This window comes from Simochromis diagramma, unplaced genomic scaffold (genome assembly GCF_900408965.1).
Source record: "Simochromis diagramma unplaced genomic scaffold, fSimDia1.1 OVJJ01000293.1, whole genome shotgun sequence".
In the NCBI taxonomy this organism is placed as follows: domain Eukaryota; kingdom Metazoa; phylum Chordata; class Actinopteri; order Cichliformes; family Cichlidae; genus Simochromis; species Simochromis diagramma.
The window spans coordinates 21,589,107-21,722,565 of NW_024386801.1; the positions used below are offsets into that span (position 1 = coordinate 21,589,107).

Genomic DNA, 133,459 nt, shown 5'->3' on the forward strand with positions numbered 1-133,459 from the left:
CACCCAACAGACACAAGTGATAATTTTTCATACATTTGATTGTTTTTTCCTTCCTGCAGAAACTTTTGCACAGTTTTCAGAGCTTCACCTTATTATAACAGGACTGCATTAAAAGCTCCATAAACTCTGCCTCTGGATCAGTTTCACCAAGAGAAATTCCTGCCAGAAAATTTACTGGGCATGCATCAAAGACTTAGACTTATCAAAGTCTTTTTTTTTTTTAAATCAAAGTCTCAAAGTCAATTTTATCTACTTTTAATAAAAGGTTAACCGCAGGGGCTCAGTGTGTGCACACAGCGAAGACAATGGAGCGCTGTATTTGTGAAAGTTACGCAGGTCGCATGCTATGTCTTAAGGGGGAAACCCTCTCGCAAAGTAGCATCATTAAAACCAGAGATTCCCCCACCGTGTTAAAAAGAAAGCTTTGTAGCATTTTGAAAGCTGTCCAACGGTGGCCATTTTGTGTGAAAGCATCATTCACATCTCAAGGGTTAGATTTCTCTGGAAAACTACCGGAGAATGTGTGTGTGCATGCATCTATGTGTGAGTGAGCCAGGATGTCTATTGGCTCATAACTCCTCAGCTCACCACACCCTCCATGTGTGTATCAGGTGTGGAGTTACTCAGGAATGAGAATACAGCACATTGATAGCAGGGAGCCTTACATGGTAGGTGAAGAATGTGTTTTTAACAGTTTATCTGCTGCATTACTGACCCACTGAAGCACTTGGATACATTTATTATCAAAAATGTTGCTCACAATCTAAACAATAAAAGTCAGAAACTCAATTAAAAAAAGCACATTTGTTCAGAATATGACATCCTCTAAGGTTTATCTCCAGCATTATTGAACTAGTAGGGCACTTAGCTCCTCATCGCCATAACAGTAATCTTTATCACAATGGCAACAGAACAAAAAGGTAATTGTTCTGTGCAGTCTGAGGTTTTAAGGGTTTATCTGCAACTTTGAACTCAGGTGGTCTCAGGTGGTCTTGAGACTCAAGTGGTCTCAAACTACTACTCCCATAAATCTCAGCAATCTCAGCCCACCGTGGCCTGAAAACAGTCCACTGCAATCTCACTTGCAGTCATATATTTTTTAGTTTAACCAATATTTTGCAGCCGCCAAAGAGAATAAAAATAGGATCTAAAAACCACTGTTAACATTTTGCAACCCTGTTGAAAATTCTTAGAAATTAGATAAATATCAGACAATACCTCATTTTTCAGTCTTCAAACACTCTCAAAGGACAAGGCCGGCAGAAGAATTGGTGTGGTGTATAAGCTACACATAGTTAGCATAGCATCTCATCTCTGAAGTATTTCCCTACTCTTAACCAGGTGTTTTATTGCCTAAAGCTAAACTATTTTTGTGCCATAACTGTGATTTTCATTAACCTTCAACGTGTAATGCTAGTTGCATGAATGTTATCCATTAGTTTGAATGGTGGTGTAGTGGTTAGCACTGTTGCCTCACAGGAAGAAGGTCCTAAGTTCAATTCCAAAACCTGGCTAAGGCATTTCTTTGTGGAGTTTGCATGTTCGCCCCATGTTTTGTACCAAATCGTTGTGATTTGCAGCCCATTTTTGGTCCAAGGACTACTGACCAATCATGTTTGAGTAGGCTCTTGTTTACAGCCTATGTAGGGAGCCAAGAGGGAAAACATTTTTGCTCATATTGCCAAAGTGCAATCTTAAAACTATCAGCTACTGTCTGGGAACAGTTTAGGTTTTTGGTATATAAACAATAACTTGCAGGCAGAACAGGAAGTCATGAAGTCTTTGTGATCAGATTTCAAGTCATCAAACGCTTGCAGGTCATTTTCCAGTTTGAAGTGAAAAAAAACCAGAGAATTTTCATGACTAAAGCCGTATTTGGTTTTTTCAATATGTATTCCCCTCCAGGGTCTTTGAGTGCCACAGTCTACACAAATGCAGGTCTTTCGAATTAGAAACCCCAACTTGCCTGTAGCATTAAATTATTTTTATATTTGATTAATTTGTATGTGTTCAAGACTGCCATGATAATGAACATTATAAGCCACATTTTAGCTGATGAATATTCAGGTTTAATGATATCAGTTCTATTCTTTGGCCTTTTTGGACGCTTTGTTTTACAAATCTCTTGGAGCTTTGGCATTTGACATAAACAACCTTGTGTTAATGAGCATAATGACAATTCCTCTGCCAAAAAAATGAGATTGCTGTGTGTTTTTGTTATATCCTTCTGCTGCATAGTTTCTCAAATCTTGTTTTTGCCAAGTAAAAGCCAAGCCCTCACATTCCTCTGCATAATGGAGTGTGATGGAGCACACACAGCTAAAAAAAGAAAAGAAAAAACAGACATCTTTAAACGGTTATTCAGAGCTTCCAGTCAGAACTGCTGTGGTTTGGGATACAGTACGTGGGATGGTGTGTGTGTGTGTGTGTGTACGTACATCTTGAGGAGGATGTGCTGATTCACATGGAAGAGCCGGGTGTGTCAAACCAGCCTTATACTTGTGTCATGGTTGAAGCACGAGTAAGACTTTATGGTTGAAAGAAGTGTAAACCTCCTGAATGATGAAGTTCACATTCTAATTCACGGAAAATTTGCAACGACACATTATTATCCATTATAAATGTTAGAAATATGAGATTGTGGAATTGTTTTTTACTTTTTAATTAGAGTAGATATGCTTGTGTCTAGCTGGAGCATAAACAAGGTTCATGTATCAGTTCACTCCTTTTGTACAAGAGATGGACTCCTCGGTGGCTCTATAGTGCACTCCCAATGTCATTCCATGTACCTCACTGCATCTTTTGTACAACCCAGCATCATCTAAAGACCTGTTTAATTTTTCAAAATTTTTTTAAACACTTTTAGCATTTGGGGAGCAAAAGAAAAGCTTAGATTCGTGGAGATATGATGGAGACATGTTGAGTCTTTCAGCTTTCCTTTGACCAACGAAGAAAAACAACAGATACAAATCTTCTAAGCACGCTATGGTTCCAGCATGGACCTCTAAGAGATCAAACTGTATCAGTGGTGATGACCTTGAGACCAAACAGCAGTCTGAAGCCTGAAGGTATTCGCTCAGACATGCGCTTTTTGGTTTAGCAACATTCATGGGTCTATGCTGTGTGATTTTTTCTTTTGGGTCAGATTTTAATACACTTTTATTGTTGCTGAAGTATCTAAAGACAAAATTAAGGTGTCATGCAGATGTTCTATTGCAACACCAACACGGAGAATGATGTCTTATGCACATAGTGGAGGTACAAGTCCATGTGCGTCCATGTCATAATGGGATTTCCAGGGTGCAAACTAAAAATGGTTTCTTGGGCACACTCAAGGGTTTTTGATTATATCTTGTTTTATTATGCATTACCGATTATGAAGGATGTGTTCAAGACAAGGAAAAAGAAAGGGCAGTAGAGTCTGTCTAGTGTATTTTTTTGTAAATAACAAGTGATTCAGAACAAGAGTTAAAAAGGTGGCACCATTCATGGCCACAGTATTGTGAAAAGTTTCAGCTGCACAACTGAGTGATTTCACAGTTTCACCTTTGGTTTAATTTGCACAAAGATTTCTGTCTGGATATGAAGTCTGGGATTCTGCACTATCAGGAGGATTGGATCAGCTTTGGAAACATAAGATGAGAAATCATTTGACTTTAAAAAGATTAGTAGATTGTGGAAGACTGATATCTTCCACGCTGAGAAAATTACCATGAAACACTCGTAAATTGATGAAGTTAGAGTAAATGTTTTCTAAATTTTGAGCAGGTCTGTACTATTTCAAGAGTTTTCGGGGGGGTAAATTTATAATAATGCATTTCTAAAATGTTTCAAATTAGGCTTTAGCAATCTGCATGATTAAAACACTGTCAAACTGTTAATGTATCAATATCACTTTAGGTACTGTATGTGATTAGCCACCTTTCTCAAACATACTTCTCAGTGTCAGAGTCTGGCTCAAGTGCCATGACAAATAATGGGAGAGAACACAATTAAACCAAATTTTAGCGATTTATCGACCAGATAATTTGGAAAACCATAATACTCCATGAGGTGTGTTAATCAGTTATCAGTGTGTCAGTAGTTGGATGGTCTCGTGTATCGCTGTGCTGAAGGCAGGTTTTGGACTCTAAGTGCAGGACGCAGGAGACAGGATGTGAAACCACTTTAACTTTTATTACTGTTAACTTACGAAATATAAAAAATACATAAGCCAGGACAGAGCTGGACTAGGAAACCAGGAGCTGAGGGTTACACAGCAGGAGTAATGAGGAATTCAAACCAAGAGTTTAAATACACAACAGGGAGTAGGGCAAAGTGGAGATACCTAGGAAAAAACAGCTGAGCTGAATACAGTAAAGAGACAAGGGAAAGCAAAACTGAACACGATGCACAAAGGATATGAGACGATCACAATACAAAGGGAAACATAGAGGCTACAACACATGAACTGACATGGACAACAAGGGAAACAGACATGGAGACATGACTGACTGGGGAAAAACAACACAAACTACAAGGCACAGACAGAACAGACAGACACGGGGACACAACTGCATTGACAAAGGGTAACAGACACAGAGACAAGTCTAACTTCACTATTGAGACTCGGGACAAGATACAGAGAGACAAGGATGGACATGGGAACATAGTGAGGCAAGAAGGGGACTCCAAGTAAATCAAATAGACTTAACCTATAACTAAAACCTGGAACTAATAATTCAAATGCCAAAACATTAAAATCATTAGTTGAAAACACAGAACGGTGGGGCCAAAACCCAGGAACATGCCAGAATTACTAGAAATATTAAAGTGAACAACACAGAGTCCATAACACTGGGTGTATGACCCAGGAACCATGACAGATGGGCGATGGATTGTTAAGTATGCATAGTGTTGTAAAACCTCAAACAACTAGGCCAAAGCCAAACCAACAAATATGTGATAGATAAATGAGAGAAGAGGACAGTCTGTTCTTAAATGCTCCAGAGAGACTGGCCAGGTGCTCCCAGATGTACTGATTAACCCCGCCTACCAGGAACATGGAAGACAACACAGTGACAAACAGAAAGGGAAAGCAGGCCCTGCCCAAAGCAGAAGGCCGGCACAACAGTAACATTCAAAGATGGTGTAAGAGAAACACAACAGGGGTGTCAAACAAGCACATGCATTTTATATGTATACCAATACTAGAGCTGCTCTAGCAGCTGGACTTTCAGTAAGCAGCTCTGCATGTTTGATTTTGCTTCTTTTTTTTACACCACATACGCCTTCTAGAGCAAGTTCAAAGGGATTTGTGTCGTCTCCTAGCACTGAACCAGTGATGTTTCTCTTGTTTGGCAAATGTGTAAACCATAGGTTAGTGGTTCGATTCCTGGCTCCCCCTAGTCTGCATGCCAAATATCCTTGGGCAAGATACTAACCCCAAATTGCTCTCCGATGCATCCATCGGAGTATGAATGTGTGTGAATGTTTGTTAGAAAGCACTAAGAAAATGTGCTGGTGTGAATGGGTGAATGCAAAAGTTGTGTAAAGCGCTTTGAGAGCTCAGAAGAGTAGAGTAACCAGTCCATTTACCACTACATAAAGGAGATGTTGCATTCCAAGTAATTTATACTAAAAAACCAGCTAGAAGGCAGCATTCTCTTTAATCTACTCTTTAAGAGCAGAGACAGCCGGGTACTCGAGTATTCTTGCAGTACTATTCATTGTGTCATTTTCTATAACATCAGACACTTTAACAATGTATTTGTTAAAAATAGTTTGTACCAATTATATTAGGCTTAAAGATCTAACTATGCACAGTGTCAAAATGATCAAAGTGCATTTACATATCTACATATCAATCTAATCACATCAGTTTCTTCCTGACTAAGAAGGACTTGATCGTTATCTGGCCATAATACACAGTGCCAAATTTGGTGAAAATATATTATTAATATGTTAGTAAAAAAAACCAAACTTCATACCAACTAGAAATCACTGTAGTGGAGGGCTGATTTGGACTTGTTTTGCAGCCACAGGACCTGGGTAGCTTGCATTCATTGAGTCGACTATCAACTCTTCTGTATACCAAAGTGTTTTGTAGTTAAATGTGATCCCATCTATCCGATAACTAACGCTTGACCTAAATTGAGTCATGCAACAGGACAATGATCCCAATTTCACCAGAGAATCTACAACAGAATGGCTGAAAAAGAAAATAATCAGGTTGCTGCAATGACTCAAAGTCCTGACCTCATCCTGAATGACATGTGCCAGAATCTTAAGAGCTGTGTATGAGTCCCTGCAAACCTCAATGAACTGGAGCAAAAATCCTCAACAATGATGTGAAACACAATACCTTGAAACAATTACTTCAAGGTATTGCTGCTAAATGTGGTTGTACAAACTACTGAATCACTTATACCCTGTTAGTCAAAGGACTAGTCTTGTAAAAACATCTTATTGACAATCTAACCAGCAGCAGTTTAACTAAAGTAAAGCAGACTTAGAAGAAAAGTTATTTATGAAATTTATTACTTTTAACAAAGTAACCAGTTGTAACAAGCACAAGTCTGTATTCTAAATATCTAACTTGGTTACTGGAACACTTGCAACACTCTTTATGATTAAATTAATTTCACAAAAATGGCTGGAGGCCAGTCGTTCGGTGGGTCTTACAGGTCTGACTCAACACTGCAAACAATGTACCAGCGTGGTACTGTGCATGAACCAACAGCTGCTCTGCATACCTTCCAGTGCTGTCATCCTTAATATTCACGTGACCTGCAGCCAAAAAATCTCAAAGAGTAAAAAGTATCACTGTCTTCTACCTGGCTGGAGCCAGCACCCATCACTTACGAGAGTAATTCTTTGTCTGCCATCCGTGAGAGGAAATTACATCCCTTTGGCACAAGGCGTGAAATCTCTATCAGCCCTGGGATGACAGGGTGTTACCATAATGATTAGAGGGAATACAGCTCAAATGATGTTGTTGCTGCTTTCTCTTTGCATTGGTAACTTTGCTGCCTGTCTAAATACGAGAATAATAACACACACTACCAAAGAAATGAGCAATCGTTTTCCCCCCTCAGGACGTTCTGGGTGTTTATTTTACAGCACGGGAGAAAAAGCAGTGACAGGTGCACATCATTCTTCTGCTCAGTGTGAGGTAATATTTTCCACATTTGCAAATATGAACCCTTTAGGGTGATGACACAAGAGGTTCACCGCATAAAGGTGGCAAACTCAAAGGTGGTGAAAAAGCTGTTGAAATGTTTTCCTGGCAATAATAGTTTCCATCAAATGTGGTCAGAGATACAACTGTAAGTGTTGTGTGGTGCGTTTTCTAAACACGTTTCTTACTATTTTGATGCATTTCATGTACCGGTAGAACATCATCATCATTTTTTTCTGTCACACGCATCTACATAACACTGTTTTTTTGCTTTCTGTCAGTATCACGTGTTTAATATCAGCACTTATTCTATTTGAATAGTTTGCCACACTCCTGCTGGTGGATCTTTTCCTTTTTGCCACAGGTCATAACCCAACAATATCCCTTTTATGTGATCATACTTACAGCTACACTGGGAAGCACTGGGGTGACTTATTAACCTGATAAACACCTTCTAATGTCCATCTTTGCTTCATATTACACACTCTTGGACACATGGAATTTGATAAAGCAACAGCTATTTTCAAATTCAGCTGCTGTCCTTGCACGCTCTAAAATGTATTTCTATTTGAACACATGCCTACTGTATTGTGTACAGAATGACTCATGTCACTAACATTACAGACATGGACAATGTAGCTCAGAGGCAGCGCCTGGATATCCCAACAGCTTCAATAAGCGTAATAAACCCTTGAAGTTTCAAGTGTTAATATGTCCTCAATCTCCCAGCAACAAAATCCCTCATAAACACATGTTTAAAACCTGGGGTTAATGACTTGCGGCATGCTGACGGTTATGCGTGAATTAGCTGTGATTTATTGGGGAGGCCTATGTTTGTAACAAACCACTCATCCTGAGAGAAATATTTACAGGTTTCAGTCTGCTCCCTGCTCACTTCCTGGTTGACAGGCAAACACATGCAGGACTTTCAAACTATTTTCAACCAAAATGCTGATCCCATCAGCTTTTATGATGTTTGCTTTGAACTTATTGTGGCAGCAGATGGTCTCTACTCATTTCCTACAAAACAAGACAAAATGCTGTCCCCGAGAGAGCTCATGGTCATCACTCGTCAAGGCAACAGTGCTACCTCTGTAAAGGATGCATAATTGCATCTGGGAGGCAGTCTTGTTTTATCAGTTTCTAAATGTATCATAATATCTTTTCTTCTCTGATTTTACAAAGCAATCACAGTTGCCCACCCAATAATATCAGTTTTTATTTCCGTCCTAATTTTATCAGTAAAATTCTGGTATAACAGCCTGAACAACTCAGGCATGCGGAGACGGATAGGTGTGCCGTAGACTCTCTGCTGGTTTCATTTTATTTGGTTTCCAGAACATTTTATTCATAGTCCACTAAAGAAGACTGTCCTATCCGAGATGACATAGAGACAACAGACGAACATTTACCTCAATGCAGAGAAAGGCATGTGACACAGAGAGTTTACATACGGTGTCCAGCACATTGCAAGATAGAACTGGGCTATTGTGGAAAATGGTTTGAGGGGCTTTCAAGCTTGCTATGAAGATTTTCCACCACTCATAACAAATGTGACAGTCGATGCCTCAATATGCCGGAGCCTGTCAGGACATTCCTCCCTCCAAAACCGATATCCTCATTCTCCCCTTCTCATCTTCATCCCTCCACCTCCTCTGTAAGGTAAGCAAGAAGTGAGGTGCAGAGACAGAAGCGATTTATCTGTGACTTCATTCATGCCTACTGTAAAACGAGGATGTTGAACAACTAATAATCAATAAATGCTGAGGTTTGGTCATCATATAGATTTGATTAATATAACCCAAACACCCGTTTGTTTGACATTCTGAGACTTATTTATTTTCTAATAAATATCAGACAATTGTCAAATAACTAGAGTTGGATGTCTCGAGACTGGTCTTGGTCACGAGACCAGTCTCATGACCAATTTTACGTGGTCTTGGTCTTGTCTTGGTCTCAACGGACTTTGGTCTTGGTCTTGTCTTGGTCTCGCTGTCTGGGTCTTGCTGTCTCAGATCGACATAGTGGTCGGGAGATTTGGAGTCAACAGTATCCATGACACATAACGTAACGTTCGATAATGTGTCGTGCGCAAAAGCATCAGCTCTAAGAGCCGTGCTTAGAGAGTGCTTTGCAGTGAATCAGAAGAGTCAACTCCCATTGAGTGAGAGCCGGCTACTCACTTAATTTCTTTTCGCTGCTCAGCTCTCACACAGTGTCTCAGCTATGCTCCAATCCCTCCATGTCTTATGAAGCATAAAGCAATTTTAACAAATTTGATCCATAGTCTTTCACATTGTGTGCGAAAAGAAGAAAATTACAATTACCTGCTTCTTAAACTGACTTTGGCCAAAGCAAAGGTTAAGTTTTAAAAGGAAGAAATGTCAGCATGCATAATTAAAAATTAGTGTAACTCCTCAGTAACATATATTATAGTTTTGAAAATAAATACTTTAAAAGATTCTTTTCAAGATTTACTTCCATCGTGAAAGATCAGGGTCTTCTTTCTCTGGTTTCTTTGCCCTGGGTGATGATGGGTGTGGCCTCGTAGCATTTCTTATAGTGCTTTATTGTTATCTGATGAAAGCTCTACAGATTTAGTACCTGCTTGTTGACTTGTTTTAAAATAGGAGAAATATGCAGTGTACATAAGGTTGTGTCTTTTCTTTTTTAATTATCACTGCCACATTAAAATTAGTAGTCAAAGCTTACATGAGTCCTTTGTTCAAAGAACTTTATCTCAGAAACATACAAGGCTTGCTATGATTCAGCCAGGGTCACTGTTTTTTAGGTAACAGACCCATTTCTACCAGCTGCTCTGTGCCAGGAAGCATTATACATTATTAGTGGAAAGAATTTTGAATGAGTCACAAGCAGAAACAACACCATCAGAGAGAAGCGAAAAAGGGGATGCCAACAGACTAAAACCAAAAACATTCTAGGGGTTGATCCGATACGTCTAAGTGAAAGAACTGTGGAGCAAACCTATTACCCTCAAGGTAGAGCATAGTCAGCAACCAGTAGAGCAACAAGCCTGAACTGACAGAAAGGAATACACATACAATACATGTGCATACCACTCTGCAGACATTCATTAATAAAACAATGATAGAATTTACATTAAACTGACAACCTCAAAGAAACACTAATTGGATAAAGATGAAGATATCGTAGGGGTCATATGCCATGCATGTTCTCACTCACTATAGACAAATGATTATACTGAACTTGACCCAGCCTCAGTATTTATATGTTTGGATCTGTATTCTCTGCCTTTCCTGTTGTGATAACCCTGTTTGTAATCAAATAAAAGCTTCCTAAATACATTTAACCTTGACAAGCTCTGTTTCATTTGTTGCAGTGATGGAAAGTTTGGCTTCAAATGTATAGCAAAATTAACCTGGGGCTAATTTATGATTCATTTTTGCAGTGTTTCTGGTTTATCATGTCATAAATATATGTGTGTGTGTGTGTGTGTGTGTGTGTGTGTGTGTGTGTGTGTGTGTGTGTGTGTGTGTGTGTGTGTGTGTGTGTGTGTGTGTGTGTGTGTGTGTGTAATTTAGAGAGCTTTAAGTCAAATCAAAAAGCCTAGAACAGGAACATAAACATTTTTAAAACATAGTACAGGGTCTTTGATTAACTCTGTTGTTTTCTCTGATTTTGCTTCTATTTTGGTCTTTATTTTATTCCTAATCTTAAAAGATATTGCTGGAAACTGAGATTGAGACAGAACACATTAAATTAAATCTAAACACTGGAATGCAAAAACACATCCTCAGACAGAGAGAGCAGGAAAGTTTGAGTGTTTCCCATCTACACCCATAGGCCTGCACCTGCACAGGGATAAATGGGTGGGCACACTTGTAGAATACATATTATTCATGCCTGAATGAAAATACAACCACAGATTGTATTCACATGATAAAAAGTGCACACCTTTCATTCAAGGTGGTGTGTGTTTCAAACCACTGATGAAAGTTCTTTGGGTACAACAGGAAATCCCTGTACACTGTGGGTGCTCTGATATCATTGTTCCCTCTGGAAACTCCTGGACAAATAGGCATTTCTTCCTCATGAAGTCACTGGAAGTTCTCCAAGCTGCAGCTCAGAATGCATATCTCCAGGGAATGTTTGCCTGGATGTCCTGTGGCTGTTTGTTGCATTAATTCAATTTAATCTATGGAGAATCAAGAGGCTCAAAGGACAGAGTAAGGTCAGCCAGTGGTGACTGCTGCAATATTCTTCACCTGCATGCTAAAAATAGCATATGCAAGCTTTATCATTAATAGTACATGAAGCAATAAAAATGTGCCACATGCTACCTGCTGCAGTAATTGTTCTTTGAGACACTTTGTACAAATAGACAGGGCAGAATCTAATAACTGAGGAGAGATGAGAAGATGGTTACTGGTTATAAGCTGTCATACCAGATGTCTAGCACTCTTCTGACTTGATTATTTGCAGAAGATCAAATCATCTCAGCTGAACCAACTAATACAATAGGAAACATTCACATAAACTTAAGATGAACTTGTAGAGTCTTTCATGCTTAGAAGGTTGACCTCGTCTTTGCCAGTATAATTCCATCTGTCAGACCGGAATGGGCCACAGAGAGATATTAAATCTATATATATTACGCAGGATTTGTTGGTTACTGTCTGTAAATACATTTTCAAATTCTCCCTCCCTTTCCCTGTCACTTCATAACAATGTTGGTGGCAAGTAATGTGTTAAAAATATGTGCGAGGACTGTCTGGGTTATGTTAATGCCTGTGTTGAGTGGGTAGGTACTGCAGCTTTACGCCATCTGATATGCTTTGCGGCAGGGCTGCCAAGTGGCAGTTTTTACTCCTAGCTGTCGCACCCGTTGTTGTGCCATTAAAACTGATGCTGAACATACGTTCAATAAAGCAGTGTTATAAGGAAAGCTGCCGAGGGGTCATTCTACAAGGACCACAGAAAAAGTCAAAGAAGAAGACTGGAATGGACAGGTTTTAGGAAAGTTTTAGTGTGGCTGTGACCAGATGATAGGTGAATTTTACAGCGTGAACCCAGTGGATTGTCTGAGATCAAACAGAGGATGGATGTTTTTTGAAAAAATCTTTCTTTGTATTTAGGTACAAACACAACCGGCTCTTGATTTGGATTCCTAGTGGCTGTGATAACGGATTCTCCTGGAGGGAAAAAAGACTGCAAACAAAACTTGTGGTAATGTGGGCTCAAGTAAGTTCTTATTTTGAAACCGGTCAGCTGTTGGTTTGATATTTTTTAACCAACTAGTGGTTTGAAGTGGTCATCAGAAATGTACAGACTGATCTACACAGGGATTTCAAAAAAAGATTAGAGACACTGGGTATGTCCAGTGAGTGATATTGGTGAGAGTGTTGCCAAGTTGTGACTTGAACAGGCTCCTTTCCAAAAGTTGGGGTGCCAAATTGCTTAGTGGGCTCGTTAGCCAGGAAACTTTGCTGTCCCCCAGAGTCTACAAATGCTTGAAGAGACAGTATTCCTTTCACAAAAGATTTTAGCAGTGATCATAATACTTGGTAGGACTGACTCAGATGAAATCTTTTCCACCAGCATCCCCACCTTGGCTGCTGGGTCTTTTGGTCACAGGGACAGAAATGAATATCACAATACAAAAATTCGCCAACCTCAATTCTTTTTCACTTTTCTTCCAGAGCAGGTGAATTTTTGGTGAATGGGTTCAGCTTTAGCATCACTGCCAACTATTCCTCTTCTCCTCGTTTCTTCTAGAGGACTACCCCTCTACAAGCGGAAACAGAACAGAGATGGGCCTCATGGGAGTTTAGACTATAACGCCACGACACTTGCAAATGTAGTCATCCATCCTAGAAACAAGTGAGTCAAGAGAATGAGGCAGGTTTCTTAGCAGCTAATTTATCTCTCGTGTAACTTTTAAAAAAAACTCAAAGGAAAGCTTTTTCCTGTTAACCAGCCTCATCTGCCAAAATCCAGCAGTCCACAGAGTAACCAGTCACACTCCTATTTCCCTGTCACAGACTGATCAATCTACATTATAAGCGACAGCATCTGGGTTCATTACTAGGGGTGCAACGATACACAAAATTCGCGGTTCGGTTCGGTTCGATACTTTGGTGTCACGGTTCGATATTTTTTCGATACAAAAAAAATGTTCATGCCTTTTTAATTTGTCATTTATTAAAATTATAAATATATATTTTAACTCAAAAGTACAGTTTTTAAATTTAATGTTGCTGAAACAACAAAGTAATAAAAATAAATAAATCTATCTGACTGAGGAATCACTCATCTTTGGAAAAGAGAGTTTATTACAGAGAAATGTCTCTTTCCAAAATAAAAGCTATACTATACGCTTCTTCTGGGCTATATTCTCAGCAGCATATTAAACATATCAGGTCCCCATAAGGAGAATCATGTGCTAACTGCTGTCTAAATGACTCGGGTAAAGTTTGTAGCATGCGTGCTTGTTGTTTTTGTCTGCTTCCACTTGTCTTTGCACTAGGATGATGTTGGCGTAAATGTGCAGTCATATTCGTTGTGTTCCCACTAGTGCTGTCAGTGTTAATCTCGTTGAAATGACGTTAACGCCACAACACGGCAAATCTCCGTTAACGAGCTACCACAGCGCCGTAAAATAAGAAGAATGGTGCCTAATGACAGAGTCAATAATACAGACTTTATAATATGTCACGTGAAGATTCAGCAGCCAGATGAAGTGTTTACTGGCAATTGACAGTGATAGCGGACATTATCATCACTTTTCCAACAATCCTCTCCACACAGACAAGCATAAACACACTCGATTATCACTAAATCAAATTTAACACACGTTTGTAATGACGCTAATTCAGTTTACAATAGGGTTCATTCGCTCAGTCAGCAGGTGGCGGTATCCTCGTACACTGGGGAGTACACTGCCATTTAACGAACAGAAGAAGAAGAAAACCCCTGCACATGCGCGGTACGGATCGGGTAGACCCGATTTGTACGGTCCGACTTTACACGTGCGCAGTAAGGATCGGGAGTCCCGATCTGTCACTATCTTTTTATTTTTTTTGTTTTTGTCTACATTATATTAAATGTTTCATTATCGGAAACATTTTAAGAGATACTTGTTATTCTTAATATCTTAACAGATACTCTGACCTGTAACTATCGTAAAATGCTTCGACCGGAAGTAGACACCTTTCGCGCATACGGGGTACCGATCGGGTTTCCGGTACGGATCGGGTAGCGACAAGGTTCAATTTGCCATGTTGCAAGGAGAGCTTAACTTCTGTCTCGCTAGCTTGCCCTGCACTCAGTGAATCTGCGTTCGACTACTCCGCCTAGGCTGCACTGTCGAGCGCAGATCCACTGAGCGCTCAACACAGACAGCATCGTCAGAAGGAAAGTTGTAAATTTTGTATTGTTCGATACATATGTGTACCAAACCGAAAGCACTGTATCGAACGGTTCAATATCGATACGAGTATTGTTGCACCCCTATTCATTACATTGTTTGGTGGAACTGTCTGAACATTAGTGCGAATTAAGTGAGCAAACTATGGCTTTTATCTAACTCCCTGGAGAAGGCTTGCTGTGATGGAAGGGCTTTTTCCAGAGGGTGCACCATAAATGGAAAAGTGGAGGCAGTGGAGCTGTGGGTTTCAGACAGGTGGTGGAGGTACAGCTGGAGATGATTCAGATTGTAAATAAAGAACCCGAAATCTGCCAGGTTCACTTTTCCACTCTGAACACTCAAAGCTCTTTATACAACTTGCCTCATTCACCAATGCACTTTTTTCTATGCTCTAAATACTTTCTAACATTCACACACATTCATACTCTGATGCATCAGAGAGCAACTTGGGGTTGGTATCTTGCCTGTGGATATGTGGCAGACTGGAATCAAACCCCCAGACTTCTGATTAGTAGGTGGCCTGCTCTACCTGAGCTATAACCACCCCCTGAAGCATGATGCCTTGTTGTGAGGAGAGAAGACCCAATTGTATTCACCAAGTTGAGCTCTGTGTCTGGAGAGGGCTCTCCTGACTGAGTCTTTTTCTGCCATCCTTGTGGCCAAATTGTTCTGTCAGGCTTTTGACTCCTGGATACAAATACAGGACACAAATGTAAAAATGTAACAGTTTGGGGGGGTTTCTTTGCTAGCTTGGAGCAAAACAGAGGTTTATCCAAGGAAGTTATTTCAGAGTTGAGCTGTTGGAAGAGCAGGCAGGATATCCACAGATTTCCTTCAAAAGTCCACAGATGCTGTTATAGGATTCTCCATAAGCACAACAATCTACCATCCACTGAGGGATTTCTTCAGCCAATTATTCACAGGTAAGTTAATTGCCAATTGCAGTGTTGGGAAGGTTACTTTTAAAATGTATTCCATTACAGATTACAGAATACATGCCCCAAAATGTATTCTGTAACGTATTCCGTTACGTTACTCAATGAGAGTAACGTATTCTGAATACTTTGGATTACTTAATATATTATCAAGCTTTTTACAACTACGTGAATGTACTATTGCTGTGTGATTTATTACTATTACTGAAGGTCCGCGGCTCCGAACCGTAGTAAAGGGACCTCTGACTAATACGGCGGGTTCCATGTCGGGCTCGTAGCCGAAAAATAGCTTTACTTTGTTGTGTGGGTCAACTTTGATTGCGAGAGGCAAAGAGAGGCGTTGAAAGGCTGCTCCAACGGAACTTATTGATTCGGAGGAAAACACGAACACAGTGTACAGTTGAGTTTTAATAGCTTACTTACAACTGGGCTCGTCAGGCACTCTTCTTGGCTGCAGTGGTTATTATTATATTTACATGCTTCCAGCTCCCGTTTCTGCTCGATGACAGCTTGTACTTTTCCACTCGCCTTTTTCTCCCTCCTCGCGCTCACAGACACATAACGAGTATGGCAGTCCATTCTCCCAGCAGCATGGACTACACTGCCCATGAGGCTACATTAGAGCCATACCTGTAGCTTAGCACAACAACAAAAAGGCGCTCTCTCACCCAGGAAACACGCAGAGAGAGAGCGTCACCCTGTAACCGTGGCAACCGTAACGCTGCCGCCTGGAACAACAGAACGTAGCTGTCAAACAAAACCCAAACAGTCCTGACCCACCACAATATGAAACAGGAAAGTACCGCCGTGTAATCCATTTATTTCATCAAAGTAACTGTATTCTAAATACCACCTTTTTAAACGGTAACTGTACAGTTACTCATATTTTGTATTTTAAATACCTAACGGCGGTACATGTATTCCTTACTCCCCAACACTGGCCAATTGTTTCCAGGTGTGTCACGGTGGAGGTCGAGAACCACGACAGAAACTGTAGCCAGACATAAAGACAGGAGTAGTTTTTACTTGTTTACAGCAAAATTGCTGAGCTGGAATTAGAAATAGAGCATGTTTGAGTTCAGTAATGTAAAGCACAATAATTCTTGAAATAATTTTAGTAAGCAAAAAACAAAGGCAATATGTGTAGCAATTCATATATAATTTACCGATAACAATATAATAACAAAATTCTATGATATTTTAGCCAGAGCTTGCCATCAGAGAAAGGTTCTCTGTTATCTTCAGTTGACTTAGTTTTGCCATATTCAGTGGCACATGATTTTATGAGTTGGACATCATGCTGGCACAAAGCAAATATTTTAAAAAGTCATCACACAATCATTAGAACGTTTGAACAATTGAGCCAATATTTATAATATCTTGTTCTTGGACAGAACATTTGCATCCTTATTAGGATGCTGCATAAAAGTCTTGTTACAGTATCATCATACCATTGGAATCCAAACTGTAATACAAACCAAAGATAATAGCTTCCTCTGCTACTCTTTCATAAACTCACATACTCTCATGTCAACACTGTCCTCCCATCCTGTTTTGCCCTCCACCTAGCCAGCCCCTCCCCTTGCTGAATGCTTGTCTGTCAAAACTGTCCACTGTGTGTTAATCCAGTAGGATTGTGTTGTTGTATTGTCACAGTGCCAGGAGCCAGGGGTCACTTTGATTGCTCTGAATGCTCAGCATCCCTCTGTTTTGCCTGATGTGTTTCTGCTTTGCTGTCTGACACTGTCATGACCTAGATTTTTTTTTTGTCCCTCTGTTTAAATTCCAGGCCAACGTCTCCAAACAAGGCATGTTGTTGTTTAGTTTGCCCACCAATAGGCAGGATCCAGCACCTGCCCATTAACAAATGAGATGCAAAGTGCAGGCAGTCAACAGTTTAGCTTTCTACTGTAGTACAGCCCCATTTTCAAAGAAGTAGGTAAAATGTGTGTAAAGTGTGTAAAATGTAAATAAAAACAGTATGCAATGATTTGTAAATTTCATTAACCCATTTTTATTCACAACAGAAAATAGAAAACTAGTATGAAATCAGTGCGAGGGCTTCAGAACACTTCCAGAAAACTTTGTCTAAAAGGAAACAGACCATCCAACTTGTTTTCACTGGTTAAAGGCTGTTTTCACTCTAAAGGCTGCATCTCTGATGGCACTAGTTCCTATGGAATTGGAATTGGAAGCTCTAACATCTGAAAAGTCATACAGGTTTTAGAGCAACATATACTCCCTTCCAGACAACATCTTTTTCAGCAACACAATGTTAAACTCCGTCCTGCATCTCTTACAACACCATTGTTTCATAGTAGAAGAGTTCGGTTGCTGATACTTTCCTCAACTATAAAAAACAGAGAAGAAGACCCAGGACTGTTGAGCAACTAGAATCATCAATCACACAGGAATGTCTCATTGCAGGACTGTTGGACACTGTCCCTCTCCCAACAGTCCCGCAACTGATGTAGAAAAGTACCTGTTATGTTAATGAAACTTCATTACCCAGCATTCCTTGTTCAGTCATGTGATTGCATCCTTTCCTAGGCTAACAGAAGCAGGGAGCTGTTTGGGAGTTAGGAATAGCCCATCCTTTATTTGTTAAGGCTGGTGTGCATCACCTGTGTTTGAGGCAGCTTATGTAGACCTTTTGTCCTTATTTATATTATAATGTGTTTTGTTCCTGTTTGCAAAAACTACAGCATACCTATCCTTCATATACAGGGAGTGCAGAATTATTAGGCAAATGAGTATTTTGTCCACATCATCCTCTTCATGCATGTTGTCTTACTCCAAGCTGTATAGGCTCGAAAGCCTACTACCAATTAAGCATATTAGGTGATGTGCATCTCTGTAATGAGAAGGGGTGTGGTCTAATGACATCAACACCCTATATCAGGTGTGCATAATTATTAGGCAACTTCCTTTCCTTTGGCAAAATGGGTCAAAAGAAGGACTTGACAGGCTCAGAAAAGTCAAAAATAGTGAGATATCTTGCAGAGGGATGCAGCAGTCTCAAAATTGCAAAGTTTCTGAAGCGTGATCATCGAACAATCAAGCGTTTCATTCAAAATAGTCAACAGGGTCTCAAGAAGTGTGTGGAAAAAACAAGGCGCAAAATAACTGCCCATGAACTGAGAAAAGTCAAGCGTGCAGCTGCCAAGATGCCACTTGCCACCAGTTTGGCCATATTTCAGAGCTGCAACATCACTGGAGTGCCCAAAAGCACAAGGTGTGCAATACTCAGAGACATGGCCAAGGTAAGAAAGGCTGAAAGACGACCACCACTGAACAAGACACACAAGCTGAAACGTCAAGACTGGGCCAAGAAATATCTCAAGACTGGTTTTTCTAAGGTTTTATGGACTGATGAAATGAGAGTGAGTCTTGATGGGCCAGATGGATGGGCCCGTGGCTGGATTGGTAAAGGGCAGAGAGCTCCAGTCCGACTCAGACGCCAGCAAGGTGGAGGTGGAGTACTGGTTTGGGCTGGTATCATCAAAGATGAGCTTGTGGGGCCTTTTCGGGTTGAGGATGGAGTCAAGCTCAACTCCCAGTCCTACTGCCAGTTTCTGGAAGACACCTTCTTCAAGCAGTGGTACAGGAAGAAGTCTGCATCCTTCAAGAAAAACATGATTTTCATGCAGGACAATGCTCCATCACACGCGTCCAAGTACTCCACAGCGTGGCTGGCAAGAAAGGGTATAAAAGAAGAAAAACTAATGACATGGCCTCCTTGTTCACCTGATCTGAACCCCATTGAGAACCTGTGGTCCATCATCAAATGTGAGATTTACAAGGAGGGAAAACAGTACACCTCTCTGAACAGTGTCTGGGAGGCTGTGGTTGCTGCTGCACGCAATGTTGATGGTGAACAGATCAAAACACTGACAGAATCCATGGATGGCAGGCTTTTGAGTGTCCTTGCAAAGAAAGGTGGCTATATTGGTCGCTGATTTGTTTTTGTTTTGTTTTTGAATGTCAGAAATGTATATTTGTGAATGTGGAGATGTTATATTGGTTTCACTGGTAAAAAATAAATAATTGAAATGGGTATATATTTGTTTTTTGTTAAGTTGCCTAATAATTATGCACAGTAATAGTCACCTGCACACACAGATATCCCCCTAAAATAGCTAAAACTAAAAACAAACTAAAAACTACTTCCAAAAACATTCAGCTTTGATATTAATGAGTTTTTTGGGTTCATTGAGAACATGGTTGTTGTTCAATAATAAAATTATTCCTCAAAAATACAACTTGCCTAATAATTCTGCACTCCCTGTACTATCACAGTGAACATATATGCAATAATTTCTATTTCTTTTGTTTACCCCTTTAAAATCACGTAATCCATGCTATCACAGCACGATCCGTCAATTTTCCAATGACCTTCAGAAATCTTTGGTTTGTTAACTGAGGCTGCAGTTAAGTGACTGTAGAGGAGAGTCCACCACAGTCAGCACTCTTTAGTCTTCTTTGGTCATCAAGTGACTCCTGCAATAGTAATCCTTTTTCCACAACAAAGAAGAGGGTGGAGTAGGTATTTGGACAAAAAAGTTCCACTTCTCTTTGGTAAGAGTGGTGTCGATTCATTGCAGGTATAAGACTCAGTAGGACACAAAACACTACCAAACTTCAATATTGCCAACACTGTGGTTTACTTTGGGTTTGGCTTTAATACACTTTGGTATCATTCTGTCTTCAGTTTGTCTTCTATATATACCTGTATATAATATACCTTTCTATTATCGCCACTACTGTCTGACATTTATTGGTAAATAACACATTTTTCTGTATTTTTTTCCCAGCCCACTCCAGAGCATGTTTTGTTTTCTCTAGCAGTTTAGAAGGCACTAGTAATAATCGTGTTCTTACAGGACTTTAGCTGATTGCATCCTTGGAAAAGAAAAATACTTAGAGCATCTTTTTTTAGAGATAAGTGCATAGGAGAGATTAAACAATCAAATCTGTCTCAGTTTCTGCTGAAAGCTCATTGGTAGATGTACAATGCTACCACTGATACAGTAGCGTAATTTCATGTCTTTTGTATCCTGAATATTAACATTTAGTTGGGTTTAAATGTTTCTTTTCCCAAACATTCAGATATTTTCACGGTTGAAGATATGACAAACTGAACACACTGAACTGTTTAAGAAAACTGTCATGTTTACTAACTCCAGAAAACACAAGTGTGTAAACAGACTGCACTTTTCTGCTTTGGTCAATTTGTCTCTTTAATGCAAGTGCTTTCTAACTAATATTCACACACATTCATACACTGATGGATGCATTGGAGAGCAACTTGGTTGATATCTAGCTGTTTGGCATGCAGACTAGAGCAGCCAGGGATTGAACCACCAACCATACAATTAGTAGATGACTTGTTTTCCTTCTTGAGCTACTACCACCCTCTTGTCCTATTATGATTCGATAACCATATCTTCATATTTTAACTGCAGTTTAGCAGCATCACAAGCATCACAAAATGACTCAAAGTTAACCCCTAACCAACTTTCTGAAGTTGTAAAACTTTTGTCTTCAGAAGCGAATTCTTCTCCAACAGCCTGAGGAGAATGTCTTCCTGTTGTTGTTCCTCTTTAGACATCTGAAGACCTGCAGTTATTCTAACAATGTTGGCTGGTGGGTTCAGAGCATGAAAGAGTCAGAGGGCAATAAATCTATGCAGACCAAAAACCAAAAGAGAAAATATGTGGTAAATCAGCTCAACAGGTGGAACATTGTGCTCAACAATAATAACCAGGCTTTGTACATTACAAATTATTGTGGCAATAAACATCTCGGTGTACCTTTCCAAAATAAAAGGCCTGGAGCAAAGCAGACATGGAATGTAGGTGGATGCATTTCCCAAAGCATCGCTGTTTGTTTTGGAAAAACTTCACAAATAACAAACCTTTTATATATATAAATATGAGTTTTGGGGCTGTGAGAAGAAAAGCCTTGCAGGCTGTGTAATAATCGCACTCAATCACATGTCTATAAAAGGCTAGTTTGTTTAGCCAGTAATTAACCCTGAGGACTGTTGGGACTCAATGGCTCATGATACAAGTCCAGTAAAGTGCACAGTGGCGTCTCTCATTGCTAAAATGTTGAAATGCTCCAGGGAAGTGACTTTGGGCTTGTTGTGTCTCCTCTGCTCCACGCTGCGCTGACTTCCGTACGGGGCGGGGTGCCACTGAGTCGGGCGCACAGCGCACAGCGCACCGTCACCAGCCGCTCTCCCTGCACCGTCTCCCGGCCTGACTCGACAAAATGGGTTTAGAGAAGGAGAAATTGGATACCAGCATAATTATGGACGAAGATGAGTTCAACAGATCGATAGAGCCCATTCTATCGAACAAGGGGAAAGTGTATACAGCGTCACCCGACAGAGATCCAAACGATATCAACCCACATCTGAAGGTAAAGTCTGTGCGATGTGTTGGGTGATACTTTGAAATTGAAACTACAAAAGGTGAAGGCTGTCCAGATGAATTATTTGTATAGCCTATTGCACTATTATTGGATGTTTTTTGTAGTCCAGCAAGATTGTTAATCTGCAGTATGAATACCTGGAAGTCGCTGCCTGCGCATTAATCCATCACATTCAAACACTTTCCTGCCTCGGTTTACTGATTATGTTTTTATTGCTTGCCCTATGACTTTTGTGACCTAACAGGTGGGCTTTGAAGATGTCATCGCGGAGCCCATTTCCACACACAGTTTTGACAGAGTGTGGATTGGAAGCCACGCCACCTTTGAGCTGGTCAAATTCGGTTTTTACCGCCTGTTGACTACTCTGCTTGCTGTGCCCGTGGCTTTCATCCTCGGGATAGTGTTTGGAGTGCTCAGCTGTGTTCACATCTGGTAAGGAGTTGTTCTCAGGCAGCAAGGTTGTGCTAAACAGTATTTTCAGACAACAATATGTGAACACACAAATGATCCCACTGTAACAAGTTAATGTTGAAAAGCAGTGAACTTACAGTAGATTAGTAGAATATTTGTAGAGAAGACATCTTAATTCATAAAGATTAACTAGTATGCAAAATATCAACATTTCCAAGAGTGTTACGTTAATTATTACCTTATTCTGTTTACCTTGTTTAGATCATCGCATCAACATTATGAACTCCTGCGGCTTTCCACTATATTTGTTCTGTTCTTTAGGCAAACATTGACACAGGTTATTTTTACAGTCAACATCATATCCAGTGTGGCATTGAAACATTATGTCAGCAATTTGTTCTTATATTTGGAAAATTATGTCATGCTTATGTCAGCTCTATATGTCTGCAGCACCCAGGTGCTGCTAGGTTTGTAGCGCTCATGAGCTTCAACCAAAACCCAAAGAGTCTATTTGATGAAACAACATTTTATGTGGAGTAATGAACACCTTATGGAAAGTTGTGAGGAACATTGAGTTCCCCTAGTAGTGATGGAAAAAATGTCCTATGTCCCATGTCAGTTAGAGGGTGCTCTAGCAGCATTTGGAGCCTGTTTTCAGAGCAGAGTGGGACATTCTTTAGATGTGCACGGAGCACTGTAGAGTAATTTGTACATGACCTTTCACCTAACTGAGCTCTCTTGGGGCTTATAAGCTTAAGAGAAAGTCAGGCACAGGTAGGCATCACCAGAACAGGGCAGTGTATCAGGAATGTTTGGGTGGGAGACCATACACAGGGGGTGTTATTCCAAGGGAGGAAATAGCTTCACAATACACTGAAACAAACTTCAAAATGCAGTATGATGACCATCTTTCATCTTTTTCTAGACAGGACCTATAAACTTTTTTAACAGCTGAGACAATAACAAGAGCAACTGTTCTGGCAACACAAATACCAGACATTAGTTTAAAACAGAAATCTGTGATGAAACCTCCATGCCTAGAAAAGTGACCCTCTGACCTTCTTCCTCCAGGGTGGTGATGCCTATGATCCAGAGCTTCATGATGCTCTTACCGTCTATCCACATTGTGTGGAGGAGTCTGACGGACATTCTCGTAACACCGCTTTTCCACAGTATGGGGAAAATCTTGTCCTCCATTCAAGTCAAGGCTACAGAAAACTGAAACTTCTGTCCCTGGGGAGAAAGAAATGTGCCGGGGGGACTGGAGTCAGTGACGAAAGAGTGACTGAAGCAAGTAGGATACATCAGCTCTAAGTGAAATATGATATCCTGGTGGATGTTATTGCAAAGTAATATTCTGTAGATTTTTTTTTTTTGAAAAATGTGGCCATGAGGGCTAAGTTTGTCAAACATATAATCTGATCTGCTTTTTCTCAGAACACATCAAATGAATGGTTTGAAACAGCAAAAGCACACCTGTGTTCAGTCTGAGTGAAACGAGGTTAAAACATTAGAAAATTAGAAATTTAAGATATGCTATGAACATATTTCACTAACCCTTTTCAGTGTATCAAGCAAAGACACAATGCAAATAACATTACTTGCAAATAAGCAAATCTGCACATGCAGTCATCTAATGAAACCCTCATATATTTGCAGACAGCTTGTGTGCACCACCCAAAATGGAGTTGTTTTGCTGATTGTGACCAAAAGATGTTTGTCATTCCATTCCTTTGTGGGTGGCAGAGTTGTAAAAATTGTTGCTGTTCAACCTAACATATTGCTGACTTGCTAAGAGATGTAATATTTTTGCTTTTTTATCTATATATATTGTGTATATTATTAAGCATTCAGCTGGAAGTTTAATGTAATGAACCGAATAGTTTGCTCAAGAGCAGTTTATTGGAATATTAAGCGCTATGAAGCAGCTTGTTGCACATTTGCAGCCTTATTTTACTGTATCAGCAATAATAATAGGCATTTGCTTATGTATGGAGCATACAGTTATTTAATTATGTTATATAAACAGGATTGTAGATCATTTTAGAGGGGCCTTTCTAATTTATTATTTATGGGACAACTAGTTCTTGATTGACAGACACTGACATCTGACAAAGAGTTTACTACAGTGTGATGAAGGAGTTCCGTATTTCATTCGACTGAAGCCTTGGTTGAGCTGAGTGAGACTGTGGTACATGCATTTTGGATAAGCTCTGTTTACTGCAGCACAGCAGCTTAGTGAGCTGGGATTTGGAATACTTCTACAGCTGGAATTCATTTAAAAAATGACATGATTTTTACCATTTTGGAGTGGTTTTGATAAATGTTTAATTTGAAATATAAGCTTGCACAGCTCCTACTTGCAATGATCTGCACAGTCCAAAGTTTAAAATGTGTTATTGAGAGCATCAGTGCAGCAGTCAGGTCTGCGTGTCAGGTACATGCTTATATGTCTGTTTGCTTTTGTACTGTTTTCACTGTGCACTTCTGTCAAGTGCAAACCCACCTTAGACACTCACGGTCTAAAACCAAACTTTGGTATAGTCCGCACATCCCTTCTCATTCACAGACCGTCAAAAGAAATTATTTCTGTCAAAGCCACTGACAGAACTGAACAACATATGTTCATTCCAGTAATGAGATGGTTGTTACATTTCCTCTTCTTTAGAAATCTGTGACTACTTTTGTAACAACATACAGGGAAGCACAGTGGGTAGCACTGTTGCATCGCTGCAAGAGATATGAATTTGCTGGCCAGCTGTGGCCTTTCTGTATGCAGTTTGCATGATCTCTTTGTGCCTGCGTGGGTTCTCTCCAGGTGCCCGGCATCCTCCCACAGCCCAAAGACATGCATGATGAGTTGCTTAGTGGTTCTAGATTGGTTGTAGGTTTGAATAAGCCTGGATGACTGTATGTCTCTGTGCTAGCTCTGGGGTGGACTGGTGATTTATAGGATGTACTCTGCCTCCCACTCTATGACAGCTGGGATAGACTCCAGAACCTTTCCACCCTGCAGTGGATGGATGGATTATCACACTGAAAATTCAAAATAGCCTTTAAGGTTTTGCATCAGCTCTCATAAAAATACCTGATTAGGATTCCAACTAAGGAAACGCTAGGTTATTTGCTGCCATTTGGACTGATCTTCAGAGCTTTAGTTTATAATCTTACACTACCAAGCAGTGAGTGATGGGTATACATTTCCAGCTATACCTCCTGTTTGGTGCCTCGGGATGAGAATGTGTATGTTGTTGCTTGGTTAGTTGCTTTTACTGTTTGAAGTCTGAAAAACTTGACAGCAAGCTAAAACGCCTGTATACCTCTCACATACTGTATTATCTCACTGTTGTGGCTCATGTTATAAACAGATGCTACATCCAGGTAACACTGACCAACATTTCCACATATTTGAGTTTCTGCAGTCCTTTGTAGTCTTGTAACAAATATCAGAATTTTTAAGTAGATGCTATAGTTTCATTAGAAGCTAGTCGCTAACGTTGTAGTCTCTTGTTGGAGATAGTAAAATGGGTTCATCCGAAATGGACACACAACAAAAGTTAAACTTGTTCAGTGCAATTAAGTTTATAGTAGATCATAATTCAGATTTTTCAAGGAAGATGAATCAGTTGAAATAAAAGCTACATTGGCATGTACTGGTTGTTGCACTGCTGGCTAACCTGCTGAACATTTAAATCAAAAAGCTGAACGCTGTATGATGCAATGCTTTGTTTCAATGCATTTTGTTGGGCTTTGTGGTCAGCTCTTGGATGACCATTAAAGTAGAGTTGTACAACTGAAGGTGGAAGACAGTTGTGTGCAGCAGCAGTATGAAACCACAACATTTTATCTGGGCTTTTTATTCTAGCGCAGGCTATATATTCATTAAAGACAAAAAGGTTATAATACTGTAAGGTATTCACTTGTCACTAAAGTAAAACTACTTAAACTACTTTACTTTAACAGTAATGATGCTACTTTTATGAGTTTGATTTTAATTTTTCTAGTTACTGTTTTACACAACATTGACACATTTTGGAATGAAACTCTTATTTTAACAATAAATATGTCCTTCATGACAAAAATAAAGATCTTTTTTTTCCTTAAGGTAATTCTTCTGTGTGTGGTTTCTTCTTTCTGTCACAGTAGATCAGTGTGGTTGTGATGTGCAGGTGAGTGCCAAAATAGTCTCATAAATCACTTTGCTGAGATTTCATAACACACTTTCCTATACAAAGATGAGCTGTGCATTGATGGAACATGACCTGAGGCTTTAGCTGTTAGATTTGCACGCCTGCGTGGCATTAACACTAATAATGCTACACAGAAGTTTTTTGTTTGTTTGTTTTATGAAGAGTGTTCTCTTATCCAGACATTCATGATGTTCCCCTTTGACCAAATGAAGAGACTCAAACACAGTTCTCTCTTGAACTCTGTCCATCTAAAGCTGAGTTTTCAAATTATAAAATATTTTGAGGTGCAAGTTGAGCTGTTGTGTCTGGCATTTCTCTTTTTGTCTGGTAAATTGCTTCAGCTAGCCAATCACAGCCCAGCCTGAAACACAACACTGTATTATTGTATAACTACAAGGAAATTAAAGGAACGTCTGAATGCAGTGAAATTGTTTTCTGGCGTGTTCCAGCAACCAGTGCCTAAAACAAGCCAAAGAGTTTCTTCACTTTGACCTTTTGACCTCCAACTCTTGTTCTTTGTGGATTAAATCAACCCAGAACATAAGCAGTGTAAAGATAGATAAGCACTGATGCTCATATTCGCAACTACAACCACTTATTGCATTTGTTTGGACTCTGGAAGGAAGCTAGAGCACCCAGAAGAAAATCCACAGGGACATATGGAGTTGAACATGCATACTGCACACAGAAAAGCCCCACCTGGCTGTTGGATTTGAACCCAGGACCTTCTTGCTCTGAGGTAATGGTGCTAAGCACCACACTGCTGTTGCTGCCCTATGCATATCATGCAATGTAAAAATTTCATTTCATATATGTTTAAAAAAGCAATAATTTAAAAAAATGATCCTGCATTGACCTGATACCCTTATGGCTATGTTTATTCTCCTATCACAGTTAACTCCGTCCTGATACTCAAGAATTTCTATTAGTATTGTTTCCACTTAATTTTGCGCAAATGCAAATTATAATAAGTTTGCTTGTAATTTCTAAGCAATTGACACTAATGTGTAATGAATCCAGTTGCTGTTCCATATCCTCATGACTTTTCTGTCTTCTCAGTGTTCTGAGTGGCAATTAAGTGTTTTTAATATTCTCAGCATCAACTTAAACTGCATCATCTGAAATTTGCCACAGTTCACAATGTTTTTTGCACCTCAACTTACATAAACAAAAGTCATGCTAGCGCACAATGTGCAGTCTTATTTGCACAAATGTTACTTAAATTTGCTAATATTTTCCACAGTGTTAGTAGCAGTTGGTGTAAGCTTCTCTTCCAGGCTTCAGCAAAGTAACATCTTTGTTTGAAGCAGGTGCTCATTTGGTTATTTTGATCTCACTTCAGTGCCACACCCAGTGAACTCAAGGAGGCTAACCAGGTGTTTATTCATAGAATAGCTTTCTAAAAAAACAAAAAGAAAAAGCATTACAGTACTTCATAATAAATGAAAGCAAGAAGAAAAATGATGCCTACACTAGACTTGTTCTTTTGCAGAGACAATGAAGCAAAATGCAAACAACTGAAGTCTACAAAACCTTCATTGGTGCACTCTTTTATCTTAACATTATGCACCAAAGAAACATTAGTGCTTCAGGTTTTTAAAAATAATTTTATTTGGTGTCTTGTATGACATTATACGTCTGCACTTTACTGTAATTGTATTAAACTGGAACCAACACAGTCCTGTATCCCTACATGGCGCCATGTTCAAACATGTCCACTTGAACTCATTTCACTTGAATTTATTGAAGAATTTTATACACCTGCTTATTGAAATGTTGAGTAAAACAATCAAATTGTCACTGGTGAGTTTGGTCAAAGCTATTTATTCACTTCCATACAGATTTGAGCATTTATGCATTACTTTTAGCCTTTTCAACAATTTAGACATATGCTTATACTATTTAACCTCTAAATGCATTTTAAACATTTCTGAAATATTTTCAGCTTACAGTATATATTTGTCATGGTTCCAGCGTTTTGAGTTTTGGCATGTTTTGAGTTTTCTGTGAGCTTGTTTTGTTTTGGATTTTGAGATACGGTTTTTGTTCTAGCTCTGCATCCAGTCCTTTCAGCATAATGTTTCCTTGTGCTTCTTAGCTTCCCTTTCTTTCCAGTCTGTGTTTCTCATAAGATTATGTCATCTTTTGTTATCATCTTTTGTGTTCCCTTTCTCCTCAGTCAGTCATGTCTCTGCAGTTATCTCCTGCCGCTGTGTGAAGTTCACATGTGTTGGTCTCAGTGTTTATTGCTTCCTGCTTTATTCTGATAGTCACTCATCTCCTGTAGGTTGTGTTAGTTAAGCTTCCCATTGTCTCCTTAGATTCCATTCAGCTGTTTTCCCTGGTGTTTCCTATCTCCGTAATTACCTGGTGTGTATGTTGCCTGGCTTTCCCTTTGTCTTCTGCCAAACTGTGTGTTTCTTTCTCCTGTGTCTCAAAGTTAGATTTCTCCCTTTGTTCATTCCTCGTGTTATGATTCTCAGCAATAAAGCCACACAGCAATATTTTCTCAGCTATTATGTTCAACTAATAATTTTTCAGTAATGGTTAGGTCTTGTAATAATTCATCAATAGCTTTTAGCCTTTAGTTTTAATCATTCATCACTTTACCTACTTCCACTGTGTGGAGATACTATTAGCTATTACTGTTATTAATACAATTGTTTAATTACGAGAAAATATTCATCCATTTTTCCCAATTACTAAATGAATTAGTAAATGAATAGCCCAGAGTTAATAAGAAATAAGGTGCTCCTCAAAATAAACAGCAAAGAGGAGTTACTCTTCCTTGAACTGAGATAAGCTTTCACACTGAGGAAGGCAAGAGCTGACATCTCTGTGCATGTTGCTCTAAAACTAAAAGCAAATGAGAGCTTTGAAAAATGTAAAAACAACTTCATCATTGTGCCAACCCGTTTCTTTTATTGACATGCCAGTGAGACGCACCTAAAATTTGTTTCTATCGCAGTCCCTCTGGCTGAAAACAGCAGGGTGCCAGCTGGCGTCTCTCCACGATGAGCTGACACAAGAATGTAAACAGACCAGAGTGGCCAGCACCACTTCACAACCTGATGAAGCTGACACCTTGAAAAACTGGGTTCACTAACCAAAATATAAATGTGATCTTATGAAGCAGCTGATGACAGGCGTGACTTTAGATGTGCTGAAATAGCTGAACTACATATTTCTTTCTTCCCTCTATCCATTATAACCACTTGGATTTTTCCCCGTAGGCTAAGGTATGGCAAGTGTCCACACCTTGCCAGGTTCAATTAACTCCCACGTTTCACTGAACAAAAAACGTATTATACTCTGCTGTGATCCCTAAATAAGAAATTCCATGCCGGCTACAAACACCCTTTCAGTCTGAGATCACGTCAGTCTCTCCTCCAGCCGAGCAGGTTCCAGGGTGGCTCTCCTGTCTGCTCACTGGTGACTCCCCAGCTGCGCTCTGTGGTATCCGAGGAAACACTGGAGGTTTCCCCGTACGCGCTTGTCCACTGAATTTTAGTCACGTCCAACAAAAAGGGCAGGAATAACTTCACTATACAGGACTCTGAGAGAAAGACCCCGTCCTCCCAGTTTGCATCCACGCCTCCCTCTCTGCTTCCTATATTATCTTTTTTTTTTGTCTGTTTCAACGTGCTAATCTCTCCAAACGTGAGGACAGCATGACAGGAGGACTGAAGGACGGCGAGACAGAAGAGGTACAGTATAGCTCTCAGCTATAGTTCTTTTAATTTGTGGTTGTTTGTTTGTAGCTGACATTTACTTGTCTTACAGAAGCTGATTATCCCCCCCTCCCCTCAAAAAAAAAAAAGAAAGAAAAAAATGCGTTCACGAGGGGAAAATGAGTGCGCTATGTTTCAGTCCTTATCTTGCGCTCTGGCACCCAGTCATGAGCACTTCTCCCACACAGGCTAAGAGAATGCGAAGGTCGATGCAGTTTACATTAGAATGTGGGTGTGAGGATTTTATCTGTTAAGTCCTCTTTCAGCACAGTAACCGATTATTTACGCACAAACATTTAAACTGTACATTTCCATGCGTTATACAAGGGGGAAACAAATCCATTTTTTTACCGTAAAATTCTGAATTTCAGTCACAAATCTCCCCTGTCCTTTAATGCCAACTGAAGTCGTGTGGTGTGCGTAATAACATAAGGTGCTTGACTCGTAGGATTGAGGAGGATCATAGAAGCCAAAGGGGTCTTTACGCATTTTTAAATGATTAAAAAAACACGGGTCCAGTAAGTTTTTGCATACGTAATGTGAACATATTACAAATGACATTGCAAATATAACTGAATTCGTGATTTTCTTTACTTTCTAAATATATATTTTTCGTGTAGGAAGAGTATTAATTGGAGATTCGTTCATATTTAAAAAATAACGCCTTTGCACGTTTCTCAAAAGTGTTTCCATTGCCATGGGTAGACTACACGTTGAATCAACTGTATGTCATGTTAACCTACTGGATTAGTGTCTGGGTGGTGAGGACCCCTTGCGGCTGGATGAAGGGGTGTGGTACTTTACTTTCTATTCACTTAAACCCATCCCTGTTTGTGGGGAAGCCTGGTAACTTGCAGCTCCAGTCGCTCTCTCTCTCAGCGCGCTACACACTATTCCTTCGCCTCTTCACCCTCTTCTCCTTCTGTCTCCCCCGGCTCCTTGCAGGAGTTTCTGCATTCGCCGTTTATCCGAAAACAAGGGAACATATATAAACCCAACAACAAAGACATGGACAACGACAGTCTGAACGAGAAAACGATGGAGGATGTCCACACCAAAGAGATCGACCTGGTCAACCGGGATCCCAAACACATAAACGACGACGTTGTCAAGGTGAGTTAAACTTCAAAGACTGGTAACTTCTGAACTTTATGTTTTTCGTCCATGGCAACCGAAACCACCTGTTCCCGAGTTTACACAGGGTTTACCTGTATGACAGGCGCTGCAAACTGAAATAATCTCTAATAAACGATGTCCATTTTATTTCTATGAGCTGTCAAACAAGTTATCTGCGCGTCGGACACGCATGCAGTTTTGCGCACCTTTGCTATGCGCCGTGTAAGTGTTACCACTCAGTGTCTTCCCCTATTAGGAAGAAGCTTTGCAAACGTATTAAAGATCATTGAGCTGCAGCGATACAATGGCATGCCTTTGTGTGGAGTGGGCTTGAAACGTGAACGTCCCAACTTCGCTCCAACAGAGGAAACATAACCTATTTCCTGTTGTTGGAACACACATTTCCCACAGTCCTCGCTGCACACGCCTGTCTAATGGGAAAGTAGAATTCTGTCCATAACAGAGAAGTCTCGTCGGATAAATACTCAGTACTTATTTTTGTTAAAAGCACAGGGAGAGATGTTATAGCGGCAAAGGAGTGGTGCGCTGCAAGCCACCTGATTCATCTGTGTGGGAGAGAGGAGCAGCAGCCGTGTGCGCCCGGCTGTGCTCCTCTCCAGCTGGTGCATCTGGTTACATCAGAGTGGGGTCAAGCAGCTCCCTGCGTGTTCAGGAAGGGTCAGATCTTTGAAATTCCTGAACTCTGCCTGGTTAAAAGAGGGAAACACCCAAGTGGGCGATTAGTATGAGGGGATCCCTCACCACTCCTTATCCTCCCTTCTTTCCTCCCATTCTGCCACTGCCCCCTCCGTTTCCTCCCCGCATGCCTATAGTTGCGTCAGAGGAGTGAGTCCATTTGTTTCTTTTTGTTGGCAAATACAAGGTTTTCAGTAGAAATGTCGCTGCTGATTTAACTAATCAGACCATAACTACTGAATATAACCTTTCTCTTTAAAAAATATATAAATGTGGTAAAGTTTCATCCCCTGACAAATTGACTGATGAAAACATACTGACAGAGCATTTTGATTAAAACAACCATAATACACATATACAAGGAATCCATTAAAAATGTTGTGCTCATTTAATTTTCTGTTATTACATGACACTCATTTCACATACAACCTGCCCAAAAAGTACATTTTGTCTTCTATTTCTCGTTAAATATTTGAAAACACTTCGTTTTTATGGAGTTTATCACTGTCTGAGAGGCATGTGTGTCACTGCCAGTTTGTGCATTTTTCCCATATGACGCACAAGTCTATATAAAATGTGCTATGAACACGATGAATTCACATGTTTGTATGAAAACACTTTTACAAAATATTTGTTGCTGGGTTTGGAAAGAAAAACACTCTCATTCTCTAGTTTTCCTGTTTGCTGCTTCTATCCCAACTTCTTCCACCACTCTCTGGCTGCTCTCTCCCTGCTCTCCTCCATTGTGACAGTGAGTCAGACTCTCCTTCCAGTCTCAGAATAGAATGCAGCTTCACGATTGTCCCACCCCTCGCTAATCAAGCCAACAGACTGCTGCTGAAATGACCTGACAACACATGTGCATACACTGTAAAAATGAACATGCTATAGGCAGCCGTCTTAACGTAAGACGGCTGAAACCTTCAGCTTTTAACTAGCAGTAGTAAACATCTATTGGTAGTAATAGATGTTTACTAATAATACAAAGTAAACTGGTAGTAATACTTAATACCTTGTCTTCTTGCAACATAGAGACGTATCAGAATCCTTCTTTGTAATAAATTATACTTTAAAAAAAACCTTTCATATTGAGTTAATAAATCCCAACAGAGAAGCCTCTGGGTATATTTTATAACGAGAGGCCCTTAGGTACTCATCACCTCCCTCTGGATTTTGAGAGTAAACACTGATAAGTTTGTACAGTGTGCTGTATACAGCAGCTCCGAGGTGCTTTGAGGTCAGTGAAACAGCTCAGCCAAGTGGAAGCGTGCATTCAGTATGCCCCGATGAAACACACAAGCAGGGAATCCCTTCCAGCGATGCTCGCTCTGCAATCCACCATGACCACACGCAACCCTCAAATACCGGACTACCATATAAATCTGTAAAGCACGCATTCAGACACACTGCTTAGATAGCACACAGACACAAACACACAAACACTGCATTCTTATAATCAAAGGTGCACTCCTGTTGCTGCTGCAGCTGGCCTCAATCACCTGGCCACATCAAACAAGTTCCATTACTGCCATGCGTTTGGAGTTTCTCCTGCAATGATTTTTTTTTTCCATTTGGAGGAGTTGTGGGATTTTATATGGGAGAGGAGGAGCTTAGGCCCAGCAGCGAGAAAACTGAAAATGCCCCCAGTGGAGAAAGTTTTTTAGAGGGAGTTGTGAAAAGTTTGAGCTCTGGCAGCAGATCTGAAGTCTCTATGGTAAAACTGAAAGGAATGAAACACTCCCACTAGGACTGCAAAGTCTATTTTTGGTCCACTCTTAGTGGTATTTTTACTTATCTGCCTCATTCTGGGATTTTTAGTTGATTGCAGATGCCTCTGGGTATGGGATCTTGTTGTATGTAAAGCTCACATGTCCTGCTTTGATAATGTCTGTGCTTTTTATTAGCCTGCGCACTCCGCTGTGGGCTGAGACATCAGGCGCTATTAAAACCTTTTTGAACTCAGTGTAGATTTGTTTCCGTGCAAATGGCATGCAAATTTAACAAAGCGTGTAGAGCTATGACAATAAATACATGCAAAAGATTCCGTTTTATTTTTACTCGTGTGGCGCCAAATAATAGCAATAATCATTCCAAGACACTTTTATATTGTGGTATAAGCTTGTGTTTTGATCCAAAACAAGTCGTGTGTAAATCATTGTGTTCTGCCACCTAAAACCAAACACACTGACCACTAAAACCCTGCAAATAGTTCTGTAGAGCACTACACTCTGACCTTCTTCTCCTGGAGCCCACTTTGTCTATTCAAGCATAGTCGACAGCCTTAAGACAGAGCTCCAGAAACAGAACATGACCTTATTTACGCAATAATACAGTTGCCTTGCTGACTGGTCACACGCTGGCCTCGAGACGCTATTGTTTCATATCAAACGTCTCAATGGAGGTCCCCTTTTTTATTTAGCACAAAAGTGATATTTTCTTAATGTGACTTGTTTATTTGCTTATTGAACTAATGTTCTTCATTCAGGAACTGCTAGTCCCTAATCCTTCTTTAAACATGTAAATAATTAGATTAAACTGCCTAACATAACTGGATAAAAGATGTTTTCTATAAGGGATGCCCATATCACTTTTGGACAGTCGGAATTCAAACAGCATTCTTGCCAAAATCCCACTTAACACTCGAGTGGCTTACAAAGGAAGCCTCTCCTGAATTACAGCAAAGGTAGTAATGATAACTTTCCTCAGAATTGCAAATGAATAACAATACTTAAAAAAAAGAAGAAGAAGAAACCCAGGAAAAACACCAAAGAGCACCGTTTTATGTCAGGAACTCCCCACCACCCTGCTGTGGTTGTTTGTGCCTCTCTGAAGAAGGCTCTCATTTAGTCTCAAAGTTCTGGAAACTGGCGCCGAGTTGGCCCACTTTAAAATTTGTAGCTGTGGAAAAATTAAATGGACGGCGGGCTGGTTTTGTGGCTGCAGTTAGTTTTATATTATAAGGCTGTAGTGAGCTTCGCCAGTTGGTGTTGTGAGAGACGCTTTGTGCTGCTTTCAGGATAAAAGAATTGGACTTACAAGCTGATGTTTCAAGGCAAGAAAAAAAGGCTGGATGTGAGGAGTCCTTTTGCTAGGACTGTAAAAAATATTACATTCACCCCAACATAAAGAATAACAGCATGGCATGAAGTCCTAAGACACTCACTGTTATGAACTTCAGTGACTGGTATGTGATTTGGAGCCGTGCATTATATTACAGATTTCTGATGTATGGATGCTGTTGCAAAATTAGAATCTTCAATCCAGTTTATTTATTCCAGATTTTATATAAAAGTTGCACTCTGGTTGCTGTTATCACATTATTTGTAATACAAAATATTACATAATATTAATTCACTTGGAACATTCTTATTATATTGGCAAATCTTAACCGATTACTGACAGTCTGCAAATTTACATTACATGTAACATAATAATGGCAAGAAAAGGGAAGATTAAAAGCAAAGTGAAAATATTAAAAAGATTTTTGAGGATAAATATTTTCAAGTTGACTGGTAGAAAATAGAAGGAAGGAGTTGCAAGAGAGCTATTTTTTAGATCTAAATTTCTATTTCATGCTACTTTAAACAGGAGACAAAGAAATGCATTATTTATTTAGCTTATACCAGTATAGCTCTCTAACTTTCTATATGTATTTTTTTAAATCTAAAAAATACCAGAAGGTTATATATTGTCAGCTCTGGATTAAGGGCAGTTACATGTACTATTGCTATTATCAATAAATATCCCTATAGAGTAATAAATACACTGCAGAAAATCTGTATCACTTTTTAGTAAGATCTGAAAGTGGTCAAGGTCGGACAGTTTGTGTAAGCAGGAGTCACATCTTCCAGATGGTGCATCTCCTAGGAATGAAGCACTTCACTTTTCCATTTCATTGTTAGTGTAACACTAGATATTATCTGCTTGACTTATTGGTATTGCAGCTATTAGCCTTCAGTAGCCCAACTACTTTGACATGACACAGTCTCCAAGTAACTGTAAAATAAATATTGATTTGGGGCTCAGAGGCCTAGGAAGAGGCTGACCGGGAGAGGAAGGTAGGTTGAATAAGCACTGAGATGCCACTTTTCCCTCCATTCTTTAAACACCAGCAATCAGCCTGTGCACACTTGCATTGAGTTTCCTATTAAAAAGAAACCTAACAGGAGATGGAGGATGTAGCAGAAGCCCAACAGCCCAACAGTTCATCTACCAGTAACATTTCCTATTTTTTCTGTGTGTCCGGTCATTTCCAATGTAGGAGGCACGGGAGAACAAAGCCCCTGGGCTGATTTTCAGAAATTGAAGCTGATACCAGCGATAGCATTTGTGCAGTCAGTGTATTGGGTGGGGCAGATGCTGGATTGCGTACCAGTCGCTGCTAGGAGAGGTATAAATCTTGTCAAGAATCCCACCCTCCAACTCTGCGAAGCTGACATATTAACAGGGAGTGAAGTTGATTTGTGTGGAAATAATGAGCTTGGCTTTGACAGCGATAAAGTTTCCATAGTGGTTTCATTTGCGCCATATCAGAACTCTTGTGAAACTCTGTTGGCAGGGGATGAAGGTATTTAACAAGTCAGAGTGTTGAGTTTCAGCTGAATGTGGTGCTGATATGTTTTTCTGTGTCTTAAAATTCCATTTTTCACACAGGGATAGTTCACCGAAAGCTTTGTATTCTCATACAAAGTTTTTACCAGCAATTTCTAACTCGTCCACTTTCATCTTCCTTAGGTTGAATTTGAAGATGTGATTGCAGAACCCGCAGGGACCTACAGCTTCGACGGTGTGTGGAAAGCCAGCTTCACAACCTTCACTGTCACCAAGTACTGGTGCTACCGCCTGCTGACGGCACTGGTGGGCATCCCCTTGGCGTTGATCTGGGGAATTTTCTTTGCCATCCTGTCCTTCCTGCACATCTGGGCTGTGGTGCCGTGTGTCAAGAGCTACCTGATCGAGATCCACTGTGTCAGCCGCGTCTTCTCTATCTGCGTGCACACCTTCTGCGACCCGTTCTTTGAGGCCATGGGCAAGTGCCTGAGCAGCATCCGAGTCAGGATGACCAAGGAGGTGTAGCATCCCAAATCAGGAGGAGGATTCAAAAGAGGGCCAGAAGAATGGGGCGGGGCGGCGCAATGGAGATGGGAGGGGAGTCAGAACAACAACCAAAAAAACCGAAAGAAGACGAAGAAAATAAATGGAAAATGTGTTGAGACTTTTCCAGAGTGGGGTGGGGGCTGGGTGGTTGTTTAGAGGTAAAGGGGTGCTGTGACATGGCACCTAACCCCACCTTTTTCTAACAGCTGTTTTCTCCTGTTTTTTCTTTTTCTGTCTACGTTAGTATTTTTTTTTATTTTTCACTGTTAAGTTTGTCAAGCAGGCAGCCAAGCTCCATATCTTGTTATTAATTTTGCTCCATCATGTAAATTCCTTCCATTCTTACTCTTTGTAGAGAGCATTTCAAACAGATCGATCCGTGCGAAGAGGGGACGTCAGCATCTGCTGTAACCTCTCACGCTCGTGTTTGTTTTTTGGAGCCGTAGGGCAGAGTAGGATAGTCGGGGAGGGGGGGGGGGGGGGGGATGCTGGGGTTGCATACGTTCAAACAGGGAGAACGAGTGAACGCTGCCAAATTCTGTCTGACTCAGCAAAAAAGAACAACCACACGGAGCCAGCAGCACAGAAGCACCCCTCCCTCTGCCCCACACGCCCACTAAAGTGACCTCCCACCCCTCCCCTCTTTGCCCTGCTTTCCAGCAGTCTGACACACTGAACCTGCCCCCGTTTCCACATGTACCTGCACCGCCATGCCAGCAGTTCACCGTCCACCGCGCCCGTGACACAGCCTGACTGAAGCTATCTGCATCTTCGCTCACTCGCTCTCTACACCAGCTTTTTGCTTCGCCTCTGCCTCAAATGAATTTTCTCAAGTCTGACAGAGAATGTCTGAATCTTACAGAACCTGATTTGATTTTTTACTCTTTTGTTAGTTTTGTTTTGTAAGACAAATTTAGACTTTTTATTTTTCATTCAGACTCCACGTTTTATCATCATAGCTCCATAGTGAATGAGGTTTTTTTTCTCTACACTATGAAAATGAAGAACTTGAGGAGGCTTGATTACAGTGCCATTGTTTTGATATCCTGTATGTACTGTGTGGGTGTTTATTCATAAGACAAGACTTCCAAAATGATTCCAGTGCACTAATCTATAGAAAAGTATTGGTAGTGAACAGCACTAATGAAAGTCTCCATGTTCCTCCATTTCCTAATACAGCAGAGTGCAAGCAGTTCATTTTGCACACTGGAGATTTACGCTGTGCAGTGAGGAGCTCGTGTGGAGATGTTCACATATTGTGGTACTTAGGTTAATGCATTGGAATAAAGACAATGTTTGGTGAAATGTGCCCACTCCCCATTTTGGTTTGCTTTTTTTTGGTTTTTTTTTGTCTACAGTTTTGTTTTGTGGCCTTGCTTCTTGACTGTGGACACAATGCTAAATAGCATTAAAACGACACCTCCCACCCCAGGATGGGTGAATTTGTGGATAGGTGAGAATGGGGTGGAGAGAGGGTTGTGTTTAACTGAGACACTAAGCTCGCTTTGACTATATCACCTTTAGTCTACCTGCTGTTTTTTCACAGGGATGATAATATCAAATCGAGATGTTTTTTTTTAAAGCTCTGAAGGTGATATTTTTGTATAAGAAATGATTTTTTTTTCTTCCTTGCTTTTACTGTACCATATCACGCTGTGCACATTAAAATTTAATATAATCCGTTGTGCATTTGTTTATGTTTTATTACCTACAGTTTTACAAGCATGGATAAAGTGATCACTAGCATGTGCTTCCCCATGAAAGTCAGAACCTAACAGTGGGCTGCTTGTTCTTTTATACTTGTGATATTGAGTCATAGCAAATCTAATTGTGTAATGATTCACAGTAGATACTCGGTGACTGGTTTCATTGATGTGCAGTGCAGAAACCAGCCAGCTGGGATTACTTTTGTGGAAAAAAATACATACAGTAAGAATGAAGCTGGAGTGAGAGCTGAACAGAAAAATCATTTCCAGCAGCAGTGCCCTGCAAACCCTCTCTAGTATTTATTTGTATCTCTGTCTCTGTAAATAAGGTCTAATGCCTCCAGTGTTGCCCATAAGCTGTTTTTCTCCAAGAGCCTGGCACACCATTTCCATGGTTACTTGGAAAACAAATAAAGTGTTGAGCAAAGCTCGTGAGACTGGAGTCCACTCTCTTAAATGTATTCAAGTTAATTTACAGTAAGCAAGCACATAATTATGCTGCCCGAGGCAGACCTGGATTCACACTTTAAACAGTATTGTTCAGCAGTTACATCTGAGGAATGAAGTCATGTTAACTTAACAGTGGTTCATTGTTTTAATATGTTTCAAGTTATTTTTAAACATGAAATTAATATAAAAAAAAGGAATCACTGATGAGCTCCTTAATGCTGCTAACATCTCTATAATATTGCATCACAAAAGTATGTGGGCAAACAAACAAACATTACAGCCATGCAAGACTAAATAAGTCATTCTAAACTGGCTGCCATGAATCTGCTGCTTTTAAAGCCTGTTTTCTACTTCCAGCACATCTTAGAACACAGCTGCAGGGATTCAGCCACAACACTGGAGAAATAAGCCCCAGAGATGCTGGATGGAGTTAGGTCAGGGGTTTTCATCTTTCACTCTGTCAGGTTTTTCCACACCAAACTTGGAAACCGTTTCTTTGTGGGCCTTTTTTTTTTTTTGGGCACAGGGCCACTGTCCTATTGAAACAGACCCAAGACCTATAAGCTAAATCATGTTCCAAGCTGGATGTACATTATTGTCTTGAATAACACTGACAGAAAAAGTATTAGGTTATCATATTAGAGTTATGGAGAAAGCTAGATCCCCTTCATGAACCCCAGTAGAGTCGTGTCTTGTCCTTCACTTGTTAGGTAAACATGCAAATCATTACATTATTTAGCCACACAGGGATTGTTAAAAAGCTACAAACCAAAAAAAAGAAAAACCCCAAAAAACAGAAAAATAATATAAATATATAAATATATTTTAAGTTTAGTCTACAAATTTACAATTGTCTAACAGTACATCATCATAGCAGGGAGAGGATGGTAGAACACAGAGACTGGGGCATTGTCCCCCAGCACAAGCCCAGTGCATCTCTGTGCAGCAACAACAAGTTTATCTCTGATGTGTTTGGTGAAAAAGTGTTAAATTAACTGTAGCAGGAAATTTGCATTTTAAACTTCCTGTGCATCTCAATTTCATTTACATTTAAGATTTACTCTCTAGGTAGAAGAAATTACATTCAAAACCCTAAAATGCAAAAACATGTTTTCTGAATATCTTTGACATATGTACATATAATTTAAATGATTTATAGGTAACATGCTTAGATCTGTTGAAACATCAATATTTAATTGAACAGGTATATTGGCTGATTCTTGCATTGTCTGTGCCTGAGGTTAAGATGGACCCCCATATACGTGGTCATACATCCTATGCTTTTTCCTTTTTTTCCTGCCCAATGCATCATTTGAGTATATGCAAATTCAAAAGTGTAAAATTAATTTAAAGTTCTTGTGAGGATGATTTTGAACGGTTTGGTTTTACATGTAGGTTGATGTCTCTCCACTCACTTTGTGAGGAGCATCACTCAGCTTTTAAAATGCAACAGCCTCCTCTAGTGGAAAACACAGAGAAGTGCATATTCGCAATGTAGACAATCAAACAGGAAACGCTCTGCACCTTTATAGTGTCTTCAACCTTAACAGGACTTAATAATTTATGTTGTTGGACTTGTCTTTTTTGTATGGCCTTTATTTTACTTTCGGTTTTTCTGAAGTTAGTTTCATGATTTTTTTTTATCCTGATCTATTATTGCACTTTGTATTACAATTAACATAAAGTGTTAAATAATTACAAAATATTATTTTTTTGCCCCAGTTATTTTGAGACAACATGTTGGTTCCATCAAATTCAAAGTGTGCCAATGTTTCTCTTAAAGTGGTAGATATTCTCAGTTTAAATATTTATATTCTATATTCAGCTGTCAATAAAATATGGATTTATGAGATTTGCAAATATTGCACTGTATCGTGTGTCTTTTGTCGTGTCTCCCTCCCCTCATCCACAATTGATGCTCAACAGGGTTTAAGGAGACATGCTTGGCCAGTCAAGACCCTTTACCCTCAGTTTATTGAGCAAGGCAGTGGCCATCTCAGGGGTTTGTTTGGGGTCATTATCATGTTTAAATACTGCTCTGCAGCCTAGTTTCCGAAGGGAGGAGATCATGCTTTACATCAGTATGTAAAATTACATCCCGAGGTTCATGGTTCCCTCAATGAACTGTAGCTCCCCAGTGCCGGCAGCACTCATGCAGCACTATACCATGACCATTCACCTGGTTCCCACCACCTGAAACTAAATAAGTTTATCTTGGTCTCATCAGACAACAGGAGATGGTTCCAGTAATCTATGTCCTTAGTCTGCTTGTCTTCAGCAAACGTTTTTTGCCTTGTTTCTCTTTCTTGTGCATTATCTTTAGAAGAGGCTTCCTTCTGGGACTACAGCCATGCAGACCAATGCATGCAATGATGCATTGTGCAGTGTATGGTCTGAGTACTGACAGGCTGACCGCCCCACCCCTTCAACCTCTGAAGCAATGCTAGCAGCACTAATACATCTTTTTTCTAAAGACAGCCTCTATGACACTGAGCAAGTTTGAATGTGAGAGCAATAAAACCAAATTTAACACACGTGCTCCCCATTCACACCTGAGATCTTGTAACACTAACAAGGCACATGACACCAAGGAGGGAAAATGACTAATTGTTTAACAAATATGTCCTCAAACTGTTTAAGGAGGTCAGACTTCCCACTCAGGCACATAACATACAAATTCCACACGAAAGGCCCAAGTTGACTAGAAAGTTCAAAGAGGAACCTTGTTGCTGTATAGTGACAGTGCTAAATTTTGCACTACCATACTGCCTAAAACCATGAACCATCCATTGCAAAAAATATATAACGGAGACAATACAAGACAGAAAAACTGCAATCAGTCTATCAATTGTCTATAAGTGGCTTTCACACATGTTTTAAGAACTGAGGTACCAATCTTTCCACTTATATTTACAACATTCTATGTATGTATCTGTATTATTATGAGAGTGGCCTCTAGCTATTGCCTGATGCATTTTCCCACTTGAATTAGGTCATTACTGGCTAAGCATACATAAACTTTTTTTTTTCAAAGTGAGAACTGCAGCAGAAAAAAAATGAACAGCTGTCAGTAAGCTGTAAATGAATGAGGTATCAGACATGACTTAGACATGAGGTTCAGTCTCCTCTCTTCTCCTCCGGTCAGAATGACTAACCACCATCACAAGTGTTTGTCAGTTGAAAGGTGGAGACCAGGTGAAGTAAACCACCTGGAGGGCTGGAGAGTCAACAGCTGTTTCCTATCACAGCATAAAGTCATTGGTGATTCTGTGATTTGTTGGATATATCAAGAGAGAGACATTCAGCTTCTCTGAAGATGATATTTTGATCTCTACACTTGTTTAGATTAAATCTTTTAAGACTCTTGGCTGCAAAAGTGCTACACCTTTAGGGGTTTATACAGAAATAAACATACAAAGAAGAGTTGTTTACTTTGCATTCTCCTTTAATACTTTAGCAAATAAGTGACATTTATTTATATAGTGCTTTCGGGACGAGTAACAAAACACAAAAGACTTCAAATCCACTGAAGACAAAGCTGACAGAAATGAAAAGCACTCAAGACAATTCAGAAACTAGTCTTAATAATTTATTTTAACTCTATTATTTGTAGGAAGTCTATATTGCTCTAGGATTTATAATTTCTTTAAAGTCTTCTTTTCTTGCACTTTTCTACCAAACATTTTTAGCTTCCCCCCCCCTAGAATACATAATATCTCTTGCAGAATGTCACTGCTGGCCCAAAACCACCAGTGGATACTGTGACTGAATGTACACTTGTCTAGGAGATTTCATTGCTGTCCTGGTCTGTTAACAGACATCTGGAGCTGAAACAAATTTCAGAGGGTTTTTATAAATCAGGTCAAATCGTAAACACCATCCTCCGTGTTCTCTCCTCGTGTGTGTTCAGCAAACAACTCCTCGGGGAAGCTGCTACTGTCCTGGTTTGCCCCAACCTCACACATGAGCTCTCAGGCTGATTGCCTGTAGGGTGTCATGTCAAATTTGTCTAACTAAAAGACAAAAATCTGGTTTGTTTTGTTTTTTTAAAGATGAGCTTTAATTTAATAAAATATCACTCAATTTGATCAACGTCGTTTTTATATGTGTGACAGTCGCTGCGGCATCTCTGATGGTTTCCGAGCCCCATATGTTAGAAAAACGAGACACTCATACTGTATTTTAATGGCATGCTCTATTTGATCCCCTTTATTGCCCTGTAGAGAACATATTCCCTCGAGCCTCCTAATTTTGCAATGGTCAGTGAGTTTACAGAAGTTCCTTTGTAGCCATTCTTGAATGAAAACAAAACTTCACACACACAAAAAGGGAAAAAAACACATGATTTTTTTCACAGGAGGAATTTGAGTTGTTTGTTGGCCTTATGCTCTGTCAGCTGTTGCTGCAGTGAATGCTGAAACTGATAAAGCTATGACATCAAGCAAGAAAAAGGCTGGCAGAGAACCTCCCACTCAACCACAAAAGCTTGTTACAGATGTTCCTCTCTCCAGCACACCTGGTCTCTAGAAGTCAGTGACTGCACTATTTGAAACGATACGTCACTTAGACCTCTGAGCATAGCTCTTAAGAAAACATAACTTGATCCACTAAAGCTTACAAGGTGAATCCAGGGCATCTTCGTTTATGCCATGCATAGCTTCTTCTTTGTTATTTTTGTACTTCTCAGTAATTACCTGTCAATCAAACACTGAGAAAACGCGGTATCCTTGGAACTGGTCTTGATATATCTTGAACAGTTATACTAACAACTACTGGTACAGGAGCTTATATAGCCAATGTTGTGAAGGTGAGGACGAAGCAAGGAGATAAAATTTTAAAAAAGAAAAACAGTAATCATTCAATTTAAAAAAAGTCTGAGTTTTACATTTAATGGATCTGACGCTGAAGCTATAGTCCTCTAGTCTTTTTTAACTGGGTGTAATTCTGTGCTTACTTATATCTGTAGGGTAACTACTGAGTAACATGTACCAGTTGTGATGAGACAAATACATATGGGACAACTTCAGCCTCTTTAAAACACAAATGAAAATATACACGATAAAAAAAGAACATAGCTTGCTAATGTGATATTCAAAGATTTAAAAAAAATAATGGAAAAATGTACGAGTGGTCAGAGGTATTATTGGGATTGAGATTCAACTGGATATCATCTGCACTGAAATGAAAAGCAAGCGTTTGACTGTGATTTCACCAAAAGCGAACATAAAGAAAATAATACCAGGCCTAACATTGAACCTTGGGGAACTCCACAAATCATTTATGCGAGCATTTATTTGTTTGTTTTATCAATACAATAATTCTTACCATGCACTGTAGAGCTTTCACAAACTGAATATTGAGCACTTACCCATGAAAAACATATGAAGTCATTTTAGGCAGTTTTAGGTAATCTACACTATATATCAGGATTATATATTATAGTGCAAGAAGAATGACAAATTGTGTGCTGGATAATATAAATATATTATCCCATTTGTAAAGCAGAAGGCTGTATTGCAAACAGAAACAAACCCTATTGTTATTGTTATCTTAAAAACTGTCAAAAGTGTGCACGGTCCTCATCTAAGAATTTGTATTAAGTATTTTTTGTCCATTCAGGCACTAAAGCACAAAGATAAGCTGGGTGTAGAATCATGTAAAGCAGTCTACCAAATTAATTATCACTAAAGTTTGCACATTTTAGCTGTCAAATTAATATGTCTTTGAAAAAAAAACTGGAAAAAAAAAAACCGAACAAAGCAAACGGACATTCAGCATGAAGCCCAGAATCTCTGCTGCACTTTCACGTGCTCTTAAGTGTGGTTTGTTTTAGTCAAAGCTTCCACACATAAACAACCAGGGTGGGAGAGTAAGAGCTCTCGAATCATTCTATAAACTGTTTAAGAAGAGGGTGACACAGCAGAAATGGAGATGAAAACAGAGAATCTTGCAAGCAGAGAAATTTTGCAATCTAATTCGATTGTATTGTAGAAACTACTTGCAAAAAAGAATAAGGAGAATGAGAATTTAAAAGTAGAGTCAAACTACTTAAACAGAGAAAGAGGGTTTTTTGTAATCATTTATAGACGTAGCAGATATCATACTGAAGGGATATGAAATGTTGCATTTGTATATTTTAAGTCATTCTTGATTGTTTCCAGATACACTTAAATCTGAGCATGTCTTAAGGATGCAAACATTTTAAATCAACAAAGTTTTTTGTTTGTTTTGTACACAGTAGAAAAATTGATGAACTACGTGGTTTAAATTTTGAAGACGTTGGACACGCTTATTTTCTTTTCCTTCATTATTTTCTTACCTGCACTGATGGCCTTTAGTGTGTGTGGATATGAGCTGTGTTCTGACTCCATCCATGGTGAGTCAGATTGGCAGATACAGATACAGAACGCGGCTTATTGACTGGCAGTCCTGCCCATCTGTTGCGAGAACCATTTCCTATGATGTGTGAGATTTTAATCTTTTGATTTCCTTTTTCATTAACAGCCCTTATATCTGAGACGCGGGTAGTGGAAGATGAGCGGCCTGATCTGTCTCTCTCTGTATATGAAAATCTGGAGTCTGGAGCTCCAGCGCTGGGGTTTGATAGCTGGTGAGGAAGCACTGTAACCAAAGGGTGACTAAAGGTTCATTTTAGACAGGAAACAATATGACTAACAATGAGCAAGACCAGTGTTTGTAGAAGAAAACAGAGTGTTAAAAGCAATACTGTGCAATATCTTCTCTTTCTAATAGTAACTGGATTTGATGAACAAAAAAACACACTTTAAAGTATGAGGGTGATAATTAACCACCTTAAAATAACTTGTTTTCCTGGCATCTTTTAAAGCAGTCTGCTTATTTATTTTCTGCAGACTGAAAATAAATCCATGTGCCATATTGCTTAGGATCATGGTGCAATGATATTATTGTAATATGCTGTGTATGTAACATATGTAAGATTTATGTGCGTTAGATTGATATTCTGGAGGAACCTTTATAGCACTGTGCAGGGTTTTCTATTGAAGCTGATCATAATTAGCCATACAATGCATTAATGTAAGTACATATAGACAAATAGGGTGACAAGATGGGAAATTTTTAAGAACAGAAGCAAGACAAATTCCACTGTAGTGTTTTTTTCAGGCATCAACATGAAGAACTAAGAATTATGCCCTGTGTTCATTTAACCTGTAATGAACTGCTCTGTTGCGTTCTTTTATGAATGATCCCGCTGATCAACTGAGTGATCAAAGCGGCACACTCTTAATCATAGCTCTTCTCCATGAGGTAAAGAACTCCGAGAGGTAAACATTCCATCTGGAGAATGAAACAGCCGGGACCTTTGATGGGTCAACAGCATCAATCAGAGTTTACTGTCCTGATCAGCGCTGAACCAGGGTTTTTATTGACTGCGCAGGTGATAAATAACCTCCACTGAACTATATTTGGGTGAAGAAGAATGATCCACCTCCCTGGTAGTCTCTCACTTTTGCCTATGAGATTATTCCCTTTAGTTTCCATTCAGTAGCTTGTAAATTATTCTGGCAGTGCAGTCACTTCATGCTTTAAGAAAAGACGCCTGTTTACTTCAAGTACCAGCAGATGGCGTCATAATAAGTCAGATACACTGACTGAAATAGATTGAAACAGATGAAATAGATTTTAAATGCTTTAGTGCAATCAAAATTGGCAAACAAAAAAATATGTTCTTTTTTTTACTCGACTTTAGCCGTTTCTAGCCCTGCAGAATTTTTTCTCCCATATCGTATGTTGACGTCCAAACATTGCACATTGCAAACATTGCAGCCATGGTTGAAAAAGGCTCAGATTTGCTGGTCTAACACCAAAATTGTTTTTTCAAGGTTTTCCATCAGAGTTTGTAACCATGGCTGTGGAATTGGCTCTAATTCTTCCACACTTACAGAGGTGTACCACTGACATTTCGCAATAAGTACAGCTTTGTGCACTGGAGACCTGTCAAGACATGAAGACAGAAACAGTTTTTTCTCCACACTCCTTTAAACCAGCAAAAGGGTCCGTTTTTCTCTTCACTTTCATGTTTTGATCTCAGCCAAAGTGCAGCCTGGACCACATGAACAGAAAATAGAACTTAGTTGTTGTGTTGCAGGTGCTGTGGGTGCAGATGCAGATCATTCCTGCAGTGCACGTCATACACTGAGGTTTCCAAACTCTGTGTGTGACCATGGTTCACCACCAGACCAAGCTTTTCCATCATCGTCTTCTACTGCTACCCAGCACGACAAGAACATGAGCCAAAACAGAGTTTACTACCACAGGAGCCACACAGACACACCCCAGGGGTATACACTCACACAAATGCACACGCCCTGTGTCGGACACACCCCTTGCCAAGCGCATCAGAAATGCCCCGAGGTATGGTAAAACACAGTTGCTCCATCAAACATTGGCTACAGCAAGCCAAGGAGTGTATGAAATACAGTCTTGCATGTGAGACTAAAACCTTTCTATCTTCTCATGCACAACAGAAGGTACTAAAACAGCTGAGCTGAACTGAAACTTGATCCTAATTGCACATAAATCTTGGTGAGATTTCTAGCTTCATTATGTTAGTGCATGAAATAGCTCACCAGAAAATAAAAACAGAAACTGTCAACCTAAAGCTTTGAAGCATCAAAAGTTGCGCTGTCCATTTGTTGTGCTCTACTTGTATAATCTGTGTTCTCAGTTTTAACTTTGAACTCTTTTTAGAACTGTGTCATGTATATGGTATTTAGGATTTTGTTGCTTTATGAGTTTTTCCTCCTTTGACAATAGTCAATGAATGATGCACATTAACAGGTTAATTGCTCTCTAGTGTGTTGTCAGAGATAACCATGTTGTCCTCTGGGAAATCAAGGAGGAAGGCTTACTGTTAAAAACTGAGAAAAGTAGGAGGAGGAAGAAAACTATTACTCCGTCACGTTACTTTTCATAACTGACATCATTGAAAGAGCTGTAAATCCAGTTTAACACTGAAAATGTCACAAATTCCACCACTGCAATACATTCTTCCCCATCTATTAGCTTCATTAAAGCCTCACTGTGCAGTGAGTGCAAAAAGCCACCACCTGTGCAGATCCACAGCAGACTCCAAACTATTAATTCTGCATACACACTCTCTGTTTTCAGGCTTTCCAGTCTCCAGTCCGAATGCCCTCCTTTCAGGAAGTGGGACAAAGGAATTTTTTGAGCTGCCCACTGTGATTCATTGCTGACACACACACACACACACACACACACACACACACACACACACACACACACACACACACACACACACACACACACTAGGTTTAGCCTTTATTTTAACTTAGCTCATTATTCATGGCTGAGTTTTAACACGACGACCGGCACTCTGACTCAGAGGGCTTCTGGAGGAGAGTCAGGTGGAAGTTGAAAGAAGAACTCTTCTTCTAGAAAGAGTTTTGTTCACGTTTTCTTTGTTTTACTGGCAAGCAATGCAGCATCAGAAAATCTAAGTGTGCAGTTTTAAATTGGTTTGATATCGTTTTTTTTTAGTCCTAAGAAGTAAAAAGGAAACAGATTTATATATATATACATATGTATATATATATATATATATGTCGGCTAGTAAAGAATGTACTATTGCTTTAGTGCAAAAGAGCTGGAATTAAACAAATGTAGGTTGTACGAAGTCACAAGACAATAATGCACAATTATAACATTTTATTAGTGCTTGATATTGCCTTATAGTCATAGACCGATTAGCTTCTGCAGCACCTGAAGAGCCGCACGAAGCTCCAGTGGAGGAAAGGAGGCGGGGCATTGCGCACCACGAGAGGAACTGAGATGTGAGCGGGTCTCTCTGCTGGATGCAGCCAGAGTTTAGTTCCACGCGTTTCAGCAACAGCAGGTCCACGGGCTTGCCTAAAACCGAAGGGTTTAAAACTAAATTGGAAGAAAAAAAAAACTTTGCAGGGGGTTTATTTGTTTCACCGAGAAGCGAGAAGAAGAATCCCGGGTCACTCTGGATTTATTGAGAAAGTCTCAGTCTTGAGAGATTGTCCAGCGGAATATGATTTGAATCAACAAGACGTACCGCACTGTTGCTCACTAACAGAAAAGCAGGTAAGTTTGTTTCCAACTCCGCTAGTTTCCAGGATTTTTTTTTTCTTTCTTTCTTTCTTTTTTTTTTGGATATACTGTATATTCGTGGACCCTGACCCTCTCCTCCTCCTCTGTATATCGCAGCCTGTTTGGAAATGTTTTTTCTGGCCCCTCACACCATTTCACCAACTTCCCATTTGTGTTTTCTGAGCCTCTAGCCATGACTCACTTTCCTTTCAAACTGAAAACATTTTCACTGTTTTCCACCTCGCCTTTTGTCTTTTGGAAAAAAAAGAGAGAAAGAAACAGTCATGCTTAGAGGTTGTGATCTTTTTGTGTTTGGTGCAGGTGCACACTAATGTGCCCCCAATTACTCATAACAGATAAAAAGCAAGTCTTTGCTTCTCTTGACCCTGTCCTGGGATGAGAATGTTTTATAATAGAATCCTACATTGTTTAATGCTTATTTTCTTTGGCACACTATCGTCATCCTGCTGTGTTATTCCGTTTTTGACATGTATGAGTACCGCTTCATGTTTTCTGCCTTCAAGCACCTGTTAGTGCTGTCTGTGTGAAAATCTTCTCCGTGAAACATATGTTGCATCTGAAAGCTGAGTTTTCACCCCCAGACTTGCTCTACAATAGCAAATGAGCTCGTACCATTCAGACATGATATAAATCAGGCAGATAGCGCACACTGGGGGGGTTCTGAATGGTCTTACGCATAGCTGTGGGCATGAATATAAAACCCAAACTAACTGTGCAGCATGTTATTGGCTTATTTTGGTTTACAGCCTGGGTCTGTGTGTATGAAGCCACATCCAGACAGGGAGCATGAAAATGCGCATTTTGCCAATTCCCTCTGGTGTTGCTGTTGCCCCCCCCCCAACAACCTCCCAGTGGATTACCATTTAGTTGGTGGGGTTATTTATCATTTTGCTGGAAGGTGCCCCTTGCCTTCTCCCTCCCACCTCTTTTGTTTTAATTAAGTTTATCTTTGCTCCCTTGGGTACTTGCTGTCTAAACTTAGGCCAGTGCCTGCTTCAGCGTGTAGAATGGCCTCCTCTCAGGGTGATTCACTGCTTTGCTTTGTGCTGTGGTCACATGGGAGCAGAGCCGAACAGAAGTGCTCGCCCAAGTCTTGTTGCTTGTTCATCCAGTGGTCAGTGAAGGCAGATGTTCAAGTGTCCATGATAAGAGGACTGATATCAAAGTTCTGTGTCACCAAAAAGCCTCCAGTGACTTGAGTATGACTATATTAATTGCTTGTGGTGATGTGAGTAAACCCTGACTTTACTCCCTGACAGAGTTCTACTTGTGAATCTAAATAAGGGATTTGAATCTTCCAAATCAGCACAAACTGGAGCTTTTTCCCAAAAGTTCACACTCTACACAATTAAGGCCACCTACTCAGAGAGGCATGTGATGAATGCTTTAGTGCTTGTTGTTATAGCAGCGATGTTTTAATAATTCATTTCCCGTGTCTCTTATTTCTGGAACAGGATGAATCTCTGTTTGCTTCATGCCATCATGTTGCTGTGGGCTGTTCGCTCCAGCGTGCAGGGCCAGTGCGATAAATCATCAGAGGATACCAAACTCAACCTCTCAGTCACCTATGAGCTCCCATCGTTTACTGCAGAATTCCCAATCCAGAACATGGTGATACTGGATGGAGTCATCTATGTTGGTGCTGTAAACAGAATATATGCCCTGGCCCCAAACTTGAGAAAGCTGTCAGAGTACCACACAGGTCCGCTGCGTGCCAACGAGACCTGTGGCCAGAAGCTGAACGGAGCAAGCAGCAGTGGAAGAGTAGACAACCACAACATTGCCTTAGTAGCGGAGAACGTTTACGACAAGGGGTTGTACAGCTGTGGCTCAGCAGATAACGGTGTTTGCCGCCGTCACGTCGTGGATGATGGCGTGAGAAAAAGTGTAGATGAAGAAGTCTACTGCTTTGCCGACAATAAGAAACTAGAAACCGGGCAACCCGATGACTCAGATGTTGTAGTCAGCCCTTTGGGCTCCCAAGTGCTGAATGTGGAGAGCAATGTCATCAAATTTTTTGTTGGGAACTCAGAAATTCCCGGCAGAAGAAACATCTCAAGCAGTGCAAAACATCCCCATACCCTTTCTCTGCGGAAAATGAAGACAAGCCAAAATGGTTTTACTTTCTTCTCAAACAGATCATACATGGACCTAATTCCATCTCTACGTGGAAATTACTACCTGCGCTACGTTTACTCCTTCCAGAGTGGACCATTCACCTACTTCCTCACCGTGCAGCAGGTGAGCAAGAACTCTCAGGCCTACCACTCCCGCATAGTCCGCATGTGCTCCACAGACTCTGTGATTCGTCGCTACGTGGAAATGCCCCTTCAATGCATCAGCACCAATAAGCGACGGCGGCGCTCTGGGACAGGTGTGAAAGTGTTTAATATCTTGCAGGCAGCCTATGTCACTAAAGCAGGAATTGACCCGGAATTCCAGAAGCTCATGAAGTTGGAAGAGAATGATGATGTGCTGTTTGCTGCCTTTGCTGAAGGAAAGCCAAACTCTAAAGACCCAACACCTAATTCAGCGGTTTGTGTGATTGCCCTGAAAAATATCAACGCCATGTTCAAGACCTACATGGGAACGTGCAACACCATAGAGCCATACCACTTCACTGGTTTAGACAACATTTCCTGCTACAATGGGGTAAGAGCTGGGAATGGGAGGGGCTTACAGTTCAGTAAAAGTCATTGTAGACCAGAGGTGGGGGAACGCCAGGTCTCAAGGCCAGTGTCCTGCAGGTTTTAGATGCGTCCTTGATCCGACACAGCTTATTTCAAGGGCTAAATTACCTCCTCAACATGTCATGAAGTTCTCAAGTGGCCTTGTACTGAACTAATCATTTGATTCAGGTGTGTTGGCCCAGGATGAAATCTAAAACCTGCAGGACACCAGCCCTTGAGGTCTGGAGTTCCCCACCCCTGTTGTAGACTTAGAGGGAAAAAAGAACAATCCCATTTAAATAGAAAAAAATATTTGGAAATAATGTTTGTCTTGCTTTTTATAACTTCATAGCGTTTCTCCATTTAAAAAAACAAAGCAATGTCCATGTATTGTTTCAAATATTTGGTCTTTCTAAGATATAATAGTTCTTGCAGTTATGTTCCAGTACAAGTCTGCAATGACTATTGCTGCATTCACATGTATTTTTATGGCACTTTTTATGATTAGAGTGAGTTTTCCTGAAGGAAGTTTTAGAAGTGTTCCAGTGAAGTTTTACAAAGATGTCTGATTTTAATCTTTTGGAATTATAGCCTTTACCTGTTAGACTAAATCCCATTTAGTTTGTTGGACGTAGAGACTGTAAGTTACTGGGTGGTCTCAGGTTCACACAGGCGTTGTATCTACTTTGTGCTCGTCTAAGTTCCCTTAAGCAAGACATTGAAACATAACTTTGACCTCTGGCACCTGTTTTTAGGGGTGTACAGTGCAGTCTGTTGGTCAGGGGCAGTTCTCGCATTGTTGTGGCTCAGTAATCCAGCACACTGAACATGAAATTATAGAATGACAAGGAGCCAAAAAGTCTTGACCTTCAGCTTTAATTTGAAGTTGTTAACGTACATATTAGATAAACACTGTACAGCTTGTTGTCATCTCAAAAGACTCATTCCACATTTGGAGCGAAAGAACAGCCATGTAGATTTTTTTTTTTTTTTATGCCAAAATCACCAAACGTTCTTGCCCAATCTGTCCAACTCATGATATGCTTTTCATATGCTAACGAAATATCATTTTCTAAAATAAGCAAAAATAAGAAAGAAACAGAAAATGTTGAACAGCAAAAGATCAGTGTGGATCTTTCCGTGAGAGAGTTTATAGTTTCAGTCTCTGAAAAGGACCGAAGTATTAAATAAAATTATATTTTCATTGTATGTTGATTGGATCAACATTTAAAAACATCTGCCTGATGTTGTGGGCCCTTTGCTCTGTTCTTCAAGTCAATACTGAGAAAGTTTTGGTGGTTAAGCACATTTCCTGCTTAGAGAGGCTGCTACTGTCAGAGAGTGCAGTTGTCAAGTTAGGAGATGCTTTGCTCTACAGCAACTTTCAGGTGGGTGACACAAGTCAGAATAACATCCCCATAATGAGAGCCCAGGTTCCAGCATAAGACTGCATTGTAACAAGATGAGTAGCAGTAGTTACTTAACTAACTGCTTAGTGTTTTAATGTTGTGGCTAATGGATTTTTTTGGTTTCTTAAAATTTCTTTACCTTTAATATGATGTGGAAGGATCTCTGAATTAAATCTGAAACTCAGCTGTAGCTAATATGCTAGAGAAGTCCCCCCTCCTCCATTGCTGTTGCAAAATTGTTGAAGCTGGTCATCTTTTCTGCTTCGCCTCTGTCCTCTGATCTATCAGCAATGGCCCAATCAATCGGCTGAATCATCTGATCAATAACGACATGAAGTTAACTGCTGACCACCCTGACAAAGGGCCTGTCAATCTGTGTACTAGAGCTTGCTCCTCCGTGACTTCATCTTTACTTAACCTCGGCATCAGTCAGTACTGTATATCGCCAGTCAGGCACTGGATTACCTCAATATATTATGCAGTGAATAGGTTGTCAAAGGGCAAGCACACACAGGAGTAATGAGAGAGTCAAGTGGAAACAGCCAACACACTCCAGAGGAAAACTGCTGTCAAAACACTGGGCGTGTGTTACTACAGAGGCTGTTTTTGTGTCACGAATTGGCTTTAAAATCGTTGGATTAGCCTTCATAGTAGCAACGTTTATTGCCGCTTGACTGCAAACCACAACCATGCACCATATCTGGGGTTAAAAAGCATTTCTGATTGCTGAGGTTTGCACAATTGATCCTTTTTGTTGTAGACTGTGTACTCCAGTGAGTGACTTTTGCATACTAGGCTGCTGTGTTTTAGACATTTTAGTGGATTTCTCAATCTTTCTAAGTGTCCTTCTTGTACAAAATAAAAATCAATAAACAGACAGTTTAAATTAGCTTGAAATGCATAACCCGTTCCAGTAAACAGCAAGTCTGCAATATAGTGTAATCCTCATGAGCAAAGATTTGTTTACATTCAGCGTTTGCCATTGCTTGCATGCTTATGGCTTAACAATCCTATTTAATGAACCTTTAGAAATGGCATGTTTGCAGAACTGTGTTTTGAATAGTCTACATGCTTATTCCATTCCATTTCCCTCACACAGACTTTAAGAATTGCAATTTAGTTTTGAACAATCACCTTGCTCTCATTTAAAAAGATTCAGTCAGTGCTAAGTGGCTAGCCTTCCATCTCCTGCTTCCGTGAGAAGGAAACAGGAGACAACTGAATGCATCGGCCGTAGCTTGTTATCACCAATATCCGATTCAGCTCATCAAAGAAGGATAACTGATCTGGATCAGTGCATCCCTAGTCATTTAGAGAGTCTTTTGTTCTGTGGTCAGAGTATCTCCAGCTCTAGGTTTGTAAACTGCAGGTGCCAACAGTTGTACGTTTTGGTCTAAAGATCCATTGGTCTGCCATTTGAACCAAAACGTACAACTGATGGAGAACTGTGTCATGTGCTGCTACACATCGTGCAGCAAGGCTGCAGAGAAGAACAAGAATACCATCACTAGTTGAATTCTAAGACTGCAGAGTTTGGTGTCTATCCATGGGATGAGGAGCTCACTGATGAGGCAGATGATCAGATCATTAGTAATTGCACAAAGTATGTGTAGTATTATATATTTATTGCTCTAAAAGGTGTGAGTACATGTCCTAATGCATGCAAATTCAACCTCATCCTGCTGACACGAATACAAACTTTTCTTGCTGTGTATCAGTTTTCTTCTGCAGGTCTTTTTTTTTCTGATGGATTCGTTCTTTTCTGGACACATTACCTCGACTAAATGTTCATTAAATGTTCACTGTTTGGACACTTTTATTCGTTCATGTTCCACTGCATCAGCAGATGCAAAATGAGCAGAAATGTAGTCCATAAAACATTCCTCCAATGTGCTACAAGTGATCAAAATCTGCAAAGCTGTATCTTGCCAATCTGCGGTCTGATCTTTTAGTTCTGAATGTGGTGATTTTTTTTCTTTTCTTTTTTTTTTCTTTTCTTTTTTTTTTCTTTTGTTTTTTAACGGGACCTTACAGACAGACATGAAGAGTGACACGTGATTGAAAGGAGATTGAAAGCAGCTTTACGAATACATGCACATACGTGGTGGGTGGGTGTTTGTGTACATCAGTGCAGTCCTGACAGCTATCAGCAGCAGAGATCCACAGGGGAAAGTGAGGAATGCTGGGAGCAAGGGATGGTGGGGGGGGGGTGGGGGGGATTTGAGGGCAGTGCATATCTGACTCTCAGTGAGCTGTGATGAATGGCTGGGGGATAACAGGGCATCAGCAGCTGGGTGGAAGATGATCCTCTAAACCCGCTGTGGCAGCCAGCCACACTGGCAGTGTCTCTGCCCTGCTTGCTCTGACCCCCACCTGTTACCGGCACCTGTGGGAAAGTGCAAAATGCATCCACGGCAAAACGGTTTCATCATGATGAGCACGAATTTGCAAAAGTGCATTGGTGTTTAAAAATTAGAAGATGCGCTTTTAAAGTTTGTGTCATTGTAAAAACAGGACTCTCATTGGGACAGAGCGGGGCGGGAGGGGGGAGTTTAAAAATGGAGAACTCAAAACAAACCACAGACCAGACCTAGTTGCTCTGTGCATCACTGCTGAACAGATGTGATTTTTTTTTTTTTTCCCGCTGCTTAACAGTGAATACATTTGGATCCTGAACCATTTATCTGCTGTAAGCTCACAAAGTTTGTTGAGCTACTGTGCGCGGGATCAAAACAAAAATCTTCCTGTTGCAAATCAAACAGCTCCCACCTCAATCTACTTCGGCTCCAAACTTCTTGAAAAGGAGACGCATTTATCAGATGGCAAACACCGAGCATACCCTTTTCTCTCCTGAAACCACAAACAGCAATTGTCTGTTTCCTCTCCTTGACAGGCTCCATAAAAACTGCTGTTTTGATCACTGAGTGAGAGTGCACTATTCCATTATTAGACATTCTTTCCTCTTGACTCAGTTGATTACAGGGTGACATCAGTTTTTGCTGGAGGTACAGGAGCATCTCCGTGCTGTGTAATTATCAGAGGACTCCGTCTGTTGTCTCTTTGTCATTCACTGCAGTGCACACATTTTGATTTAAAAGTTGATTTTAAAAACTGCGCCTCGTTCTTTCTTTTGAAACTGTTTTTGCTCACTGCTCCTTATTTAGTATCCTGACACAGACATGCAGCCACTGTTGACTTTGTTTCATTCGTCTGCAAAAAAAAAAATCTGGGGTTTCAAAGTATCTCAAAGTTTGAAACTAGAGTTGCACAAATGCAGCAGTTCAAGTGCCGAATTGCTGCTGCCAAAAGAGCTTTTACTTTTGAATTTCTCTTTTATTGCTGACAGTCCTCGTGTCCTCGGCTGCCAGGTTAAGAAACAAGCTGTAACAACAAAAGGCTATCGAACAACTGTCCGCCTGATGCTCGTGCTTTAAGTATGGCGTAGAGTCATGGCTCCACTTAATAGATTTATGACCTATATTCAGTGGCATATGGCAGGTAGACTCTGTTATCAGGAGGTTTGTGAGAGTTAAGCACAGCCATAAATTCATGAGCTGCAGACATTTGGAGGATTCATACTTAGGCACACAAGAGGTTATTTTTGTCAGTTGCTCCACCAAACTGTGTGTTTCTGATGGAAGACTCCCAATAGGGATCTGGATGAGGTTGAAAGCTCAGTGTAAGAGCATGTTTGAAGTTTTTAAGTGCTGGTTGTCAGCTCAGACGTGCCTCTTAACTCCATTTCAGGCAGCAAGATATGATAAATGTTGTAATGATGAGTGGCCCTCTTTTCAGCTGTCTTTGTGACAGAAAAAATCTGCTTTTTAATTATTTCTGCAGGCTTATTTCTGTCTGCACGCTCCTCTCAGTTGCATGAAAGCCATAAAACTGAAAAAATAATAGATAATGTTAATCATGAAACAACTGAGCAACCAGGAGCAACTTCTATTTACTTTAATATTAGTTTATAATAAATTAGATCTATTGAGGATGTATAGAGCAATTTAAAAACTCCCAATTATCAACAGGTAACTGCTAATGAATCCATTAATTTCTTCAAAATTGAAATAAATACGATTAGAATTTGTGTGCATGCTAAATCCAAACAGGTTTTTGAGTGCTTAATCATCCAGTCTCATTCTTTTAACTAATTATCTTCTAAACACATATGCTAAAATGTAATCTCAGCTCAGCGATTGAATTTGATTAGTCAGATTTTATATTTCACTTGCCCTCCACCTCTGAGAGAAATTCACGAATATCAAAAGCACTCTTTAAACTATTGATCCGGCCCCCAGAACGTGCTGTGTCCTGACAGTATTGCTTTTGAAAAAGACATGTGAAGCCATTTTCTGGGGTAATGTAGTGTGCAGGGCCGTGGCAGGGATTTTTGAGCCTTTCCTTAAGTCTACTGAGGGAGCAGAAACACTTGAGACTAGAAATAAAGAACAGCCACATTCGGGGTCAAAATTATCATCGGATTACCATTGATCTGAGAAAACCCACCAAAGGCTGATTGCTTTTAAATTGAATTTTGGGCCTGATTGATTATAGTGCGAGTAATATAATTCCAGGAGGGAGACAGTTTTGACCAACGATCATTTTAATTAAGCTTCTTGTTTAAATGAACAGGTTTTAAGTGGTGGCTTGAAAAAAAAAACAAAAAAAAACAAACTGGCAAACAAGCTGCTACAGATACTCACCGAGTGATATTTTGTTATGTGTCTGATTATAAAATAGTAAACGTCATTTTATGTGGTTTCAGGAATTCACAGGTATTTAGTTGCTAGATGAGATATAATTTCATTATATGTGCAGATAAAATTTTTGTATACAACACTGAGTACGTACTGTAAAAGCTACTTCATTAAAATATGGAACACAAACACTGCTGGAAAGTGTTTTGTTCCTTATTGCCTCAGTTTTTAATCATTAAAAACTCTATTGCTTCTACTTTTTGCACCTACACTTATGAGGTTGTTACTTTATTTTACAAATAAAGGTTAACATAGTATAACTATAAAAGTGTAACTATAAAAAAACACTAATAACTCACACGACCTACACAGGTAATTTCATTAGACTTGTCTTTTTTGAAAAAATGTGCCTGAAAACTACAAAACAAACTGGATGTAGCTGAATTGTGTCCCCAACAAAGTAAGTGGGTAACCTTTATTTATTCACAGCTTGTAAAAACACAGAGAGGTTTAAGTATTGGGGCGGGGGAGACAAATGTGTATGAAACTGTAAAATGCATTATGTCAAGAAAATACCAAGACACATATAAGAAATGTAATGTATCTAATGTGACAGCAATTACTGAGAAATCAATCTTCACTTTACGTGTCCCAGATGTTTCATAGATTTTTTTTTTTTTTTTTTTTGTACTTTTCCACTGACCTAATGAGAGTTTCAGGTGATTAGATCCACAGCTGTCAGACAATAGATGGACTTATTGCTGCAAATCTCTCAGTGGTGCTGCTGATTCACTGGGTTCTGCAGTGAATGTCATGATTTTCAGCCCCACATGCCCAAACCTGCTTATGACATCACTAAGCTGGTTCTTGTTCATTTAAACATATGCATGAAACAGATGTGCAAAACAGCAGGCTTTATTAAAGCAAAGGACATTATAGTCATCATTTAATGAAGTCACTTAGTTTTTTTTTTTTTTTTTGCATGTGTGTGTTGGGAGGAATTTTTACTTTTATTCACAGAGGACAGTGGTGATGAACAGGAAATGTGGGGAGAGCACGTACGGGAGTGACATGCAGTAAAGGCCCGTTGGCTGGATCGACTCCATCTGGCTGTGATGAGATTTTACTCCAGTGGTATGTGCTCTAAACATTTGGCCATAGGGTTGACCTAATACACCATGACACTTGAACAATACCTAAACATTTACCACTATTGGCAGCCAGAAAATGCATTATCAGTGACTGTTTTCTTCACAAGCTATGGTGGATTTAGCTCTTAAAGAATTTTTCCATTTCACTTCCAGGATAGACAGACATGTAACAGGTGCCCGCATATACAGAGTAGAGAGAAGTGGCGGTAACAGAATTACAGAGTACAGACAAATGTGCATGGGTTTTCTCACAGCGCTCCATTTTCCTCCCACAATCCAAAGACATGCACAGTAGGCTAACTGGCAATTCTAAATTGGCGTAAGTATGGACTTAGGTGTGAATTGTTCCCCTTTGACAGAACAACAGGCTTGGATACTCACACCCAGTGATTCTGAATAAAAAGAATTGATGGATGATATGATAAAAGGAAATGATCTTACATTTTGTGGTATCTGATGAGTCTGTATGTTTATGTTACTTTTGGTTTGTGGCACATGCACCTCCATCCTTTACACATTCTGCGTTACCACTCATGCCACAGATTGTGTTCACATGTCCGAGCCTGTTCGTGCCATTGCTCAGTTGGGTGCAGAACCCGGCGCTGCTCACAGCAAGCGGGTGCGTCTCCGTCTGTGTACAAGAATCGACAAAAGAATGAAAATAGCAAGTTCTTGTCCTGTCCTGTCGCTCTCTTTTTACTGCTCGTAGGCCAGTGTTTTGATAAAGAAGACATTGCATGAGTGATTGTGAGAAGGATAAGATCAGAGCTGTGTTCCAGTAAGTTGCATCTATCTCTTTACATATGTTAACACAGAGCTTTTGTGCGTGTCTGGACACCAGGTAAATAAAAAGCAGAGCTGGCGAAATATGTTAGGTTTGTTAACAGATCAACTGAACACAGCAGCGTAAAAATGAACAGAAAATAGGATATGCACATATGATTCAGTGATAATTGTAGGGACAGAAACTAAATCATCAACTATGCTTTGACTGATTCCAGCTGCTCAAAAATGAGAAAATCATATATTTTATTGATTTCAAAGTCTGTGTGAAACTCTGATCTATGGGCAAAAAGAAAAATGGAGAAAATAATCAAGCAATTTGCTGATAGTCAAGATGTTCATTTGGCTATAAGGGTGAATCCATAATAATGTTCAACCCGTGTAAAGTACTTTTTGCGTACCATGACATCTTGGGGAATTCTTCATGCCCTAAAGCAAAACATTCTGACTTGCTGTGAGGCGGTAAGAGCTGGCAGCTCTGTATTCCTCCATTCTCAGAAGGGCATTGCATCACCTGACAGCCATGTTGGGACAGGTCCCCTCTTCAAAAGGAGAGGCTTGGTCAGCACCCACTCAGGAAAAAAAACATGTATCCAATGTCTTGGTTTCCAAAGTTTTACCCTCAAATTAACCTCTCCTTGGAGTTGTGCCAATCATGACAAGTTGTGCTGCTACTGTGAATCATTAATTTTTGACCAATACGTGACTAACGGTCACCTTACAGAATCTTTTTTTAATTTTCTTTCAGTTTTTTTTTTGCTTGTTAAAGATAAAACTGTTGTGCAAAAGTTTGCCTTTTTTTTTTTTTTTCTTTCTTTCTTTCTTTTTTCAACGCTTGCAGCAGTGTTGGGTCATTGTGAGCCTGTTCACGTCTGCAGGCATTTCCAGGCAATTTTCCACATGATTCCACATTCAGTCAGTGTTAATGTTTAGTTTGAACCCAAATTGTTAATTATTAAACCAGGAGTTCAGTTTCTTGTTTTGATGGAAGAGTGCGTAAATTGTTTTTGCATAGTCTTTTGTATGGATACCTTATCTTTGTTCCCTAGATAAAGACGGGTGTAGTAAATATGCAAACGGTTGATGCCTGCAAGCTGTCTTTCAACAAGCAAGGTGGGAAATTACCACCAGCCAAACATCAGCCAAACAATGGTAAAATTAGGCCACAGCTGTTAGGATTTTTATTGCTAACTACAACTGTTCTACCACGGGGATGAAACAAGCAATTTAACCCCTTAACTTATTTTATTTTAGAGTTGTTAAATTCATGTTATTTCTTCTTGAACAGCAGTGTGAACTTTAACTCTTCCTTTAATCTCAAGGATGATTACACTTGGAGAAGTTTTCTTTTTAAGTCCCACTTTCTATATTAGGAACACACATTTATACGTTTTCTGTAAACATGCTATCAAATGGAAATATTCTACATGCCTTATGCATCATTTTAACTTTCAGGCAGACATATATGGTATCTTTGGAAATTTTACAGTCGGCACTTTAATTTAAGACTTTAAACATTTATAATTTTGTTTGGAGGCTCGGCATGAATTTGCAATGACCAGTTTGCATGTGACACTGTTTTCAGTGACGAGAAAGAATCTGTGGAGTGTTTTTCTTTCTTTTGTGCTCTTTTTAAAACCATTTGATGACCATTTTTAGACGTTTATGTTTAAATAAACCCAACTGCGAAACCAGTATTTATTTTATTTTTTTTTAATGGTTATTTTTGAAAACATCTTTTTCTGCGGTTCGCTGATATAATTCTGAACAAATTTCTTTGTTTTTCCAACCAATCATTGGTGATCACTGTCACACTCATGTCATATTTCTGTTTTGACACGGTGATGCAAATTAGATACTTTCCTTAAATGCCATGCCACTGAGTCTTTCATCTCCGATCTGCTTTTTTTAAATGCTTCCTTTACCAGCATGGAGACACTTGCCAGCAGTGCCAGAAGCCATTTATGATACACTTGTTTAATGTCAAATATGGAGGCGTTTTGCTCCGTGGAGTTTGTGAGTCAAGGCCTCCAAGCTATTTCCTAATCAGCTGCATGCCTACTACTCGTCTATGTCACCACATAGTGATATCCTGCTCTGAAATGAAATAAGGTATGTGTCTGTCAGGAGCGCCCCCCCCCCCCCCCCCCCCCCCCACTTCCCTCGTGCTCGAAATAAAGGACCAAAAGCCTGTCCTGAGCAGTGGCCTCACCTCGACCCCAGATCACTCTTACTTCCTTGACTCCGGGTCCTTCGGGCTTTGTCATAAGGTCTGTCTCCCCCTTTGAAAAGCTCATAATCGCAAAGTTCACTGGAGCAGCAAATGATCGTGGCAGGCCTGCAGCCACATTAAACTGGAAGGACAAAAATACAATTTTACCTCATCTCCTTATTTCTGAAGATATTGGAAAAAGGCAGTGTGTGTAGATTTTCTTTCTTTCTGATTCGAGTCTGGTTGATGAGCTCCTTGATACCATAAAGGCCCATTGTAAAAACTGAGGCTTTTCTACCTCTAAATGCATGATAGCTCAAGAATCAAACCAAAGTGAAATCACGACCCGTGGAGTCATCTCCTTTGGCCCTGTGTGGACTTCAGTCCTGCAAAAACAATAAAAGAAAAAAGATGCATATTGTCACTGGATATAAATTGTGGCTCTCAAGCTTTGCAGATATTGGTTTTGTGATTTTTTTCACTCAGCCCAAATGAAACTGAGGGGAACTGTATTTTAAACATTTCCCAATTACAAATAAAACATTAACAGAAGTGACACCATGTCATTCAACAGGAAGGTCTCACCACACATTAGGACTGATCCTTCTCCATTCCATTCAACCAGTAATCCGCACACAATGCAAGCAAGGGATTATGCCAGAATGTGTACTCAAGTAATGGAGGAGGTCGGAGAACAAACCCTCCCCTCCATCTCACTGTCTGCACACTTGTATGGCTTTTATCCCCCTGCTGTGCCCCTGAACAATGCACCACAAACAGAAAAGGTATCTTGCCAATCCCTGGGACACCGCAGATATTGTCTTTGCAGGCTTTGATCTCACCTTCCTCATCAGGGATCATGGTTTGAATCATTTAGTGGGAAGTGGGTAAGCTCACACCTGAGGGCTGAGTAGCTTTTCTTGGAAATGAATACTGTGTTTTACAGTTAAAAGCCACGCTCTGTACACAGCTGGAGCCTTCCAAGATTGTTTTGATCATTTTAGTTTAAGGACTCTTAAAAAAAAAAAAAAAAAAAAAAAAAAAAGTTATTTCCCAAAACAACAATTTGCTATATTTAGTTTGTGAATATAGAATTATTCTTCATGATGCCTGCAAATTTGACAAGCATTGTGTTTGCTAGGCTGCATCATACACCTACATCTTAATTTTCAAAGTTAAAGATGGAACCAAGCCGTCATCATGGCACAGTCTTACTCGGATCCTCCATTAACAATTTCTGGCTTTCCAAACCTGATCCATGAAGATCTTTATTTGTGCAAGGCGGTGAAAAAGAGGGTTGAGCAACTCTGCAAAGTTTGATGCCAACTTCCAGGACTTTTACAAGTGAGAAAAGTAGCACAATGCTGCATTGTTGTGTTCAAGGGCTGCTCTCTGAGGATAGACGCAATGCTAATATTTCTTTTGTTTGCTGTGTCATGCAGTCTTGTGTCTCAACTGCACAAATGGCTGCCACCTGCAAGCTGTCATGACAAGCTATGAAATATTTTATGGTGACTTCACAAAGATCTGCATCCATAAAGTAAAGCGCCTGTTTTCAGAAGGTTTTTTTGACGAGGTTTTGTGTGTGTTTTCATGGGATTTCTTGATTATATTTAGTCTTTTTATCACTAAGCAGCTGGAGTTCTATATTTGCTCTTCTGTCACTTGGAGAAAAGACGCAAATATGAAAGGCCATGCAGCTGAGCAATAAAAGCCATTTCAGATTTAGTTGCATTTGTTTGGTCCTCTTCAGCTGAGGCTGATCTGAGATCTCTGTGTGTAGAAGCGCAGTGTGTCTGCCAGCACTATAGTGCAAGTGATCTTAGCTCATTCAAGACCACACTGAGTTGAGGAGGCCTGCGTGTGCAGACCTTATGTTGACCCTCAGCTGATAAGCTGTCTTGCTGCGGGAGCACAGGCTGGTGTTGTTTACAACCTAAGGTTATCAGGCTGCTCCTCAACGCTTGTGACTCGGTTATCAGGCTTCTCCTCAACGGCTGCTGTTGGGCTGCAGCTCTCCAGCTGCCGTGTCCTTTCCACATATGTGTGTAAGTCCTGCTGCCTGTAAGATGGAAGTTCACCTCTGAAGTCTGAAAAAAGATGAGAAGCAGAGAGAGCCACTTGTAGCTAATGTTCTGAGCTTTAAATGGTAGCAAGAAGGGCGCAGGAGCCGTTTTTGGAAATTTCTGTTCACAGTGAAGTCTTCACTGTGAAGATTCTGCCAAGTGTCTGCACCGGTGGATGGATTTGATTATTCCAGACTGCTGGGAGGAGGAATTTCAGAAAAAAAAAAGATATTTGGCTGAATAACTTGTCACTTTAAATCTTGTGTGCATATCCCTGCTTCAAAGCCGATGTTGGCCTTCTCAGCATAAAGTGCTTGATATTTTGACATTTTCAGTGAAGCTGTTTTTAAGCCTGCCTCTCCCACTGATTACTTCAGTCAGAAAGGGTAACGCTAATGCTAATAAAATAATGTAAGTAGATGATTAGCGCTCCTCGAATCTCCCTGAAAAAATCTCGACAATAAATCAGCCTCTCCTTCATGCATATTTATGCCTGTAATTAAGAGCACATGTAGAAATGGCAGCTGCTTCAGTAAATATGACCAATCGTTCCACTCGGCTGTCAGCTTCAAGATCGATGTGATCTCAGAAAGACGCTAATGCTCTAAAATAATGTCTTGAGTGACTAATATCAAGGCTGAAAAAGCAAAAAGCAATGTGGTGCTCATTTACACCCTAAAATTAACCTTTGTCATTCGTCATTGACTTACAGCGCCGTCAGCTAGTATTAGGACAGGGTGTTCACATTTATATGCACCCACATTATACTTCTTGCCCTATTTTCTTTGGGGGCTATATAAAATGATGAGTGCCATAGTGTGTACAACATTCATCTTAGACAAAGATTAACAAATACATATTTTCTGCAAAGGCACCCAGACTTTCTGATGGTTTCAGTTTATTTCTCTTGGTTTTGAGATATGTGTCTCAGTTTTGATTCTAGTGGTTACACCATCTGAAAAAAAAGTTACATTATCTGTGAAAAATGTGACATTTGTGTCTATTTTGTAACTATTCTCCTCAAGGAAACTTTACTTGTGAAATCTCCTCACAGCCAAGATGGGACACTAGTATAGTGTGCTAGGGTGCTAGGGACATTCACAAAGGAAGAGACTATCATACTGTGGCTATCAAAGACCAGGTAACATCAGTGAAAATCACTGAGATACTGTAGCAGTTACAGGGGGCGTAACTGTTGGCTAGTGGGGGATAATCACATTTAATGAATCTACGGGTGACCGTGGCTCAGGGGGTTGGGAAGCGTATCTGTAACCGGAAGGTCGCCGGTTCGATCCCCGGGCTCTCTGTCCTGGTCGTTGTGTCCTTGGGCAAGACACTTTACCCTACCGCCTACTGGTGTTGGCCAGAGGGGCCGATGGCGCGATATGGCAGCCTCGCTTCTGTCAGTCTGCCCCAGGGCAGCTGTGGCTACAACCGTAGCTTGCCTCCACCAGTGTGTGAATGTGAGAGTGAATGAATAGTGGCATTGTAAAGCGCTTTGGGTGCCTTGAAAAGCGCTATATAAATCCAATCCATTATTATTATTATTAAACTTTGAGGTTAGTGATTCCTGCTGACTAGCATATGAAACGGTGGTGTAAATGGAAGAGGATTACCTGTGCAACTGGAGCCTGAAATGCCCCCTAGCGACCAACTGTCAAGTACAAAGTAGGGCTGCCACAATTAGTCGACTAATCATGATTACGTCGACGCGTCGTTTGAAGCTTTGTAAGATCCCAAAAGACGCAGGAATAAGTAGTAGTATTTAAGAGTGTAATAACGGACTGAAACAGAAGATGGCAGCACTGCATGTACAAGGATGCCAGCTGCCGTTAAACCCCGAAGAAGAAGAAGCTGTGTCCCAGAATTCATAGCGCGGACCAGCGCAGTTGTCAACAATGGCGGCTAGTTAGTTTTAATATTACTCTTATTATTCTTTTTGGGTCACAAAATAAAGTTTAACATATTTTCAGGCGAGAATGTAGCTGTGTAAACCTCAAATATCTGCTCAGTTCATCAAGACACCACATATTTTCAAAAGCGCTCCGACGTTTTCAAAGATGTCTGTTACCCACTAGCTCGATAGCTAGCCGGGGGCAAGGCTCACTAGAGCCCGTGAGAATACCGGACTCCCGGAAAATCGTTTTCAAACCCACCGCCATCTTTCGCTACTCAGGTTAAACCTACATCACTTAGATAACTTAAAACTGTTATTGTTTGGCTTTTTTTAGTATTTTATTTGTTCCTGAGTAAATCGGTTTGGCTGAGAAATAAAGTTATAGTTTTTACACAGCTGACAACTGATTATCAGAAGTGTGAGATGCTCGAGAGTATACTCTGGTGTCCTGTTATATTTTAGATAGCAAGGAGCAGACGGCTGAGTTTATTAAACTCCACCGAAACAATCTGCAAATGTCATTAAAATTTAATAAACTACCATCTTGTCTTTATTTTTAGTTAGCACATACCTTAAACACTTCAAGCTGTAAGCTAATGATAGTTATATAAGAGCAGATGCATGCTGGTGCAATAAGCTGTATGTTTTACATCCAATGGATGCATGATCTGATTAGTCGACTAATCGCAGAAATAATCGGTGACTAGTCGACTGTCAAAATAATCGTTTGTGGCAGCCCTAGTACAAAGTGACATGTGGGCAGGGATTCTAGTTAAAGCATTGCTTTACAAGCTGTGGGGTAGACCTCACTGATGAGACCAGAGCCTCTGAACGTGGGGGTGGACCATTTGAATGAATAGGAGTTTTGGCAGTGAATAATAAGCTACCAATAAAACTGTAGTAGTACTTAACAAATAAAAGTCAAAGGGTAAAGGATTAGTCTAGTTAGTGTTTGACATGATGTTTCATGCACAAAATGCAAACCAAGCATGAAAAGCCTAAGTTTATATGGTGTTAAGTATCTCCAATATCCAAAGCTTTTATGAAACACCTAGGACAAGAGCTGTATGGAACAATACCTAATATCAGTCACGCATGGGGGGAAAACGACCCATCTGTTACTGAAATACTACAGAAATTGGTCTTGTACAGCAATTGCAAAACCTCCTCCTTCTGTATGTGTGAATTCAAGAATGTATTAAGAAGTCGATCCCTCTGCTTCCCTTTTAATCTCCCTTTTTTTACTGTAATTGAAGCCACTGTGTCAGTCTGACCAAAATGTATATTTGAAGGTCAACTCTGGAAAGCTCATCTGAAGAATGTGCCGTTGCCTTTCGGGAGAGGTGGAATCATTCTCAGTGAGAAGAAAAAGTATCTTTTGGCTCCCAGTCTTCAAACTCAGCAGTCCATCATCCTGCTCCTTATTTTGAATTGTGCAAATCCCCAAGAAGAAGAGGAGAGAAATATGTTGATTCATGCTTGAGAAGAAGTTCCTCTGTCTCACAGAGGTGAAAAATCATCCCTTGCCGTGTTTTCTGAGATTATATTTTAGTCTTTGACTGGAGGGAGAGGAGACAGGATAATTATTCATCCGGCCAGGTTTCAGACAGTTAAGGTGATTTACTAGGGCTGAGAGACTGGAAGCTGCATTGTTCCTTTGTTGGAGAAAACACACACAACCATACACACACACACACCAGCAGATTATTTAGAATGGACTGAATCTGTGTGTGTGGAGGGAACTAAAGGAAACAGAAAAAAGAGAGGAAGGCAGTTAGTGGACAGAAGAATTAAAGGGGGATGAGGAGCAACATTTAGCTCAGGGACAGCTAATGGAGAATAGTAGAGGAAGAGTAGCTTACAAACACTTTCAGCATTTCCATGAAACAATAAGATTTGTTTTCATTATCTTGGCTGAGCAGAGAAAATGATATCCTCCTGCCTGTGTTGTGTGAGAATTTTTAGTTTAGTCAGGACAGGAGGTGATTTGTTTGGCATATTAGATAAATAAAGACAACAATCAAGCCATCTTTCCCCTTTCTTCATTATAAGAGTGACTTTCGCATCAAAGGATCAAAAATTGTCATGAACTGAGCGTGGCATGGCCTCTGAAATGCGTTCATGAAATGTAATTTTGTACTATATATAGTGAGTTAGAATAGTGTAAAAACAATACATTACCTCATTGTCACTTACCACACTGTCGTTTTCCTCTGTGTGGAGTTGTCAGCTAACTCTCGGGCAACTTAAATTTTTTTGGTGAAATGAGTTCTCCAGCAGTGCACAGCCTGCTGACTTAGTTCAATTTCGAAGTGACACCAGACATGACTCACGTGTGATCTTCACTCACCCAGTTAATCAGAGCTGGTCAAATTGGTCCAGTTGGCAATTTTTCTGTTGCCAGGTAATTATTGCAAATGTACTTTTTACAGCAGGAATGCGAGCCACGTGTTTAATATCCTGACAATGGTGATCTGCTTTTACAGCTGCATACAACTGAGTGTCATCCTTGTATCTGTAGAAATCGAATAGTTGTCAGATATACTGCTCAAAAAAATTAAAGCAACACTTAATAGGTTCTTAATAGGGGAAAACCCATGCTTGATGTCTGTATCATATGGATTTTGGAATGTGTTAGGAACAAAAATTATTTGACATTGTTTTAAATGAAAATGATCAACCTACAGAGGGCTGGATTCATAGATACACTGAAAATCAAAGTCATTTTCTTCCAGCTGCTCAAATGGTACTCGGTAGTTTTTATGGACCCCCAAGTGCTTGTATGCATGCCTGACAACATCAGGGGATGCTCCTAATGAGACACCAGATGTTGTCCTTAGGATTACCTCTCACATCTGGACCATGGCATCACTGCGCTCCAGGATGGTCTGAAGTGCAACCTGGTGGTGTTGGATGGATCAAAACTTAATGTCCCAGAGGTGTTCTGTTGAATTTAGGTCAGGGGAGCTCGGGGGCCAATCAGTGGTGTCACTTCCTTCATCCTCCAGGAACTGCCTGCATACTTGCGCACATCAATCACTGTTGTACACCTGGAGGCACCCAGGAGGCACTGCTCCAATGTAGGGTCTTACAATGGGTCCAAGGATTTCATCCCAATACCTAATGGCTGTTTTCCAGCCTGTAGAGGTCTGTGTGCCTCTACATGAAAAAGCCCCAGTGATAGCCTGGGTCCTCGGCTGAAGACGACCCAGGCTATCACTTACCCATCACCAGTCATGGTGAGCGATTTTAAAGGCGCCATAAAGACGCTTTAACATCTATCACATGTGCTCAGGGCTAGCCTGCTTTCATTAGCAAAGCACAGGGCAACAGTAGTTGACCTGCCAATTCTGGCATTCTGTTGCAAAAGCCACTCGGGCTCCACAGTGAGCACAGAGCCCACTAGAGGACGTCGGGCCCTCAGACCACCCTCATGAAGTATCTTCAGTCACACCAGTGGCCAGCGGGAGGTCATTTTGTTGGGCTCTGGCAGTGCTCATCCCATTCCTCCTTGCACAAAGCATCAATCCTACTGATGGGTTAAGGACCTTCTATAGCCCTGTCCAGCTCCACTACAGTAACTATCTGTCTCCTGGAATCTCCTCCATGCTCTTGAGACTGTGCTGAGAGACACAGTAAAGTATTACTAGTATAGTGATATATATATATAAAGAAATATAAGAAGAACAGGGGGGCAGAGATACTCCATACACAGAGAAGGAATTAGAGTATCATTAACAACTTTAGTAATTGTTTCAAGTGAAAAAAGTGACTAAAATGGTTTGGGAAGTTTGCTGAGGAAAAGTTATTCTTCTTCAAAGTGTTTAGACAAGTTAATAATTAGAAAAGCATTGAGTTGAGATTCAAATTGATCTTACTATCCATTGAAATTCTGCAAAAATATAACAATTAGCAACAGCTGTTAAACTAAAATTAAAATTTTATAGCATTTATGGCACAACTGCAAGATGGTTAAGTTTAGAATAAGTGCTTATTGACATCTTCCTAACTCAGTGTAATTGATTTTGAAGTTGATTGAAAAATGTATTGCTGTTTGTTTTATTTGGTTATCCATATATAATTAAACAATAACAACGTTTTTTTTTTTGTTTTGTTTTTTTAACACTGATTCAAAGCACATGGGGAAGCTCAAGAATTCTGAGTACTACATAACCACAAGCTCTACAAATATGCAGTGGTTGTTCAGATTAATAAAACTCAAATATGCCATACTTGTGTGGTTTAAGTATTTGGTTATTGACAAATACACATATGCCTCACATTTTTAGAAGACGTGGTCACATTTCACTACAATCGTCACATATTATTCTCCCTGTCTTCTGTTGGACCTGTTTATGTGTGCAGATGTTTTTCTCTACAACACACACTTTCAGACTGTATATTGGTACCAGCCACCTGTGCATTTTAAACACACACACACACACACACACACACACACACACACACACACACACATATCATGGTTGTTACAGCTGTTGAGATCAGGTTGCAGAGTATCGTGCATACTGACTCCAGGTGGGGTACAGTAATGTGTGTCCCAACATAAGTGCAACAATACCCTGCTGCAAACATACACACACGTGTACACAGACATTCTGGGCCCATATGTGCGCACATTGCATTTGCTTTCTCTTTCTCTAAAAACTGCATTCACACACACCCCAACGACAGCCAAACCTCCCTGCTGTCTGGAGTGTGCGATCGCACACGCGATCAAGAGGTCAAAGGTTATTTGAGGGAGAGTGCCAGCTGAGAGGTCAGCAGTGACACAGACCTCCTGAATTTCATGAGTGCAAGTTTGCAAACACAGTGTTATACCCCCACAACAAACGTTACATTTTTTTATATTAGCAAAAGTGCCTTTAACCTCATTTTCCCCTGGATTGGCACTGAACACACTGTCATACCGAAAGCCTCTGCTGGCTGTAACCCAGTCCATGCTTTATAATTCAGGTATTAGTGTATCTCTTCACACTGGACCCAGGAGCAACAGCGAGAATATGAAAGTGACATTGAAGCCTATGTGGATCACCTTTCACCCTCTCTTGACTCTCCTGAGCAGTGCCCCAGGCTTTTGGGAGCTCCACAACGCCGAAACCCTATCGCAGGGCCGTTGTTTTGGGGACAATAACTGCTGGTTAAGTACGGAGCAAAAGGTGTACAGTATCTCATGTATGTGCCCCGTGGTGCCTGTTACACGACTGGAAGACATGTTCACAAAATGGCTTGAAAGATGTAGAACATCTTGCCAACACCATAAATCTTCTAAAAGATGAATGTAAGAAAAATGTGAAAATGTTGCTTTGAACTTATTAATCAATGACCTTAGTAATACTAACACTTTTATTAATACTGACGTTTGATTGTGGAAATAGTGAGGTGCTCTTTGCAGAGTTCCTCTGAGGTTCCTCTTTTTTTTTTTTTGACTGTCAGTTGTTGAAATTGCACTTCTTCTAACTGGCAGTTACTGAATAAAAATATTTAATTTAAGTCTCTATCAGACTTTAAGGGAAACGTCACCCTCTTGCAGAACCTGTTTGACTCTGTGGCAAACTCTCTGTCTCTGTGCCAAGAAACAGCCAAGGATAACAGCAGCGGTGCTTCAAACGAAGCTTGTCAAAACAGTCTTTTCGACTGTCCAATTTCATTGCTTTGATCTTTCAAAATAATTTAGCAGAGGGATGCCTCCTAGACCCTTTCTGCTCTATCACCCAACGTCCTATTCCACTTCAACAAACACCTAAAGTCCTGTTTGTTTGCTCTGAAAATAATCAGCCTGGGGCCTGTTTTTTGAGCTGCAGGGTGTAATCTCTGTAGTGATCGTGACATCTGCCGCAGTTTTAGGAAAGTCGGTAGAGTTCTGGCCGATTCATATGTGCTCAGTGTGATTGATGTTCTGCTTGGAGTTGTGATCAAATGTATGAGAAGGGTAGACTTTGTGAAGGTGTTCTTACACATACACATCAACAGATAAAAAAACAGGTTTGTATCTTGTTTGAAGAAGAGGTGTTTCTCTTGCCTCAGCCCTTACAGTGTCCTATGTGTCTACTGTCCTACGTGTCCATGTACTTATCCAAGTCTAAATCAATTTCAGTCACAAAGTGTCATTTCTGAAAAAAATTTCCTCTTTAAAGCCTCGCAATTCCATCCATATCAGCTGGCTTCATCACCTGCCAGCTGTGGACTTAACAAAAAAAACAGCCAATCTTTCTGCCAGCTTTAAATTTCCTCCACATTTTTGCTGGTTTTGACTTAGCCATTGTCTCTCTAATTGCAACCACTGGCCTTGGGGATATTTAATTTAACCAAGGTTTGTTGCAGCATGCTTGTAAGTCAGCCAGGTTTTTCTGCTTTCCTTGCCTTCCTCTCCGTGAGGTCCTGTTTATCTCTGTTTAAGTAACATCACTGAAATTGAAAAAAAAACCTTCAGATTTATTACTTCACCATTGTTCTCCCGAGTTTCAAAGCTTGACACTAAACAAATGATGCAGCATATTTCACACACACCGCAAATAACAACCCAAGCTTACTTTAGATAGAACCAGAAAAGGATAATGAGCCTGTAAGTGATTAGCAGTTTTGGAGGCAGCCAATTAAATTTTTGCCCTTTTGTGCACAATAAATGGTCACTACTAAAGTCATGAACATTTCTGTGTGACATTAAGTGGTAGACGTTAACTGTTAGGACTATACACACCGAGGCACTGAGACTGTCTACAAGTTTCAGCAATCATTCTACTTTTACGGCCTGCCCATTTTTTGTGACTACAAAGAAAAGGTTGTCAACCACTGAAGTTGAGAAGACAACAGAAAGTAGAGGTCTGGTCAAGCAGCCAGGTCAAGGACCTTAAGAGCCACTAGAGGCCCGCCACTCTCTGGGTCATTAATAATTAATGAAACCCGAGGCTAGGACAGAAGGCCATGACTAAACACAAGAGTCCGAACAGTGAGAGCAGCGCTGGGCAGTAAGAGGAGGGGGGTGGTTATTGAAAGAGAAAAGACCCTGAATCCAACTCTGGCTTCAGTCCGTGCTTTCACTGTATGCTCCAGAGGCTCCAGACACAACAATGTGAACAACCCAGCAGCATTTGCAAACTAAGAGAGTAACAGATTTTGGTTCTAAACTCACGAGGACAAAGAAAAACAGGAGGAGGGTGGAGAAAGCGAGAAAAAGTGGGGTTTCCCAGTTGGAGGGAGAAAAAACTGCACATGGAATGAAAAACAGCATGAATATCTCCTCGCTGTTTCCCATGAAATCTTCCAGTCCTCAAACCTCTGTTCAACAAAGCATGTACTTGCCCTAGAGGTACTATCACACTGAGACCTCCATTACGAGCTCGGTTTGATGAAAGAGTAGCTAAGAGTGGGCTTAGGAGGTTTTGGCTCCTGACCCTCCCCCAACTGAACAGAAATGAAATAAGATAGCTCAACATGATATTATATAACAAGTCGTTTTTTAGAATCTGTTTGGACAAAGAGATCAGATCTCGCTTAAAAGTATATTGTTTTATTTTTCTGGTAATCAGATTTTTATGGTTATGCCATAATTTTCATTCTTATCCAAGTTTACTGATTTTAATTATATGTTCCATATCGGATGTTTTTCATTGTTGAACATGACCACACTGGTATTTGACATTTCTTGGCTACATCATATATCCTATCAGTATCATGTCTCTAACCACAACAAAAAGTACTTTCTCCACTATTATGTCCATGTATATTATTATTATTGTGGCACGCTAGAGGAAATTTTCTCCCACTGACTCCTGTGGTTTCTTTGCAGACTTCATCAGATGACTGCGACCCCCATGAAGGAATCCACGAAGGAAAAGAGAGCACATATCGCCTACAGGTGACCCAGTTATACCAGAGGTTAGAATACTGGCACAAAGACTTGACAAACACCTTGGTGACCTCAATTACTGTGGTGCCAGTCCACGGTCGTGCTGTGGTATACCTAGGAACTGCTGATGGACGTCAAATACAGGTAAACAAGTCACCATCAGTGTCTTAATTTGCCTGTCAAATGCATGCAATGTATTCTACAGGCCTGCATTTATAATCTTAAAGCAGTTTCCCTATCTCACTGTTCATGTAAATGTGCCAGGATGTTGATCGATGTCGGGTGAAAGTGTCCTGCAGGAGACACAGTAGAGAAAACAACTCCAGGTGTCTTAACTAGAAGCAGGTTAGGGGAAACTATCAGCAAGCTTTGTTGTTTGCTTACCTTTGAACTATGCTCAGTGAGCTTTCAAAGAACTCTGTTCTAACTAGTCATCTGAGCAAATACCGTCCCTATTTAGGCTATTAGTGCTCAGACCAGCAGTAGATTCCACGCCTCTGGTCATTCTTTTTAAGGATGTTATTGGATGACTTTATAAAAGAAAGGCAGAATTTCAAGGTCCTCAGTTTATTAATTTAATTTTCTTAAAGGATGTGTGATTTGAGTTATAGAGCCAGATGTTTTTAAGCCAGAAATGGCCATATTTGAACAGCAGGGCTAAGCTATCAGCTAATGCTAGCTACACTGGTTAGCAAGTAGTTTCCACAATCTCCATGTTACACATTAGTAAAATATGAAATATCAATAAATTAATACTAGACTGTGATCTAACAAACTAGAAGCTAAAACTTTCTCTGAGAATTCAGAGAATTATGTTAAATATACTTTCAAAATCATACCTTATAATCACAGCTAGCAGTAATAAAAACACAAAAATTTAACAGTACTTTTGTGGCTACACACCTCAAAGAGGTCGCTACTCTGGTAATGCATACACAATGCATACAATGTAACTTTAAGCCTTGATAGAAAAGTACAAAAACATAAGTTTAAAAGGAATCACATTTAAGACTAATAAATACCACATGCAGTCATTTAGTATTTAATTCCAATGCACCTGAAGTTCAAATGAATATTTAGCCTGTAAGAGGTACTTTAGCTAATTAGAGTCATGCAAGGGCGGATTATCAAGGTAAAACATAACATTTTGGCTTTCAGTTTAATTAAGTCAATATGACAAGCTTGTGTAGCTGCATCTTGGACTGTGACTCACCATCTGCAGCTACTTTCAGTTTTCTTGTGGTGCTGAAGTCATTTACTCGGACAATAAAACTATGCATGCGAGGGTTGCAGCTGAAAATACAGCAAGTGCAGCAAGTGGTGCATTGGTGTGTCTGTAAAAAATAATAAAAACAAAAAACTGTGGCAAATGGAATGAAATGCATAAAGTAAACACTAAATTACCTCACGTGTTTTTGAAACACAAGAATGAGAAGACGCATGGAAAAGAACAGCAAGAAAGATGTGGAAAAAAGGGCTGACAGCTGCACGGAAAGGCAGCTCAGGATGGAGGAAGGGTAGAGACGATGGTAGTGGGGCGTGAGGGGGGTTTACAAGTCGAACAACACGTTGATGGTGAACGGCGAGTTTCACTGACACGTTCTCTCACACGCCACATTTCTACTCCCTGAGCGTCCCGTGCAGCTGTTGCTATGCGTTTCTGTACCGTCAAACACCACCACTCCAGCCCCTCCTTCAGTTCTGTTTTTGCGTTTTTGTGGCTGCCTGAATTGGATGTGGTTCATTGTTTTAGCTAAAAGTCTGAAGAGGAGACCAGCTGTATTGCACTGCAAAGCCATTTCATTTGTTATTGCGTACAAATATCTTTTTCTAAAAACGGACCAAAGAGGGACATTAAAGTCAACAGTCAGGAGGGAAAGACGCTGATCAGGAATAGTGGTTAAAAGATATTTCCAAGGCATGAAATCCAAGTGAACAAAGAAAACTTAGTGAAAATCATTAGGAAGATATTGTAAGATCATAAAAAAATGATGAGTAAACCTTTTGCTTTTTGGATTGATCTTCTCTCATTCATGCTTTTACCTACTTTTAACCCGTGGAGTGCAACAGTCTTGCTTGCTGTGGGTTAAAAATTTCCATCAATCAATTTTTTAGCAGAAGAAGCACCTTCCCTATAAAACATCGAGGGAAACTCTGGTTTTCTAGTCACAAAGGTGGGAAATGTATGGGTGCAAACATTGCTTGTGAATTTTAGATGCACTTGATTTTGACACAAACTGCTTCAAAGCTATTTCAGTTGCTCCTTTGTCACAAGGGGTCATAAAATCAGGTATCTCAGATGTTATTCCTAACAAAACCACAAAAGGTTGTGTCTCCACCTGGAACCAAACCACTGTAGTCCCACTTCACCGTTCTAACCACTTTGTGTTTACCATGAAAATTTTGTTGGCTCATTGGCTCATTAGCTTTTCTTGTCCTAAACTGGGAAGGCGAACATTTGAACTGATGACCTTCTGGCCACCTGCTCAGTCTCAGCCCAAGCTATGCAACAACAAGACAAGAAGCTGTGAGAGGTGGTCGTCTTTGCTATAGCAGTTCATTTCATTGTTAGTGCGGTAGAAAGAATATGTCAACTTTTCATGTATTTCAGTTTCCTGGTTGTTCCCAATGGACAAGGTGAGAGGGAACATAGGGTAGAGGCAGTGAAAGAAAAAGAGTGTTGTTCACCCCGATGGACTCCATTCTGGCTCAGGAAGTGTTTCCCTCGACTTCAGTTAGGCCACTGTGGGAATAACACAGTAGCTGTGTTTATAGGCCAAATTTCCCCCCTGCCTGCTTAATACAATAAGCTGTAATTTACGCCGCCATTCCCTCCAGAGAGATTCCTCTTGTATGGCCTTGTCCCCAGAGGAAAGCTACCTATTATATTCAATGATACAAAGCTAATGTTGATCATGAGGCCCAAACAGTGGGAAGAATGATGCAGGAAAACCAGACATTTCTGAGGGTGAGGGCGAGGGCAAGCCGTGTATCAGCCAACCAACAAAATCACATTTAAAATTTACAATGCATAGAACTGTAGGGATTTACGGGACACTGACCCACACAAATGGACAGAAGATTTACTGATTTATTCATGTTTCTGTTTTCTCGTTTTGCAGTAACTTCTCATTGAGGGACTCTTACCAAACTCAAACGAGGCAACAAAGTATGGTTAGCCAGTCATTACATGTCAGGTCCAGATTGATAGAGGTAACAGTGTTTCTGTGTGAGCGCTTCAACTGAACCAGGTCTGAATATCAACAGTGTAAATCCAAAGCAACTGTGTAATAGTGCATTGTGTAACTTTTTTTGTACTGAACCAGAAATGACAGCTATAACGCAGCCCTTGTTCCTGCAGGGCCCTGTCAGTGTGTTGGAGATATGCTGGACATGATTTGTTGTGTTTCCAATACCACAACTCTCTTTTTGAGTATAAATAGCATTGCAGAGTTGATGTGGAAAAAAATATGTGTAGGTGGGTGAGTGTATTATTTAAAAGGTTTAATGGCACTGGTGTAACCGCACACCCTATTAGAGACCCTGTTCTGTGCAGCTTGCTGCGAGGTCTGTAATTGCAGCATAACCACAAGTGATGAATGGTGTTCCAGGTGTTGGGTGCATGTGCACGTGTGTGGGGAAAATTGATGTGCTTTCGATCATTTCTTGAAGCTCTGTTGATATTTGATGACATGTGGTCATGTATTGCATGTAAGTACCTTAAATTGTATTGCAAGCATCAAGCTAACTGATTGTCAAAAGTGTCAAAAGCATTCATTCTAACCATCCATCACCTTTTGGAAGTTATGGCCGCAGCACCTGAAAGCACTGGAAGGATCTGTAAAATCCCCTGGCTTCCCAAGTTTGGAAAACTGTGCATTCACAGCAGTGGGGTGTCATACACTGACTGGCCACTTTATTAGGTACATGGTATGTTCATATCTAATCAGCCAATCACATTTCAGCAACCCGTTACATTTATTTCACTTCAATTCAGGCAAACAGTTGCCTAAAGGTGCTTTATATTGTGAGGTAAAGCTACGATAACTCAGAGAAAACCCCAACAATCAGACGACCCCCCTATATGTGTTTTGGTGACAGTGGGAAGGAAAAACTCACTTTTTACAGGAAGAAATCTCCAGCAGAACCAGCCTCAGCGAAGGGCAGTTGGGGGCGAGGAGAGGAAAATGGGACAAAAGACATGCTGTGGAAGAGAGGCAGAGATTAACAACAACTAAGAACTAAGAACACAAAACTGAGGATACAGTTGACACAGGTTCAGCACAATGAATAATAGAAGACTGAAAAAATGTTGCCTTGTTTGATAAGTCTCTTATCTTATCAGGTTGATAGGGTCAGGATTTGACATAAACAATATGAGAGCATGGATCCATCTTGCTTGTATCGCCAGTTTTTGGTGATATTCATGGTGGTATAAAGGCGGCAGACTTTGGCCCCCTTATTACTAAGTGAGCATTTTTCAAAGCCCACTGCCAACCTAAGTATGTAGATATTCTGATGGGCTGCTTCTTGCAGAACTGTGTGACAAAGCTCAAACATTAGTCAAACTGGTTACTTTAACATGGCAGTGAGTTCACTGTACTCACAATGGTCTTTACCGTCACCAGATCTCAACCCAAAAGAATACCTTTGGGATGTGCTGGGGCAGAAGATTTGTCTCTCGGATGTGCTGCCAACAAATCTGCCAAATCTCCAAAATCCCTGAGGAATGTTAAGGGTAGAAAAAAGTGCCTTGGTACAAAGGCAGGGTACATGAAGTACTGCCAGACTATCAAAATGTGGCTAAAAGACAAATCTGAGACATTTAGATCAAATGGTCACTAAAGTTTTTCAGGAGATGAAAAAATGCCAGCTTCAGTATGAGGACACCAGGTTTTGTCAGAGTCCAGCTGTTGTAAGCAAACTTCCTACTCCATTCACGGATTTCTATAGTTTCATTACTGTGTCATTGTTAGTGTTTGAATACACATAAATCATGTTAATGATAAACCTTTGGAGTTAATTTAAGACTCTTTTGTGGATATTGTGTTTTGCATAGGCTTAGTGAAACGGGTACTCGGCCGTTTTGTTTACTAAATAATGTTCCAGACGCGTAGCTCTTAGAGAAAATATCAAAATGTATAATGGTGTTTGTTGGGCTGGTTTGTTTTGTTTTTTTCAACCAAAACAATCAATTGGAGAAATGTAGCATTCCATTTATTTTAACACATGTTGTGTTGGTAATTATATTGCAAAATGCTATAAATAATTGTCCAGCCATTTAAATTTTCTGAAATTAGCTAATAACATTTATATTGAGTCCATTCCCATTGGTATATTAGGTTAAGACAGATTATAATTGCCATTGGTTACACATGTGAAGTTCCTGTTTTGGAAATTTCGAGTATACATAGAGTGTGTGTGTCAACTCTGCTTTGCACAATAGATCTTTTAAAGTGAGCCAAAATCCAATGAAGAATTGCCTCAGGAAAGATGACACATTCTGGATCGTTTTCCTTCATGTCAATAAAAAGTCAATCTTCCAGCGTTGCTATTGTTCATATAATGTTTCCCAAGTTTCCCCTGTTATGAATAAATATAGCAATAATGAAAAACAGAGGTGACAAAGGGAAAGAACCCCACCTCCACCTACTTATCAGGTGTCCTGATCTGACTTGAGCGCTGATTGCTTAAAAAATGGGGGTTGGCTAGTGGTGGGAGGTGTGTGTTGGGTGCTAACACAATGTATTGTTGTACATTTGTTTTTTAAAAAAAAAGAGAGAACTGTTTAAGTCCTGTTTCTATCTTCTCTTAGAAAGTAGTACTCTTGTTACTAGATCATTTTGAATGGCTACATTTTTGTTTGATAATCGTCTCCGGGTGGCTTCTTCTTCTGTTACATGTTGCAGTCAGTTTCAGCTTATATAGGCAGTACCAGAGTTGGGACTATGATGATGATGTTGTCGTTATACAGACGTGAACAAATTGGTTGGTACCATCTCTGAAATGACTTGTAACTGCCATCTCGTGTTGTTTATTCCATATTTAACACATATCTGACTTTATTTTTGATTTCTGATTCAGTTAAATATTTGATACAATTAAAGAAATGCAAACACCCCATAATAATAATAATAATAATAATAATAATGGATTGCATTTATATAGCACTTTTCAAGGCACCCAAAGCGCTTTACAATACCACTATTCATTCACTCTCACATTCACACACTGGTGGAGGCAGCTACAGTTGTAGCCACAGCTGCCCTGGGGCAGACTGACAGAAGCGAGGCCCCTCTGGCCAACACCAGTAGGCAGTAGGGTAAAGTGTCTTGCCCAGTGTAGTGTCTCCACACTGCATATTTTCAGCTGTTCCCATGGATGTTCAATAGAAGATTAAGATCCTGGCTCATGGAGGGCCATTTAAGTAGTCCAGTGTTTATTTTCCAGCCATTCTTGAGTGCTTTTAGCTTTCTGTTGTGGGTCCTTATCCTGTTTTAGGACCCACAACCTGGGGCTAAGCTTTCTGACGCTCCATGTTCACAGTAGGTACACTAGGTGTCCTTTGTTAAAGCTGATAGAAAAAAATCACCACTTTTACCTCAGTCCAAAGGAATTTGGGGTTTGTCAACATGCAGTTTCACTTTTTTGTATTTTTCCGTCAGTAGAGGAGCCCACTTGGTTCTTCTTCCATGGAACCCGTTATTGTTTAACATGCAGAGGATGGGGTGATCAGATAGTGACAAGATTTTGAATGGCTTTCTTTACTCTTCTTCTACCATCCACACTATCACTTCTGATGAACCCGGGTTTTTAATTCTCCTTCCGTACACATCCTGGAAGGTTGGCTTATATTTTGTAAGAAAATTGGCAACCGTGGTCACAGGAACACAAAACCTCTGGAGATAGTCTTAACCTTTAATATCTATAATCTTCTGTCAGAGATCCACAGATAGCTGTCTCCTTTGCTTTGTATGGTTAATGTTCAGTATGTTGCATACAGTGATACCTGATTAAGCAACAGCCAAAGTAAGCTGAATGGCTGATGAAAAGCTCAAAGACACCTGTGTTGATAATTAAGATTAAATACTTTGTTACTTTGTTAGATTATTATTGTAGAGTCTTTGCCTTACAGTATAAAACACATTGAGGTGACTATTATTGCGATTTGGTACTATAAAGATAAAATTGAATTGAATTAAACTTTGTTTAAAACATGAATATTATGCCAGGATTAATAGTTGCTTTATTGGTACCAACAAATATGCCCATACTATTTTAGCACATCTTTATAAAATATTCATACTTATATTTTTACTCTGTCACAGGCATGTAAGTATATGACAGACATTGGTATGAACTGAAGCCCCTTTAGGATAACTGCAGTAATGTTTCCCTCTTTTAGGTGTTGTTCTCCCGATTTGCCTCTCCCCATGTCAACATCCACCTGGACTCAAGACCTGTCACCGCCAGTGTAGCACTGCTCGATGCTGACCATTCAGATGGAGCCATTCTGATGGCCACAGGAAACAAGGTAAACCACTAATTATGGAATGCACCTGTGCCTTTTTTGTTTGTTTGTGCCTGTAGGTTTTTTGTTTGTTTGTTTTTATATTAAGTTCTTTTGTTCTGAATTCTGCCCACCTAGATCACTAAGGTCCCTTTAATTGGCCCCGGCTGTGGTCAGCTGACCACATGCATTTCGTGTTTGTTGTCGTCAAGAGTGACAGAATGTGGCTGGTGTGATGGACGCTGTACAAGAGCAAGCGAGTGCACCTCCTCCATCTGGACCCAGGACTACTGCACACCTGAGATTACCAAGGTAACCACAGTACACAAAGGTTGTGCATGTTTTGTGTGTTCATCATTAGCCACAGGCATGATTTGGTCATCCAAAATGAGCACTATTAAAGCTCATTGATATTTCAGTTTTTAGGTTTCTTCTATATGTTCTTCAGTGGTTCTGAAATAAAAAGCAAACTTAAGTAACTTCTCCTGACTGTGTTTCCTTAACCATGTATCATACAATCACACCATGCTGTGTTCATACCTTACACAGACTGTCTCTTACTCTTCTCCTGCCAAATACTGTTCATGTAACCTGTCTGTTGAGCCTTTCATCTGCACGTGTTTGCACTGTATTTGTATAGTACTTACGAACGTTAAGGTGCTTCCTGAGAGGCAGACGTTTTACAGCTGCACTGAACTACTAAACTCTGCTCTGGCATTGTCAGACTCAACTAAGCTCAGCTGGCTCAGCTGGATTCCATTCTCTCTGACTTTAATGCTACACTCCATGCTGCTACTCTGCCTTCATTTAAACGCACACACACACAAAAATGGCAGCTGACCTCCATTGCCCTAAATGTACCTCTAAAAGCACCTTTTGTGCTTGAAGGTCTTCTACAAGACTCGGCCTCAATCCAGAAAAGCTGAGTGGATGTTTCTTGCACAGCAGTCGTTGCCTGGTTGTTACCTTCTAAGTGTTGTTACTTACTCTTCTGCATCATGTGCTCAAAGTGTGTGTGTGTGTGTGTGTGTGTGTGTGTGTGTGTGTGTGTGTGTGTGTGTGTGTGTGTGCGTGCGTTTTTGTTTTTTGCTAAGAAGGAAACCAGTTAGTTGAAAAAGCTTGGTATTGAGCAGTTTTTAGAAATGGAGAAAATTAAGTTCAGAATTCAACTGCACACTTCTTTTCTTTCTACATCTCATCTCAGAACATATTTATAGTATTGCAGATGTCTGTTAAGTTCAGGGTCCACATCTCAATTTTATGGGAAGAAAAATGTCAAAGGGATTGTTTAAAATATGTTCTTTATGAATGCATTAGGTTAGTCCAGCCTCTGGACCAATACGAGGCTCTACTGTAGTGACGATTTGTGGCAAGAACTTTGGCTTCGACAAGACAGAGAACTTCAAGGCTTCCATGGTAACCGTGGAGGTGGCAGGGGCTTCCTGTAAACTGTCCAGGCAAGAAAACTCCAACAGGTATGCTTGTGTTTTGGTAAAGAGTGCTTTTTGGGGATGGGAGTGTTAATAAATGTTGTGCATGTGTTTTGTGCAAGTTGCACTGGCCTGCTGTGACGTATTCAAACAGCGCTGGTTCTGCACAGTATCTGAAAAGCCACCTTTTAGAGGAAAAGGGAGAGCCAGAGTGTATGTTAAGTGGTGAGTGTTTATGAAACAAAGGGACCACTACACTGGTGTCCTATAGGGGGAGAGCACATTTATTAGGGGTTATTGTGTTGAAGGAAGAATGTTAAGAAGCCCCAAACACCCCCACCCCTAACTCTTTTGCAGCCTGCAACATTCAACACATGACTCCCTTAACTGAAAAATTGCTGGGAAAAATCGCTGAATGCAGACTTTCCGCTTTCCCAAATCCACTGGGGCCATGTCCCATTCAGAAGAACCCTTTTGCTACAAACAACCTCATTACAAATTGGGGGGAAAATAAAAACACTGCCCACACAATCCCATGAAAATTGTGTCTTTGTGCATTCCTGCAAGGCAGTGGATGATCATTGAATTAAGCTAAATGCCGGCTGGCTTGGCAGGGTATAATGCCTGATCTATGTGTTGTTTGGGGGGGGGGTTGTCTATAGGTGGACTGAGATGCACTGTTCCCCGGTGTTTAATGGGAACCTCACCCCATCAGGAGACGTTGTGAAGGTCACCAGTGGCCAAAATGTGACCAAGTTCAAGGGTTTCAATTTTGTGGTAAGACTACTTTTCTCCTTCTTTTTGGTATCACTGTTTTGAAAATCTCAGTACTTTACAACTGATTCTTGACATGTAAAAATGGAACATGGTGATATCACATGTTACCAAGTGTACTTGATGATGGTAAAGCTGCTGTTTAAAACTGTTTAGGATTGATTTGTAATTCTTCGGTTCCTGCGATTCTTAGAGTCAGTTTCAAAAACTATATATTTTTTATCCACAGAGTGGGTAACAAACTTTATACATACCTGTTATTAAAATGCATCTTGGGCTACAGCCTTGTGCAAAACAAATGGGTAGTGATAACTGTGCGCTTATGAACTGGTGCATCACTGCTTAATTTCCCTGGGGTGAGAAATGTCAGACAAGTAAGCTGTCCTAAAATATCAACTGAACTTCTTGTACACTGCCAGAAAGTTAACTTGCTCTCAAGTTTTCCAAACCGCCTCAGAATGCCATCACTGATGATCACATGAACAAGTACTTGATATATTGAAAATAATAATTTATATAATTGTAATATTACTCATATTCACGATAAATAAATTCATATGTAAGGTAGAGACCCAACAGTAATACAAAGAAACCCCCAACAATCAGATGACTATGAGCGAGTACTTGGCAACAGTGGGAAGGAAAAACTCTCTTTTAACAGGAAGAAATCTCCAGCAGGCTCAGGGAGGGCATCTATTTGCTGCAACTGCTTGGGGTTTAGGGGCAGGAAACAGGACAAAAAACACACTGTGGACACAGAGAAATGAATAACGCATATGCATGGTGAGTGAAAAGATCTGAGAAAAAGTAGTGCTCAGTGCAACATGGGAAGCCCCCAGCATCCTAGGCCTATTGCTGCGTAATTAAGTGAGGATTCAGGGCCACCTGAGCCAGGCTTAACTTATAGGCTTTATCAAAAGGGAAAATTTTAAGCCTAATTTTAAAAGTAGCAATGTCAAAATCCTGAGCCCAAACTCAGAGCTCCTCTTTCAACATGATATATGATAAATATGGAGAAAACCCAGCTCTTGTAAATATTTAGTTTACCCTCCATCGTTAATTACACCATTTAGTTGATATTGCAGCACCATGGAAGAAGATCTGATAGCTAGATAAATCTGAAAATCTGATATCGTGAGCACTAAAATCTCCATGTGTTCTTCATAAATCCTGGGTACGTTCATACCTTTACTTTGTAGTCCAGTAGTGATCATACCACATGTTAATGTTAATGTCAATGCCAGATTAAAAAAAAGTTGGTGGTTGTCTCCTTCTCTACCTGTAGGACCCTGTGATCAGTGACATCTTCCCAACATTTGGGCCAAAATCAGGAAACACCATGCTGACCATTACAGGAGCAAACCTGGATACGGGAAGCAAGCGAGAGGTGACAATAGGGAATGCAATCTGCAACGTTCAGAGGTACGATCACTCTTTTTTTCTTAATACTACCTTTGTTTTCTGTTTGGCTTACACAGATATATTGTCTGTATGGATAATTTCAAGTTAGCTTTTTTAGTTGTGGGCTTTTGGGGAGGTTTTTTTTTTCATGTCATCAGAAAAGAATATACAAGTGTTTATTGTGCCTTAGCATTACTTTCATTTTAGGGAGACTTTTTTTTGCCTAGCATTAGCCTTTGCAGAAAGGCTAATAAAATTAAATGATCTTTTTTCATTATCTCTTGTTTTTCTTGCTCTTGTCCTCATTCTATACTTTTTTCTGCTCTACAAGCAGAATTACCTGCAGGACCGATGAGAAAAATGCATGAATAACCTCTTGGATAATGCTTACCATTGTACATACTAAAAAAACCCAATACATCATTTGTTTTTACTCACTCACCCTGACCTCATCTTTATCACCACCATCAGCTGGTCATCCAACATGGTGACTTGTAAGACGCCACCATATGCGGTTCTCTCAAGCCAAACTGTGAAGCTGACAGTGGATTCGGTGGAGCGCCGCGCCCCCATGCAGTTCACCTACAACCAAGACCCGATCATCAACAACATCCAGCCCTCACGCTCCTTTGTGAGGTTAGAGTTTAGTTTATTAAGATCCCCATTGGCCCCTGCGATAGCTGTAGCTACTCCTCCTAGGCTCTGACAAACTTTTCAACAAAAAACCTTTTTCATATCTAAAACAGTCATTCAAATGATTCATAATGAATTCTGATATCATTTATAGCCACATCTGTGTGATGGCCAGAGTTGAACTGCTTACTACATATTTAAGCCCATTTCTATAAAAAAAAAAAAAAAAAAAAGTTGGGAAGCAATGATTTACAAATCTCATAAATCCATATTTTATTCACAGTAGGGCATAGAAAATATTTCAGCTGTTTAAACTGAGGCATTTTACTATTTCACAAAAAATATTAGCTCACTTTGAATTCGAGGGCAGCAACATGTCTTAAAAAGGTTGCAATGGGAGCAACAAAAGGCTGGAAATGTAAGTGGTGCTAAAAAGAAACAACTGCAGTTGTCAGTTTTATTCATATAGCTTAAAATCACAACGACAGTCACCTCAAGGGGCTTTGTATTGTAAGATAAATACTCTATAGTAATACAATACAATAATTTGGCATCTAATTAGGTCTGTTGGCAATAGGTCATTATCATAATTGGGTATAAAAGAGCATCTTAGAGCTTGGAAGAGTTTCTTAGAAGTGTAGACGGGCAGGGTTTCACCCATCTGCAAAATACTACACCTTCAATTGTGATAAGTGATGCAGTGGTGTCACTGCATGGGCTCAGGAACACTTACAGAAAACACTGTCTGTGAACAAAGTTCACCATCACATCTGCAAATGCAGATTAAAAGTGATAGCGACACAGTGATACAGAGAAGAAGCCATATATGAACATGATCCAGAAAGGCTGCTATCTTGGGCCAAAGCTCATTTAAAATGGACTGAGGCAAAGTGGAAAAAAAAATTCTGTGGTCACATGAATCAAAATTTCAAATTCCTTTTGGAAACATGGGCCAGACCAAGAGGATTGTTATAATTCCTCAGTTTAAATGCCTGATGGTTAGGTGGAGCAGCTGCCTACTGAATTGGCAGCATGCACATCTGGTAAGGCACCAACCAATGCTGAAAGGTATATACAGGTTTTAGAGCAATTCATGCTCCCATTTAGACAATGTTTTTTTCAGGGAACATCTTGCTTATTTCAGCAAGACAACAGTAAAATGTATACTGCATCTATTTGAACAGTATGGCTTCATAGCAGAAGAGTATGGGTATGGAAACAGTCTACCTGCAGTCCAAACCCTTCCCCTACTGAAAACATTTGGAGAATTAATAAAACAAAAAGTACAACAAAGCAAACACAGGACAGCTAGAATCCTCAATCTGACAGAAATGGTAAAACATTCCTCTCACGTTTTCTCCTTTTCTATCTTCTATTGTGAATAAAATATGTTTGGGATTTGTAAATCAGTGCATCCTGTTATTATTTAAATTTTACCGAGCATCCCACCTTTTTTTGTAAGTGGAATTGTATTTATTTTGGATATCAGTTTGCAGTCTCAGCAAATTTCCTCTGAATATAAGCTGAGACATATATTTCTTGACCCAAGATGAAGTACGAAAGAGTGAGTTGGCGTTTCGACTGCCGATTAATGCTTTAGTTTTTACAGCAGTAGGAAATGAGTGGGAGGTGATGAGTGGCTAAACTGCTAACGCTAACAGCTGGTCACTCCCTGTAGGATTCTACTGTTTCCCCTTCTGATGCTAATGCTAATATCCTTTCTCTCCCACCTCACTGTAGCGGAGGCTGCACAGTGTCGGCTCATGGTTTTTTCCTCAAGTCCGGCCTTCAACCCATGATGCTTGTCTCCATTGGTCAGAATACTGAGACCTTCCATGTGGTAAGTACAATTCGGATTTAAACATTAAAATGAGAGTTGTCAGTGAATCTATATTTAAGTAGATGAAGAAATGCAAGTTTGAAATTTGGTTTTCCACTGGTTTGAAAAATACAGTCTAGAGATGATGATACTTTGGAGATGGCCACCTCTCCTTCCTTGTTTTTGTACATCAGTTCAAACGTCAATTCAACATAATAGAAAAAAGCCACTGTTTAAAGCTCTGTGGTTTTTTCAAAAAATCATGAAAATGTAAACATGAATATGTCATGTAAACCTTTTGGTTCCTAATTTACATTTCTGAGTTTAGGTCTTGAGGCTTCTCATATCCTGGGCCGCATTAAATCACATGATGAACAGCAGCAGGCGAAATGGAGAAAAATAAACATTCCAGTGCCTCACTATCACATGCATGGTATTGCCATTATGCATACCCACGCTTGCACAAACCTCTTAGAAGAAAAAAAGATTTCTCCACAATAGTAAAAAGCTAAAGTTTCAGACAGACATGAGAAGAAAGGAAATGGAAAATCCACAGTCTGATCTGCAGGATCCAGCTGCAACCTCTGACTCACGCACAGTAGCAGAAGCAAAGCCTTTAGGATGCTCTGGCTCACCTCACCTCCGTCAGGTTTTATTCCACTTATTGCACGAAAGTGATACGCACACACATACACGTACACACACGCACCACTTTACAGTGAAAGCCTGGAGGTGTTTTAAATTATACAACACCTCCACACACATGTCTTTCACAACGCTGTCTGTGGCCCTTAAAAATTGCTAAAATTAATGCAGCTTAATTATAAAAGCCTTAAGAAGTTGTTAAATGTATATAAAATGTCATCCAGGTCATAAGTCAAAGGCAAGGGACTGGTTTGAGTTACAGTGACATTTCTACTGACTAATCCGGCCCATTAGACTCTTGATAAATGACATTTTATAGCTCATATATTATATCACCTGAACAAGAGGATCATATTTGAACAGAGGGAAGCTGTACAATGTAATCATTAAGGTTAAATGCACTTTTTTTCTACCAGTCCACATGGCCTTAGTGTTATACTTCCTGCATTTGAGAGTATTTGAGGGTCTGCCTGGGTCCAAGTAAATGTCATCATCAGAAAGTGAAATGTGGCTATCCACTTACCCTCTACATTGTTGTGACTGCTCTGACTTACCCATGCAGACATTACGCTATCCATGCATTACGCTACAGGTTATTAAAATGACTTTGTCCACAATGTGTGCAGCTGAGATTATATAATTTCATTTAGGACATCTCACCGAAGTGCCAGTGCAGTTACACTGTGGTTCACTGCAAAATGACAAACTATTTCACATTGTAAGTCAGAGTGTTTTTATGGATGATATTACTGAATGGGATGGACAGTTTTGCTTCACTTCCCAGCAAAAAGATGAAGATCTTCAATGTAAAGCACAGGCGAGAGAAAGGGAAAAAAACTTCTTGGCGAGTGTTTTGCTGTCTTAGCAAAGTTTTCATGTTGCAGCCAGAATAATTCAGTCCTGTCTGAAGTAACAGTGCTGACCGCATAAACTACCCAGCGTGGTTTCCGACGATGTGAACTTACTGATCCTCTGATCCACTCTCATAGTGCACTTGGATAACAGTCTCACGGCTTGGGTTTCATTGCAGTTGCTGTTAAAATGATACCATTTTTTCTCCTTTAAGAGAGAAAGTAAATTAAGTAAGTTTAACCTCTTCTTGTCCTGCCAGCTGAAACTAAACAGAAACTGTTGCTCTTACTTTCCTGTAACTTCTCCAATTGCATATTCGGTTGGGAAATGGTTCTAGCAAATGTTCTTTGAGACTAAACGTGGCGTGTTTTTTCTGGTGATTCAAAACAAACAAACAGGTCCTTTCACACAGGGAACGTGTGCCCTGTCTCTTTGTGTGTTGTTTGCTTTAGGGAGGCAGTTTAAGGGCAAGAAGTGTAATGATGTTATCTGTTATCCTGAAACGCTCCTGCAGGTTCAGTCAGGAGATAATAATAAGCTTGGTAAATACACACGAATACCTGAACAAAACACCTACTCTAATGGAATAAGACCTCCATGTCAAATCTTAGTGGAGAATATCCTTTTATCTGTCTTTGTTTTTCTGTCACACTCTCAAAAACACACACACGCACACACAGTCTGCACTGTCTCATCTTTCATTTTCCCTTTCTCTGGTCATTGACCTGCGTTCAGGTCATCACTTGATGGGTCTCAAGGGAGCTCAGGCTTCATTACACACCAACAGCATGAGCAGATGCAACTCTGAAATTAGCCTGATGATCCAAAATTACTAGTTCCTATTCCTACTTCATCCATCAAGTAGACGGACCTCCCAGTGTAGCTGTTATCACTGCGTATTTTGTTGGCGAACTTCCACTGAGTTCCTCTGAGAGACAGTAGGTTTTTCTTGTTTTTTTAAATTCCTTTATTATTTTTCTGTCTTCGTTAGTGTTTCTCTAGCATCCAGTATGAGAAAAAAGACGATCTGTCCACTTCACGTGCCAAGATTTGCCTACTTCATGTTATTTTGCCTTTTGAGTTACACTGACATTCTCTGTTCTCTTGTCGCCACATTGCTTTGCTTTTTTAATTTTCTACCCTGTGTGAACAGTTAGCAGGGGTGTAGATTTTTGACTGACCAGTGGGTGATGCCACATCTCTGTTTAGTTAATTAAATCACGTTTTACTTCACGTGCACATCAAAAAACAAACATTGCTGAATTACACTTTTGAAAAATGAAGTCATCAGTTTCAGTTTGTAGCAAACTGTTACAGCCAAATGTGACTGCTGTAATTTCATCTGTAGTTTTATGGGATGTGTAGGGCCATTTTGCTTTTTAAAGGGTTTTTTTATGTGTCACCTGGTCCTACGGTAATGGAAGCTTATATGCGGTTAGTCATGGTTTAGTTCACTTTAAAGGTATTAACACATTTTGTGACAGTGTGTGTGTCTAAGATGACTGAAGGCATGTTTAAGTGAACCTTCGACCTCAGAGATTATCGTTCATTTTGAACCGGAATAACAGACCAAAGAATAGCAAAGACGAATTTCAGGCTTTCCTGGAAAGGGCAAGAGAAAGCATGAAGTGAAATGCTTGTATAAAAAGGGCTATTATTACTAATGATTTAGGAAGGGATCATGCCCCATAGGGCTCCAGCTGTCGCCTGTTAAATTCTTTCCAGTAAACGGGATGGGTTAAGCCTTAGCCTAGGAAAGGACAGTATAAGTGTCTCATTGTAAGTCTCATTGTGTCTCATTGCACGGATCGTTCACAAATGGACAACACAGAAGTTTCTATCTCCAAGAGTAATGTGAGCCGGCGTGTCATGGCTCTAGAACTGTGTTCATGTGATCAGCTTAGTGTCCGAGAAGCTGTTAAAGAATGAAAACCTGCCATCCAATCAGATGAGATCTTCAGCCCTGAGATCTTCACACTAAAACAGGTTGTAGAAAAAAAACCAAGACCTACTGAGAAACCAACAGCAGAGATTTAGGAGTCTCAGCTAGAGCCAGAGCATAAAAAAACAGCCAGTGTTGACTTGATATCTGGCCTTTAGATCTCCAGTAAAGCCCAGTCTCAGCCAATCTCAGCTTTCCCACAAACATCAAAGAGATTTCTTTTATGCTCCATCGTGAAAAGCTGGCATGGTCACAAAGTCAAAGGAGGCTACATATACACACAAAAAACCCCAGCAAAATGTCATCTGTGAATTTTCACATTGCTCCTAACACAAAGCTCGGGGAGTGGAGTTCATGATGCCAGGACTGCTTTGCTGTACTGCACCATCACAGATAGTTTGGTTTAACTGGAGGCTTCACCGCAGCCAGACACCTGTTGCCTGAATTCACAGATTGGCTTGTTTCATGTCAGACGCCTCTTCCTATCTCATCCTGGAGGAAATAATCCTTCCAGCTGACACCTGAATGCCTCACAGAGTTTCTTTACTTTCCCATGGCCCCCCACAGCTGGTAGGTGTCTGAAAGTATTTGTTCCTGTTAGACCTGCACTGTGGCTAAAATACGAGGCCGTAAGATAAAAGTGGTACCAGCCATTTATCAAGAAAAAACGGTTGTTGTCAACAATAAACAGGTAATTAATGCCAGATATGTCAATCTGTGGGTTAAAACATCAAACAGTTCCAAAACCTGATTTTGAGGATTTCAAATAAACTTATGTTTATTTGATAACCCATAAAGTACTCTCGCAAAGAGTTCATTATATTATAGATAAACATATTTAATGTAGTGTAGTCCAGCTCAGCAACTGAAAAGAAATAAGTAGGAGCATATATAAAAAGACAGAGTGTCTTAGGGCAGCGGTCCCCAACCTTTTTTGCGCCACAGACCGGTTTATGCCCAACAACATTTTCATGGACCGGCCTTTAAGGTGTCGCGGATAAATACAACAAAATAAAACTAGTACTGGTACCGAAAAAAATAAAATTTATTCATAACACACGTGAAAAGACCAAGGAAAACAGAGTAAACGATAACAAAATAACGCTGAAAACCGATTAAAAACCCTGAAAACTATACATTTCGCACCTGAGCCTCAACTCTCGGGGCCCGGTACCAAACTACTCACGGACCGTTACCAGTCCGAGGCCCGGGGGTTGGGGACCGCTGTCTTAGGGGGTGCAAAATGCATTATATAAAAGGCAAAATGAGAAATAATAAAACTGACACTAAAAAGCCGAGCAAAGATGCAGCTGAAGTGAAGTCTTTAAACCCAAAGTGTATGACCGCACAACGCAGTGTGGTAGGAAGCAGCTCCGGTATAAATCACTCTTGATGTGACAAGCACTTTTGTACGTGGGAGCTCCGTTATGACTTGGCTTTTTCACAGGCTGTTACACTAATGATCCTTCGGGGACAGCAGAGGTTTTTGGGATCGCTGGTTCTCTCATCACCCTACAGTAAACCTCTTGGCTCACTTGCTGTCCAGCTTGCCCAGCAATTGTATTCACAGCTGCTCCCAACTTAAAGCCCGTCACCTTCTCTCCTTAAATAAGAGGAGACATCAACCAAACAATGAATCTGACTGCAGTTTCCACTAATTCACAGGATATTTTTCCTTTCACTGCACCCATGGGAGGCAAGGAGGAGGGGGTTTGCCCTTCGTCCTATTCTGTCCGCTCCTTATTGATATGTAAACGAGAGAGGCGCATTGGATTGCTTTTGTTATGAGACCTGGGAGCTACCCTCACACACTAACACACACTTTATGTTTGCTTTTTGTGTTTTGATTGTGTTTGTGCACTTTATGTCTGCGTTTAAGCATTTGCAGATGAACATTTCCTCTGCATGTGTTCGTCTGTGTCCATTTGGGCGACTCACCAGGGAATCAGATTGGCAAATGTGTGAGGAAGTTTCAGCCACACTTCAACAATACTGCTGTTCCTGCAGTCAGAGCACCTCTCCAGGGAGGCAGATATCAGTCAGTATGTTAGAAGTCAGATTTCAGCCAGTCTGCCAAGTGATTTTGCATATAATAAACTATACTGACTCCATAATACATTGTTTCCCAACTGGTCTAACCCCATGAAAAACGTTGGTTCTTTATTCTCAAGTCAGTCTTAAGAATTCAGATCTCCCATTGTGAAGAAAATACACTGAAAATATTAAAGTGTAAAGGGGCCTATTCTATAGTTCTTCTGATTATTTGCTCCTTGAGAACAAATGATTTGAATAGCGGGTGCATGGCGATTTCTTTGCCCACACACATGGAGATGATTGCTCTCACTGATAGATTAAAAAACCCACAAAACGTGAAGAGCAGTGAGCCGCTGCATCCGTGCACGCCACCATCTTGCAGCCAAGATCATTAGAGATAAGAAAAAACAGTCCACACAGGGAGTGAGTCACTCATCTCACATTGCGTTGAAGATGACGGTTTGTCACTAGCAGTTATTCCAGCTTCCAGTTGCATAGATAACCCTCTAACGTATGTACTACCAAGTGATATGCTAATCACCAGTATCCTGCTCTCACTGGCAGTTGCTTCAATGCCTTAAAGTTTAAAAAGAAAAAATCTCCGGACCTGTCTATTTCACATCACCATTGGTTTTTTCACACGTAATAATTTCAGATTGCAAAATATCATTGACATTTTATGGCTCTGCATTGCTACATTACTGCCAGACACAGACAGAAATAAAGTAAAATGATAATAGGTCCCATTTAAAGTGCACTTGGAGCTGGTTCAGGTTTCCCTGTTGCTTACAGTATAGGGAACCCAGCCTACTGTTTATTAACTGGGAGCCACTGAAATAATTGTGAACTGTTTGCAGTATTCATTTAAGGTTTTAGTCCAGTATTCGCACACAGATACTCAAAATTACTAGCAGCTGGCTGGCTGTTGGTTAGGTGCAGAGAAGACCAGGGGTGAGGTGTCTATCCATACAATCATCCAATCCAGCCTCTGGCACTTATTCAAATCAGCCAGTCAGCAGTCTTCATCTGTCTCAAGCAACACAAACACACACTTTGGAGGATGGAGTGAAAAAGACACACACACCCTAGCTCTAATGGGAGGAGCCAAACATGTAAACAACATGGCACATGATCCATTATCATAAGACTGTGCATCTGCAAGCTGCTTTGCAAACCATCTCATGCTGATTTAATCAGCTCTATTCTATGCTGTTGCTGCTCTCCTCATCTCATTCAGTCAGAAAAGCATGGCAGTCGTGGAACAGACATGTGCTGCTGAATTTTAGTCTTCATTTGGCTGTTGTGGTCTACCTGTTCTTTGTTATGCTATTACTCAGTGATTATTCAATGATTATTGACATGTCTCTTTAAGTGTCACATAACTGGCATTCAAGGCTGAAAATACAAAGGATGTTAAATATGCTTCTTTGTTTTTCAGGGGGGGGGGGGAAATTGCACTATTGCTTTAGAGCAACTGAAAACCATGCATGGCATATCCTACCCATTTTGGCCCTGGACACTGTCACAAGAGAGATTCTTTATTTCAAGAGTTTCACTTCCTGTATAAATAGAAGTTAAAAATCTCCATGGTGCTTCTCTGTGTCCCTAAAGAACTTAAATGACAGTAAAGACTCACAAAAACATCCGTGTGCCTGCACAGCAGGTGTTTTTCCACCTCTCACTCCTGCTCTCAAGGACACATCTACTTTTGTAACCCAGAAGATAAACACAGTCTATCATTACCAAAGAGCAAATATCAACATTGATCTTTCAGCACACAGACAAGCAAATATGGTTTGTTCTGTGAGCACCTACATGGAAGCATATAATGCCATCACACTTTCTAACGGCTTTCTGTCACTTGCATGGGTATTTGCTTTGTGTAATGGCTAAACCCTTTCTTTTATTCTCTAAGCTTGACCTCTGTACCGGAGTCTGGACATAAACCTAAATCCAGTGTTGTGTCCTTTAGTCCAAAAAATAAAACAGCATGGTTACAGGGAGAAGATAAGTTAGCAAATCATTGTGTAATCATTATTAGCTTAAATGTGAAGGCATGTGAAAAACCTTCAGATTAGTATTGCAATTGCAGTGATATGTACAGAAACCAACATGCAGATGTTCAGCATAGTAGTAGGTTAGTGCTGACCTCTGTCGTACTGTCTTTGCAGTGGATTTCCCTTACGTGAGTCTGTGGCACTCTAACATTTCATGTTTCCCTTATATAAGCACACCGTGCAACATCATATGGATATACAAAGACACAAAGTCCAGCTTTAGACCTTAAGTCAACCACATCGTGTTTAGATCTCTGCCTGGAGATGTCAGCCTCAGTGTCTCAATCCCTGTTGGATACCTTTATTAATGTTAAACAACATGAAACTCTGCCACACCTCAAAGGGCTGTTTTCTATTTTCCAAGCTGTCTGTCTCTCACTGGGGGCCTTAGCGAGCACAAAAGCTGTGAGGCCTATGTGGGTGGAATCCAACAAAGGATAAAACTCTGTTGTGCCCCTAGGCTACACGTGTAAACACAGCAGTGGCTGAAAGCAGGCACGGTCCCATGTAATGTGTTGAGTGTAAGAGAAGCTCCCAAATGAAGAATTATTACATCGTTGCTCTACAGAGTGACTGAATCAAGAGCTTAACCCAGTACCAAGTATCAAGAGTAGTTGAAGAGTTGCATGCGTGCAGATGTGTGTCTGTAATTTTAAAGACTGGGTCAGAGAGGTGCCAAAAATCAATTTGTTGTGGTTTTTTAATGGTTGCTGCTCTTTATGTATCATTAAAGGTTAAGCTTAGAGCGAGCAGTCAAGAAAGGGAGTTGGTTTTATGCAGTTTGGACTATTTTTGAATGGCCCTTTTTTTCTTTTTTACACTGTTTTAAGTCACAACAAGAAGCTGAGAATAGATTTCCATAAATCTAAATTGGATCATTTGAATGGTTCTTCTGTAGTCAGATACAGAGAAAAGAAATAGTACATAAATCTGGACAAAGTAAGATATATTTTGATATAGTGTCTACAAATAACTTGGATTCCTTTATTTGTGAGCATGTGTTTCTGATCACCCAGACATTATTATCTTAATTCCTTGCAACCTTACATCAGAGCTTGTAAGCTTCTTAATAAAAGAAACACCCTGGAGTTTAACAAGGAAAGTGTTTTTTCCCCCCCAGAGTACCTGAGTAGTTTGCTATGGTTTTGGTTTTGTTCTGTTTTTTCAATGAACTAAAATGATCTTGAAAGGTGTCTGCATTTCCACAGTGGTCTAATGCATTTTTATCTGTCTATTGTCCCACCTGTCTTTCCACCAGAGCTGTGTGTATGGTGAAAATCAGACTTCCATCCAGTGCACAACACCCTCTCTGGTCAAACTGGGCATGCAGCCGCCGGTCATCACCAGGGTGTCATTTGTCCTGGACGGCTATTCAACTAAACAGTTGGATATGATCTATGTGGAGGACCCGCTATTCCAGGACCCTAAGCTCACTTCTAAGGACAACAAGAGCATAGTGGAGCTCAAAGTGAGGAGATTTGCACAATAAACCAACTTTTAACATTATGAACTTTCAATGCAGTGTTCAGTGAAAAATGACCCGGCTACAGTCCATAGCTAAGAAAATCTCTTCCTATGTGCTGCAACAAATTTCAGTTTCAAGTTCAAGAAATGCTTTGCTCGTTTGACAACAGCAAGACAAAGGTGCAGAAGAAAAACAGAAGAAATCATTAGTGTTTGTATTCTATTCTGTATTGTTAAGTTCACAAGTTAGATTGACAAGTTTGAGACAGGTGGAAGTTCACACCCCATAGTTCCTGCGCTTTACCTTCCAGTGCTCACACGCATTCACACGTAAAGCCCCCCATGGTCCAGGTCAAGTGGGGAAGGAAACAATACTGAAAGAAAAACAGGATGCAGAGTCAGTTTCCCATCATTTCCATCCTCCACACCAACATCCCCATCCCTCCTCCACTGTTATACCTCTCTGTGCATGCTCTCTATTGACTTGCATTGTTGTTGCTGCTGAGGGCAAAGCTTTTGACATATTAATGCTGCTTTTTGAACACCACAGTCCCCCGAGTCTGTTGTAGGAACACAATGAAATACATATTTCTCCCCTTGTCCCTTTTTTTATGTTGTTGATGGATTATGGCAGCTGTGCTGAACTTCTTGCATGGGACCCTGGCTGCTTTCTTTTTTTCTTTTCTTCTTCTTTCACTTTTTTCCCAGACATGACCTTGCCCCTGATGCTAAATCCACCAACACCCCAACATATATCCCCTGTTCAGCCCAGACAAACCTCCCATTTTTACCCACGGGGAGGTGGTACCAGTCATTGCACCGAAACAGGCCGCATTTAACGCCATCTGATAACCCTACTTCGCAGTGGCCTCAATGAAAGAGGCAGATGCTGGGCTCATTTAGCACCATCTGATAACTGTAGCCTCAAATGGCTGCAAATAACAGCCAAATAAAGGAATATTTACCTTTGACTGACAGCACTAGTGTGAAGCATGTGAAGGAACCGGGCTGTTGGCTTTGGCTCGTGGCCAGGCTCTTATCACTATCCTGATCACTTCTAATTTTCATTGCGACAGTTTATTTAGAGGGAATGGTACTGTGCTGTTGTTTTTAACAACTTTAACCCCTCTTTGCAGTGTCTATTATATAGTCACGCTATGGGGAGGAGACACAGCATTAGAAGTGTTTTGGATAAACATGTATTGTCTTTGTGAGCAACGTAATTGCAAGCGACTGCATTGTGTGTGTGTGTGTGTGTGTGTGTGTGTTTGCATAAGAGGGAAAGTGTGTGAGTGCAGGAACAGGTGTGAGCTACCACTCTGTATCAAATTGGAAAATCCCAAGCTGTCACGCAAGGAATGTGATCATTCTCTTTATTGCCTTCTGTTGCACTCAAACAAGTGTGTTTATGTCTGTGTGAGAGCCAGAGGGAGAGGGGAAGAGAGATGTGAAATCACAAGAACGAGCAGAGAACACGCGGGAACAACAGAATCCTAGAGTAGGAAATGAGTGGAGCCAGAAGAGCCAATTAAGCGCTAATATTTTCTCACAGCTTTCCGTCAAAGAGCACATGCTCACTAACTCAGTTAAACGCACTCACACTCACGTGGTGAGCAGCTGCGTGTGCCTCCAGTCACATCTCAGTGGGGTGTTTGTTGTCATCCCACTAGGGTTCGCGCAGCTAGAATAAGTTGCTCTGTCTTAATCTCATCAGCTCCAATAAGATGTCCAGTTTGTGTTCACTGGTTTAAATCACTATGAGTCATCATTAACTTTGTGAAGAAGAAGGATGCACCTCATTTGCTTTGGCATGCTTTCCTCTGGTTTCGGTGCCTTCTGCTTACAAATTCCAGTATGCCCTCAAAAAAAGCCATGAATTTGCCTCCGAAATTTGGCTCCAGGCGAGAGGATTAGTTCTGCAACTGCACAAGAGAACTGTAAAATTACGTTACTAGAACTGATTAATGCTAATTAAATATGTAAACCTTTATCTTAGTATTAAAGTATGGTGCAATGTTGTTGAGTCCTCCTTCAATCTTCAAGTTGACCAACCTTTAGAAAATTTTGATCTTAAATGTCTTTTCTTTTTCCTATTCTCGCTCCCTCCTTAATCCTTCTTTTCTCTCTTTCCAACCCTGTTCTCTCTACTGCAGGGCGATCGGATGGACAGGGAAGCAATGAAGTGTCAGGTCCTCACCGTTTCCAACCACAGCTGTGAGAGTCTGACTCTAGTCGGAAACACTCTGGAGTGCATCGTACCCACTGAGCTACAGGTTGCCACAGCCAAGGAGCTGCAGGTGGAGGTGAGAAAAATGTGCACTACACAGGCACTAAGAGACTGATGTTGTTATGGCTTCACAAATATGGAATCAAGTTTTAGTTTGAATAAAAACAATAAAAATGATATTTATATTCTGTTTATTACCAGCCCTATGTGCCAGATTTTAGTTTTTTCGATGGTCAAAAAACAAAAAATAAACACTTACACATTAGTCCCTAAAACCTACAAAACATGCATGCAAGACATGCAGTTTGTGGGGATAGGTTAATTGATTAATCCAAATTGCCCATAGGTGTGAATGCGTGAGTGAATGTGAGCATGAATGGTTGTCTGTCTCTGTGTGTTAGCCCTGCGACAGACTGGCGACCTGTCCAGGGTGTACCTCGCCTCTCACCCTATGACAGCTGGGATAGGCTCGAGGATGGATGGATGGATGAACCTACAAAAATCCTAGAATTAAAAGTTTAGACACAAGTGCAGAAAAGTAGAGAAACCACACCATGTATAAGTACACTGGCAGCACATCTCTATACCTCCACTCAAAGTGTCCAACAGTCAGTTAACACCTCAGTTAATAAAACCTTTTTTTCACTGAGTTCAACACAAACATGCATCCACACACCAGACTTACACATAACCCCCCCCTTGCTAGTAATAGCAAGCTAAATGTTTCAGTCTGTATTCATTTCCTTAAAAACAATGCACGGTGCCGTGACCTGTCTCACTCATCCAGTGAAATATTGGCCAGAGATAAAGAAGTATGTTGGTTGTAACAAACCAGCTACTTACTGGTCATAACCCTGATTCTACCTGCACAAATGCCCGAGGATGATGAAACAATTCTAAAAGCTATTCTGAGGTGAATAGATTTGATACAACAAAAGCCCATAAAACCACTTGTGGTGCATTTTTATGAAAGCTCCCCTCTGTTTGTATTATTGGGCTCACAGGAGGAATTTCAGCAATAAAAGGTATCATATCATATAACAGCACCTGCTTCTGAAGGAAACCAGGGTGACTCGCCACAGAGCAGTAATATATTCTGATGAAAGATGGAGAGAGTATGTGCAGCTTTTTTTTTTTGTTTCCATTAGTATTTTATTTATATTGCATTAAATTTTGTTTTAATACCAATTAACTCAGGTTTAAGTTGTTTTTTATATCATTTATTATCATTGTTATTATTTATTAGTAGTAGCAGTAATAACAGAAATTATAAAATGAAAATTAGCATCCCTGTAGAAGCCATCAGTTGGCTTTAACCACACCATTTTGCCATTAGTCCATTGTCTGCTGGGAGGACTCATGGGAAACGCTACATTCCTTCAGTGTTCCAGATCATTTACAGGAAACTTCAATAAGTCTGCTCTAATGCAGTCCCTAATAAAAAACAGCTCAGAAAGAGTCTTTTACACAGTGTGTTGAGTGAACAGCCTCAACCACCAGCTGTCTTGTCACTTGAATATACATCAGCACTGAGGTCACTTCTGCTCCTACTATACACTCCAGTGTGCTCACTGAGTTTTGGTCATATTAAAAATGTTGCATTTTTAAATATCAGATTCTTAATTGATACATTTTTGAGTCTCCTTTGGCATGTTCTTGGGTAAGTCTGCAGGCTTTGCACAACTGTGTTTGGACAGTCTTGAACTCTATCAGTCTATCACATCATGTCTTTCAACAAATGTTCTGTGGCATAAGTCTGGGTAAGGTACTCCAGTGTTGTCATGGCCACAGTTTCAAGTCGTATGATCGCTCTTTATTTGGCCGCATTCATCCTTCCCTCACGTCTGACCTGTCTCCCTGCTTGTGCTGTTTAGAATCAACCTATAGCATGATGCTACTATCCCCATGCTTCATTACAGTGGTGGTATTGGCTGGATGATGAACAGTCCTATTAGAGTTTTATGCAACTGCCTGATGACTGTTGTCCTTCAATTTCAACTGCAATTTCTCATGTAGTTCTTTGGACTTCAAGGTTTGGTTTTTATCCTGACATGCAGGATTGTTAAAGAAAACAGTATACACCTGACCACAATTATTTTGCAGATATTTAGTTTGCATTTTTAGCTGGAAAATGAACCTGCAACACTGCAAAGTGTCGTAAAAGTGATGTTGTTCGATATAAAAGTAACATATATCACACCATGATCATATGGCACATTAAGGTTCTTACTCGACAGATTTTAGAAAGTACAACTCAATTATTTGTTTCTCGAGAATTTGAGTGTTTTTCGTTGTAGCCAACAGCCCTTCAATCATAATAGTAGATTTAGAAATGCCCGCTCTTGTGATGCAAACTAATATAATTTGCTGAGCTATAGACCTCTTCATGTCATCCTTAGAGATAACATCCACTCGCCTCCAGACCGAAAGCTATCTAGCTCATCACTGTTGACTTGTGAACTGGACTTCAGAGGAAAGCTTTTATCTCAGGGGAGGGTCAGCCAATATCCTTTAGCGCCACAAGCCTTCAGACACCAACACACGCACACACACATACACACACACTTACACATATTCGCATTCATATATCCCCTACCTTCAGACATGTCCAGACAGTCTCATTTACACACACAGACAGACAGGCACGCACACTCACAAACACACACACACATCATCCCATCTGCAGCAGCAAGCAGCAGTGGAAACCTCATTTCCACAGAACCTAATAATGGCAGAAGCAATATCACTGATGTAATCTGGCTGCAGACTGTGGCAACAGACTGTGTGTGTGTGTGTGTGTGTGTGTGTGTGTGTGTGTGTGTGTGTGTGTGTGTGTATGACTGAGTGCCAGCTTCACGTTTTTAAAAGCTTTTGTGGCATGCATGGCCATATATCCATGCATGACATAGCATATGTATCATGTCTGCTATGATAGTCATTATTGTTCAAGCTTCTTCCTACAGACACCAAAGTGCAGTCTGTAAGTATTAGAAAAATGACCCTATGCAGCTGTAGGAAAGTTAATTTGTAATAAGCTTAAGATGAGGGATCATGTTTAACATTTAGAAGCAGATCCTTCAGTGGTTTCCAGTCCACACACACCAGCAGTGTTGGGCTGCAGAGGTCATGAGTTTTTTCATTTTTTGTTAGGTTGTTACTCTGAAGAAGTGTATCACTTACAGCTCAAGTAATCACAGCACTCCCAGGTCATTTAACGTTTCTTTTATACTAAGAAATACAGTAAAAGCATCCTTCGAAGACCTAAATGGTCCCACATTGTCGTAGAAACACAGAACAATGAGGTGCTACCTCAAGCAATTGCTAGAACTGTGAAAACGTGTACAGGAAATCAGTCAACCCAGTGGTACTTAATTATCGTTTAAAATGCTCGTCAACCTCATGGTCAGGTGTGTTAATAAACCCCAAAAGAGTAAAGAGCAGAGCCAACACAAGAGAAAACACATGCCTGCTTCTTATGATGACATCAATGCAAAACTATTTGTCAATAGAGCAAGGGCTGCAAGGCTATTTCAGGAAGATAACTTGAGACATGGTGAGAAAGGCTGTATTCATACAAAAACTATGCATAATGAGCCCTGTCTCCAATTTGATATGTCAGGAACTCGATTACACTTACAGTGGTAACACTGCTGCTCACCAACACTGCTACATCGTTCTTCCAGCATGTAACTGTTTGAGGAAAAATGTCTACTTTAATTGTCATACTGAAAGTAATATTTATCAGAAAGTTTTAAATTAATTAAGTGTAAACTGTTTAAAGTAAACAAAGTGCACAAAGTGGGGCCTCTAGTGGGTGACAGTTTGATCATATTGTTTATCCCATGAACCATTTTCAGTGGCGTCAGGCAGACTCCATCAGACATCTTGGCAAGGTGACGCTGGCACAGGAGCAGGACTACACGGGCCTCGTTGTGGGCTGCGTGTGCGTCAGCCTGCTGTTGCTGCTGCTGGGATTGCTGCTGATGTGGAAGAAGAACAAACACATTGATGGTAAGACCAAAGAGGGTCACAGAGCCCACGACACTCTGGGTTTTGAGGCTTAGAGCCATTTGATATCCCTGGAAATGGTATAACACCATTATTTTTAATGTTATCTGCTCCAAAATGTTATTTTAATTATGACATGTACTCACAAATCCGGACAGTTTATTAAATGACCAGAATGCCATTTTCCTTGAAAATGTTTGATTAGATTGCAGCAGCTCACCAATGATTTAAGAAAAGTGTTAATAATTTGCATATATAATACATTCATAATTGCAAATGAACTTCACTGTGTTTCTTCTAACCTGTGTGCATGTGTGTCTGCTGGGTTTCATTTTGCCTGGTCGGTTTGACGTTTAAAAGTTTGTCTGAGGGGCGCACTGGTGGAAATGCTTCGCCTTTCTCAGTAATTCGTCTCTCCCTCCCTCCTGTCCACCCACCCCCACACACCCATCTTTACTCTTCTTCTGTCCTTCCTCGTCCTTCCATTCCACTGAATTTTCCATTACATTTTCTACATCCCGTTGCCCTTTGTCTCTAGATCTGTCTGAGGTGTGGTATGATGGCCGGGGTCACATCCAGCATCTGGACAGGCTGGCTAACGCGAGGAGTGTCAGCCCCACTAACGAAATGGTCTCCCACGAGTCAGTCGACTATAGAACAACCCTGCTGGAGGGTACGTCAACCAGATAAGCCCCTCCCCACCTGTCAACCTCTTCTCCTACTCCACCTTTCTCCCTCCTATCTACTCTGCTTCCCTCACCGTGGGGCTAAACGCTAATGCTAGCCATGCATGCCTTACTGTACATGCTGTGAATTAACAACCCTTGCCTTGATGAATTAAGCACTTTTGTCCATTTCAAGGAAGCATTTTATTGCTCCGCAGAAACGCTTTCTTTGTAGCACTAGAAACAGACAGGTAATTAACCATTTGTGTCAAATCTCCCGAAATAAAAAGACTAAAGAGCTCTAAAGAGTTGGTTTGTGATTGATTCTTTGATAATGCATTTGATTTGATTAGTTATTATCTATAAAAATCAAATAATTTAAAAGTATTATCATGATACAGATTACCATTCCAAACACATTAATTTTAAGCAATTATCATTTTCAGTAATCACCTCTTAATCTGTTTCACCATGGCCTGTTTCTAACACACAGCCAACATAATTGGTGGATGATTGTAGAGTTGTTGACCACCAGGCAAAACTGTGGTTCTAAAACTGTGTTTTTTGTTCTCTCAGTTTGCATCCTCAGGCTGTGAGAGAGGCTTGTATCATGATATTTAGTGTCATGGTCAAAGTTATTTTCCAGCTGCTAAAATGTGACTTGAAAGGCTTAAAATCTAAGAAGATAGACTTACTAATGAACTAAAGCTTGCCCGCAGGGACAGTTTGTAGGAGGTTTGGTTGTAGGATCAGTAGCTGAGCTTAACAGCTGTGTCCACTCCGTTTGGCTGTTTTTTGTTCTGGCTTTTAAATAAAATGTGGGTAGTTTAGAATTCATTTTCCTTCTACTATAATCATCAAAGAAAACCTTTGTTTTTCCTCCTCTGTCGACCTCAATTACAGTGTTAAGTTTCTTTCTGCCTTCATAGCCATCCTTCTCTGATCATATATTGCAATTTGACATCTCGAGGCACTGCTGATACAGTCACTGACCTCTGACCCTAACATGTCCCTTGCTTCTCCAGATCAGGGCACCGACAGGCCTGAGACATGCCGAGCAGCTCCTCCTATTTATGGGGGCAATGGGGAACTGCTGTCTCCCAGACTGGGTGCCTTAGGAGGTGGGATAGGGATGGGTCTGGGGATGGGAATGGGGATGGATGGCGATTTGGTATCACCCCTGCTAATGGCGCCGGTCCACATCGACCCATCCTGCCTCCACCCAGACCTACTGACTGAAGTGCAGCACGTGGTGATCGCCAGGGAGCGGCTGCTTCTCCATCTCAACCAGGTCATCGGCAGAGGTGAGAAGCAAACATTTCATTGTGTAGAAACTGTTGTGTATGAAGATCTAGTGCAAACTGCTGTGTCAAATATTTTAATGAACACATAAAGGATGTGTTCCTTTCCTTGCATTGATGCAAGGAAAGGAAAAATAATGATAGATTGATTCATTTCAGCTGTTTTCCGCAGCTGGAAATGAGCACGCATTATCATTGTGACCATTCAAAAATGCAGTGATAATTAAGTACTCACCAAAAGCACTAACCTGAAATCAAAATGAACTGTTGTTAGTGTTGTACAGCATGCCTAAATTGTGCACTCTGATGAAATAGTGCACACTATATATAATATACACAATACAAGGGTGATTAAATTGACCTCAAAACAGCGCCAGTGTTTATAATCTCGCAGTCTTGGTCCAGTGTCAGTTTGCATTTATAGAGAAAATAAAAAAGTATCTGGACTCGAGGCATAAAAATCAATCCATTTGCTATGCCTTTGTGGTCGGTCACAAATTAACACCCAGATATATACAAGATGAACACAGCCAAAGTAACACGATCTAAATTTCTATTATGTGGTTCTTTTAACAGGAAGTTTGTGGAGACTGACTTGTTTTTGTCAGTCGTAACAAGAACTGAACAGTTTTGGATTTACATTTTGTTATGTTACATCCATTACGCTACGCTATGTTACCTTATGCTACATTACATTACGCCACGGTACGTTACAATAGGCTATGTTCCATTTAGCTAAGTTCCATTATGTTATATATATACTCAGCTCTACATTACGTTTCATTACTTTACTTTACTTTTAGGTCCAGACACAGAAGCCTTTTGCTGTGAGAGTGCTAACCACTGCACCATTACACCACTCTCCAATTAGCTCTGTTATAAAACATTCACTCTATTGCATCTATGTATACTTTTTTAGTAAGGTTCAAGGTTGTCTTCTATTGAGATGTGTTTATTTACCTTTATGTTCCATCAGCGTATAGACATCACAGTCCATTTAGCATTCACCAATCTCAACATTTCTATAAACATGTGTAACTTAAACCTGTTTTTCTGAAATAGAGAAATAATACTGTAAAAAAAATTATGAGCAATTTTCAAGATTGTGGTTGTTGTAACGCAAGAATATATTTAGGATTTATGTTAAGCTATACAAAAGTTAAAGTTACCCACAAAGGTTTTAATTGCCTGCATTATCAAACCGCAACCCTGACATGCAGACACAAAATCACTTCACATGGTGACATTTAAGTAGGCGGTTCACAGTCGCAGATCAAATTCAGTTTCAAGAGGAGAAAAAGACCCAAACCCCTCCGTGTCACCCGCAACAGCCCACTGCCCCCTTGGCTGAATTATCCCCTGAAGTCTGGATTTGGTGGCTGGAGTTTTTCAAAGTGGCGTAGGATGATTTGTTCACAGCTAGTATTCCCAGGATCCATTGTTGAGAGTTGTAATCCAACACCAGCCATCTGCAAGGACGTGATAGAAGCACGCCGCGCTTATTTAATTCCTGCACCCCTCCCCGTCTGGGGCAGGCCTTCATGTCTTAAAGCAGAGTTATAATTCAATAAAATGTATAATAACTCAAGCGGGTTTGGCACTGGTTATGAGCTTATACGGGGTACTAATGAATACTGAGTTACTTGGAGGTCTAAGGTTTAGTGTGATGGTGAATTTGCTGTTTCGAGTGTGAAACACACGAGAGAGGCTATTTTTTCTTGTTTTTTTTCTCCATGGATCAATCAAATCACCTCGATGCTGTTGCACCAAAATTTCATTTTTGTATGTATGCAGAGGACAGACATGTTTGTTATTCCTGGTACTGCTGTGAGGCCGATTAAAAGGGCGCACATGGCTAAAATCATTCTTTCGAGACAAAGGCTTATTTAAACCATGATATTCATTGATCGATGAATGCTAAGTGGCTAATTTAGTTGGGGTGGGGGGTGTCCATTTATGGGTAAGATTTAGAAACTGCGGTTTACCGACTGAATCTATGAGTACATCAAGCCATGAAGCAGAATATCTGACCTAAATTACATTCACAGACACGCGCACAAGCAATTGGAATCTGCTTGTCTCAGTTTGCTTTGATGGACCGCCAAATTTCACCTTCATGCTTTTGTTATGTTTCTGAGTCACGGTGAAAAGTAGGATCGTCAAATTTTATGTCAGCTTGGGCCTCAAGGGTTCCAGTAACCCATTATAGAAGCATGACCTTAACAAACTCTTAACTGTTTTCTAGCCAAGTTTGTGATTAAATCATTGTTTTATGGCACAGTGGTAACAGATCTATTACCACTAATGGTGTGGCCTCCATCACAGCTGGATCCTATTGTCATTGGACCTGAAAGTGTTGCATCCCATTTATCACTGTCATTTGTGTGGGGTAAAGAAGTGCTATTTGTTAGTCCTTTACAGGTTTAAACACGAGGTTTTCATTTCCCCGATGATGACTGACTAATGCTGTACGTCGTGTTGTAACCTGCAGGCCATTTCGGCTGTGTTTTTCACGGAACGCTGCTTGAGCCAGACGGGCAGAAGCTACACTGTGCCGTCAAGTCCCTGAACCGTAAGTACAGGTTTTTTTCATCAATGTGTTAGCTTTGGTTTTAGCGGTGTTTGATGGTGTTTTTTGGCGGGTGGAGGGTCTTTCAGTTTTTTATTTCTTTCTGTAGTGTTTTCTTTCCAATAGTGATAAGTGAAATATTTAATTGCACATTTTTTAAATTATTAAACCAATGGTACTGTTTCTCACCTCACCATTACTATGTTCTTTATCAGCTATCCTTAAGCTTGAATAAGGTGCCTGCATTTCAATGAACTTATATACAAATACACACATATACACCAAACCACTTCATTAGGAATACCTCTGCTGCTCATTAATGCAAATGTATAATCAGAAACTACACAACCTTTTCAGTGAATGAACCAAAAAAGAAACAATGGGGCGGTGGGGAAAATGTCATTTTGTTGTCAGAAGTCAGAAAAGAATGGCCAGATTGCTTCAAGCTGAGGCAACAGTAACTCAAATAACCACTCGTTACAACCAAGAAGAACACCTCTGAATGCACAACGTTAAATTTTGAAGCAGATGGACTCCGTATCAATCTTCTGCATCACCTAATTAATACACTCTCTGACAATATGACACAGAGTTTGGATAGAGTAGTTTAACCTGCTCCCAACCAGCTTATGGGTTCACTCACAGTTACCACAGTGCTTTATCCAGGTAAAAAGACAACCACTTTTGTGACTTTTAACCCAATATTTAGGCCTCAAGAGCCTAATTCAGAAAATATGTACAGTATGTAAACAAATGCCATTGGAGTGCTCCAAGGAGCATAACCATGTGTCTCACTCTGAAAATCTCACTCCAAGTAAATGTAATTAATAAATAAGAGTCAGGTGTGTGCAAACTGAGGCTTCCCTGGTTAAAATGCTTCATGACCCCTCCCTCACCCGGCACACACAGACTAAAGACACTGTTGTTGTCAAAACGGATTTGCATCCAGCTGCAGTTATTCAATCATTCATCTAGTTATATTATATTGCATACTTATTGTATGATATCACCGCGCTCCCAATGGCATTAAAGATCTCATCTCATCAGAAGCCTGAATCCTTTTCAGGCTTGAAATGATGGTGATGAATGAGCATTCGATAGTGAGGACAGCATTAGGGTCCCGGCTAATCGTGTAACCTGTCAGTTGCAGCAAGGGAGATTGATGCAGGAACAATATGGGGAAAGGACCTGTGCAGCTGCTAGGGGACGCAAACCACACTAGGATGGTAGGATAAGAGGTAGTAGGATAATTTTCGGTGGTAGGACAATTGTAGTGAATGTGCAATTCAATTTTGTTGCAGTCAGTAGCTTAAACTGATTCCTTTATCCTAATGTAGCTGTTACTATGATATCTAGTTGAATGGCAAATATGTTTTATGACAAGCACGAGTAGTTTATGTAATAGAGACATTCTCCTCACAGAAAAACTTGAGAATCAAAACTGAAATCAAATGTCTTCTCTTTCTGCCTTTGGGGTCTAACCTCAGCTGAAGGCTAAAGAGCTTCCATTTCTAACTAGATTACAGCAAAGTCAGCAGGGCTAAAGTGCAAGACACCAGAAGCAGGGATGCAATTGGCAAATGGGAATGGGTCAAGTCTGGGGTGAATCTTCAGGGAAGGTGTTATCTTAGATGGGTTTCTATCAACATTCTCATTCCCCAAAGGTATCTAAGGAAGGGCTTCCCACTGAAATCATGACAGGAGAGTTGCACCTTATCATACAATTATCATTCCTGCCAGTTTCCAAATGTCAAATGTTCATAAACAAAGAAAACATTTAAAGAGGGCCCATTCAGCCCCTTAACCTTTTTATTTTATTCTGGGCCTTGATGCAGCAACTAAATTTGTGTTTTTAGTGTGAAATAAGCTATTTTAGCTCCTCTCCCCTTAAGCCAACTTTCTTCTCATTGGCTGCCCAGTTCAAACAGAAGGGTTGATCATAAGATGGGTGGGGATGAACGGCTGTATTCATAATTTAAAAAAGAAAACCATAATAGGTCCCCTTTAACTGTATTTTATTTTGACTTTACGCAGGGAATTTTAGAAATGTTTCATGATAAAAGTCAAAAACTAACTAAGCTAACGTGAAAATGATGTCAACTTATTTTTTTTTCTTATCAGGCATCACAGACTTGGAAGAGGTGTCTCAGTTCCTGAAGGAGGGGATCATCATGAAGGACTTCAGCCACCCCAACGTTCTCTCCCTGTTGGGTATCTGCCTTCCGCCAGAGGGCTCACCCCTGGTGGTTCTTCCATATATGAAACACGGCGACCTGCGCAACTTCATCCGTGATGAGGGACATGTAAGGGCCCACATAAAAGCATGTTGCAAATTTCTGCACCAGAACTTTAGTTCATTTCAAGACACATTTCACAAGTTTGATGATGTGCAACAAGGTGACTGTAATTGATTCTTCCAGAACCCAACAGTTAAGGACCTGATGGGCTTTGGGCTGCAGGTGGCCAGAGGGATGGAGTATCTGGCCAGCAAGAAGTTTGTCCACCGAGACCTGGCTGCCAGGAACTGCATGTGAGCTGGCATTTACTCATTTAGCATCAAGTGATGGTGTTTTAAATATAAAAAGGCACAACACAGCAGAAAATAGAAGTAAATACAGGTGGGAAGAGACAGAATCAAGAGAGCAATAAAGAGTAGAATAAGTACCTTATAACAATGGCAAGTAGAAAATAGTCAAAGAAAATAGTACTATAATACTATAATTAGTATAGTAATAAGTTAATTATTTCAGTTATTGTTAAAATGAAGTAAAAAAGAAAGGCATTTCCTGTTTTCCCCGACAGGCTGGATGAGAGCTACACAGTAAAGGTGGCAGACTTCGGCCTGGCCAGAGATGTTTATGACAAAGAGTATTACAGCGTTCACAACAAGAGTGGAGTCAAGCTGCCCGTTAAATGGATGGCTCTGGAGAGTCTGCAGACGCACAAGTTTACCACCAAATCAGACGTGGTGAGGACTTTTTAGCAGTGTTTAACTGTTTACATCAGAACAACAAGTATGTCATTAAAGGGATAACAATGAAACTCTCTCCATGTAGTGGTCTTTTGGCGTATTGCTATGGGAACTCATGACCCGCGGAGCTCCGCCGTATTCTGATGTGAACTCCTTCGACATCACGGTGTTCCTCCTGCAGGGGAGGAGGCTGCTGCAGCCTGAGTTCTGCCCTGATGCCCTGTGAGTGTGCGCACATACAGTATGCAGAAGTTAATTTAAATGGAAAACCAGTGCGAGTACAACATTTCTTTTCTAAAGGCTTCTTGATTCTGATTGCTGAGCACTTGTTGCTGTGGTATGTAAAGTGCTGACCCATTAGTGAAAGAGTTACTGGAAGTGTTAAGAAAACCTTTTCTCTTGACACAGTCAAGTTTTTCCAGTTTTCTTTGGAACAGTTCACATTGGAACTGCTGCCAATCACTTGTCAAACCAGGACTGTTTAGACTGTTTCAAGCAAACTTACCTGAAACTCTTAAAATCCTTTTTTTTTTTTTTAAACTCAGTCATTTTCAGCGAAGCTCACTTAACACTTGCTCTTATCCATTAAACTCTGGCCTGTGAAGCAAATGCCAAGAATGATCTCATTCATCCCAGATAACATCATAAGGTGCATAGTGTGTGTGGACGTTAGAGGGGAATGGGAGTGTTCAGGTGAGGAGGCAGAGGCCCAAAATTCCCAAGCTATAAATTAAACAGACGTCAGGAGATGATGCACATCTGCAAATATTTGTGCAATGTTTCATCCACGAGTGTTCACAGGATGTTTTGGGTCCCAGATTATGGCAGACTCGTTAATAAGGAGGTGTTAGTTCCTGAAGTCTTAACAATGAATTGTTTTGGGGGGGTTTATGGTTATTTTGCTTTGGTGCAAAATAATAAAAATGTGGCCCACTCGAATTACAGATGTTAAATACAATTAGCCCTTAAAATATTTTACTTTTTTTTCACATGAACACCTATGAGGGAGAAAAAAGCAAACCTTTATAAAATACTATGTGAGGGAAATGAAGCCCTTCTAATAAGTGAAACTGAAAAATGTCAAAGAAACAGTAGTAGCACAGAAGATGCAGGATATTTTAGAGCTACAATATAATAAATAAAGTCATTACACCAAGAAAAAATATGCAGTAACTTAACCAAAGTCACATTCAAGATCTCTAGAACTGACTAAACCGCTAGGATTGCTGGGAGCCCACCACTTATTTGCTGGGCCACATAACAACAGATCACGTGATTTGTCCACCCAAAAAGATGTGTTTACAATATCTATTTATATTACAGAAATATCAAACATTACAAACACCTTCTAATGCTTTTTTTGTAGCAGGGGCTACACAGTTCACGTTTCCCGTGACCAAGAATTCACCTCTTGTGTTTGTAGAAAGAAATGCCTCGTCGCTAATGGACATAAATAAACAGCAATCAGACTCGGTACAGAACAATCACTAAGTGTTTGTGTTTGCGCAATTTTTTTGTGCTGCCCTCATACACTGGTTTTCTAAATTGGCACTTCTTCACAAAAAAAAAAAAAACAACTTTAGAGAATTTGTAAAGTAAGCATTTGTCTCCAATTAGTGTAAATTAATTTTCCTCTTTTGTAGAGCCCAACCATTGCATCATATCATGGCGGATATTATGAGTGAATGTTGGCCTCTTACAGACATATGTATAAATAAAAACAATCAGAAAGGTGCTGTGGGCTGTTTTGATGTCTTGTCCATCACATAGCTTATACATATAACAAACATACATACATAGATTTCTTTTCACCCTAGAAATCCTGAATCAGTCAGGCTCTACTGCTGTGCAAGTTATTTCAGAAGCCACATAAACAAAGACTTCTTAGAGAGGAGCAATTACATATAATATACCCACATCAATACTGCAGCTTTTAAGTCTTTACACTCTACATCTCAGATGCTAGCTTTTAACATTTCAAACATTTTGCCAAATCACTGTACAGTGTACAGGTGTAACCACATGGTAATGTCCTGCCTTCATCATGATTTAATGTCTCTCTTCTCTGCTTTTAGCTACACGGTCATGATCGAGTGTTGGCACCCAAAGCCTGAACGACGGCCCTCATTCTCTGAGCTGGTTTCCCGCATCTCTGCCATCTTCTCCAGTTTCAGCGGCGAGCACTACGTCCTGCTCAACACCACGTACGTCAACATAGACAAGATGAGCCCCTACCCCTCCCTCCTCTCCTCCACCGTTTCCTCCTCCTCATCCTCTTCTGAGCCTTCAACATCCACTTCCCTGCCACCCCGCTCCCCACTCTTCTGTCAGGTGGCCCAAGACTGCTGCACCTGAAAAGGGAAAAGGGAGCGGGTGATGGATGAGACTCGGAAGGAGGGATGAAGCAAGGAAGAAAAGGTGAGGTGATGAAGACTCTGTTTGAGAACTACTGTATGTATTTGCCAAACACTGGACACTGCATGCTGAGGGAAAACAGACCTTTCACTCACTGTGCATTGATTGTGGCCCTTTGACCTTCTCAAGCGTCACCAAATGACAGTGGACTCCAAGAACTTTAGGGCTGACCTTTTCAACTTTTGTCAATCTTTTCTGACCTTTCATTGACCCAGAGGAGCAAGAGGTCAAACGTCCTCCATCGTGTACAAGACAACTACAATGCCTCCTTGGAGATTTCCGGTAGACAAAATGGCCATCGCAGAAGCTCATCTCAGTGACTGATGCACCCACACACAAACCAGGGTAGCTTTCTACTCCTCTGTGGGTGGCATGTGCTTCAATGAGTGGATGTGGCTCAGACCTTTACTGCATCTGTAATGTGAATGAGTGACAAATGGCCACGTAGTCATGTTATATATAAAAGTCACACCTCCACAAACCGTAAACATGACTTCATGTTACCTGAGAGACAATCTAGCCTGTGCTCTGATGGGTTTTCTGCCTCGGGTGAGTAAACTGAGGCATACTGGAGGTTAGTGGCAGTGTGTAAGTGTACAGTGGGATGTGTACAAATTCTGCTGCCTGTGTGCAGATCACTGGATGCTTTATTTGTGTAATTGTCTTTGGACCACTAGCTTTCTGATGGGTAAAAATTCCCCTTTCAGAAATGTGTTTCACCTGTGGGGAATCCCCAGATGTTTCTGGTGGTGAAATAAAAGCCTTTTTTTTTTTTTCAACTTGAAACTTATATATCAAAAAATAAATAAATAAAAATGCAGCTCACTTTGATGTTTTCTTGGAAGTAAGAGTAATAAATGAGGACCGTGCAAGTCCAGGGAGTTTTGTTGTTGTTGCTTACTGTATGTCAAGCATCTGTTTCGTACGGCTTGCATTTTATTGACAGAAAAACTGTGTACAGTGTAGCTGATAAAACGGGTTCGCAGCCACAAGGTTTTTTATCTCACATTTAATTCATTCAATCAAAGCTCATATTTTGATCCCTTGAATAACTTTTAAAATTTTTGTTGTGCTCTGAAGAATCTCAAGTTATCGCACTTCAAAGAGTCCCTGTGTTTGTCTGGCCTCAAAACAGGACTGTCATTTTATCTGACTGTAACTGACCGCTGTATATTCTTTTATGATCGCTCTGTTTTGATGTTTAACAACCCTACCCGTGTATTTGAAAAAATCTGTTGCCTCTTGACTACAAATGATGTACAATTTTGACTTTCTGAGAAGCATGTGATAGGGTTTGATATTTCACTCCATATACTTCTATTCATTTCAGCACAATATAAAAATTAGAGTCAGACCAATATGATGCTGGACCGATGTTATAAGCTAATATTAGCTTATTACCAACATATTGGTATTGCTGTGTAGAACCCAGTATAAATTGGGGTTTTTTTGTTTTGTTTTTTTACAGTCTGTAATGCAAGAACAAGATACTTGAAGAATTGTAGAAATTTTTCATCCTTTTCTTTCTGTTTATTCTGGAGAGCATGGGTTCGGAGATGCAGTTCTCTCACCACACTGTGCAGGATATGTAGCAGAGTAGCATTGCAGCTCAAGAAATGGTCGGGTTTTGTCTCTGTGCAAGTTGTGTTTGTGGAATACACAACAACAGCAACAGCCCCAGTATTATATCTTTAGGTTGTATTTCTGAGCATTCTGTATATATATATATATATATATATATGAACAGCAGCATTGAACATTGGTACCTGCCTCAAAGCTTCTCTCCCAGCTAGAGCAAGAGGCAGGGTCCAGCCTGGACAGAGGCTGGGCTAACACTAAATTTTAAATGTTCTGTTTGAATGTGCCAGTTAGCCAAGGTAATATGATGTAGGCAGGGAAACATATTCATAAATGTATAAAAACTTATTGCTGCATCAGTTTGCCATTGTAATTTACTCAAGTCCCTAAATCCAAGTGGTGACATTTGTGATGACTATTATATAACAAGAAATGACTTCTTTTTGTATTATACTGGAATATATAACTTAAGTAGGTTTGAGTTATACAGTGTGCTGAAATTAATGGAATTAAATGGTTTCCTGAAAAAAACCCAGATTGTCAGAAATGCAGCAGTTTGATTTTTAAATTGGTTAGCTCTCACTTCGAGTAATTTGTCACCAATGGGCTAAAACTTCACTCATGTGGTCAGTGTTCATTTTAACATTGCTATATGTAGCAGATTTTTGTTTTTTGCTTGTACGTTGTTGTTTAAAAAAAAAATCTGAATGGCTGCTGATATGATTGGGCCATTAATGGACAGTTATGAATGTTTGCTATGACAAGAAAATTGCTGTACTATATTTTTGTATTGATGATGAGCCTCTTCTTCGCTGGGGTGACCAGGGGTGAGTGAATCATGCCACAAACAATGATTAAAACCACTTGTATATGAACCACTGCCGTTAGTTAAATACAGACAGAGACGTGTGGATTCGTTGTGGGTCTGTGTGGATGCTCGTTTAGCTTCATTGCTGGTAAATCATCTTGAAAACGATATAGAATGTTGTACAAACTGGAGCCGCCTCACAAAACTCAAAGACTGCTGTCTCTTAGATCATGTGATTTTCTGATGCTTTGTTTGTTTTTAACACTGTCTGTTCTGTGTGTGCGTGCGTGCGTGTGTGTGTGTGTGTATGAATTCGTCTATACAAAAAATCCTGAAGGTACATGTTCCTATGTAATGTCAGTTGAATTCTGTCAGTGTAATAAAGCTATATTATCAGAATTCATTTACTCTTCTTTACGTCCTTTGCTTACCGTTGAGTTGGCCATGCTTTTTTTTTTTTTTTTTTTTTACTGAACAAACCGTCCTTTGAGGTGAACATAAAACAACCATAGAGAACTGTAATTACTACGCAGGGTACTGCTGCATCATGCTTTCCATATGTAGCCAACATGCAGCTGCTACTGAGTCAAAAATGCTTCCACAATGAACAATAAAGGTATTGTTGGTGAAATCACACACTGTACGCATATTTGAGAAAACCTGTTTGAAGGTTTTTTTGTTTTGTTTTTTTTAAATGATCCTTAGTTAGGCACAGACAGAATAGTTGTTCTCAAACTGTGTGAGAGTGATACAGTGCCTGCCTTCAATTACTGCCTTTGTTCTGACATTCACCCTTTTTTGTTTCCACTGCCTGTAGGTGACCTCTGACCCCTCAACTCTAGCTTCCCTCTTTTCTTTCACTCATTTTATATACCTAGTCTAGACTTTCCCCCTTCTCTCTCTGTCTAACTGAGGTGACAGCTTGACTTTCAGGACTGGGTAGTTTTGTGCCGTTACACAGCAAATAGTCTCAGTCCAAGAGCCACAAACCTGTTTTACTGGGAGCATCTTCAAGAGATGAAAAGGTTGTTGCTGGTGTTTGACAAAAGTAAATTCGATCTAATCTGTATTCTTTTACTGTGAAGTGTGTGCTGACTTAAGCAACATTTTCTTGGTTTTTACTGTTAACTGTCACTTTTAACTTGTGGGGTGGAAATGACTGAAGAGGTAAAGGTTAGCGGTTCAAAGCTTGACTACTACAGACTGCGTGTCAAACTATTTGTGGGTAAGTGTGTGATTAGGTGAACAAGGTTTGGACTGAAAAGGGTTTTCAGCTGTATTTTACCATTTCTGATTCCAATGAATCAGACAAGTTCTTAATTAATGTTTGTATTCATATTAGAATCCATAAATCTCTGCAGATGCAAAATAAACTATAGTATACTAGCCTCTGAGGTCAAAGTCAGAATGAATGGATATGCATTTCATGATTATTGTTCGTTTTTTTTTTTTTTCATATATATTATTGAATTTCTTGTACATGTGGTTGATGACTGTGTGAAGCTGCTGCCATGTTTCTAACATTATTAACTGTGTTGATCTAAACTGTGTTCAGATCAAGGAACTGACCTCACAGCTCAGTGTTCACTAGTGGTGCTTGTTTCAGTCATTGAGCAAATGTACTGTTTATAAGGGTGGAGAAACCTGCAGGCTGCTAAGACAGAAGTCACTTGGATGAGTGGTGACACGTTTTCTCCAACTAAAAACGCTACCTGCAGATGAACAGAACCAACTTTTTGGGATGTCTTTAGATACCTTTGCAAATGTCATTTGAAAATACTACTTGTGCCCCAAAAATTATGTTATTGATCAAACCTAACCATTTTCTTTTGCAAAAAAAAAAAAGCGTATTTTTCTTACAAAACATTAACTTTTTATTGTATATATGCAATATTGTGACTACAGTATTTATAATGCTGCATTGAAAATGCTGGATGCAACGGTGTAAATGAATAAGAACAAGGTGGCCCACGCGCACAAACACAATGTGTTACAGTGTGAAGAAAAACAAAAGAAAAACATTCCTTCATCTTTGCAAGAATACATTGAGGTGCCGTGGCCTTCAGGGTCTTTACTGCACTGAATGCACTCAGTGAAACTGTGTGGGCTTGATGGTGAAACTTTGATTAATTTGTTTCAAACAAACGTACTTGTTGAAAGTAATATGTGCGACTTTTTAAGGCCTACAGCAACAAGGTAGAAGGTGTGGTTTAAAGTTTTTCTTTAGTAAGATGAGTCACACAATCTGTTGTAATATGCCACTGTGGATTTTTACCTAGTAAGCAGTTTAGTCCTATTGTGTGTTTATGCATTTCATGTTTGTTGAAATCAGGGATAAGATTATAGCTTAAATCACTGATTTAATAGTAGTATTATTATGACCATCTATCAATTATACAGAAACAGCAGGACCTACGTTTGCTTAACAGCTTACATGTTGTAAAGTTTTGGGTTTTTCTTTATCTAGCCCAGGGGTCGGCAACCTTTCTGATGGTGAGTGCCATTTAAAATTTCCTCAGAAGTCAGTGTGCCATATGATTGCATTAGCAATACATTTAATAACGCTCTATATTAACAGTTACACACTATATAGGACCACTTTATAGAATTATATTTGTTCGCAGATGTTGGCAGCTATCAGTGAATAGTTATCAGCTATTTTGAAACAAAAAAAAGACACTTTTTATCCATAACAAGAACTCCATAACAGCAAATGAACTGTACAACAGAAAATACAAATGCTATTTATGGTCTCCTCACAACAATGATAAGAAAAATAAACTGGGCCAATATGGCATGTTTGTTAATACACTCTGATTTCTGGTCTCCCACTCAGAGACACAGGTCTCCAAGTGTCCAGCATTCAGACGGTTACCTGAGGACACTCATGTGAGAGAAAATCTGCTCACACAGACATGTAGAACCAAATACTGTCAATAAGGCCTCTGCAATGTTCTGAAGACAGTTAAACTTGTCAGGTAGTGATGCACAGCAGGTGAAAATGCAAGCTCCATGAACACGCACAGCTGTAGATTCCAGCTGCTTCAATGTTATATGTATGATTTCTATACATTTTACGTCAGATAAAAACTTTGGTTGTAAGCTTCAGATAATTATTTATTAAAAGCGAGACATTTTAAATGAGAATAAGAAAGTATTTCTTTGTGCCCCCCTTTCCCTGTTAATGCCCTACCTGGCCCCCTGGCAAAACAGTTCATTACTTCCCTTCAACTCATTCATGTCACCTAAAAGGTAAACCTGTTTCTCCATCACCTGTTCAGCTCTGATGATTCAGTAAGGACATCTCCTGGTTTCATCCTCATGTTTCCCTCTCACCAGATAACCAAACCAACATCATGACCAGCAGCTTTTACAGCTGTGGCTCCAGCAAACACCAGCTGATACTAGAAATGAATATTAAATAAATTCTAACAACAGCTGATCAAGCTTAAACGTGCTGCTGTTGTTTAGCATCCAGCAGTTTCCTCTTTCTGGCGCAAAGTGGGCGATAAACAAACAAGAGAGAAAAGCCGATCAGCTGATCATTGAGCCGTTTCATGATTGAAGTAGCAACAGGAGAGAGAGGGGAGAGAATGAGAGAAGAAGAAGCAGCTGTGCAGCGTAAAGAGACAGGATCAATCCAGCTTTGTGTCTTTTTCCATTCTAGCTGAAGTCCGGGACAAACTGTTCCTTTTCACCTCAACACGAAATGAGTAATATTTTCTCTTAATGCGGGACGATTCCGTGTTTTTACGGGACGGTTGGCAACTCTACTGACTAACCTTATGAATAAAATAAAGTTCACTATCAGTAACATCAAAGCACCCACCCAGCTGTATAGAAACTCCGTCATGCTAGCTAGCACGCAGTACGAGTTATTCTAACTGACTGTAAAAAGTCAGCACAACAAAAATAAACTCCACCTAAACTTGGTTTATATCTGACTCAAACTGCAGGTCATAACTTCTTGCCTGAAGTTCAGTTCACCTGACACTCGGACTGGCGGCCGCCTCGGGTCTCTCCTCCTCCTGCCTCCCCTTTCTCTCATCCACCTGCTGGCCTCCACCACTTGCTAATGTTACTGAATCTGAGGAAGCTCCGCCACAGCCACCACCAAACAACCGAGTTATTTTTACACACCGGCCAGCATCTGGCCAATCCACCACCTTTCATTGTTTATACCGTTACAAAGAAGAAAAAAAGTCACCGAGCAAATGCCCGGTATGCCCGATGGCCAGTCCAGCTATGGTCGTGCCATCAGTTAACCCTTCGCGTGCCACAGCTGGCACGCGTGCCTAGGGTTGCCGACCCCTGATCTAGCCTATAATTAGAAATCATCGTTTAATAAGGACAAGTTGAAAATCATCAAAGTTATACAACGTTAAATGTGTATAAATGTTGATACATTTCACTGAGTCCCATTAAGTCAGTCTATACTAGGATGGTATAACTGTCTTTTTTTTACCTATTTCAGTTATAGGACCACCATTTTTTTTTCTCAAACCTAAAGTCGATATAGACAAAGAGGAAGACAGCTATGGTGGAAATTTCCAAGACACCAGGAGAACATGGACGTGATGCAGGTATCCTAGCTGGCTTGTTCTATTTTCTTTTCCCTAAGGCTTTAAATTATCCTAATAAAAAGCCATGTTAATCCCCAGCTAATGCAAGCATGACATATGTCTGCCTCTGCATCTCACTCTAAGCATTCATCTCACTCCTGCTGCACCAGGCTTGTCTTGTCTTTCATCCCTGTTCACTCAGTCTCTCACTCTGCTGCCTTTAATGCCACTGGGTTTTTCTGACTGAGGCCGTGCTTTTCTCTGTGTGTAAGCCTTCCCAAATGAATGCATGTTAACCAACTGATTGAAAGACATTTATTGGCTTAAAATCATGCTTTTAAGTATATGCACCCTTTTTCACCAGGGGCGAAGCTCTACATGTTTTGACTTTGCAGAGTTTTCCACTGGATGCCCTTCCTGAAACAATTCTGCAGAGTTTTGTGTCTCCAACTGGAATCGAAACAACGACCTTTCACAGCTGCCAACTGCTATTAATATTTTTTCTAAAACACAAATCTGAGAATTACCTACATGGTAACAAACACATTATCCCTAATCTGTAAGTCAACTTGTCCACTCCTTCTTATTAATCCCATCTAAAGTCAACAGCAGGCTAATTTAAACCCTCTTTTACTCGTGTGTTTGTACTGGATGCCCTTCCTGGTATTTGTGTCTGTATATGTTCGCCTGTCTCCTCTTGTAAGTGAATCACGGCCACACACATGTTCAAAAAGGGGACAGGTGGGACTGTTGATAGGATCATAGTAAAAAGGTAAATGGTGCGTGTTTTTCCTGCTAGAGTCATTAAGTGAGTCAGAAGCACAGGAATGTAGGGGACACCACTGATCTCAAACACACACATCTCAGACTTGTGTGTTCATTCCCTGTTAGATACGCTGCTGTGCCGTACGACATTTCTCCACTTACATATAGTGAAGTTATTCTTTAAATGTTACTTCTTTTGCTCCGTTCTCTGTCAAGATGATTCCACACTGCTTCAACAACGTGGAGGTCCTGGTTCTGGGGAGGCTAATCCATAACTTATAGTGTTCCCTAATGTGCTTTTCTACCCAGGGATGCATTTAATGCATTGGCAGCGTTTTTTGGGTGATTGTCATGCTGAAAGTAAAGCTGTTGCCATCAAAATTCCATCAATTTCCCAACATTAAGCTCCCATGCACCCCAACGCCAGAGCCTCGACCATGTTTTACCGATGGCTGTAGACACTCATTGTTGTACCTCTCTCCTGAATCCTCTGTGCACACTGAACTAATATTTTCTCATTTAGATTCATCATTGTTTCCGCTGATTATTGTTGTATTTCTTGTGTAATTTGGCATATATCAGCTTTTTCTCCCTTGCTTAAAGATGGCTTCTTGACAGCCCCTTTTTCATTGAGAATACTTCTATTGAGGTTTCAGTGAACAGTAGATGGAACAGCTCGAAGGGGCAGATGCATCTCAGATAGCGTTTATCTGCTATCTGCTTCTGCTGAGGAGCCAGATCTGCCTTGGTGCTTTAAACAGCACACATTCTTGAGACAGCCTTAAGAATCAAGCATACACCATTATGTAGTAAAAGTTAGGCAATTTGCGTGGAAAGAACAGCATCCCCAGGCTACATCTGTAAATCATTGCTGGGTGGCAGCCCTTCCCAAAATCACTAACAACAGGGATTCCAAAAAAAACCCCAAAAAACTGTGAGCTTAACAAATATCTTGTGCTGTGCTTCTGTGAAAAAGCTGGTAATAGAAACATGCAGTGGAAATGTATAGAAGGTTCTGTATTGGGCACCAGAATCATCACTGCTTGAGTATAAAAGAAGTAATAGTGAGAGTGGTTTGGTACTCAAAAGTAATTGGACAGATGCAGATGTGATGAGCCGGTCAAACTAAAGCCTCACTCTTGAAATTTTTTGTTGGACTTTGGACACACAGACTTCAGTTCACTGCAACCACCTAATGTGTGGGGGGATCTGTGTCTTTCGCAGAGACTGGGTGATAATCATCTTCTTTCTCTTCACTCATATAGCTGCACGTCCTGTTGTTTCCGTCGACAGTGAAATCATCACAGAATATCAGTGACTAAACCATAGCAGATGCACTGCCATGCTTGGAAGATGCGGCGATATGGCTCATAGGCTGTTGTTTTTTCTCTCTACACCTCTGTATGGAGTGTCCAACTAAACACTTGTAGTAAAAGAGCAGTTCTGTAGTTCTTTTAATATTGATGAAAATGTCCTCAAGTTAAAGATTTGGCACTTTGATTTCATCTGTGTAAAAAAGTAAATTGTGCACACATGCACAAATTTATACACCACCTCAAACACTGATTTAGAATATTTAAAGGTAGAATTAGCATTGTACAAAATTCTAAATGAAACCTTTATCATTTAGGTGTAATTTGAGTAAATAGTAACATGTTTGTACTCCACTACGTTTTAGCTTAGTTACTGCAGCAAATCCAGATTTGAGACACCTTGAATAAACAGTACTCCAAATTAATCAAAAATAAATAAAAATATGCACTTTTTTGTCACTAGTATTAAAAAAAGAACACAAACCACTAAAATGTTTAAAGTCTGTAGACTGCTTAACAGTTACACTAGTTCAAATTTCTTTAATGTCATTATAAATGTTTTGATATTTAAAGTACATTGGTTTGGTATAGTCAGCTAAATGCTCTGTGACAAAAGGTGCCTGTTTAAAGGTCTTCTGTCAGGCCTGCAGAGAATGAGTGTATGATACTTGAAAGTTCTTAGGTGAGTATCACTGTAACACAAAAACACACACATACACTCATTCTTATCACCAAAGTCATGCGGTGCCATTCTGACCTGCTGAGTCAGCTCACACTCATTAAAAGTCTTTAATGAGTTTGGCTTGAAATGAAACCAGGGAGGCTGATAGCATGGGCCAATAAAGTAAACCCACCACCCCTTAAAACACACAAATACCATGGATGCAAAGATTTCTCATTGTATACATTGATCACTTACTGTATTTCATTTGTACGATGTAAAAAAAACCTTAACTCCAGAGCAGAGGGTCTTGTTGTTAGGTTGTTGGCGCCCCCTGTTGATAGTCCATTGTTTTGCATGGATTCTTTTACATAGGCACTGGGTAAAATAATGAGAACACCACATGAAAGAGAAACATGTTACCTTTGATGTATCTGTTACGCATCCAGCTGCAGCAGCAAGTCATAGAAGGGCAGCCAACCTGCAGCACTTACTGGTTTTAAACTACTATTAGTGCTTGACTGAATATGTGGGTTCATAAAACAGCATGGGACAACTTACAGTTTCAAAGAGGCAAAAATCAGTGTAGAACAGAAAGGTTTACATACATTGCTTTGTTGTGGTAAAATAAATAAATTATTGTTCCCTCTTCCCTCTGCTTTTTAATTTTGTATCAGAAGTATCTGCTTTGTCTTCCCCCCCCCCCCCCCCCCATCTGCCCATATTAGTGATCTGCAGGAACACAAATTATATGACTCAGTCTCTCTGGTCTCAGGAGGAACCTGCTCTAAATCAGGACTGCACAGGTAACATCAGCAACAAAAGAAAAAGCAGAGCGACTCCCAGCAGAATACGTTCTAAATGCCAAGAAGCTCAAAGAACAGCATCAGCACCTCTGTGGCCCGTAACACCTTCATAAAAGGTTTGCATTTTGAGCTTTATAGAGGTCAGATTTATGACAGGCTTACCATTTTAGGAACCACTTCTTTCCAAGCACATCACACAGAGACACTAAAGCTGTCTGTAACATGCTCCAAACCTGGAGCTCTGAGCAACTGAAAAAGTATTACAGCAGATGAGTCACCTTTCATGGTATTTCAGAACATGATTACACTGGGATAAAGCCAGCAGCCCACAATGTCTGCTGTCATTTATTAAAATGATGGAGGAATTATTGTGAAATGGAAACCGAGATCATAATATGGGCACTATATTAACACTTCAGGCTGATGCTAGTCTGAAACAGACTGCTAAAAAAATCATAAGAGCTGTTGCATGTGAACCGAAAAGAGAAGTATGGCGTTTTTTGTGAGCATGACCAATGCCTCCATTAAAGCATGTATTTCTCTAGTTAAACCTCGAATACATTACTTAAGCATTTTTTGCATTATTTACAACACCCTTATTGCCTGTGAAACATATGGACATTTTTCACCGGGTGTTTTCAAATTGATGAGCACCTTACTTTGGAAAATACAATTATTACTAGACTCAATTTATCAAAACCACTCTGGCTTCAGCGCCTAAAATGTGAGCTCCTTGTCGTTTTTCACATTCAGCTGAGAGCTGAGTGAGGCCTAAATCCATAATTCAGCATGTGGCCCAGCCAGTGTACTTTACTGAGAACATCTTAAAATCGGACCGGCATGCTTTTTGTCAAGGTCCTCTGGTCCTCCTGTAATGACATGCCATTTTCTATCGGATTCTTCTCTTTGTTTTGTCTTTCTCTCCTGTCTGTATGTGCACGTGCGCTTGTGTGTGTGAGTGTGCATGAATTTTCTCTGCAAGTTTGTTTCAGGGTGAGGTTTCCTCCATGTGTCCCTGCGCTCCTGGATGACACACATGGAAACTGTTGTCAATTAGCTCACCTGTGTGAAATTGACTGTTAACTCTTTTTACTTGAGGATGAAGAAAGTTCTCAGCTGATGCTACGCTGTTGGACATGCTGTGATAGTTTTGGCTTTTGTGCAGACATATTTATTTCTGAGCTTCCCTGATGGAGAATTCTGTAACAAGCCATCTGTGAATTTTTCCTTTGGCGAGAAATCTTGCAGAAAATTTTGTTTACCCCCAACCCATCAATAAACCTGTGAAACTTTTATACCTTTGTGTCCTTTAAGTCCAGGTCCAAGACAGAAACGTGATAGTTTACAGCTGAAGATTTTCACTCCTGCCTCAAATAGTCCTTATTTACTGTATCTTAATCTTAAAAACATTTCTTTTTAACCTGCTGTGACCTGTTTTCAGAGCTGTTTCAAGAGTTTTTCACTGCTTCAAAGATAAGAAAGGTAGTTGATATTCACTTTTTAAAAAAAAAACTGACTTTCAGGTTGGTTGTTGGATGTCAGGTTGAGATATATTGCTCAGTGGAGAAAAAAAGTAGACAGGAAATGATGGAAAAAGCTGGAGAGTGGTGGCAGAAAAAACACCTTATATGAGCAAAAAATTAATTCAGGAAAAAAAAGAGAAATGACGAGGTATACAAAAATGACGACCTGATAAAGCCAACTAAACACAAGAAGGGTAAAGTAATAAGGAACAGGTGAACTTAATACAATACTGATGAAGGTAGGAAAAGAATAAAAGAGCACAGAAAATCACATAAGGAGCTCAACTTTAAAACCAGATAGGAAGTAGACTGAAAGAAGGACTAAGGCCACTCTCATGCATAAAACAATGTAATACAAACGGGGAAAACAAGAACTGAGGATAACGGCAAAAAATGTTTTTTAAATCAACAAAATAAAGGATAATACCACCTGAATCATGGATATTAGAAATACTGTAACAATTTAAAAACAGTTAATGAGGCAGCAGCTTTATATCCCAGCTTGGCTAGGAATATATTGCTCAAATTGACTCCTCACTAGAATAACTCTACAATCACTCACACAAAAATGTAATCACTGTGAAATGAGCTGATAATCAGGACTGGGAGTGAACTCGTACCAAGGAATTCCAAGGGGGTGCAATCACAGCCAGACTGGTGTTGAAAGCCCATATCTGTGGCTTAGCAGCGCACCAGAGTCCCAGAAGACCGTGTAGAGAGTGAGCAGTGAGAGTGGTGTTTTAAAAAACACAGTAGCTCTCCACATTTAAGCCAGAAAAATGTTTAACTTCTTACGTATTAGTACATGACAAGGTAAGCAAATGGACAATGTGAATAAAAGAAAAGATTTTAGCAGTTACAAAATCAGGGCTGTTATGAATATACCAATGATCCAACTACAAAAGCTCAAGCTGCTTTGATGCAACGTATGCAAAAGTGCCATTTGGGGAAGTTACCAAAATATTCCCAAAGATCAAACAAAGATTTTCTTAAGCAAATTAAGTGCCTTGGTAGTATGTTTGCAAGCCAGTGCTTTGAGGCCAGCACTCACATTTATATTAAGCCTCCACAAAAATAGCAATAAAGATGAAGAGAGCTTTGTTAGAACATATAGAGGGACTACCACCAGTTTTTATGGTGCATAGTCTGACTTGATTATCTCTACTACTATATACGGTCATCATATACAGTCATCCCCAAGTTCACATTTACAGGTTGGCAACTATAAACAGTAGGCCTGTCTTAATATACTATGTTGCTTTCCTTTCCTTTCTAGGGGCCATAATTGAGAATATTCACCAAGACTTGAAACTAGGGCTTGAGATCATGTAAAGGTCACAGATCAAGAGAGCTGAAGAGATGTGTTTCCTTCTTCTAGACTTCTAGGGCTGGACTTACACTATATTGGCAATGGTATTCACTTGCCCATCTAAATAATTGAATTTAGGTGTTCCAACCACTTTCATGGCCACAGATTTATAAAATCAAGCACCTAGTAATGCAGACTGCTTCTACAAACATTTGTAAAAGAATGGGTTGTTCTCTGGAGCTCAGTGAATTCCAGCTCGGTACTGTCAAAGGATGCCACCTGTGCAAAGTCCAGCCCAGTGGAAGCAATTAGAAATAACAGCACCTCAGCCACGAAGTGGTCACACATATAAAATCACATGTAAAATCACAGAGCGGGTTCAGCATATGCTGAGGTCCATAATGGGTCACCAACTTTCTGCAAAGTCAATAACTTCAGACCTCCAAACCTTATGTGTCAGATTAAGAACAATGCACAGAGACCTGCATGGAATAGGTTTCAGTGGCCAAGCAGCCCCATTGAAACTTTACATCACCAAGCGTGATCCAAAGCGCCAGGTGCTGTGATGTAAAGCATGCTCCCACTGGACTCTTGAGCAGTGAAGACGTGTTCTCTGGAGTGACAAACCGCACTTCTCCTTCTGGCAGTCTGATGGATGAGTCTAAGTTTGGTGGTTGCTAGGAGAACAGTACTTATCTGACTGCATTATGTCAAGTGTAAAGTATGGTGGAGGGGGGATTTTGGTGTGTGGTTGTTTTTCAGTTGGGTTCAGCCTCTTAGTTCAATTGAAACTTTTTGGGAAAGGTCTGGGGATGGCCCCTTCCTGTTCCAACATGACTACACACCCGTGCACAAGGAAAGGTCCATAAAGACACGGATGAGCGAGTTTGGTGTAGAAGAACTTGACTGACCTGCACAGAGCCCTGACCTCAACCTGACAGAACATCTTTGGGATTAATTAGAGTAGAGACTGTGAGCCAGGCCTTCTCATCCAACATCAGTGGGTGACCTCACAAATGTGCTTCTAGAAAAATGGTCAGAAATTCCCATAAACACACTCCAAAATTTTGTGGAAAGCAGCCCCAGAAGAGTCGAAGCTGTTATAACTGCAATGGGTGAGGAGTCAAGTGATTACCAAACAAGTCTTTTGAGATTTTTCTTCAGGTTACCACATGTTAAAAAACAACTTTCAGGCAATCAGTCAAACAGCTGTTGAGACAGATCACTAAAACATAACATACCAACCTCATGTGGAAATAGTCATTAGATTAGTCTGGTGGGGAACAAGAATTCACCTGACTGTTGTTGAGATATTTGGGTCCACTAGCGGAATAGCAAAGAAAAAGAAAAAGAAAAAAAATGCCACCCCCATTCAGTGTGCACAAAAAAGCAGTTTGCATATACGTGTTTTGTTTTTTTAATATTTGCCAAAAACCATATCCTCATTTCACCCAGAGGTCTCTAACCTTCAGGATTAAGCCTCAGTTTTAGTTCAGCAGTGCACACTCTCATCCATCTGTGCTGCTGCTGTCCTCATTTCAACACAGCAGCTTTTGAACTGGCACGAAAACAGAGTACTAGATACTGTCAGGAGGTGCAGAAATACAGTCTGCAGCTCTTTGATGACCTGCCAAGAGAGCATTTTTCACATTGATATTAAGATGGCAAGAGAACGGAGAGGGACACAATCACTCAGCATGGTATAACCAAAATGATACTTGTACACAAAAGTTGTGCTTCTTTTTTATACAACGGTTCATCCTTCAGTACATCTAATGCCTCACTGTTTTTGACTCTTCTGGGTGGCTATTGTCTAAATGTGAACAGTGTAATGAGTATCTAAGGTGACTAACCAGTGACTGGAGTGATTCATAAAGCAGCCTTCTTTTCACATGCAGAGAAACTGTGTTCTCAGTGCTCCCTTTGGTCCCCGGAGGTGATGAGTAGCTCCAGTGTCGACACAATGGCTGCACTGCAGGCCATTCAACTCCTGTGCAGATTACAGGGTTTTTAAAAGCTCCCAGTATGATCCTGCACAATTATTGAGCCACTTGTCCTGATGACAAGGCCTTATTGGAAGAAGATACTGATTTACTGATTATAACAGTCATCCATAAGTTAAGTTTGTAAATATAAGTCGCAAAACTCATTTTTGAGGGTTTTGCATAAAATGAATTTTAAAAAACAAATAAAGAAATTAATCAAACAAAAAAAGTCATGGTTTTAGAGTGAAACTGAGGGCTGCTGATGATTGATGGCAGATATAGTAATGTGCATTAGAGAACATTACTGTTCTCTTACAGTGGAGTCATGGATAAAGGAGCATAAGGGATGGACAAACTCAGGCTTGTTGAAAGACATGGATTACCATTATCAAGTCACCGCTGTTGCTCTATAATAGTGTCAGAATACAGTTTCAACTTGAATACCAAAGTGACCCCACCTAAACAAACAGAGAGCAGCAATGTTGGCATGAACACTCAATCTTTGGAGGTAGAGAGAAAAGATGAAAACTTAGCTGTTAGGCAGCAATTTCGTGCAAAGCTCAAATTCAGAGACTTAGCAGGAGCTCTAAGTGCACATCTGAGCAACGATTTTATTATAAAATCATATCTTTAAAAAAATTGTTGTGTGGAGCCACAGACATTTCAGTTACCTTACAGCAGACGTGGATAGCTTTCAATCAAAATAAGTTCCTGTATTACACAGCACTGTCTTGTGCTTAGTAGGGGTGCAACGATACACAAAATTCACGGTTCGGTTCGGTTCAATACTTTGGTGTCACGGTTCGATATTTTTTCGATACAAAAAAAATGTTCATGCCTTTTTAATTTGTCATTTATTAAAATTATCAATATATATTTTAACTCAAAAGTACAGTTTTTAAATTTAATGTTGCTGAAACAAAAGTAATTAAAAAAATAAATATATCTCAGGGCTCTCAAAATTTCAAAATCCCTGGTAGCCCTTCGGGCAGGGACTCTTCAGTTTTTGGTAGCCCAAAATAAATGTAAGTAGCCCGAATAAAAAAGAGAGCAATTCTTTGATTGATGTTTTGTTTCCTTTACAATATTATACATTAAAGTATAATATTGTAAAGGAAACAAAACATTAATCAAAAAATTGTTGAAAAACAAATTACAACATTGTATAAAAATTACAATCATCAACTCAAATACTTGGTTGTAATTGAACAGAAATTTCTATGAACTTGTAAGAACTGTGTAGGACATGAATCAGTCTGTGTCAGATCCTGAATTTGAAATTTCCACTGAAGTCACGGGTAAGAGGCAAGTGGAACCAAGATCTAGGCCATTTGCTTTTTGAAGTTTGCAAAGACTGCTAAATTTTGCCAGTGGTAGTTCACTCTTTGCAACATAGTACGCTGTTCTAAACAGATTTTTCAGGTTTATTTTTAGTATGTTATTTGCAATTGGTGTTTGTTCTGGGAAAGATATTGCAGACTGAGCAATAATGCATTTCTTGCATTTCTCATGGGTTCTAATGGGGGCCTTTCTTAAAATGACTGGTCCCAGTAACAAAGGCGCTCGTCGACTCAGAAATCGAGAGAAAACCAACAACACACCCGGCAGAACATTATGTTATTTACACGGGTGCACATAAGTGGTCCGCATGTGCGCATTCGCTGTCAAAATAAAAGACGCGCACCAGATAAGAAGTTGCAACGCGCGTTTGCGTCCATATAAAAAGCACTGTTTTTGTCCGCTAGAGTGGGATTTTCACGGCACATTCCGCACCACATCTCTGTGCGTTCATCATTTGTTTGAAGCCAGCTCACCTCCTGCAACCACTTTTCCGAGAATACGTGCTTCTTTTGTGGTTCGGACTCCTTCTGACATTTCTTTGGAGGTGGAGGAACACCAAAGTAATTGCTTAAAGGAGCTTCTTCGACATCTTTAAGAGTTCTAAACAAATGTCTGTCCTCCTCCAGAAAACCTTATGTATGCAAACACGCGTTGCAACTTCATATCTTGTGCGCGTTTTTTTTTTTTTTTTTTTTTTTTTTGACAGCGAATGCGCACCTGCGGACCACTTATGTGCAGCCCCGATTATATAGCTCGTCATATTGCAGCCACAGAAATTCTTTTGTCCATGAAACCATAAAGCTGCACTTTCTTTTTGCCTTATAGTCTGATTTGTCATAACTTTTCCGTTTTGTGGTAAGCTTTTCTTTGGCTGTCACTTCTTCACCCTGACCTGTCTTATTTGGCTCAGCAGAACTAAAATATAAATCTTGCTGCTTTTACACACACACACACATAACGGTCAGCGATTCTCTGCACGATCAACCTCTCATATGTTTAAGCTTGCTGCGGGAGATTTCACTTGTCATGTTTGCATAGTAAGCTAACGATTGATAAGACGATGTCAGAGGAATTGGTGCGCAAATTATCATCACTCATCAATCAGTACTGTCGCTCTCTATACACAGTTCAAGCGATTGCAAAGTGAAAGCAAAAAACAAGCGCAAATTCAAACGCGATTTCAATATGTCACATATTGACAGTGGCTCACCGATGCCAATGACATAATTACCCAGCTACATTTCCGAAAGAATGCAAAAGCATTGACATATATTTTTCCTTCCTACAATAGCCCTACGGGCAGGGCAGAGATAGATTTTGGTAGCCCGACTGGAAAAATCGCTAGCCCCAGGACGTTGGGCAGGCGATTTTGCGAGCCCTGTATCTGATTGAGGAATCACTCATCTTTGGAAAAGAGAGTTTATTACAGAGAAATGGCTCTTTCCAAAATAAAAGCTATACTATACGCTTCTTCTGGGCTATATTCTCAGCAGCATATTGTAGCGGGTCAGGGCTGTTCGGGGTTCTGTTTGTACAGTTATGTTTTGTTTATGTTGCCATAGTGCCAGGTGACGCCCTCTCGCTGCCACGGTGTGTCCTTCCGGGGTCAGAGGGCGCCCTGTGTGTTGTTGTTGTTGTTGCTGTGCGGTTGCCCCGCTGAGCAGTTAGCTAGCAGCAGTGTTCTTTTGCAGATGTCAATAAACGGCTGTGCTCCCTGGCTAGCTCACGGGAAGCAAGACCAAACGACACCTCTGTCTCCTCCTTGTCTGAGCTCGCCACATTGGTGTCAGAAGTGGGATGATGGTGGCACCCCATGTTCTGACCCGAGTGACTTTTCCCCCGCCGGTCATGACCGGCCGGTGTGCCAAAAGAAGGCACCTGGACATTTGCAAAGTGAAAGCAAAAAACAAGCGCAAATTCAAACGCGATTTCAATATGTCACATACTGACAGTGGCTCACCGATGCCAATGACATAATTACCCAGCTACATTAACGAAAGAATGCAAAAGCATTGACATATATTTTTCCTTCCTATGATAGCCCGACGGGCAGGGCAGAGATAGATTTTGGTAGCCCGACTGGAAAAATCGCTAGCCCCGGGACGTCGGGCTAGCGATTTTGCAAGCCCTGTGTTACAGGCATGGCCCTTTAAGGATGAAGCCTGATGGGAAATGTATTCGGGATGTGTGTAGCGGGACTGCCTGGTGTGTGTGTGAAGAGAGAGAGCGGAGAAGGGGAAAAAGTAACGGTTAGCTACAGAAGAGACGAAAAGAAAATAAATAAAAGGAATATAATAACTCCCTCGACAGCCAGAGTTGTGTCGGCGATGCTCGCTGTGAGTAAACTGTTTCAGCCCACTGTACGCGGTGTTCGTGCCTTAGAGAAGAAATAAAGTTCGGTGAAGCAGTTTCCTACGCCTCCTTCGATCTTTTTGCTAGCGGAGTTGACGTGTATAGTAAGCTGTTGCCGGCTACGAGTCAGTTACGGAACCTTCAAGTAACTGCCAGAGGTTTCCTTACTACGGTTCGGGGCCGCGGATCTGGCGCGGTAACACCTGTATCTGATTGAGGAATCACTCATCTTTGGAAAAAAGAGTTTATTACAGAGAAATGGCTCTTTCCAAAATAAAAGCTATACTATACGCTTCTTCTGGGCTATATTCTCAGCAGCATATTGTAGCGGGTCAGGGCTGTTCGGGGTTCTGCTTGTACAGTTATGTTTTGTTTATGTTGCCATAGTGACGGGTGACGCCCTCTCGCTGCGACGGTGTGTCCTTCCGGGGTCAGAGGGCGCCCTGTGTGTTGTTGTTGTTGCTGTGCGGTTGCCGCGCTGAGCAGTTAGCTAGCGGCAGTGTTCTTCAGCAGATGTCAATAAACGGCTGTGCTCCCTGGCTAGCTCACGGGAAGCAAGACCAAACGACACCTCCGTCTCCTCGTTGTCTGAGCTCGTCACATTGGTGTCAGAAGTGGGATGATGGTGGCACCCCATGTTCTGACCCGAGTGACTTTTCCCCCGCCGGTCGTGACCGGCAGGTGCGCCAAAAGAAGGCACCTGGACATTTGCAGGACTTTGTGTGGGGTAATGGGGTCGTCGGGGACGAGTGACCCCTTAGGTGGGGGCTATGTAGCGGGTCAGGGCTGTTTGGGGTTCTGTTTGTACAGTTATGTTTTGTTTATGTTGCCATAGTGACAGGTGACGCCTTCTCGCTGCCACGGTGTGTCCTTCCGGGGTCAGAGGGCGCCCTGTGTGTTGTTGTTGTTGTTGCTGTGCGGTTGCCGCGCTGAGCAGTTAGCTAGCAGCAGTGTTCTTCTACAGATGTCAATAAACGGCTGTGCTCCCTGGCTAGCTCACGGGAAGCAAGACCAAACGATACCTCCGTCTCCTCCTTGTCTGAGCTCGCCACAATATTAAACATATCAGGTCCCCATAAGGAGAATCATGTGCTAACGGCTGTCTAAATGACTCGGGTAAAGTTTGTAGCATGCATGCTTGTTGGTTTTGTGTGCTTCCACTTGTCTTTGCACTAGGATGATGTCAGCGTAAATGTGCAGTCATATTCGTTGTGTTCCCACTAGTGCTGTCAGCGTTAATCTCGTTGAAATGATGTTAACGCCACAACACGGCAAATCTCCGTTAAGAGCTACCCCTGCGTGGGGCTAGACAGCCAACATGTTAACGAGCTAACTGCGCTAACGCACTAGTTCCCACCCATGTAATTGAGCATTGCGTGGCACATCCAACATACTGTTTTACTTTAGTCCATGACACGCTTACCTTCAGGGTCATACGTCACATGAAAACCAAAAACCAAAAATAATTCCAAACGCCAGATCTGAATGAGGGTGTCTGTGTTGAGCGCTCAGTG

The 133,459-nt window shown here is 40.4% G+C and overlaps 3 protein-coding genes across 4 annotated transcripts; all 3 read left to right on the forward strand.

Moving 5' to 3' along the window:
• The first annotated feature begins 21,652 nt into the window (after window positions 1–21,652).
• Window positions 21,653–26,460, forward strand: cav2 (caveolin 2). The gene is made up of 3 exons (XM_040026531.1): window positions 21,653–21,928; window positions 22,185–22,372; window positions 23,423–26,460. The coding sequence occupies exons 1-3, from the start codon at window positions 21,779–21,781 to the stop codon at window positions 23,571–23,573; spliced, it is 489 nt and encodes a 162-aa protein (XP_039882465.1). The 5' UTR covers window positions 21,653–21,778; the 3' UTR covers window positions 23,574–26,460.
• A 3,442-nt stretch (window positions 26,461–29,902) lies between these two features.
• Window positions 29,903–39,317, forward strand: cav1 (caveolin 1). The gene is made up of 3 exons (XM_040026530.1): window positions 29,903–30,248; window positions 31,218–31,385; window positions 36,819–39,317. Exons 1-3 carry the CDS (start codon window positions 30,213–30,215, stop codon window positions 37,158–37,160), a joined length of 546 nt encoding a protein of 181 aa, XP_039882464.1. The 5' UTR covers window positions 29,903–30,212; the 3' UTR covers window positions 37,161–39,317.
• A 9,792-nt stretch (window positions 39,318–49,109) lies between these two features.
• met (MET proto-oncogene, receptor tyrosine kinase) lies at window positions 49,110–115,731 on the forward strand. 2 transcript variants are annotated; one of them, XM_040026532.1, is made up of 21 exons: window positions 49,111–49,447; window positions 50,929–52,126; window positions 74,166–74,369; window positions 81,631–81,759; window positions 81,874–82,047; window positions 83,053–83,210; window positions 83,828–83,942; window positions 85,225–85,361; window positions 85,812–85,976; window positions 87,714–87,813; window positions 96,581–96,790; window positions 98,940–99,089; window positions 102,871–103,024; window positions 103,560–103,694; window positions 104,712–104,990; window positions 107,479–107,559; window positions 109,678–109,859; window positions 109,977–110,086; window positions 110,359–110,524; window positions 110,613–110,749; window positions 112,603–115,731. In XM_040026532.1, exons 2-21 carry the CDS (start codon window positions 50,930–50,932, stop codon window positions 112,880–112,882), a joined length of 4,263 nt encoding a protein of 1,420 aa, XP_039882466.1. In that variant the 5' UTR covers window positions 49,111–49,447; window position 50,929; the 3' UTR covers window positions 112,883–115,731. The 2 variants fall into 2 exon arrangements, with proteins under 2 accessions (XP_039882467.1, XP_039882466.1); XM_040026533.1 differs by lacking the exon at window positions 103,560–103,694 and having other exon boundaries at window positions 49,110–49,447.
• Window positions 115,732–133,459: the final 17,728 nt, after the last annotated feature.

Bases quoted from the DNA above. Each gene is read 5' to 3' on its own strand.
- cav1 (XM_040026530.1), top strand. From the start codon at position 30,213: ATGACAGGAGGACTGAAGGACGGCGAGACAGAAGAG. The intron at 30,249-31,217 runs GTACAGTATAGC...GGCTCCTTGCAG, and splicing joins AGGACGGCGAGACAGAAGAG to GAGTTTCTGCATTCGCCGTT. The intron at 31,386-36,818 runs GTGAGTTAAACT...CATCTTCCTTAG, and splicing joins TAAACGACGACGTTGTCAAG to GTTGAATTTGAAGATGTGAT.
- cav2 (XM_040026531.1), top strand. From the start codon at position 21,779: ATGGGTTTAGAGAAGGAGAAATTGGATACCAGCATAATTATGGACGAA. The intron at 21,929-22,184 runs GTAAAGTCTGTG...GTGACCTAACAG, and splicing joins ATATCAACCCACATCTGAAG to GTGGGCTTTGAAGATGTCAT. The intron at 22,373-23,422 runs GTAAGGAGTTGT...TTCTTCCTCCAG, and splicing joins CTCAGCTGTGTTCACATCTG to GGTGGTGATGCCTATGATCC.
- met (XM_040026532.1), top strand. From the start codon at position 50,930: ATGAATCTCTGTTTGCTTCATGCCATCATGTTGCTGTGGGCTGTTCGC. The intron at 83,943-85,224 runs GTAAGACTACTT...CTCTACCTGTAG, and splicing joins TCAAGGGTTTCAATTTTGTG to GACCCTGTGATCAGTGACAT. The intron at 103,025-103,559 runs GTAAGACCAAAG...CTTTGTCTCTAG, and splicing joins GAAGAACAAACACATTGATG to ATCTGTCTGAGGTGTGGTAT.